This window comes from Anguilla anguilla, chromosome 7 (assembly GCF_013347855.1).
Source record: "Anguilla anguilla isolate fAngAng1 chromosome 7, fAngAng1.pri, whole genome shotgun sequence".
Lineage (NCBI taxonomy): Eukaryota > Metazoa > Chordata > Actinopteri > Anguilliformes > Anguillidae > Anguilla > Anguilla anguilla.
The window spans coordinates 35,798,441-35,942,619 of NC_049207.1; the positions used below are offsets into that span (position 1 = coordinate 35,798,441).

Below are 144,179 nucleotides of genomic sequence, written 5' to 3' on the forward strand. Positions count from 1 at the left end.
AAAAAACAGATACTGAGGAGTATTGTTTCAGGTAGCATATACTTCCCCCCCAAATATATTCCAAGCCTCATTTTATTCTAAACTACTTTCTGAAGTATCACAATAGGAGGGTATTAATTGTGCACTTGACCCAAGTATCAAATCAATCAAATTTTATTTGTATAGTGTATTTTACAATACGCTTTACAGACAACCGTGGCTTAAACCCCCACAGGAGCAAGCCTAAGGCAACTGTGGCAAGGGGGAAAAACTTCCTGTGGCAGATGGGAAGAAACCTTGGAAGGAACCAGGCTCAAGGGGGAAACCCATCCTCCTCTGGTCTGCTCAGGGTGCCGACTGGTGACCAACATGTCAGTCAGGTTTATGGTGTGGCTCAGATGATGGGTGGGGCCGGGTGGCGGTGATGGGGAACAGCAGGTGGTGACAGATGTGGGCAGGGTGGAGGCAATGACAAAAGAGGGGCTGGACCGCAGAGGTGGGGGAGACCAGACGACTCTCGAAGCACTCTCGAGGATTGGGGCAAGAGCCCCGCCGGCAGCGTGGGGAAGAGGGTAGAAACGGCAATTAGGGCAATATAGCAGACAGTGAGTAAAGTGGCAGTATTATGTATTGGGGGGACCCCGCCAGGAGTAGTATATGGCTGCATAGCTACTAGGACAGGGATGGAGAGCCCATGCAGTCATGAGGGGTACACAAGTATTGACAATAATCCACCAAAATTAGCCCCAGCATTGAGAAACTCAGTTTACCAAAGAATTATGTAATGAGTTGAATCATTTGTGTGAAGAATTAATTCAGAGCAAGATTGTTTCACTATTGCTCTTACCAATCATGTTCAGGGATTGATCAATTTGACATCCAGGGTGATTATTCATAGGACCAAATCATGTCAAATTAACATGTGTAGTATATTTGATAGTTCTATTGTATCTATTGAGATTAAGCCACCTTAGAGACCCCTCTTTCCATTGATTTAAATTAAATTATTTAGCAGCTCTCTTTAAAGTATTGTGAAGACCAATGGAAATACTTTATCCTTATGATACTCTTAACCCATCTGTATTGTGGGATACTGCAAAGGCATATGAGGGGGGCTATATTGTCATACTTCAGCATGGAAAAATAAATTTTTAGTAATCCAGTTGTAGCTGGAATTAAAGATAAGAAATCTAGAGTGTCATATTAAGTGAGAAGTAACTATGTCTTTTACAACTTGATGCTGCTCGATCAGCACTGAATCAGCATTTAACAGAAATCAGAACATGAACTATTTGAATATGGTATTAAATCTGGCAGATTTCTAGCTCAGTTGAAGGGAGGAACCCCTTATTACAAACAGTAATGGCATTAAACAGTTTGTGACAAAAAAAAAAATCAGTTTAAGACAGTTTAAGTTTTATCAAAATCTTTATACATCGGATAGTTTGAGCACACCTGCTCACAGCAGCCTTTTCTTAATAGATATATACTCCCAACTTTATCAGACAAGCAATGTGATACTTTAAGACCACTAACAGAAGCAGAGGTCTTAGAAATGATTAACTCCCTTAAAAATGGGAAATCACCAGGTCCTGATGGTTTTGGCCCAGAATTCTTTAACCATCTTGGGAAATTAATTGTGGGCCTATTAACAATAATGTATGCATAAGGGTCTTCTCCCACCTACACTTGATCTGGCTAATGTTTATGCTTACACTAAAGAAAAACATACCTGATGATATATGTGGCTCCTATAGACATATAAGTCTTCTGAATATTCATTGTAAGATTTTATTTTAATTATTCCTGATCAAACTGGATTTATTAAGCATAGACAGTCACATTCCAATGTTTGTCATCAATTGAATATTATACAGTTTGCTAACCAGTCTAAGAGTAGGATTCTCGCCATCTCCTTAGATGCTGAAAAAGTGTTTGATAGAGTTGAGTGGGACTTGGCTTAGGACAGTATTTTAGTAAATGGATTAGAATCTTATATCATGCTCGAAAGGCTTCTGTTTTAGTCAATTGGTGCTTATTTTCTCCTTTCTCTCTCACTAGAGGAACATGACAGAGGGTATCCTCTGTCTCCACTCTTATTTGCCTTGGTGCTTGAGCCAATTGCTGAAGCCATCGGTAATAATTATATTATACAGGGAGTAAAAATGGGTGGATCAGAGCACAAAATTGCTCTATATGCTGACAATAATATTTTATTTTTTATAATCCAGATAGGACAGCAGGAATTGAGCTATCACTTATTAATGAGTTTGTTGTAGTATCTGGCTATGAAGTTAACTATGGTAAATCTCAGGCTCTCCCACTGGGTAACTTTGGAGAAATTTCTCACTTTACCAATTTTCCTTTTAAATGGTCAAATAATTTAATCTATCTTGGAATGAAGATTTTGTGTAATCTGAATGAATTCTATAAACTGAACTTTACTCCAGTAATAATAACTGTGAGAAATTATCTAGATAGATGGCTGGAACTTCCCCACTCTTTGATTGGGCATGTACATCTTATTAAAATGAATATTTTGCCACGGTTTCTATGCCTATTACAAATGCTCCCTCTTCATATTTATAAAAAAACTTTAGGTATCATCAAAATGGCCCTTTCAAAATGTATCTGGTGTGCTAAGCAACTTATACTGAGCATTAAAACACTCCAAATTCAAATGAATAAGGGTGGCCTGGCTTTGCCAAATCTTTTTTTAACTGGGCTTTTCATGCCTGTACAATTATAAGATGGCTAAGAGAACATTTAAAATCTGAAGCAGGCCTCGACTCTTGGTGTTCAGGGTTTTTTTAACAGCCTTCTTACTTCTGATTTGAAGCAAATCCCACTGGAAGTCAAAAGTAACCTTATAGTATTCAATGAAATTAGAATTTGGCATGACATTCGCTGGTTCCTTGGCAGCAGAGGATGCTTCTCTAAGCTTTTACCTTTGTTTAACAACCAGCCATTCACTCCTGGGGTCTCTGGGAATATTTTTGATGTCTGGGTTTCTAGAGGTATTATAATATAATTTTATAATTTATATTATTTGGGGGTGAAACTATTTATTTTCAGATAATTCATAGGAAATATGATTTACCACATACTCATTTATTTAGCCTTTTTACAAACTAGACATTTTATTCAGACTGAACCCTCTAAGACAGACCCTCAATAAACTCTGCTATTGATGATTTCTTTCTTAAACATAAACATTTTAAGAAAATTATGTCTTCTTTTCATTCAACACTGTACACAATCCGTTTAATATTAGTGAAATAATAGTAGCATTGGAGCGAGATCTTGGAACAGAATGTAGCGATGAAGTATGGAGTAGGGCACTATCTTCCATAAAAACATCTTTTCTTGTAATAGGCCACAGGAGAGACAATATAGCATCTTACACAGAGTACAAAGACTCTCAGCACTCTCCATTCTGTGGTAAATGTCAGGGAGATATTGGGAAATACTTCCATTGTTTCTGGGATTGTGTTGCAATACAGAATTTGTGGGGAAAAATAACTTCTGAACTTTTTACTCAGTATCCCACCCTCAGAGGTAACAATATCTTATTGTCACTTAACTCTTAATAAACTTTTGTTTCTGGAAACATTGCATTTTGCTTCTGTGAATTAAACCAACACTTCCAACAGTATCTCAGTGGTACCAGGAGATCTTTAAATTTGTTCTCATGTGCCTTAGGTCACAGTACTGAATATGTTTTTTTTTGGCAGCCAGTCTGAAATAACTTTCTATACAAATAAGTTTGTCTTTCCATTGGGGTTAATATATAAATATATATTGTAGTCATGCTTGGGTAGGGAACTGTTTGAGTGTACTTTATTATGTACATGCTTTGATATCTATGTTTGTATAAATGTATCTGTATATGTATATACTTTTTATGCTATTTTCTTTAATATGCTGTGGTTAATAGGGAGGTTTTTGTGTATAGAATATTGCATCAGGAAAATCATTTTTATTTTTTAAAATTAAATTTAGTCTGTAACCTTGTGTTCGATATTCGAGTGCTGGACGTCAAACGAGGGTATTAGCTGTTAAAACTGCTGGGTTCGGAAAATTAAACATATTTCAATGAATCCTCATCTTGCTGAGGGTATAAAGGCACAGACACACACACAGACACAATACAAAAATATTCAAGTTTTAAAAATACAAAAAATCAAGAACACCGTTACATTTTGCATTGTCTAGTCATGTTCATTGGGCTACACATGTTTCAAGCAGTAAAATTTATTGAAGGTTATGCAAAATTACAACAACTTGAAGGTTTTAAGTCACTGATAGCTGAATCTTTGTAAAGTATCACACTTGCTGCTTTTCCCAAACATAATTTGGCAGTGTAGTACAATGGGCAAGGAGCTGGTCTTGTAACCAACTTGTACACTTGAGGCCAAATGTTTACATACACCTTTACATACATTCAAACTCAATTTTTCACAACTCCACACATTTCATGTTACCATACATTTCCTTTGTTAAGTCAATTAGAGTATCTACTTTATTTCCATAAGAGGTAATTTCAAAATAATAGCTAAAAGCCTATTTTTGGTTTTATGTACTATATCAGATATTCAGTGGGTCAAAAGTTTACATGCACTTTGTTAGTATTTGGTGGCATTGCCTTTTAATTGCTGAACTTGAATCAGATGCTTGGGGTAGCCTTCCACAAGCTTCTCACAATACTTTGCCAGAATTTTTGCCCATTCCTCCTGACAGAACTGGTGTAACTCAGTCAGATTTGTGGGCCTCCTTGCTCGGACATTTGAATTTGAATTTATTGAAAGGATAGCCCCTTGAGATGTAGCATCTCATTTTCAAGGGGGTCCTATAGACACAAATACAAAATTATAAAACACATACAAACAAAAAAAGCATTACATAATAAACATACACTGCAAATACAGACAGCTCACTCACCCTCTCCCACCCACACCCCCAGCCCTCAGCTGTTGTACAAGAAGATTTGGCTACAATCACCCAGATAATAAATCAATTACATCAATTACATCAGCAAAAAGAGCAATTGAAGCAGTTTGTCTTCAGTTTATTTGTAACACAAATAAACTGAAGATTGTAAGTACGCACAAATTAAAAGCATAAACAGGTTATTTTAAGATGAGAAAATAAAGATGTCCTGAAGCAGCGGAAAGAGGTAATAGATCTCAGAAAAAGAGGAAGATTATTTCAGTCGGATGGAGCTTCGTATTGGAATGACCTGCGTCTGGGGACAAAAAAAAGGGGTATGAAGATCTACATGGAACCAAAAACTGTTCCAAATAGGAAGGACAATTAAAATAAACACATTTGAAGATGAACTGAGCCCAGTGAAATCGCCATCTAAATTTAGGCTGCAACAATTAAGCGATTCATACATGAAACAATGGTGAGTTCTATATGGACACCTCAAAACAAATCTACATAGAGAATTATATACAACATTAAGGGGCCTAAGATAAGTGTCAGAGGTGTTCTGATAGACAATGTCAGCATAATCAATAATAGGAAGTATCAACTGAGAAATTATTATTTTTCTGACTTGAAATGTAAAACAATTAATTGAGCGATAAAGTGAACTCAGACAACCATATGTTCTTTTTATAATAAAATCAATGTGGGGCTTAAAGGAGAGTTCAGGGTCAATCCAAAGTCCAAAATATTTGAACAAATCAACTTTCTCAAGCAGTGACCCATCATCAAATATAATCAAAGGGATATGAACGACTGTGTCGCGTACCAAACACCATGCCGCAGGCCTGCAGAACCTCCAAAAATCAAAATACTACGGTCAACTCCTTGACCTGCAAAGGCAGGGTGTTGAAGGAGTGAGATACCTGTGCCATGGAAGGACTCCTTTGAGGTAGTGTTATGGTCAATATCATCAACCGCAGCAGTTGTGAAGACGTCACCACGCATCTTAGGAGGGCAGACCACCTGTTCCTTGTGGAACTGCTGGCTGACAGTTTCTCCTAGCTGGGCTGACAGACGAAGCACACGGTCATATGAGATACTGACACCCACATGTGAAAGCCGGTCCACAAGTTCTCTCTTCCTGGTTTGGGCATGGACCATCAGACCTATATACATCGGTACAGGTGTTTCCTGAGCAGTGTTGTGTGTGACGTTGGCAGATGTTGTGGGGGCCACCTGTGCTTGACACTGTTAAACTTTAGCAGTTGTGCGATGGTTAGGGCTGCTGATGTCACTGGATATTCACTCTGGTCTCTGATGCTTGGACCTTCAAGGACCATGTTTACCAGTGCCAGCAGTAGGTTCGGCACAGAGTCTCTTTGGCAGCCTTCTGGGAACCCAGTGAAGGGTTTCTGCTCATCAAACATGTGGCGACGCACAATTTGCGCAGCATGGCCTAGGTGCACAGCATCACTGTCACTGTCCCATTCACATGCCTTGGTCAGGGCTGCACCAATGTCATCAGAGAATGCGAGAAGGACATCCCGCCCCTGGGTCTGAGCTTGCAGGTCTGGGATCTGAGCCAAGAGTCTTTCCTTTAATCTTGTAGTGTTCACTCTAGCATCGAGCTTAATGCCAAGTTGCTCTACCTATCATCTACCTGTACAGATCAGCCAGATCAGCCAGCTTGAAGACTGGTGCAGTGCTGTCATCAAAGCGTGCTTCCTCAATGTACATGACAACTTCAGCAAAAGCAACCCGTATTTCTTGAGTTTTGTGTTTTCTGGCACGGTTGTAGAGGCCCATCAAGCATTTATTGTGATATTTGGATTCAAGTGCAACCATATCTCCTGCACTAAGTCGAGCCAGCAGTTCTGTGTCCTCTAAGAGCCCTGCACATGTCCAAACTCGGTTGTCTAGCTGAAATGTTGCTGCCTCATGTAAACCATCAGTGCCAGCTGGCTTGCAACAGAAAAAACAGAGTGCCTCCTGTGCTGGTTTCTCAGTACTAGAAGTACGTCCCCTGGTATGTTTACCTGGGCTTGCAATGGTGTCATTGTTGCCTGTACTGCTAGATTTCTTCAGAGCTCTCTTCTCGGCCTGCTGAACCTTTGTCTTGTTGAATGCCAGCCTGCACGATTGATGCCACTGAGCTTTGTTGACAACCATAGCAGCATAATGAAATGAACAATAACTTTGTAAAAGTCCATAGAATTGTGAGTGAGTATTTTATTTGGTTCTCAGGGTTACCAGGGTCTAGATTATGTCCGTTATTCCATGTGGGTCCAATGGGATAGGAAAGTTTGACCAACCGCTGGTGGCCATTTTTAAAAATGGCTGCCACGGCCACCAGGGTGCGAGTTTGTGATGGCCCAATATCCAGTTTTGTTCCCAATATATCTATCAACACATCTGCCAAATTTTGTGCTTTTATCACAAAATGAACAATTGTTATGATATTTTGATCTATGCCGCCCCACTACCATTAGAAGTAGTCAAGTTTGAGGAACCAGCTGTACCATAAGAATTAAAGTGTTGGGAACTACAGATAGAAGAGAAATGCTGATTAAAAGCATGGGAAATAAACAAAGGATCAGAAATAATTTTATTATTAATTTGCATCTGGTTTATGAAGCTTTTATTAGTTTTATTGAGAATACAGTTCAATTGATTCCAAAACTGTCTAGGGTTATGAAAATCCTGAGAAAAGCTATCTTTATAGTAATTGGATTTTGCATTCCTTGTTTTGGTCTTACATAAATTCCTCAAGTATCTGTACATTTCCCAATCAGCAGAATCTTTGGACAAGCGATATTTGGCCCAAGCTTTATCCCTTTGTTTGAAAAGGCTGATAAGATGTGAGCTGATCCAGAGTAAATATCTACCTTTAACTCTAATTGTTTTCACGAGAGCATGTTTATCAATTATGTTAGTAACTTCAGAATAAGAGAAGTTACATGCATCATCAACAAAAGGAATTAACTTAAATCTATCCCAGTTAATAGCAATTAGGTCTTGAATAAAACAATCTACATTAATATTTTTGCATTGTCTCAGTCCAATATATTTAGGAGGAGAACTTTGAATTTTAATTTTCCAGACACAAAATATAACAGAGTGATCACTCAAACAATCTGACATAACACCAGATTTAATTATCCTTTCAGGATTAGTGTATCCAGTCCAACAAAAATGAAGTCCAATAATCCACTCTAGTAGATTCATTAATTAACTGAGTGAGGTTTATACTACCAAATAAATTTCTATCATTGGAGGAGGAACGATCAAGCCAGTTACTATTGAAGTCATCCAAGATAATCATTTCATTATGCCTCTCAAGAGAATTAATAGTTGACAAAATACACTTTGTAGAGTCAGTCGAAGCAGAGGGAGGCCTATAAATGTTGCCAATAGTTAAATGTTTGTTATCATGAACAACGTTAATGAAAAGACATCCAAAATTAACTGGGGTCATTCTCACGAAACCTTGCCCAGAAATGAATTTCTTTAGAAAATTTCAAAAGACAGTGTCCATTTTCTGTTGGGAACATTTAGAGCAGGGTCTTACTTTGTTTGTAATGATAATTTGGTTTTTTGTAATATTAATTTATTTTGTATTTTTAAGCATTTTACATGGCAACTGCAAAAAAATCTCATTACCGTAACACCAGTAAGTAGTTCATAAAAATGAACAATTATACATTTTTCATAATATTTTAGAACTGGTTTACTTATTAAAGAGTCCAAAGATAAACATGGTACCAAAAATATGCTATTTTATTGTTTTAAAAATATATTAATTAAACAAATTTTCTCATTACCGTAACATGAGTCATTTTTTGAGTAGTTAATTTTGAGGTGATAATTTGTACACTTATTTATCATTTTAAATATTTACATGTATACTTATATAATTTGTCATATTTTCACTTGAGCTTACTTATTCACAGTGTATAATATTCATAAAAAGAATACGTACAAAATAATGGTGCATTACGGTAATGATAAGGTCGTTACGGAAAATGAGAGAGCCTATTACGGTAATGAGAACCAATTAATTTTACACTGTGATCAAACAATGACAATGTAATTTAAAGCCATAAAATGTGTGTTTACATTTGTCTTGTTTGTAAACAAGAAAATCATGCTTGTGTTTTGATTTACGGTGGAGTGAGACCAATTAAAAGAGCACATTGATAACATTCTGAGATGTGGACACTTTCATAGTACAGTTATTCCATTAATCTGAGACAAACTGCTTAGTTAGTTTTGTTATGCAAATCACAATTAACATGAGACAATTTAATGATTAATTAAAATAGAACATTTTATTGTGACACTTTCAGCAAACATGGAAATGGCCAGGAACTAGTTTGCCGGCCACATATAAAAACATTTCCCATCACTATTTAGAATGTTTTGCCCAGATTTCTGGCAAAATGCAGAAATGCCTTCTGGACGATGTCACTGGAAGTGGCTCTGGGATGACCTCTTTAATGTCTCCTGGTAAATACCAGATTTTGTCCCCAGGGTATTTCACTGCAGGATTGAAAAATCTGTTCTCCCCTACCCGAATCATTGTGTCTACCTCGTACTGTTCGCCAACAATCTAGAAGGAAAGAAAAAAACAAAAACAAAACACCTTAATCCACCTGGTAATGAACCATGTACCTTTACAATTTTTTGTCAGTTTTTCTGCATTGGTGGTGGTAATTCATGTATGTATGTATATACCTGCGTTATTGTACCAGGGTAGAGATCTGTGTCGTACTCTACGAGTACCCACATTCCAACGTCCAGCCTCTTCTCATCGGTCTTCTCATTGTCCTCTCCAAAGTTGTGGACTTTTGGAGAAAAGCAGTCACACCCTTCTCTGCAAAAGCAAGTGACTTCCCGGGTCCAAATTTGACCAGGTTTTGTGGATGAAAGCTTTGGAAATGAACAACAAATTAGTATAAAAAGTATAAAAACTTCCAATGTCAGAAAACTAGTATAAGCAATTCTACACAGTAGAAAAATTGAATGGCATGTGTAGCTAAAATGGTCTGGGACTAGTAGCTTTGCAAAAAAAATTGGCGGTTTTTGATAATAAATGTCTATGGGAAAAATTACATATATGAACAACTATTTTAAACAGCACAAGGCAAGCCTAATTGAAGCCGGACCCAGTGGTGCATTACCGTCCCCTATTGTGCAATACGCCACATTGCACATATTTCAAAAGTGGGGATTCAGCGACACAGCGACCCAGCCAGTCAGCCAGTCAGGGTCTGGCAAAAATGTTATTAACAAATTCCAATATTAGCCATTTAATTTCAGCAATCCAACACTATTTAAAATTTGAATAACATGTGTAGCTTAAATGGCCTAAGAGTAGAGTATATCCAAAATTGGTGGAAAACAAGAAAAAGATGCAAGATTACAGAAGTTTGATGGCTGAAACATCACACTAATAATTTCTCAGAATGTATAGAACTTTGACCAGAATGACAAAACAATATACAGTATATACCATACATTTTGGGTAGATGTTTCCTTTAACAAGCAAACCTGATGTACTTTCATCGTTCCTGGCACGGCCTTCAGAGATGGAGGGACCCTTTCTCCTGAGATTGCAATGTCTTCCTCCTTCACTTCAAAGTGCCTCACAGAGGACTGTTTTATTAGCTGGTCCAACAGAACACTCGCATTTGGAATATCTGAATATAAGCGACAATGCGATCAGCCAGGTTCTTCAGAGCTCCTCCAACACCATCAGGAGCCCCCTTCCCATGGGACGTCTCTGTGAAGTTCCAAGTTACATACCAGAAACCCTTCATAAATGGTACAATGGAAATCAAGTAAAACACTGTCCTGTTACGGTATTGGGAGGTCGGCCCGTCAGACAGAATATGGAGGTGGACAGCATTGGGGTGACTGTTTCGGATGTGGTCCAGTACTGGGCCTAATGGGGCCCATGTTGCAACCGCATCGTGCCAGAGGCACTCAGACACTGACGTGAAGGACTCCACTTGCCCGCCACTCAAATAAATCACTCCAGTGTGTAGACTGACTTGTTGGTGAGATCCTCCAAAGTGGGTGTCTTTCACTTCCCGGTGCATTTTACAGGTATAGTTTTCACTATAGTCCACAGGCACAATCACATCTTCTTCACATAGGCTTTCTTTCAGTTTTTGTATTTGTTCAAATTGGTGCCGTATGTTGAAAATGTGGGTGGCAAATCCAGGGAGATGGCCTTGGGTTATGTCCAAGAGTTTCTCAATGGTGCCAAACTTATTTTCCAGGCTTGTGGATTTCACCTCAAATTATGTCACCGTACCATCTCTATTCTTCTTGGTGAGGGGATTGGTCCTGCTTACCCACTCCTTCCAGGACACTACATTTCCCTTTGTATTAGGATCCATGTTTGCTGGAAATTTTTTTCCTCTGCAATCTTCGCATCTGCAGTACATGCACGCCATTTTGTTGCTGTCACAGACGACTGTAGTCACAAGATCTAATGGTGAAGATGTGTCTATTACACTAATTTGATTCAACTTCTTGACCTTGCTGCTGATGTTTTCATGGATTTTGCATTCGCATGTCTCTCTATCTGTAATCTTTGGTGGTACAATCCAGAATGGTTGGTGCCTGCAGAACTGTGCTCTGGAGAGTTTCAGTCCTGGGTTCTTGGACATAAATAGTTTGTGCAGGTTTGTATCGTATTGTATCGGTTAAAAACCTCTTTCTGTATATCTGTCCCTGTTTCTTCACTTCCCCTGATTTGCCATTTATCAAAGTGGAAACATCATCCTGGTGTAAGAAATTCTTCACCCTATTTCCCATACATTTCCTCAGGTTAGTTGTTGCACAGGAAACTCTCTGAATTCTCTGAGTTCTGATAGAATTTCTTTTTGTTGCCATCCTTTCCAGTTTTCTTTTCAGGTTCACCATTTCTTTGTTTTGCCTTTTCAGCTTCTCCTTAGAGCTCTTCAGTTTTGCTCTTAATGTTGAGATGGTCTTCTTTCGTTTGGAGGGTTTGGGGGTGGAAGTTGGTTCCGGAGATACCATGCTGGAGGATGGACTGGGAAGCTCAATATGGTGAGGTAATGGATCCATTACTTCAGGGACAATGATGTTAGCGTCCCTGTTCTCTGAAGATTCAACAAGGGAAGGTGGAGTGAGGTTTAGGACATCATTCAACGCTTTTGTCTTCTTATAGTATCTGAGTGTAGCACAGTGGGTAAGGAGCTGGACTTGTAACCGAAAGGTCGCAGGTTCGATTCCCGGGTAAGGACACTGCCGTTGTACCCTTGAGCAAGGTACTTAACCTGCATTGCTTCAGTATATATCCAGCTGTATAAATGGATACAATGTAAAATGCTATGTAAAAAGTTGTGTAAGTCACTCTGGATAAGAGCGTCTGCTAAATGCCTGTAATGTAATGTTTGAATTTTCTCTCCATTTTTGTTTCTGTTTTTCATGCTTTCTGTGTGGCATGAGAGAAACAGGCTGTAGTAGACAATTTTTCTTTCTTTTTTGGTACCTGTGGAAATACAGTTGAAACCGAGCAGTTAAGCATGGGCTGCTTCTTATACTTTTATAATACAGTGAGTGACTGAGAAAATAAGTGTGTGTGCATGCGCGCGCTGCGTACACAGAGCATAGAGCATATAAGCCTAACTCAATAGGTTCTAATATATCAGTCAATATGTCATATTTTGAGCCCAGCTGGTCCAACATTCTAAATTGAACATGCACTCTCTTAAGTTCAATTTAAATAGTCCAATTTAAAAACTACATTGGATAACACTTTACATTACACTGTGTTAATTACAATTACATATGTAATTACACTGTAATTGCATTGCAACTAACAATGTAACTAAATATGCATAGTGACGCATAGAAACCATGTAATTTTAACTTGTAACAGCTGAAACTTCTGTTTCCAGCTGTTACAAGTTGTAATTACATGGATAGTATGCACTATTATGCATTGTTACATTTAGATACATTATTAGTTACAATGTTACAGTGTAACAACAAGGAAAACCTTTATTTTATTTAAATTATTTAAATAACTTAGTTTTTTAATAGGATGGCTTCTATTAGAGAATGCATGTACAATTTTTAAGGATTTGTGCTTAGTCAATAAGATAATGCTACTGGGAAGTCAAGTGTTGGGCAAAATCTACTTCCTGTAGAAGCCCTATCAGCTCTATACAGAACAAAATTATCCATTTTAATTTCATCTTCAGAGATTTTACAATGTAGCCATGTTTCAGAAATAGTTATAAGATTGGGTTTGTTTAAAGTAACCCAGGCTCTGAGGAGACTGATTTTTGAAACAAGGCTCCTAATATTAAGATGGATAACCTTTAAACCTTTAGCTGATTCAATTGTACCTATAGAAAAAATGAAAACAACAGGTCAGAAAACTGAGTTGGGAGAGAGAAGGTGATGGGGTGGGGAGCGAGAGCAACAAGCAAGACAGACAGACAGACAGACAAACACCACACATATACACACACACACGCGCGTGTACACACACATACACACACATACAAAATGAAAACATAAAAAGAAGTGAGTGGCCGGTTAGCTAAAATAGAGCTAATAGCCACAGGCTCAGACTGCTACATAGCCTACATATGGGCACAAAGGGAGGGCCATACTTATTCAGAGTCAAATAAAATAGATGATCCAAAAATCATGTAGATTATATTCAGATGAACATAAAAATATACACATATACTCAGATATTCACAATGAAAAAAATGTAAATAATAAAAGAAAGAGGGCCATTTCATTACATCAAGAGGCAGAAGTTAGCAAACGTTCAGTATACCATGGTTTTACAACAACGGTTAGCCTACGACATTGCGTCCTTACGACAGTCTTGACCAGAACTGACGCCATCGGCGTCACAGTTTACGGCAAACATTGACTCACACACCATGGCAGCCGCAGTTTCACATAGTAGGCTAACCAAAATAAAGTTTGCAATAAAGTTATTGTTTGCAAATAACAGAACAGAGAGAAGTAAACTGAAGTTACTGAAATAATATAGTCAATGTCCCCGTTATGCGACGTGATTCAGGAGAAAAGAACTAAATAACATCAGACAAGCAAACAAAATTAGTAGGATGGCAACTTGTAGGGTGATCTACTCATAATACTGTCATGGGGAGGAGAAGAAGAGGTCTCAGAGAAAGGTCTCAGCTTCCTCGGGACAGTGGAACAGTTTTTGCTTACCCTACACCATCACTCGCAGAATATAAGGATACCGCAGAGAGTATTTGATATCAGCGGCACAGAGTTTCTTTTTGACAGCATAAAACTGCCGACGTTTCTTGATCAAGCCAGCACTGAAGTTTGGATAAGTATGGACTCGAGCACCCATATAGGTGAGCTCCCTTCTCTCCCTGGCCAGACCTAAAATCCTCACTTTGTCCTGGAAATGTAAGAACTTGACCAGGATGGGTCTAGGAGCAGATCTAGTGCTGGAGCTGAAGGTGGGAGAGCGGTGAGCCCTTTCGATGACCGGCACAGTGTGAAAGTTCTCCTTGCCAAGAAGTAGTGGGATCAGCTGCTTCAAGAAGGCGATCGTGTCTCTCTCCTTCGCTTTGTTCAGGAACATTAATAAAGCCGACTTCTGTTCTCAGCATCATCAACTTTATCCTTCAGGTAGGCATTTTCCTTTTCGAGTGTTTGCACACGTTTTGTCAGGTCATCAATGTTATCTTCATTAGAGCTCACCTGTGTTCGAGCTCTGAGACTTGCTCACCCAGTGAAGATAAAGATCCCTGAATGTTGTTAAGACCTGTTTGGATGGTTTCGATTTTTGAGCAAAATGAGCCATCATTTCAACTTTGATCCCCTGAATGCCATCCCAGATTGTTTGTAGGGGAACCTCGGCTTGATCCATAGCGAAGAGCAAACAGTTATTTTCTACACAGGGAAAAATACTCGACAGAAAAGATCAAGCAGCAGGAGAAAAAACAAACTCTTCAAAATACTTCAAAGTAGCTGTAGATCAGTCGATGAAAGCAGTTATAACAGGCCCAAATTAGGGAAGCAGACTGAGACCTGCCGCAGACGCTCAAGCTATTGCGGCCATTTACCTGCAGTTTATTTAAAGCTTATGCTGGACATGTTTTTTCAGTTCAGTCCACAAATTTTCCATCAGATTCAGGTCAGGGCTTTGTAATGGCCACTCCAATACTTTTGCTTTGTTGTATTTAAGCCATTTTGTTACAACTTTGGAGGTATGCTTAGGACCATTGTCCTGCTGGAAGTTGTGATCAAGTTTCTAGCTGATGTTTTGAGGTGTTGCTTCAGTATTTCTAGATAATCCTCCTTCCTCATGATGCCATATATTTTCTAAGTGCACCAGTCCCTTTTCCAGCAAAAGACCCCCACAACATGATGCTGCCACCCCCATGCCTCAGTTAGGAAGGTGTTCTTCAGATTAAAAGCCTCACCCTTTTTTCTCCACACATAGCGCTGATCATTATGGCGAATCAATTCAATTTTTGTTTCATCTGACTAGAGAACACTCCTCCAAAAGGCTAGGTCTTCATCCTGGTGATCACCTGCAAACTTCTTTCTGGCTTTTTTATGCCGGTCTTAGAGTAGGGGCTTCTTCCTTGCGCGACAACCTTTCAGGCTATGGCGATGTATGATTCTCTTAATGGTGGATGTAGATACTTTGGTACCTGATACCTCCAACTCCTTCACCAGTTCCTTTGTTGTCTTGGGGTTCAGTTGAACCTTTCAGACCAAAGTTCGTTCAGCCTTAGGAGTTAATTTGTGCCTCCTTCCTGAACGATGCAGTATCTGAGTGGTCCCAAGATTTTTATATTTGCATACAATTGTTTGTGTTATGCCCTCGTGTTTCGATTGTCATTTGTATTTCCTCGTGTTCCCGTTATTTATGTTCCTTGTGCTTTTGTGTTCCTCACCATATCTTTGCTTTTCCCCACAGGGTGGGCGTGACCTTATCCCCTATTCACTCCCTAATTACTTCCAACCTTCAGCCATTTTCTCACTCCGTTCAGGTCGCATTCCTCACACCCCCCTTATTAGTTCTAATTAGTCCCAGAGTATAAAGTCATGCTTTTCATTTCTCCCCTTGCCAGATCGTTGATTTGTTGCCTAGTCTTGAACCTCGCACTCCCTGTCTAAACCAAGCCTAGCTGCTATTCCCCGTACCCCGATTCTCAGTACCTTCCTTGTTTTCTTTAGATAGCACCATTCTCCTAGTCACTTTTAGTTTTTGTTTCATGCCCTTTGTTTCAGTGTTCCCCTGTCTGCCGAGTCTACGTGTTTGTCCTCGTCGCGTCTCGTTTTGTGTTCTCTCTTTCTCCCCAGTTTACCTCCCCAGCTCCACCCTCCCGGTCCAGCCCGTCCTTCGCCGGCCTCCCAGTCTCCAGTCCAGCTCCGCCACCGAAGCCAGAGGAATCCCTTCCAGCGCCATGCCAAGCCGGATCCCGGACCACCTCCTCACCAACCCTCACGGTCCCTGTTTCAAGCCTGCCCTGGTTCCTACCGCCCCCTGCTGTTTAATCAATAAACTTCTCTTTCTGAAATCCATAGCGCTGATATCTCTGAGTCCTGCATTTTGGGTCCTGCCAAGCATGGAACAAAACAGAACTATCTGGCCAGAGATGGATCCAGCAGACCCAGAGCAGCTGAGAGCCGCCCTCTCCAGGCAAGGTGCTCTCGTGGGACAACACGACCAGTCCCTCCGGGATCTCTCGGAACAGCTACAGCTCCTGATTCACAGCGTGAGTACTATGGGAGATCAGCTATCACAGTTAACTGCTCGCTTCACTCCTCCGGCCCCTCCAACTCCACCAGTTCCTGAACCCCCTGCCGCGCCCCCTGTCTTCCATGTGAGGGAACCTCACCTACCTGCCCCAGAGCGCTATGCGGGAGCCTTGGGAAAATGTAAGGCTTTCCTGATGCAATGCGACCAGGTTTTTTCTTTACAGCCCCTGACCTACCAAGATGATCGGGCCAAGATCGCATATGTCAGGAGCCTGCTCACTGGATCTGCTCTGGCCTGGGCATCAGCCCTCTGGGGAAGGCCCTCGCCCGCTAACGTTGACTTTTATATTTTCATCTCAGAGTTCAGGAAGGTGTTCGACCACCCGGTGTGCGGCAGGGAGGCTCAACAGCGCCTCCTATCCCTGTAGCAAGGATTCCGTAGAATGGCAGAGTTTTCGGTGGAGTTCCGAACCCTGGCGGCAGAAACAGATCATAATGACTCCGCCCTCCAGTCAATCTTCTATAGCGGCCTCAACGAGAACATCAAGGATGAACTAGCAGTCCGGGACGATACCACCACCCTTGACGCCCTGGTATCCCTAGCCATCTGGCTGGACAACCGCATACATGAGCGCCGCAGAGAGAGGGCTCATTATTCCACACCAGGCCAACCATTCCTGGGGCCTAGTCAGCGTCCAGCCTCCAGGCCCAGTGGACCCCCTAGATCTCCAAGCCCAAGCCCAGACTTCGAAGAACCCATGGAATTGGGGAGAGCCCGTATTACGCCTGGAGAACGCTCCCGGAGGGAGAAGGAGGGTCTCTGTTTCTACTGCGGTCAGTCTGGTCACCCTCCGGGCTTCCTGTCCCCTTCGGCCAAAATATCAGGCTCGCCAGTAAGGGTGGGGGTCCTGACGAGCCGTATCACCTCCTCACATTCCACCTCCTCCTGCCTTCAGCTCGATGCCACTCTGCAGAAGGGTCAGGATGCTCACCCACTCAGGGCTTTAGTGGACTCAGGCGCAGGTGCTAACTTTCTAGACGCCGCCCTGATATTCCGACTGGGGATTTCTACCCGTCCACTCGAGGTCCCCTTGAACACCCGTGCCCTGGATGGAAGTTCCCTCAGTAAGGTAACTCTCGTCACCGAACCCCTCAACCTCATCATATCAGGCAACCACCACGAAACCATCGAATTTCACGTCATGCCATCCCCCAATAACCCGATAGTCCTCGGTCTACCCTGGCTAAAGTTCCATAACCCACACATAGACTGGACCAATAGCAAGCTTCTAAGTTGGAGCACTGGTTGCCACTCATCATGTCATGTCTCAAGTCTGCTCTTGCACCTTCAGAGGTCGCTGTTCCTCTACCTGTTCCAGAGCCTCCTGACCTGACTTCAGTCCCCTCCGTCTACCACGACCTGGGGGAAGTGTTCAGTAAACACTGTGCTCTATCACTGCCCCCCCACTGTCCCTACAATTGCGCCATCAACCTGCTTCCTGGAGCTCCCCTGCCTTCCAGCCGTCTGTTTAATTTGTCACGCCCCGAGAGAAAAGCCATGGAAACCTACATCCACGATTCACTAGCCGCCGGGATAATAAGACCCTCCTCCTCTCCTATGGGTGCGGGATTCTTCTTTGTGTCCAAGAAAGATCATTCTCTGCGTCCCTGCATCGACTATCGAGCCTCGAATGACATCACGGTAAAAAACAAATACCCATTGCCTCTAATTAATTCCATTTTTGAACCCCTTCAGAAAGCCTCCATATTCTCTAAGCTGGATCTGCGAAACGCCTACCACCTGATTCGGATCCGGGAGGGCGATGAGTGGAAGACGGCATTCAACACGCCCCTGGGACACTTCGAGTACAAGGTAACGCCCTTCGGACTCATGAACGCACCTGCCGTCTTTCAGGCCCTGGTCAGCGACGTTCTCCGCGATCTACTCAACCGATCTGTCGTCGTCTACCTGATCTTCTCCCGGAACCCTCAGGAACACGTGATTCACGTAAGACAAGTTCTCCAGCGGCTGTTGGAGAACAAGCTCTTCGTAAAAATGGAAAAGTGTGAATTTCATGTGTCCTCGGTAAAATTCTAAGGGTTCATCCTTGAAGAGGGGCAAGTGAGAATGGACCCAGAGAAAGTTAAGGCGGTAATAGAGTGGCCCACACCAGCCACTCTTAAGCAACTCCAGCGATTTCTGGGTTTTTCCTACTTTTATAGGTGATTCATACGGGACTACAGCCGTGTGGTCGCTCCCCTCACCCACCTTACCTCGTCCTCCATTGCCTTCGCCTGGACCCCTGAAGCTGACGCCGCCTTCACAGACCTCAAGAGGCGCTTTTCGTCAGCCCCCATCTTAATCCACCCAGATCCTGCCCGCCAGTTCGTAGTAGAAGTGGACGCTTCTGAAACTGGTGCGGGGGCCGTCCTCTCCCAAAGGTCAGTGTCTGATGGTAAACTGTGCCTTCTTTTCTAAGAAATTTTTGCCCGCAGAATGTAACTACGATGTCGGGAACCGGGAGCTGTTGGCGATCAAGATAGCACTCGAGGAGTGGCGGCACTGGCTCGAGGGAGCAGAACAACCCTTCCTTGTCTGGACCGACCATAAGAGCCTGGCTTACCTCCAGTCGGCCAAAAGGTTAAACTTCTGCCAAGCTCATTGGGCACTTTTCTTTGGGCGTTTCACCATCTCTTATCGTCCCGGATCTAAGAACACCAAGCCAGACGCCCTATCCCGCCAGTTCTCCTAGGAAGAACGTCCTGCTGAACCCGAACCCATCCTGCCCTCAGCGTGTGTGGTCGCAGTGGTCACATGGGAGATCGAGGAGGCCATTAAGAGGGCTCAGCAGGACCAGCCCGACCCACGTCCTAATCCTAACAGCTGTATATTTGTGCCTGAGTCTGTTCGCTCCCAGGTCTTGCAGTGGGCCCATTCCTCACGCCTCGCCTGTCATCCGGGCATCCGACGCACCCTATCCCTCCTAAAGCGGAGCTTCTGGTGGGAATCCATGGAGGCGGATACCCGGGCCTTCGTCCTCACTTGCACCGACTGCGCCTGCAGCACATCTTCCCACCAAGCTCCTGCCGGCCTTCTCCGTCCCCTGCCCGTCCCGGGTCGACCATGGAGCCACATTGGGATGGTTTGCACAGATGCTTGTGGTACCTTCTGTTGTTTGGGAAATGCTCCTGAGGAGGAACTGGACTTGTTAGTCCAATTTCTTCTGAGGTCTTGGCTGAGTTGCTTAAATTTTCCCATGGTATCAAGGGCAGTGGCTCTAAAAGGTAAGCCCTTAATTACAGCCACAGGTGCTAATTAACTCCTAATTGTGACAATTTGCTAATCAGAAGCTTCAAAAAAAGTCATTACCTCAATTTATGGAATATTCCAGACTTAAAAGAGACAGTCAACTTGGTGTATGTAAACTTTTGAACCACAGGAATTCTGATTGTGAATTAAAGCTGAAATATCTGCCTCTAATCACTTGTTTTAAAAGTACCTCTGACGTGAACAAAGTAGATGTCCTAATTTAATTGCCACATTTCATGTTGCCATTTCTTTTTGGCAAGTTGTGAAATTGAGTTTGAATATCTTTAGCCTAGGTGTATGTAAACTTTTGGCCTCAACGGTAAAGGTCACAGGTTCAATTCCCCTGTAGGACACTGCCATTGTACCCTTGATCAAAGCATTTAACCTGCATTGCTTCAGCATATATCCAGCTGGAAAATTGGATCCAATGTAAATGCGACACAAGTTGTGCAAGTCACTGTAGATGAGTCTAAAGCCTGACACCCACCGCACGCGTAGCAGCCGCGAGCGCACGACGCGCGTAAGTGAAGCGTAGTTGAAGTACTGTTATTACAACGGCAGCAGGTGACGTCCTCTCCACCAGCTGCGAATGCAGCGCGAACCGGGTGCGAGACTTGCGCGACACAAGCGAACTGAAGCATAGTTTTTCGCTTCTGTTCTATTTTTCTGCTTGTCGCGCGTCATGATGACCTGTTCATACACAGAAATATGCTCTAAAATGCTAGGTATACATGCTCTGATTTATATTTCATCCTTATATTAGGCTACTGGGGGTGTGTCCCTAGTTCCCTCCCAGATATTTTATAAGCAGCTAAAACAAAATACAAGCCTTTTCGTTTTTGTATTGTCCTTGCAGAAAAAAAACCCCAAAAAAACTGGAACCTGGGGAAAAGGCAAACTTAGTTTCGCTATCTTATTTTGTGGAGGGGGTGGGGTAAATTTGAAAATACACCACAGAAAGACGTAGCCTATTGAATGATGTAGAAGTGAATGCACCGAGCAGCGGTTTGTTAGCTCGAGTGGAAGGTAGTTTTTAACCAACCATTGCTCAGCTTATTTGACTTCTCCGATGTCTTCGTTTGCCGTGCTTTCAAAAAGGGCTTGTTAATAAAAATCAGATAATCCACAGAGCTTTAAAAAATCAGATTATTTAGTGGTCTTGCCGATGAAAATGCACCTATTTTATAAATGAAGTTGTAAGCAAGCCTTTATTGCACTTGTACTTCAAAGCTTCCGGTGTTCATGGCGTTGTGGTGTTCATATCCCTTCAAGATTAAACTGTTACGCTTTTTGATGATTAGCTGATTTGACTAAATCTGATACTATAAATGTTTTGACGTGAATGACAAGACGACACGGGAATTCCCAATGGATTATTTATTATTATGATCATTACATATTCTTCATAAAATTGGCACGCTTGTTAACCAAGCAAATAAATTAATACAGTTTGAGATTGATTATTATGCAGGCTACGTTGCGATTTAAGCTTATGGTAATTCTTGAAAGCGTTTACTTTCTCACGCATTTACATGAGTTTACGAAATATTACCAAATTAACAAACTGAAAAAGGTCTCTCACCAAGTATTCACTTAACCCATAATCAACAGTCGTGAACAAACGTGAAATACACAATGTAATCCCACTGCAGACTGCGAGAGCTACTAGGAATATAGAGCTTTAAGCAAGCCTTTGCGCGACACAAACGGAACCTGTGTAGACACGCTATGCGCCGCGCCATGCTGCTTCGCCGTGCTGCTTATGCGCCGCTTACGCTACGCGTGCGTTGGGTGCCCGGCGTAAATGCCTGTAATGCACTTCCATTGTGATGTAACCAAGCTGACCGCACAATGGGGCTTCTGATGTACAGAAGATTCAGAAATAAACAAACAGCTGAAAAAGCAGAAATAGGCATGCATTGCCTTCCATAGAAAGTGGAACGAGTGAATTCCAAAAACATGCACCCTCTACGCCATTTCCTGAAATTGCAGTGGTACTAAGGGGAACAATTCAAAGGGGCAAAAGAACCAAAGCCAAATAAACCCAGACATCCAGTTTTGAAAAACCAGAAACATTAGTGATCTCCACACGGCAGCCAGGACCAGGACAGAGACAAGCACAACCGAGGCAGCCATTTCCAGCAGGCCCTAGCTAAGTGACTGGGGCACTGGAAACAAAAACCAACAGCCACATTAGTTATTCATTACAAAGACACAGTACAGATGAATCTACTATAGAGGTGCCACTCGCCTTCATTGTCAGAGTAGGTGTCAGATACTGGGGGCTCCAAGTCCAGCAAGATCACTTTCTGACTAGAAACCACTATAGTTTCCCCAATGGAAACTTTTCCTTTAGTAGCAATAGTCCTCCCTGAAAAGCCACAGTAGGAGTTAGTGCCCACGTCACACTGCCTTAGAAGCTGAAGCACAGGGCACCAGCATCTTCCATTAATCACTCACTCTGCCTGCTGCATCTCTGTTCACAGCGATCAGCAGCAGAAGGGTGGCACAGTGCTGTACTACAATGGATGAACACCTGTGAGGAAGTAGTCAAGGATTAAAATCCTGTTGCATGAAGCAGGAACAGTAAAGTAGCAGTCAGACAGTACTGTTTCCTTCAGCAAGGAGGTAGCATCCACAAAAGTAAACATCTGGACAATGAACCGCTTGTAATGAGTTGGGTATTGGAGCCCAGAGGAGCCATCCACAGGAACCAAGGTAGTCAGGTACTGGTCACTTTTCCTCTTCCACCCTCCACCCCCCAACTAAATGCTCACTCTGGATCTTTCTGCAGGTGTCCCTACCATGATGACTGGTACCTGACCACCTTGGTTTCTGTGGATGCTCCTCTGTGCTCCAATACCCTACCCAATACAAGTAGTTCATTGTCCAAAATGTTTTTGTGGATGCTACCTCCTTGGTTCCACTGAAGGAAACAATATTGCTACTTGGCTGTTCCTGCTTCATGCAACAGGCTTTTCATCCTTGACTTTTCCTTCACAGGTGTTCATCCACTGTAGTACAGCAGTGTGCCACCCTTCTGCTTGTGTGTGATGGCTGGGAGATGCTGGTGCCCTGTGCTTCAGCTTCTAAGCTGGTGTGGTGTGGGCACTAACTCCTCTACTTTGCCTTTTCAGGGAGAGCTATTGTTCCAGAAGGAAAGAAATCAGTTGGGGAAACCACAGTCAGAAGATGATCTTGCTGGAGCCACCAGTATCTGAGACCTACTTTGACAGTGAAGGTGAGTGACGCCTCTTTAGTAGATTAATCTGTCCTGCGTCTTTGGAATGAATAACCAGTGTGGCTGTTGATCCTTGTTTCCAGTGCCCCAGTTACTCTGGTACGGCCTGCCTGGAATGGCTGCCTCCATTATGGTTGTCTCTGTCCTGGTGTTGTCTGTTGTGTGGAGATCACATTCTCAGGAGGAGATTACAAACCTGTGGGCATTTTATAAATAAAAGCAGTTGTACAACTGTTTTGTCTGTTTTCTTTGAAAACTGGGGTTGATGGTGGAGCTTGTTACTATCCTATGGATGCAAGCAGGATGTGAAGACCCTGTGCCAGTTGCCTACCATGGTTTTTGTTATTTGGCTAGCTACATGGTAACTTCCTTGATTAAGCTGAGCTGAGTTTTGGTACAAAATATTTGTCAGGTCTAGTTATCATTTGACATCAAGATGACTGAGCTACACTCACTGGAGGTTGTTCATACTTACCCCTTTTCAGTAAATGCTCTCAACCACTTTTTTGAGCTGAGTCCTGGGCAAGAAGCAAAATGGGGGCAGGGGAGTCACAACATGCAGGATTAATGCTCTTTTGAAAATTACACTGGCCTAGTGTATGCTTTTAAATCTGTTCATACAGTTGAGCACTTAATGTTTAGCTGTACACAAAATAAACAATGTGATAATGGAAAATGCCAAATGAATATACCAAAATTGCTAAGAGAACTCATTAGTACAGAGGGTTTTCAACCCTTTCTTTTACAGGACCCCCCACCCAAAGTCAGAGGCAACCAAAGGGATGTTAGTCATTAGTTCTATCTAAAAAATGTTTGATTTTGAACAAAATCCTTGCATATCAAGTCTGGGCAGGGACCCTTGATGGTATCTTCAAGGACCCTCCCACCCCCAAGGAGTCCTGGGTACTAGTGTAGTAGTTTTACTGATTCCACAACAGGGAGAAGCTTCTTGCCTCAGCTTCCTTAATTTAGAGATCACTTAATATGCTTGAGTGTAGTAATCTATAGACTCTTGAAACAGTGAAATTGCCACTACATTGACACCGCCTGATAAAAGTGACCCAATTCAGATTTTTTGCTCACATATGGCACAGATTGGATATGTACTATGAACATGTAAACAGGATAAAGCACATTGAATCGGATAGTTTCAGATCTGTTTTGGGCCACATTCATATGTGGAAATAAATTTGATAGGAATTTGATATCTGCCAATATGGCTGTCATCTAAATTCACAGATTGGAATTCCCCGGATCATTCAGATTCGCATGTCATTCAAAATGCAATATTCTCACCCTTTTTTCACATTTTAATGGCGCATAATGTCCATCACACACACAACCACTCAACGCTGGTAACGGTAATGTTAAAAAAGTTAAATGGAGGACGATGGTTATGTCCTAATGTATGTGGGGCAAAGAGTCAGTATAGGCCAAAAACATGCGGGGATGTTTGTTGCGGACCTAAAATGCTTTGAAAAGCAATAGCTTTATGTAGATACACAGCCATAGATATGACTGTGGCGGCGTGGTTGTTCACTTTCGTGTTCGCTTTTGTGTGCATGTGTGTTGTTTCAAGCGTAAACCATGTGAGCACAGGTATCGAATATGGGTCACTTTAAAAAGTGTAAACAAGTGGCCAAAACACAAAATGGAAATGGAAATAGAATGGAAAGTAGTTAAAGAAACTGCAATATTTTTTTTAAGTAATTTCTTTGGTCATAACAAATTAAGCACATCTCTCCCTCCCTTCTCCTTGGAGTGCACTTTTACATAGCGCACCATCGCAGACGACGCGCAGCTGTGGTGGTTTGCTGGGACCGCAGCCACACATCAGTTATGCAGTTGTCATTCAGTTTATTCAAAGTCTCAGTTTTAGAGAAAACCTGAAAATATGTCGGTGGCGTTATCTCTGCGGAGATCTAAGGCTATCATTTCCATCACTACAGCGCCCACCCTAAGACAATTGCAGTGGATGAATTTTGTGTGATTACATGTGCGAGGTAAGTTTCCATAGCATTTGATTGGGAAACTCGTATCAAAGCACTTGTTATGCAGTTGCTGAACAGCTTGCTGAGTATACAGTACAGCGACAAATTCGCACCTGGGTTAAACCACCGGTTGTTTATAGTCAGCGGGTTGTGAAGAAAATGGCATGAACTGCCTGTATTTCTTGAGTCCATTTTTATTTATTTTAAAAACCCAGTTAGTTTAAGCCCAAATATTTAGGAAAGTCAAGAAAGGAGGAGGATATAGCTTTTACAGCGTTGAATTAAAAAAAAAAAAAAAAAAAAATTAAAAAAAGCCCCCAAAGCGCGAGGGCGTCACTCTGGCCTATCTAGTGTTAAGGGAAACTCTCACTTGCTGTCTCACTGGAGTTGGGCGTGTATCCAATTGAGAAACTTGGTGCTAACTTCTAAGTGAATCGCATCAAAGAGATAGGATAGATCCAAATCTGAATAATATTGGGCAAATTCAAGAGGAGAAAACATTTGGCGAGAACGCATTAATTGAGTCTTGCCGAATATGGTATTTGTATTCGGCACCATCCCTAGCTCATTGAACACTGCCAGTCTTGACAGTAGCCAGCCCTGTTGAACCTAAACCTCACTCATATTGAACCTTACCATCAGAGTGAAGTAGTCACCACAAAGCTTCCACAAGCACACAATGCCACGATCAAAGGAAAAAAAAGATGTTGAAATATGAAAGTCTGGAAAGGGTTACAAAGCCATTTATAAGACTCTGAGACTCCACCCACTCAGTAAGAGTGATTATCTCCAAATGAAGAATACTTGGTACAGTGGTTGTGAATCTTTTTGGCCAGCCTGCCAAAATTTATTCAAGGGCTCAGTGACAACTCATCCAGGAAGTCACAAAGGATCCCAAAAAAGGATCCAAAGAACTGCAGGCCTCTCTAGGCTCAGCTAAGATCAATGTCCATGGCTTCACAATAAGAAAGAGACAGGGCAAAAGTGGGATTCATGGGACAGTATCAAGGTGGAAAACACTGCTAACCAAGAAAAACATCAATGCTCATCTCACATTTGCAAAAAGCACCAAGATGAACCCCAAGTCTTCTGGGATACTGTTCTATAGACAAATGAGTTAAAAGAAAGATGAGTTAACATTTTGGACAGCATGCATTCCATTACCATATGTCAGACGCAAAGCAAATACCACATTTCTCAACAAGAACATCATACCAACAGTCAGGTGGTGGTAGTGTCATAGATGCTTTGCTCCCTTGAACATCTTGCCATTATTGAAGCAATCATGAATGTTGCTCTGTACCAGAAAATGCTTTTGGAGAATGTCCAGTCACCTGTCCATGAGCTGAAGCGTGATTGGGTTATGCAGCAAGACAATGATCCAAAACACAAAACCAGATCCACGCCTGATATGACTGTACTCATACTGTACCTGTATTATCTATTATTGGATTTTGTCCGTTCATGTTGTTTAACTGTATATGCTTTTTATCACAATGTAGTATGTTTTTAACTATTGTACATATTGTATTTTTTTTTTGTATTCTAGGATGCCAAACAACATCAGGCAAAGGGACTGCCGATGAAAACTAGCCTTTTGGCTAACTCGGGTACATTTACATTTGTTTAAATGTTGATTAATGTACACTGTCCCTTTTCAAATAAAGAAATAAATAAATAAAGAATAGATTGGCAGAAAATAAAACAAAATGAAAGTTTTGGAGTGGCATACTCAAAGTCCTGACTTGAACTCAAGTCAACAAGCAGTTCATGTTCAAAAACCTATCAATTTGTCTGAATGTTCTACAGTCTACAGTTCTACAAAGAGTGGGCCAAAATTCCTCCACAGTTATGACAGACTGATATCAAATTATAGGAAACATTTGGTTGCAATTACATTACATTACATTTATTTAGCAGACGCTTTTATTCAAAGCGACGTACAAAAGTGCATATCATGCTCACTAGACAACTACAAAACACACAAGGTACAATATTCATTTCGTACAGCTATTTCTAACCAAGAACACAGTTCAGTTCACACAGTGAACACTATTCTGATCTAACTTATGTCAAACCAAACTAGGGAGGAGAACAAGCTACAATATTAGGACAAATACAAATTACAAAAAGTGCTGGAATGGGGGTACATGTAATGTGTGTCATGAAAGGGGGAATTTAAAGTGAAATGGTGGCAGTTAGTCTAGGTATAGTCTGAAGAGATGCGTCTTCAGACCACGGTGGAAGATGCGTAGTGAGGGAGAGGTTCGAAAACGGACAGGGAGTTTGTTCCACCGCTGGGGAGCTAGGGTGGAGAAGCTCTGTGATCCTTTTACTTGGGTGTGAGGGAGTGCAAGGCGCCCTGCTGCTGCAGAGCGGAGTGGTCGAGCGGGAATATAGAATCAAATCATGTCCTGCAAGTAGATAGGGGCGGTCTTGTTGACTGCAGTGTAGGTGACGGTCAGGACTTTGAACCTGATCCTGGCAGTGACAGATAGCCAGTGGAGTGACTGCAGCAGAGGAGTGACGTGGGAGAATTTGGAAAGGTTGAAGAAGAGTTGGGCAGCGGCAGTTAGTGCTGCTAAACGTAGTGCAACCGGTTTAAGGTTCAGGGGGCAATTACTTTCACATGGGTGGTTAACTTTTTCATTAAATAAGTACCATACTCATTTTAAAAATGTGTTTTGAGTTTACTCAGGTTCCCTTTGTCCAATAATACATTTTACGTAAAGATCTGAAACCATTTAATGTGACAAATATGCAATAATTACGAAATCAGGCAGGGGCCAAATATATACAGTGCCTTCAGAATGTATTCAGACCCCTTCACTTTTTCCATTTTGTTACGTTACAGCCTTATTGTAAAATGGATTAAATTCATTTTTATTCTCTCATCAATTTAGACATTACCCCATAATGACAAAGCGAAAACAGGTTTTGAAATTTTTGCAAATTTATTAAAAATTAAAAAAAACATAAATTACATTTACGTAAGTATTCAGATCTTTTACTCAGTACCTTGTTGAGGCACCTTGACGCTACAAGCTTGGCACATCTGTATTTCTCCCATTCTTCTCTACAGATCCTCTCAAGCTCTGTCAGGTTTGATGGGGAGCATTGCTGCAACTATTTTCAGGTCTTTTCAGAGATGTTTGATCGGGTTCAAGTCCAGGCTCTGGCTGGGCCACTCAAGGACATTCACAGACTTGTCCCGAAGCCACTCCTACATTGTCTTGGCTGTGTGCTTAGGGTCATTGTCCTGTTGGAAGGTGAACCTTCACCCCAGTCTGAGGTCCTGAGCGCTCTGTTGCAGGTTTTCATCAAGGATCTCCACAGAGGAACTCTGGAACTCTGTCAGAGTGGCCATCGGGTTCTTGGTCACCTCTCTGACTAAGGCCTTGCTCCCCCGATTGTTCAGTTTGGCCGGGCGGCCAGCTGTAGGAAGAGTCGTGGTCGTTTCAAACTTCTTCCATTTAAGAATGATGGAGGGCACTGTGTCCTCTGAGACCTTCAATGCTGCTGAAATTTTTTTGTACCCTTCCCCAGATCTATACCCCAACTCAACCCTGTCTCTGTGGTCTACAGACAATTCCTTCAACTTCACGGCTTGGCTTTTTGCTCTGACATGCACTGTCAACTGTGGAACCTTATATAGACAGGTGTGCCTTTCCAAATCATGTCCAATCAATTGAACTTACCACAGGTGGGCTCCAATGAAGTTGTACAAACATCTCAAGTATGATCAATGGAAACAGGATGCACCTGAGCTCAATTTTGAGTGTCATAGCAAAGGGTCTGAATACAAATGAATTTAATCCATTTTATAATAAGGCTGTAACGTAACAACATGTGGAAAAAGTGAAGGGGTCTGAATACTTTCTGAAGGCACTGTATACAGCAATATATATATATATATGTATATATGTATATATATATATATATACACACACACAAACAGTATACACTCACTGGCCACTTCATTAGGTACACCTGTTCAACTGCAAACTGCACCCGTTAACGCAAATATCTAATTAACCAAACACGTGGCAGCAACTCAATGCATTTAGGCATGTAGAAGTTCAAACCAAGCATCAAAATGGGGGAAGAAAGGTGATTTAAGTGACTTTGAATGTGGCATGGTTGTTGGTGCCAGACGGGCTTGTTTGAGTATTTATTTTGAGCGACAGTTCTCTGGGCGAAAATGCCTTGTTGATGGCAGAGGTCAGAGGAGAATGGCCGGACTGGTTTGAGCTGATAGAAAGGCAACAGTAACTGAAATAACCACTCGTTACAACCAAGGTATGCAGAAGAGCATCTCTGAACGCACACCACGTCAAACCTTGAAGCGGATGGGCTACAGCAGCAGAAAACCACACCGGGTGCCACTCCTGTCACCTAATGAAGTGGCCGGTGAGTGTATATACTGCAATGATAAGACACCCTGAAGATACAGTATTTTCACTCAAATTAACTTTGTAGGAAGAAAATGGAAACCTCAGCATGTGGATTTACCTACATAAAAGTTAAAATAGTGTAACATTGTATGTATGTATGTATGTATGTATGTACCACTTATTGTAAAGCGTCTTTGAGTTCATGAAAAGCGCTATATAATAATAATAATAATAATAATAATAAATTTATTATTATTAATTATAAAAATGATGGCTACTACTGCAATAGAAGCATTTGTAAGCAAATGAACTATATGGTGTTTTGGTGTCTGGCCATGCTTAATATCATGCTGCATCCCCATTTGCATACAGGTCTGTCATTAACAAAACCGCTTGTCGAAGTAGCCTAAATGAAACCATCTATAAAATTGCACAATCAATGAAATAAAAATGCAAATCCTAGTGTCTTTAAGCCATGGTAGATTTTATTAAATCAAATTAAACCAATCAGACAAAAATGAACTCATTAATTATTAGATTACTTGGATTATAGCCAGAAATTCTGAAGTAACAACAGTCTATTGTCCCAAAGTTTGTCCAAAAAAAAATGTTGTCTGGTTGGGGTATGGAGTTTTAATAGGGGTGTGGTTGGTTCGGCTATTGGGTGCTACCAGGGGGCTGCACAGTGCCCCCCCATTAACTACTTTACTGCAATGAATTACTCCTCAGTTGCAGATGGCATCCAAATGCTTGGATTTAGATGTTCATTTTTAAAATGAGTCTGACAATGAGAGTTCAGTTAAAGCATACAAAGACATCATTAAAAGCTTTCTTTTTGCCAAATTCAATGCATTTAATTTGCAATGCCGATATTGTGGCAATTGCAAATATTATTTGGGAAAGTAATTTCCCTGCAGTTGACAAATTTGTGCCTTTTAAAATTTTTCAACAATATCTGCTACATGGAGCATATCTGAAGCATGATTAGAGAGAATTTCCCTCCGAAGTCCTACCACATTCTGGTTGCTATTTCTTATCTTATGCTAGTGCTCCTGACGACCTTATCCTTACCAGCAGTGACTGAGGTTGTCTGACAAGGTGAAATGCGAAATCGGTTACCTAGAAACTTCAATAAAAGCCCTTGAGGATTCAATTAATCACGGCTGGGGTCGATTCCAGACAAACTAAATTCCCAGACGCGAGAATTGGCTCTTTTTTGGCAGCAAATCATTCTACCAGTTAGCGACGCTCTTCTGACTTTAGCAAACTTCGTAGCATTCTGCCTACAGCGAATCTGAGCTGCCTGACACCCAGGCGCAAGATCCCACCCACTAGTGGAAACTTCCGCTGTTTCTCCGTTTCCTATTGGTTCACGTGGTTCACGGGTTATGTAGAGGAAGTTGTAATTACTGAAAACATGCTGAGGAACAAGAAAAAAAACAACCAGCTAGCTCCCATGTTCCCGTAAACAACTGCGAAGACAACGTTAATTGGTTATGAACTGTAATATATTTCGCACTGTACAGCTGGTTAATGATTTTTCTTTAAGCACTGCCGCGTAGCTATAGCAGATCTAGTTTTATATCACGTCTTTGGTGACGACAAATACAGACGGGTCATCAGTCCGGTACGAAAACAAAAACATTCGTCCTGTGCTTAAAGTTGTTGACCAGCAAGCTAGCTAGCTGTCGTAACAGCGTAGTGAGTCAGCTAGTTACCCATTATTGTTTAAATTAAAATGTAATTGCTTTATTTATTTTTAATGTTGTATTCGTAGTGTCTGAGCCCAATGGATCAGTGTGTGAACGTAGAACGGGAGTTGGAGAAAGTGCTCCAGAAATTTTCGAGCTATGGGCAACACTGCGATAGGACACTAGAGGAACTAGTGGATTACACCAGTGGACTCAAACAGGAAATTTTACAGACAAGCGGTGAGTTAATATGTCACGCTACTTGTAATGATAATTTCTAATCTTTGTGATCACGGTCCTGGCATTTGCCAGAAGGTGGAAAAACAAGGGATTAGTACTTGGCTAGCTGCTAGCTTGCTGCTAATTTAAATTTGGAGCATGTAACTTCGCTAGCAAGCAAAGGCCCGGAGTTGACAAGAGCAGCCCATATTCATGCAAAATTAAGTGAAATTTACCATCATGTACGGCATACTGTATGCGCAGCGTGTGGTACCTGTTAATGCTGTGTTCTTATGGACACTGAAGAGTTGATGACGTTGGCACGTTATGGTCATTACGACTAGTAGTTCTGGCAGATTCTCCAAAGGAACTCAAGCAAGGCGGCCTCTCAAGTGTCAGCAGTACACATTGTAAACATTGGTGGTCCTATGTTCAAAATTAATACACTTTCTTTAAAATCCACATTTGTAGACGTTTTCAGTTACCTTTGTCAACTGCTCCGAACGTTGTACAACGCCGAAATAGGCCTCCCAGACGTATACTCTCGTCAGACATATTTAAAATAAATATGCCCCCTCCCTAATCGTGGTTTTGTGCAACTAGTTTGGTTTTTTAAAGAGTGGGTCTTTGGATTGGAATTGTGATAACTCTTTTTTATTAAAAAGAGAGAGAGAGAGAGAGAGAGAGAGAAAAAAGTAAACATTTTATGTGACATTTTAGCATCTCCTCATACACGTTCCCATGTACCGATCTTTACTGAGTAAGCATAGGAGAACTACCCCGTGGTACATAGCCGAGAAAGACACTGACAAATTCTTCCAGCTGTCCCCAGTAAAATATGAAAACCGAATTTTCTATTTTTAGGCACAAAACCGGCTATGTGCGGTTTGTTAGACGGCAGGGCTTGCAACCCAAGGAGTGTATTCAGCCGCGTAACCGTTGCATAAACTCTTCTAGAGTTTTCCTATTTCCTAGTTTTCCTGTTTCCCTATAATATTTGATGCAATTAAGGTTCCCATTTTGGTGCATATGTTACCGTATAGATGTCTGTAATTGTTCAACTATGCATTTTACCAACAACCTAATATTACTCGAAATGTGTTGTAGTTAAAAGGTATCAGATCCTGTTCTATGCTTTTACAATACAGATTATAGAACAGCATCAAATGTTTTGAAAAATAAAACCTAGTACTTTTGAAATATTAGGCATTTTCAAAACAAATTACTGTCCAAAAATAACTGATCAAATCATTATTGCCCTAATTTTAGTACTTCCCATAAGGATTATAACAATACCAAGATGTTGTTGGTACCATGCACTGTTCAGAACTACGGGGTCAAAAACCCTGAAAAATAAATGTTTAATTAAAAGTTTCTTAACAATAATGTGTGACCCAAATGTAATGGTAAATGGACTGCAAATGTCTAATACTTGTAAAATATTCTTGTTGCATAGAAAGTTTCTTTTTGGAAAATTTTAGTAAGATTCAAATTCAGAATATTCCCAGAATATAGGCCTACCTTATAGCATGACCATGGGTCTTAATGTTGAAGTGGATGAACTGGTTGCAGTCTTCCAAGTCCAGTGTTTAGGAGGTAACAAATTTTGACATAGAATTCCCCTGCTGGGCCATAAGACGTAGATTTAGTGATTTTTTTTTTTTTTTTTTTTTTGGTGGGGGGGAGGGGGTGGGGCGGCATTTCAGAATCTCACTTCAGGGATCCTTTTTCCACCCATTTCCTTTTTTTAAAAAAAGAATTTTTATGTATTTCAGGAACAGAGCTAAGTCCGCCTCTGGTTGTGTTTCCATCTTTTTTTTTTTTTTTTTAGGTGAAGAGCAGGAGCTCCCGGGCACATTGTCACTGGTGCTATCCCAGTGCTGTAAGAGGGTAAAGGATACTGTTCAGAAACTGGCCTCCCACCATAAGGACATCCACAGTAGTGTGTCCCGTGTGGGGAAGGCCATTGACAAGGTGCGCCCGACGTTTCCCATATACTTGTGCTGTACTGCAGTGTTAGAACTATTGTAAAATAAAACAGTTGATATATAAATCTTTAAAGTTTTGGGACTGTGCTACTAGTAATTCAAGTGTAGGAAAAAAACCTGTTGATTTGAACAAATTCAGATTGTAAGTGACCATTCTAGGACTGGACTGTACTAGGAGTACAGTTACAACAATAACTCCTATCTGTAGAATAAGACTGCTTCTGTTTTGATCTCAGAGTTGTAATATTTGTCTGAGTATATTGTCAGTGTCCTACAAAACCTTGTATCTTCCTAAAATGAATTCACATGAACCACAAAGATTTACATTTTTTTCCATTTTTCAGCACATTATGATTTGGTTACATGGTGTGTACTACGAAGAGAGATTACCAGCTTTAACCCTAGGTTTTCTGTATCACAAAGCTGACTCACTTTTAATCTGGATATATTGACATGGTAATTTATGCTGCATGGCTAACCTAGTCTGGGGCAGGCTATTTTAAGACTAATGGATTGAAACATATGAAAGCATTGCCCTTTGACCAATTAACTCCTTGGAAGAAGGCATGTCTATTCCTGGACGATCCCATAGAGCAGGGATCGTCAACTCTGGCCCTCGAATCCAAATCCAGCCCTGGTTTTATTTTCTTCTGGGTAATTAGTGCTACTGATTGGCCAGACTGTCTTCACACCTGACTCCCAGCCAAGGGAGGGTGGAAAACCAGCAGTTCTCTGCCCTTGAGGACCGTGAGTTGCTGATCCCTGCCATAGAGCTTTCCTTGTCTTACGTCCCAAATGTTGTATTCATAACTTCAAGATTTGAGTCCTAAGTCAGTAACTCATGTAAATTTTGTAACTGCCAAAATTATTTGCCTTTATGTTGGCATTAGAATAACATATGAGACTGATAATTAGATAATTATCAAAAGACACCACATTAGTTGCTATAGTTAATGCTAGTTACTTTTGATATAATTATTTGATTATCAGTATGCATGAGGAACCCAGTTTACCTGCCGCTTTGACCCAACTCACATATTGCAATGATGACAAGCTGAATATAAAATTGATTTGCAATCTGAAATGTGCTTGTCATTGTTTGTTGATGAACAGAGTAATGAATAAAAGCTGTTGAGCATTGGTAAATTGAATTATCAGTAATTTCATCAGTCTGTTAAATTACAATGTTGTCCTTAAAAAGTGATATGAATACATTTTGAGGCCAGTGTAACACAAATGCATGTAATGCTCAGCCAGTTGTTTAAATTAATAATGAGGTGAAATTAAAATTAAGTATTTATTTTTGAGCATCAAGTAGCATAGTTTTTATATAGGCCTACCAGTTTATTGGAAGAACACTTCTGAATTTAATCAACGACAGCTGTTTTGGAGACAGACTAACACCATATACAGAATCTTTTTTTTATTTGTTTGTGCAACAAAGTTTATTTTTAATTGAATACTTCCTGTAAAATGAAGCATATAGCCAATTGCAGATGCATGGTTAAAAACGTAGATGAAGTAGGCTACAAAGAGTTGTGAGCAGCAATTATTTTTCTGTATGAATAACCCCTAGTCTCTTGTAAAACCTGGTTTTGTATCTTCAAGAAGCAAGTGTTGTTAGCATGGAGCAGTACTAATGAATTTGAGAACATGCTGCAATTGGGACTAAGGCAATTTAGTCTTGATCTTGATCTAGGCTGCATCTGGGAAATACGGAAAGTCTTGAGAAAATTCTGTGCTAGTCTCCAAATGGAAGGCACAATGCAATTGACCCTTAAGGTTTGAAACAGCTTGAGACGTCAGTAATGTGAGACATTAAGGCTACATTTACATCACCACTCTTGCTGTGACCTGATTGCGAGTTCTTCCACACATCTGACACAGATTGGATTTAATTGTTCCAGAAAAACACATGCTTTCTGATTTTTTTGAGATTGGATGCCGGCCTTCTTCATATGTGGTATTCAGTTCGGATACAGTTCTGATCGCTAACATCCAACCTGAATTTAAACACTAAAAACGGATTTTTTCCCATAGTGACATGTTAACGTCATTTTAGTGTGTTGTGCAACATATTAAATGCAAATGTGTTGGTAATGCAAATACATTTGTGCCATTTTGCAGTTTTATTTGTTTGCATTGGGTATAATATTAAGAACACATATTGTATCCTGCGTTTGATTATGATTTACCGATGGTACTCTGTGCATGTGCGTCACACAAGCTACATGGGCACATACAGGTATTTGCATACATTGCTACAAAACATCTGACTTGGGCATCAAGACCTACAGTGAAAATGTAACCTTAGAATAGAGGAAGATTTAAACTTTAAAAATTTTTGGAAAAAAATTACAGACAAGGTTTTGAATGACACTGATTATTCGCTCTGCTGTGGTTCTGTTGATCATGTTTGTTGAGCACTGACGATTCTTTGAGGCAGAACTTGGACTCAGATCTGGGCAGTGTCGGGATGGAGGCGTGTTGGCAAACAGAGAGCCAGAGGGTGCTCAGTGAAGTCATGGTGGAGCACTTTTTTCGTCAGGGAGTCCTGGATGTAGCTGAGGAGCTGTGCCAGGTAAGTGCCCTCGCCTGGCCACACACAGCACCCACAAGCGTGGACCACACACAGCTATAATAGACTGGCTGTGGTTAAACTCAGGATTTGGTTACCATTTAAAATTTTTTAAAGGGATCAATAAATTAGAATATAGAGGTTCTTTTTGGGTTGTTAAGTCAGCAGAACAAGCAGGTGTAGGTAGAAAATAGTTTCACACTGACATTAAGAAGTGTTTTTTTACTGTAATTTGTGCACAGAATAGAAGGAGAGACCCTTTGTATGTCCAGATGAAGCTTGATACAGTGCTGGCCACTTTATAGCCTAACAGTTGCTGGGCTGGAGTTAGCCATTGTATCACATGATGAACAGACAATGAACACAAACTGAGGCAGGGGAAAACCCAGGCACCAACACACAACAGTCATCAGCAAAAGGTCCTCTTTTAGGCCATGCAGTAAGGCCTTTTATAAGGCTCTTCCTGGTAGCACACAGTATGATAAGTTTAATTTTCATTCTGAAACTTGCATGTTTTCTGAAGATTTTACACAAGAAGAATGATGTAAAATACTGCCTTGGTGTTCAAAATGAAGATAGCAAACCACTCAGGTAGCTTAAGATTGACAGAAGCCTCTTTCACCATGTGTTAAATGTGTGTTTGATACTTGGCTTGTTAGATGAGATTTTAGTCCATTATTGTGCTATCTAGTCAGTTTTATGTCACTTTTATTGTGAAAAGTGAAATTAATAGGGTTTTGTTTGCTTCTCTCTGTTTTCAGGAAGCTGGACTTTGCATTGATCCAAGTCAGAAGGAGCCTTTTGTGGAACTGAACAGAATACTAGAAGCTCTTAAATTGAGAGATCTGAGACCTGCATTAGAGTGAGTGTTCTTACATTTAGTTTTATTTGCTCAAAATTGTGGACATTCTGGTTTTGCACAATGTATGTACAGACTGGCAGGTTTGGGCTCAATCATGAAAATCCTTGAATGTCATTTAATTGTGCCAATTGATTGCATCAAACTCCCCACAGTGCATCACACTACATGAGGATTTCTACACAAGGGAATTAAAATAGTCATGTTTTTATTTATAACTGTCAACATGTTCAATTTCTGTTCACATGGCATTTAATGCACTGTTCTTGTGGTAGTTCACCTCAAAGGGTCTTTGTAGTATTCAGGCATTCACGCTTCACCATACATATTTAGCCCTATGTAAACTAGACTTGAGGCCCATGCCTCAGACAATAGTTCTGAATTGTACCACCCACTTCAAAAATGTTCAAATATAGTTAAAACTACTGAAATATGTTTGGGTGAATGTTGCTCACTAAATTAATGTTTTACTTTTTGCTGTAGCATTCTACCTGCTGTGATTTGTATTTATATCAGGTGTTTGCAAATGTTGCATGACTAACCATATGCATGAATGTCAGCGTTTCACGCTAGTGCGAAAGACCACATGGAAGCTGGATATGGCATTGTTAGCTCTCACACATACCATATGAATGACTTCATTTTCAAAAAAAAGAGTGTCAAAAAGAGTTGTCTAGATTTTGTAGTTTATAGAAAACTGTCTAGTCAACTCAGGTCAACATAATTGAAATGGAAATATGGTTAATTGGCCTTGAGGTTGGTAGGAACTGCCTAAAACAAGATGTATCTCTTCTGGCCCTGGAAAATTACTGTGTGTTGGCTGTGGTTATGTATTCATTGTTTTTGACTGAGGTTATGATTGAAGTAATTATATTGACAGATATGTATTCTATTTTGGTGTACAAGTCCTTAAAATATGTAGAGGAGTGCACCTTCTTTACAAAAAATGAAGTAACATAGCACACCCTCCTGGTAATTGGCTGTTGTTGGAGTTGGAGTTGGTTCCACAAGTATATCTGTGCGCTGAGTATTTTGTCATGTGACTCCCCCACCCCATGGCTTCCCTGATTTTTTTGGCTCTCAGGTGGGCGGTGGAGAACAAGGAGATGCTCATGGCCCAGAACAGCTCCCTGGAGTTCAAGCTGCACAGGCTGAATTTCATTAGACTGCTGATGGGAGGAACGGCCAATCAGAGAGAGGCACTTCAGTATGCTAAAAACTTTCAGCCTTTTGCTCTCAACCACCAAAAAGGTACTTCTATTTTTCATTTATTTAGTGAACTTATTATGTTATTAATTGAACCCACTGATAATATATTTCATGCATAGTCCATAACTACTTGAAATTTTGGACTTTATAGTCACCATTGCAATTTCACTAAAATGCACTAAAAAGACCATTCAAGAGTTATACAGTTGAGGCAAAAAGTTTACATAAACCTAGGCTAAAGATATTCAAACTCAATTTTCTCACAACTCCGCACATTTCATGTTACAGTACATTTCTTTTGGCAAGTCAATTAGGACATCTACATTGTTCACATCAGAGGTCATTTTAAAACAATCGATTAGAGACAGATTTATTTCAGCTTTAATTCACTATATCAGAATTCCAGTGGGTCAAAAATTTACATACACCAAGCTGACTGTCTCTTTAAACAGTCAGGAATATTCCAGAACTTTTTGTAATGACTTTTTAGAAACTTCTGATTGGTCAGTTGTCATAATTAGGAGTTAATTGGCACCTGTGGCTGTATTTAAGGGCCTACCTTTAGAGCCACTGCCTTTTTTCTCTTGATACCATGGGAAAATCTAAGCAACTCAGCCAAGACCTCAGGAAAAAAATTGTGGACCTGCACAATTCCTCCTTAGGAGCAATTTCCAAACAACTGAAGGTACCACAAGCATCTGTGCAAGCAATTGTATGCAAATATAAAAATCTTGGGACCACACAGACACTGCATCAGAAAGGAGGCACAAATTAACTCCCAGGGCTGAACGAATGTTGGTCTGAAACGTTCAACTGAACCCCAAGACTACAACAAAAGAACTGGTGAAGGAGTTGGAGGTATCAGGTACCAAAGTATCTACATCCACCATTAAGAGAATCGTACATCGCCATGGCCTGAAAGGTTGTTGCGCAAGGAAGAAGCCCCTACTCTACGACCGGCATAAAAAAGCCAGAATGAATTTTGCAGGTGATCACCAGGACAAAGATCTAGGCTGCGTTTCCCAGAGTCTCCTTAGCGCTACGTGCGTCGTAAGGTATCCCTTAAGCTCTTCCTTTAGCTCTCGAGCTGTTTCCCAGCGTCTCCTTAGCTAAGGTATACCTTAATTAAGGTATACCTTTAAAAGGGTGGTCTGAGGCACTCGTAAGCTGTCCCTTAGCGATGCGCTCCGCGGTTTCAGCCTTATGCCAACATTTTGCTTTTCAAATCGACAGTTGTACTACAGTGCGCATCTAGTAGCACATCGGCATGCGAAAATGAGTTTAATATTTACTTTACGAAGAGTAATTATCCAATCAACGTGTCTGTGCATAGCACGTCGTGAGAATGTTGTCGTTTTACCTGTCTATCCCCATCATAATGGTAATTAAGTATAGGGCCTATCCATGATAATAATCCAATTTGTGAAAAGAAAAAAAAAAAGTTTTTTAAAAATTTATACGTAGTGGCGCTAACTTAGGATATGGCTTTTCTGACTGCATACCCTGTAGAAATTAGTTCGTTTGTGTGTGAGTCAATGATCACACTGACTTGGAACAAACCGCCGGTTTATTAAGAATATAAAACCTGTGTGTGCAAAAACAACGTTGAGTGAGTCTACTTGCATGACCGAACTAGAGCACGTTGATTGGCCTAGCCATAAACACACATACAGGTACAGTGGCTCATAATGGACAAACATAGCCAAATGATCTACATCCCCTTCCTTTAGCTCACACCTCCTATATAAAACAAAATAGCACTGGGTAAATATCAACATTACCGAACATTTTTCTTACCATGTTGTTTTACGATTTTCGGTAAACAACCCAATAATGATATTCTTGGTTAAACTTAAGATTATCCAACAGCAAATTAAGGTGGATGAACAAATCACTTTAACAGGTAGACCTATTCATAAGGCACCCGGTATAGAATTCATCATGATCAATTTCCACAGACGCGCTTTTGCCTTTCATCTACGATCATTTTTGCATTGCAGAGAAAAGTTCGCGGGAATCAGTGCAGTGCAGTGATATGCTGCTACAGTTGCCTATATATTGTGTGACAAAAACAAATTAACATTAGACCTTTGTTTCAATAAGAACAAAATAATTCACCCATATGTAGCCTATATCCTTTTCGCTGGGCTTCCACGAAGTCCCAGACTATGGTTTATATGTCCCGATTGATGCTTTTTATTTTATCCATTGTAGCCTATATGTACGTATTGAAACTATCACAAGGTCTCGTCTTAACGGACTCTTAAAGAAATTAGCAGATAATCTCTAGTAGGCATAGCTTCCTCTTCTGCAATATTAGATTGATGTAAAATGATTATGACAACACGTGTAATATTAAAACGTCATTCACAAGCCTTTACAAGTGAGACAATCGATTCGCTTGGCATCGATTGATAAACTTTTCAGCACCACAGTGAAGGCCAGCTCCAACTTACGATGTACCTTTAAGTTGTCCCTTAACAGTTGCCTTAAGGTATAGTCTGGGAAACAATCGTAAAAAAACGGTTTCCCTTAAGAAGGTATACCTTAAAAACCTTCGTAAAACGTTAAGGTACATCGAAACTCGGAAACGCAGCCCTAGCCTTTTGGAGGACTGTTTTCTGGTCAGATGAAACAAACATTTGGCCATAATGATCAGCGCTATGTATGGAGGAAATAGGGTGAAGCTTTTAATCTGAAGAACACCATCCCAACTGTGCATGGGGGTGACAGCATCATGTTGTGGGGGTGTTTTGCTGGAAAAGGGACTGATGCACTTCAGAAAATAGATGGCATCATGAGGAAGGAGGATTATCTCGAAATAAGCAACACCTCAAGATATCAGCTAAAAAGTTAAAACTTGGTCGTAACCTGGTCTTCCAGACAACAAAGTACAAGTATTGGAGTGGCCATTACAAAGCCCTGACCTGAATCCCACAGAAAATTTGACTGAATCAGTTGACTGAAATGAAAAAGTGTGTCCGAGCAAGGAGGTTCACAAATCTGACTGAGTTATACCAGTTCTGTCTGGAGGAATAAGCAAAGATTCTGGCAAAATATTGTGAGAAGCTTGTGGAAGGCTACCCCAAGCATCTGATTCAAGTTAAGCAATTAAAAGGCAATGCCACCAAATACTAACAAAGTGTATATACATTTTTGACCCACTGAAAACCTGATAGGCAGATTTATTTCAGGTTTTATGTACGATTAGCTATTATTTTGAAATGACCTCTTGTGGAAAAAAGTGGATACCCTAATTGACTTAACACAGGAAATGTATGGTAACATGAAATGTGTCGTGTTGTGAAAAATTGAGTTTGTCTTTATCCTAGGTGTATGTAAACGTTTGGCCTCAACTATTCAGGTCTGTTCTCTTTTTATCAGTAGATCATACAGTTTATTGTAGTTATCATTTGATGTTTCATTTGGGTATTGAAATTAATTTGCCTTTTTTTTGGAAAAGTTCTGAAAGCAACAAAGTGATGTACTTATTTGGACACCCAGTCAGTGGCTCTCACAGGACTGCTTTGTTTGGCCAACCAGTGTCTTCTCTGGATTTGAAATTTAATTGAAGCATGTTTACTTAACAATGACATAATGAAAAATGGGCTAATAATAATAAGAAGACAAAGAAGAAGAATTGTAACATTGACTAGAACTCTATAGAAAAGGCGATTATAGCATGATTATTGTATATGCATAACACCTAACACTGCAGTGGATTATCAGGTTGCTACTCCGATAGGAAGCATGGCGATCTGACCCTCTTCCCCACAGACATCCAGGTGTTGATGGGGAGCTTGGTTTACCTGCGGCAGGGGATAGAGAACTCGCCCTATGTCCACCTGCTGGATTCCAACCAGTGGTCAGACATCTGTGACATCTTCACCCGAGATGCCTGCTCACTGCTGGGCCTCTCAGTGGACTCCCCCCTCAGTGTCAGGTGAGGGCCTTTCGAGACTTTTCAGAAGACCTTGAACGTGCAACAAGTGTAATGATTAAATGGCAGGCTGGTTGTGCAAATGGTAAGGCCGTTTGCTTTGCTGGTGGTGAAACGTACAGTGGAAATGCTCAGAATTCTGGTGTGTCAGAGTGATAGGTGCAATAATGTTGGCCCGATATGTTCACTTCCTTGTCATTACAGTTTTTCAGCAGGCTGTGTTGCCCTGCCTGCCCTGATCAACATTAAAGCAGTCATTGAGCAGCGACAGTGCATAGGCGTGTGGAACCAGAAAGATGAATTGCCTGTGAGTACCAGCCTGCTTATGACACCTTGCAAAGCCACAAGGAGACCTACCTTCATTGCATGTGTACCATTAATTTGGTTTTGTTTTGAGTTATATTAATGGCCATCTGTGTGTTTTGGGGAGGGGGAGATGAAAAACGTGTACTCATTTTCACAAGCTTTCAGATTTGCTTTTGCTTTGTGAGTTTTTGACTGGACTGCAACAGCGGGGCCAGCCCTACAAACGGGAATGTCTGCGACTGAGTGACTGAGTGAAGTTACACCATTGGTCGACCGAGTTATGAAGTTACACATTACATTGGTTGGCCGGATCACGTGTGTTAGGTCCAGTCATATACTAGGTTTTAACCTGGTCTTGTTTTTTTTTTTACATGGACATGAGCTTCTGGTACTGTACCATTTTTTGCTAAATGTATGTGCACGTGTAGATAGAGGTGGACCTGGGGAAGAGGTGCTGGTACCACTCGGTGTTTGCCTGCCCCATCTTGAGACAGCAGACCACAGACAGCAACCCACCCATGAAGCTGGTGTGTGGACACATAATCTCCAAGGATGCCCTCAACAAAATGATCAATGGAAGCAAGTACGTAAATGGCTGCTTCATTATACAAATCATTTTCTCAGCTGGAATTCGTTCTAATTATTTATTTACTTATTTCCTTTTTTGCAAATTATACATTACAGACTTGTGCCAAATGTACTATGGGGTCAATGAGGTCATTTGTTAACAGAAAATTTCATCTTAAGCTGTAATTTATCACAAACAAATCAAATATTTTCAGAGAAGTTATAACTTGATGCGTATTTTCTTGTGGTTGGATGAACACAAGAAACCTAAGTTAGATGTTAGGGTTAATTTGTTAATTTGTCCTTTTTTCACTTTATGCAACAAATAATATCTCTGCAGCAAATTCCAAATTCTGGAATGGTTCATTTGTGCTTAGACTCAACCGCAATACAACATAAAACTCTTTTTGCAATGGTCATGTCTTCGAAGCAACATCACCATTTTTTAACCCAGCCCATGCAACAATGTGTTATCATGTGGTCTACAGGTAATGAGGTCTCCCTATATTACCATAAGATATGTACTATGGCCCTCTGACCTCAAATAGACACCCTGCATTGTACTTATTGGCATTGCAATATTAATTTCTCATTGAATTCAAAGCATGTTTGTTTCCCATTTTAAGGTTGAAGTGCCCATACTGTCCAATGGAACAGGTACCAGCAGACGCAAAGCAAATCTACTTCTGAAGGACGGTCAGGAATTTGGCAGTCCTCTGAAGTGTTTGCGTGTGTGTGTGTGTGTGTGAATGTGTGTTGTACTGCAGGGTGTTCATTTTGGAAAATGTGCCAATATGTAGAAACACTGACACGCTGCAGATTTGGAGAGAGACATAGTGACTGTATTATGCTTCTTTTATACAATTATCTGAAGAGGCCACACCAGCGCTCAATGTCTTTGGCCGGTTTATTTAGTGAAAGATATGTATTATTTTCAATTATTTTTTCTCTTCTTGAAATATCAGTGTATCATCATATTGATATGTTTGTATGTCAACTGTTGGGAAATTTGCTGTGGAATGTGTTTCTTTTTTCTTCTAAAAATGTATATAAATTTGCCTAAATGGATATGTAGCTACTACTACTACTGGTTTGCATTTCTATTTTTAATTGAAAACAAGTTGTGTAATGTACAGAGACAAGTGGAAATGGCCATCTCTGGGCCTGAGCTATTTAAAACGCATTGCTAATTTATATTGTTTAATTGTGGAGGTGTGGCAAGAATTGTTTCTTTGCTTTAATGATTATTGTTTTGTGTAATGCAATATTTAGTAAATACAGACAGGGACAATATTTTCTCCTAGTTTCTGTTGGTTTTGGAAATAAAGCAATGAAACAAAGCTTTAGTTTCAGAATGAATTCTCGGTACTCCTGTATGCGCAAAGTGCTTTTCCATAACTTCAAATGTATATTTGAATTCTGCACAAACGTGCAGTTAACATGTTTGTAATGCAAATGGCTAAAAGTTAATATTAAGCTGGTATATAATATTTTGTGTTTACCCATAATATCCACCCTTAGGGTTAGTAAGGTTAGGAATGGAGAACAATAAGTTTTGGCTCTCTGTAGAAAAAGGTGTGGTACATTTGGCTAGAAGAAAAAGTCAAAATGGTTTTTAATCAATGCCTTAAGATAAAACATGATCCACGGTCAAACATATTCAAGCTTCAACGTATTACATAAAAACTAGAGTTTAGAAAGAACTCTGAGCATCCTCCTCAACCCTGTTTACCCCATCACTGATAACAGGATTGACTGTACAAGGTAATGGCTGCCATTACTAGCCATGTGGGGTAGTTAGCAGTACCAAATAATGTGAAAAGCAAGAGGACTTTAATACTATTTATATTAATGATTTGTAATCAGTTTACAAAAAAAAAAAAAACATCCAAATAAAAATGATACACCAAAGTGTTTTGATATACTTTTGTAGATTAAGATTTCTTTTTTTACTTTTGAGGGGACGCAAATTGGCAGTCTTTTGTATACTCACCCATATAACTTAGTATTTGTGCTGGTATAGATAATGGATGGATCTCATACAATACAAGTTAACGACTTCATTCGATTCAAGGTTATGCCAATCCACTAGACTGAATACTTCTTTGTGGTGATGATGGAACATTGTGAACTCACAGGCTATTGTTAAGGTGGCAACTTGTAAGTTAGACTACTGTAAGCCTACGAGTTCCTCACAAAATTGTTTTATTTGTTCCACTCTTGAGCTACTGTTTTACATTTTCCTAATCAGCTAAAATTAGCAGCAATACACAAATCCCTGTGTTTTGAGGAGAGTAGCGGTGTAGTTATATAATGTTATTAAACTAATATCTGAACTTGGTAATTGACAGCACACTAGTCTTACCAGCTAGCTAGCTAGTCTAGCTATTTGTATCTGAGATGATTGCTTTGCTACCAGATTTTTTGGAAACAAATCAAATAGATAACATCTAACGCATTTAACTGCCTATTAAGCTACTTAACGGAATGTCAGAAACGTGTGTAGTTGTCCTGTCATTCCAGAGGGTTCATATCAGGGATTCCTCTTCCAGTTGAACTGGTAATGTTAAGTATGTATTTCTGGTCTGTGGCTGCGTTAATCAGCACTGACTAGTGCTAGCTCCATACAGATCTGTTATCCATACCCAGTTCAGTAATCATGGAAGTTCAAACTACTTTGCGGTCATGTTCCTTGTAAGCTATTCATCAGTTATAGGCGTTCCACTACTCCGAGTCATATGTTGAGTCATATGTTGACCAATCAAAGTCTAGTGCTGGACGAATAAAACAACTTGCCTATAACTTCATTACTGAATCATGTCAAGTAAAATCACACATTGATTCTTATTCTTATGTGTTTCAGGTATAACTGGGTTGAAAATATGACTGTAAAGCCCTCAGTTTGATTGAAAAAGGCAGGAGTTTTTCCATTATAGCCAATGGGGAAATCGAGAGTTTGAGTGCACTGGACACCATATTGGTTTCTGCTACTTCTGACTCCTCCTGCCCCTCCAGTTCTTGTGTACTATTGTGCTATTTGGGCAATACGCCAGGCTTAGCATTGCTGCCAAGTCAGCATCAATGCTCTCTCTATAGAATATAATGGTTTCACTCCATGTCGAGCATTTTGATGCTGATCATTTGAACGCAACTAAAGAGTTCTCCCCACTACTTAGTTATAGTTGGTCTCAGCAGCTTTGTGAATAGGTTTTAAGAGGAAACCCTTAGCTGGGAATTTTTTTGGGCCACTTAGAAGTCCTAAGGTAAGATAAAATGTTTTGTGAATAAGGTTCCTCCGGTTTAAATTCCAGCTAAGCATGCTGCAGTTGACCCACGGTGGCTTTCAGAGATTTTTAGGCAATTGCAAGGCAGAGCACCTCTTTAAAAACCACTTCATTTGTAACGGTCTTTTTGTTCACTTGTTCGTAGCTTAGTTTAGCCATGTACTGTATAATGAAAACAGAAAAGTCTCTGTGCCAAGTTCACAAGTTGCTAGCATCATGACTGCAAACGTCGTAGGCCTACTCAGTAGGTATTTGTTTTAAATTATGTAAATTACATTATCAGAAACAATGGCCATAAGCTATGTAGCCTACCTGCATATACAGAAAGTTGAACCTGTGAACAATAATAATCCAGAAAAAAAAACAGCCAAACAATTCTGACAGAACAGCAAGCCATTTAGGTGGTGACCGTTGTCAACATTCCAGTGTCAGTTGTTATCCCAACACAGAGAACACATCAGGCACACAATATAGATACCGGAGGTGGGCAATGAGGGCCGTCTTCGTTTCTGGCTTTTATGCCAACTTCCGGCCTTAATTACTCAATTAGCCCTTAATTTTTACATCATCTGACAGTCTTGATAAGTGCATGAACGACAGATGAAGACTGTTTTCGTGTCCCTGAATGAAATGTGTTACTATGATCTAATCTACGAGTGCACCAGTGTTGTTGTATACAGCCAATTGGCTCATTTATGCAGGGTAATTGGTGGAAACAAAAACATGCATACACACCGGCCCTCCAGGAACGGAATTGCCCACCCTTGGTCTATACAATGAAACCTCAACTCATGTAAACTTAGCATCAGTACCCTAACTTTGAATTGAAGGCAGTGTTTTTCATCTGAATGAAATCAATACATTTTTGTGTTTTTCCCCCTCAATATTTAAAAATTATTTAAATATTCAATAATTAGACAACAGCACAGAACTTAAACTTAAATCCCAAAGGCAATCTCAAAAGTGCAAGAAACCATTAAGGTAAACCGGAGGAAATGCATCAAACATACGCATCACCATTCAGTACAAAACATGAAGTCCAACAACATAAAACTCAAATCCAACTACAGTATTTGTATACAGTATGTTGCTGTATATGTAAATAAACTACAAGCAAAGAAGACAATATTTACAAGCATGGGAAAATGCACAACAATGGTTGAGTTCTCTGGGGTCACTTAATTCTTAATACCAATCTTTCAGTTCCAAATTTAATTTGGCGTTTTATGTTGGCTATCTTGTTGCTCCAGAATTCTGTGGAGTATATTGCTTTGCAAATATCTAAGGAATGTATATATATATATATATATTTTTTTTTAATTATTTTTTTTTATTTTTATTTTTTTCATTTCAGTTTGGTTTGTAAGAGGGAAAAAGTGAACAGCTGACACCTTTGTCCTTAATTTGGTATTGGGATAATTGGGATAATTAGGAATTGTACAGCCAGCTGAAGACATACACTAGCCTATATGGCCAAAAGTATTCGGACACCTGACATCTAACATATCATCAAAATTATGGGCATTAACATGGAGTTCGTCCACCCTGTGCTGCTATAACAACAGGGTTTCTCCTGCATAGAGAATTACGAGGCGGCCGCCTCCGTCAAATTTCGTGCCGTCTCCAGCTCTCGACAAAACTCTGACGGGTGTCTTCATGAAAAAGACATTTATTCTATGAAAACGATTCCATCGAGAAAACTGGTTACTTCTCATTTTATACAATTGGCATCAATTTTGGTCATTACATTATTTAAGAAAACTGAATGAAACCATAACTCTATCAAATAATCTCCCTAGCTCTGTCTTGCTTTTTAAAATGTTGCGGTCTCGCAGTGTAGACATAGCGTTTCTCTAAGACCCTCTGAAACCGGGTTTGAATGCCAGCTAGCTTTATAATAAGTTCCCCGTCGCTTGTCACCTAGCCAATATTAAAATTAAAATGGTTTCACGGCATGCTTGCTATCCAGGCTAGCTAGCTACTTAGCTAACTAACTATTGAATTGTATACAAAACAGCAGTTACTACAAACGCAATCGTTTACAAAGATACGCATGAAAATGCGTCCCGTAGCCATGACTTAAATATGGAACGCCTATTCTACTGTCAAAATAAGGGACGATTCTGTATTTTGCTGGATGGTTGGCATTCCTAAATTAACCCAGTAACTAGAACCGCGATTCAACGTTGAAATCAATTGTGAAATTGGACACTGAAAAGTGGAGGGGACGTAACAACAATTCAAAATCGAAAGATAATGTTGCCGTTTTAACTGCTGAATGCTGCATTTTGTAGCGCATTGATTTTAGAACTGTTAAAAGGCCTGGAGGTGTCCCTTTACTGAGAAATAATGCCCACCCCTTGGACCAATCAGAATTGAGTATTCTGCCAAGCCGTTGTATAAAAAGTAATAATTCATGTTACTGACGAGATGCGGTAAATTCGTCTGGTTTGAAATTAGTGCACAACCACAAGAAGGCCCCTGTGAACTGTAAATGAAAACAAAACAATAGCTTGTTATATTTGATTTGATTCTAAACAACTTTGTTGTTTGTTAACTGTGTAAATTAACACATTAGCTTTTATGTTGTATTTAATGTTGAACAGGGCACCTTTATTTATTTTAATAAAATATGCTTTAACGTGATAATTGTCATTTTCTTCAATCATAATTATTAGAACTCCTACAATATGTTGCTTGTAAAAAGTGTTTGCTTGAGCCAGTTGAAGGCATGGTACACATGCACGTGTGCACGCATAGGCGTAGATTCTGGGGAGATGCAGGGGATGCGTCCCCCGCAATATTTAGAACATAAAATGAATCTCCTTATTTTGTGTATTCCTTTACATAAAGACATTTCCACCATAAATTGATGCAGAAAAGGCACAGATTGGTGCATAAAAATTCACCAGAATGCAGGAAATTAAGTGTTTGATGCTCAAAATTTCCTGGATGAGGACCCTCACACCCCCCACATAATGTGCCCCTACACCACCTCCGCCTCATTTTGAGCCAGGAAAAACCCTGAACAACACTCTTCTGGGAAGTCTTTATGCTAAATGTTGATGCATTGCTGCAGGGATTTACTTCCATTCAGCCCGAACAGCGTTAGTGAGGTCAGGCACTGATAGGACAATTAGGCCTGCCTTGCAGTTGGCTTCCCAATTGATCCCAAAGGTGTTGGATGGGGTTGAGGTCAGGGCTCTGTGCAGGCCAGTCAACTTCCACACCGTTCTTGACAAAACCAATTCTACATGGTCCTCGCTGTATGCCCAGGGGCATTGTCATGCTGAAACAGGAAAGGGCCTTCCCCAAACAGTTGGGGAAGCACAGAATCATCTGATTGTATGCTGTAGCATTAAGATTTGCCTTCACTGGAACTAAGGGGCCTAGCCCAAACCATGAAAAACAGCCCCAAAGGTGTCCAGATACTTTTGGTCATATAGTGTACCTACATTCTTCTCTTGAAGTCAAGGAAATAATTACATAATGCAGTCCACTTAATTGTTACAATATACTTCTTTTAATGTACTTACCATACATTTTTGAATTATTCTCCTGCTGAAGTGAATGTGAATTCAGAAGGTACACATCTTAAGAAAGTTTTAGAGCTGCTTTAATGGATTCAGTTGGATTTTCTCTGTTCAAAACTGTGGCTATTTGGCCTGCCAGTAGGCAAAATCCGAGTGGTACATATTTTAGACACAGACACTGAAACAACCTGCTGGGAGGACACAATATAGGAGGAAATAACAGAATGTGATGAATTATCATTTAATTAAATGTTCATTTTTGGTAATCAATTCTGGAAAAATATTTTACGGTTAGCTTGATAAGATATAGTATCCTATCGGTTTAAAAAAACAAAAACAAAACAATCTTTGCAGATTGAGTTGAAATAATATTGAATGGAAATTGATGGATTATAATGTTATATATAGCCAGCATATTTAACTGAACTACTATAAATAATAATGTATTTATCAGTAATCTTGTTCATAACATTCATGGTCATCAGAGGTCCCAGTCTGGTTGTATCTATCTATCTTGGGCATAAGAGGAAACAAGCATTTTGCAACAATCCCAGAAGATTATTGTGAAATATGAAGTTAAACATGAGAGGTTAATCAGGACATCAAATTTAAATTTCAAACTTTTCTGTTGATTTCGTATTCATGAAACCTGCTGCATTACCGCATCCCTATTGGTTCTTCCACATTCCAAGTTTCTGTGAAGTTCTTGCCACAGAGAAAATACTGATAATTCTACTGAAAACGTATGATACTTATAACCATTTTGGGCATCATGTCTGTCTCATAATTTAGACAGTAACATGTTTTCTACTTATCTGGCAGTCTGCAATAAGCATGTAGATTCTAATGCTGGAAAGTGACTATGGTGTATATTCTGACTAGGGATACTAATTTATTTATGGCATGTGGCCAAAAACTGCTTCAATTTGCATTACATTTGCATTTAAAGCAGTTAGTTGATGTAATGCAGCAGGTGAAGGAAGCTATTTGACATGGAGAAAATGTCTAACACAAAGATATTGGAGTGAGCGGATGCAATAGTATACTACACTGCACACCGATGAAGCAATTTATTTGCAGGTTGGAATGAATCAAAAAACCAACAATAAACCAGCATTAACAGACAAAAAAATAAATAAAAATCAGTCACAGTCTGAAATAATCGCTAAGAGGCAATCTTAGCAAAATCAAACAAAAAAAAAACAGAATTGAGACAGGTGCATTTTTGAGCGCAATAATTCCATTTGAAAAAAATGACAAATTCAAAGTTATGTGCAATTTTATATATGCATGTAAGAAACAGCAGAGCTGGTCAAGTCAGCTGACAGAATGTCCTTGATCACAGATGAATGAACAGATGGCACAAACAACTAGGTCATGACAAATTGCAGAAGTAACACAAGTTAAACATAACTAGCAGAAAGCTAATGTTAGCCAACTTGAACTTGATGCAGCTTTATTAATATGAGGAACCAAAAGTTTGGAATCAGTATCAACAAGTCAGCAAGCCACACAGTCTAGTACAGGAAAGGTTGTGGCAATCTGGTAGAATTTTCAATATGGTTTCTTTAGACTGTCTTCTTCCAGTCGACCAACGAGCATCAACTTGAAACTACACAATACAATATGCAATATTTGTTTAAACATACACTCAAAAATGTGTTAATTTACAGTTAAAAATACCATTTTAAATTACAAAGCATTAGCTGCATTTTTCCATTTTCCCACACATCTGAGCAATCAAAAAGCTACCCATATGCAATACCATAGTTTGAAAAGCACACACTCGGGCTGCATAGCCACAAGGAAGTTTGCACACACACTGGAGTTTGCACATGCACAAGAACATATTCATGTCAATTTCAAGTTTTATAAATCTCAATTTTGTTGTTCGATTTCCACATAAGATCAAATCTACTGAATTTAGGATCAAATGTGTGCGTTTAAATTAGGGATGCTATGGTACAGTGGGCCCACGGTTCGGTACGCATCACGGTTTTTGGGCCACGGTTACGATACGGTTTCGGTATTTTTATATTTAAGGAAAAAATAAAAACACAACACCCTTTAAACAATGAACTCTTTATTTTGCCTATACACAAATAAAACGTTCTATTCAGAAAAACGGCAGCATGACTGACTAGGCATGGTGTCTGTATGAAATCAAGGGGAGAAAAACATTAAAATGAAAAGTGCTTCTTAGCTTTGACAACCTGTAGGTGCTTTGCCTTCTCTATTTTAAATAAACAGGGTACTAGATAGGGTGTCTGTGTCAATTTGTTTTCAATTTCTCTCCGTGATGTTTCATAGAGTTCGGGAATTACTTTGCTGCTGAAATGTGTGCGGGAAGGGACTTTGTAATGCGGTTCAGTTTTTTTCATCAGGTGATGAAATCCTGAGTCAGTAACCACCGAATAGGGCTGCGAATCTTTGGCTATGAATGCTCCCACTGCTTTCGTTATTTCTTTGTTTTTCTGAATCTGCCGCAAATTGTTGTTAGAAGGCAGCAGCGAGAGATTGTTGTGTTTTCGCTAACGAGTGGACTCTCCTTGCCCCAGCTCCACCTGCATGGGATACGGCCAGGTGATGGTGACATAAATGAGACATCATATTAGAAGTGTTTCCACTCGAGTAGCCGACAGTGGAAAAGCAAAGCTTGCAGACTGTACTTTGTTTGTTTACGGTCTTCTTACCCTCGTCATCGTATTGAATGCTGAATCCAAAATGTTTCCACACAGCGGATTTGAAAGACGGCGGTGCTGCTTCAAATTTGCTTCTCTCTGTCTCACTAGCACTCGCCATTGTCACGTTGGAGCTGAGAGAATTGTGTTTTTAGTTTCCCCTCTCTTCTCCAGCTTGTATTTGCATACAGAGCGCTGATAGGCCCCAGGGAAATTATGATAGGCTCCAGAGATGTTCTGTGGATCTGAATGTACAACGTGCGTGTAGTCTGCAGCGCAATAAGCAAGTTTTGAAAATTATAGGAAAATGACAGGCATATCGTAATACCACGGTTCACGTGTGCGTATTGAACCGTAGGGGGCGTACCGAACGGTTTGACAACATACCATGTACCGTTGTATCCCTAGTATAAATGTTTTATAAAAGATGCCCCAGGAGTATGCATTTGTACACCTTTACAGCTTCCTTGGAATGTTTTCACCCCCCATTCATTTTTTCTTGTTTAGTTGTGTTAAATTCATTATAAGTAAAAAGTTCAGCATTGTAAGTGAAAACCTGGACCTGAAAGGTGAGGGTTTGATCCCTGCCATGACACCCTCTGTATATTTCATTACAGGTATGATACATTCCTGCTTTACATTTTTCCAGTAAAGCAATTTGTGGTAATTATAATCTGAACGGTGCCATTTTCTCATTTACAAAACCGACCTCCCCAAATTTCCCCCAAAGTTTAATTTTATTTAAAAAAAGGTACAGGAATATTTCAAAGGAAAATATGACTACATATATCCAGTTTATGAAGGCTATTTATTAAATTAAAGTTAAAAAACTAATTTTGAGAAATATTTTACCTTTGACAAATCCTTTACAGAACAACTGCCGGTACAATATGTAAAATGTACCCGGCCCCCCACAGCTCTTTACCAGTCTAGGCACTGCATTTGTCCAGGTACTCAACATTTTTCTTATCACATTCTCACAATGGTATTACGTCTTTATGACAGGTTTAGCTCCAGTTTAGCTGTCCAACCATAACAGCAGGTCAGAGGTCTATGCTGAAAAAGGTACTACCAATATAGTCATGCTGACTCCATAATCTAGAGCAGGGGTGTCCAATGTTATCAGGAAAGGGCCAGTGTGGGTACAGGTTTTTGTTTTAGCCCAACACTAAAACACCTGATTGTGCCCTTTCTAGGTTTTGATTGAAAATTAGGATTTGTTATTTAGTGGAATCAAGGGTGTGCTGGGCTAAAACAAAAACCTGCGCCCACACTGGGCCTTCTTGGATAAGACTGGATACCCCTAGTCTAGAGAATATTAATCAATGCTGTAATCTGAGTAAGTAAAATTGTAAATTGTAAATACTGTTTGGAAATACTTTTAACACATTGTTTGAAATGCCCCTTTGTTTTAAGAGTTCTTCACATTATCAGATGCTAAAAACAGGAATATACAAAATTTAAAGAATAATATCTGTTTCTAGAAGCTACAACAGTATAGATATCACCCTCTTCAATCCTGCCCTTTGGTAGACCTCCATGCATACAGGACAGTATGGCATTCAGACAGTGCATGGAATTTTAGTGCTTCTTCAGCATAACAGACACATCTTAGTCACTTAACAAAGGAAGGGTGCAGAAGGGGCCTATAAAGCTCAGCTCTAAAGATTCCCCAGGGCTAGTCACTCTGGCTGCCCAACCTGGCAAATGGAGTCATGCACAGATATGTAGACGAGTCAGTGAGAACAAGGTTTGTGTTTAGGGTTTCCGTTGGGTCCTGAAAAGGAGAACCAATGGTTCTCAACTCAAGAGTCAGAAAAGATCAGTATCAATCAATCCAGTTGCCATACCATGAAAGTTTCGTCATGACTATTGCCCAATGTTTTGCAACCACAGTTGCCTACAGGCATGCACATGGCCAGGTCTATGTTCCTGAGTAGGGTGTGGGAGGAGTCTCAGTGTCTGAATGGGGATATTCCTGTATGTGGCCATGGCGCACTGAGAAGGCGATGAGACGGTGGTATGTAGCAGACAAGAGAATGATGGCTGCCAGGACCACACTGCAAATTAAGCTGAAAGCCCAGCGTGGGCCTAAAAGGGTGTATACCTGAGAGACAAAGACAGGGCCCAGGGTCCTCGCCCCGCTACCTGACGCTGTCAGCCAGCCCATGTACACGCCCTGCAGGACCAGAGAGAACAGACACACCCGAGGGAGAACACTCAATACGTACACAAACGCATATGCCAACATACACAAATACCAATTCAAATATCACGTACACCAGCGTTTCCCAACCGGTGTGCTGCGGCACTCTGGTGTGCCGTCAGGCGAGGTCAGGTGTGCCGTGTGAAAAATCCTTTAAAAACATTTTCATGTTCAAATGAATTCACAAAAGACAAAATAAATGTCATTAAAATGCATAGCGCTTAATTAAAACCCCAAAAGAACATTTAGACCTACTCTTGGCACGTCACATCAATGTCAGTACGTCGCTCGCGGTGTGCCATGAGATTCTGTAAATTTGGAAAGTGTGCCGCGGAACGAAAAAGGTTTGGAAACGCTGACATACACATTCATAGACAAAGAGAAAATATGAGAGAGAGAGAGAGAATTGCAAAGTGACATACACAAATAGGGGGAAACAGATGGACTGTAATATATAAACATATTATACCTGAGGTTTGGGTCCCAGGATTTTAGAGTACAGAGTGTAAGACATGACGTTGCAGGCTGGATATCCCACCCCTATCAGTACATCAGCAGTGATGTACTGAGCCAGCTGGATGGCAGGGGTGAACTGGCACCATGTCTGCTCAGCAGGGCAGCCCGTGGGCTCCTGGGTAGAGTTGGCAGATGAGGTGAGACTCTGCAGCCCATGGGTGGAGCTGTTATGGAGGTCTGCAGTCAATGAAGGTGGAGACAGAAAAATAAAACAAACACACAAGGACATGTTATGGGATGAATCTGGTGAACACAGGTGGGCCCAAGCAATACACATCGGAGCTAATGTTAAAACTAGTCTTGTGTTGCCTGCAGCCGCATATAGTTACAAGAGGTCACTTACGTAAATTTTAACTGGAAAGAAACATGATAATTAAATATGTACACTTTTAAAAGCCTTCATAAAACTGGGGTAATATCTTATAATACAAAATCCACCAATCAGGAATAACAGGAAGGTGCAGTCATTCGCTTTTGCTTTGAAAATTGTTTCTGGTTGTGGTTTTCTCCAGTAATTACAGATTTCAGAAAAAAACAATTAGATCCAAAGCAAGAACTATACTTCTACCTCTAAACAGTTTACCAATCACCACTGGTAATCGAAAGCAATGGAGTTCTAGAACAGTGACTTAAAAATGAGGAAAAAACAAAACCATACTCTTCAAAGGGTTTTAAAAAGCCATGATATGGGGGGGGGGGGGGGGGGGGAGTAACAGAGGCATAAAGCCTTCAAAAATGACAACAGCAGCTAGTATCGCCTTCAAGTACTCAACCAGTCATTATTCAAGTAAACAATATTGTGCTTGCATTCAGTAATACACTATATGGCCAAAAGAATACCCCTTCTAATGTTTGGCTACTTCAGCCACACTTATTGCTAACTGGTTCATAAAAGCAAGCATACAGACATGCAATCTCCATAGACAAACATTGGTGGTAGAATGAGTCATACTGAACAGCTCAGTGACTTTCAACGTGACACTTTCATAGCATGCCACCCTTCCAACAAGTCAGTTCATCACATTTCTGCCCTGCTAGAGCATCTCTGGTCAACTGTAAGTGCTGTTATTGTGAAGAGGAAACATCTAGGAGCAGTTTAGCCGTGAAGTGGTAGACCACACAAGCTCACAGAACGGGATCGCAGAGTGCTGAAGCGCATAATGTGTAAAAATATGTCTGTCCTTGGTTGCAACACTCACTACCGAGTTCCAGACTGCCCCTGGAAGCAACGTCAGCACAAGGACTGTTTGTCGGGAGCTTCATGAAATAGGTTTCCATGGCCAAGCAGCAAGTAGACAAGCCTAAGGTCACCATGCACAATGCCAAGCATCAGCTGTAGAGGTGTAAAGCACACCGGACTCTGGAGCAGTGGAAACACGTTCTCTGGAGTGATAGATCATGCTTTACTATCTGACAGTCTGATGAATGAATCTGGGTTTGGTGGAATGCATAGTGCCAACTGTAGTGGCCCGAACAGTGCCAACTCTAAAGTTTGGTGCAGGAGGAATAATGATCTGGAGCTGTTTTTCATGGTTCGGTCTAGGCCCCTTAGTTCCAGTGAAAGGGGCGACACAGCTCAGGAGGTAAGAGCGGTTATCTGGCAGTCGCAGGGTTGCCGGTTTGATCCCCTGCCCTGGGCGTGTCGAAGTGTCCCTGAGCAAGACACCTAACCCCTTTTTCCCCCCCAGGAGCTGACTGGTACCTTGCATGGCAGCCTTTCATCACTGGTGTGTGCAAGTGTGTGTGTGAATGGGTGAATGAGGCATCAATTGTAAAGCGCTCTGGATAAAAGCGCTATATAAATACAGTCCATTTACCAAGGGAAATCTTAATGCTACAGCATACAATGATATTCTAGAAAATTGTGTGCTTCCAACTTTGTGGCAACAGTTTGAGGAAGGCCCTTTCCTGTTTCAGCATGACAGTGCCCCAGTGCACAAAGCGAGGTTCATAAAGAAATGGTTTGCCAAGTCTGGTGTGGAAGAACTTGACTGGCTTCCACCGAGCCCTGACCTCAATCCCATTGAACACCTTCAGGATGAAGTGGAATACCAACTGTGAACCAGGCCTCATCACCCAGCATCAGTGCATGACCTCACTAATGCTCTTGTGGCTGAATGGTAGCGAATCCTCACAGCAATATTCCAAAATCTAGTGGAAAGCTTTCCCGGAAGAGTGGAGGCTGTTATAGCAGCAAAGGGGGGACCAACTCCATATTAATGCCCATGGTTTTGGAATGAGATGTTCAAAAAGCATAAATGTGGGTGAGGTTCAGGTGTCCATATACTTTTGGCCATGCAGTGTATACGTAGACATTAGTATGTGCTCGACAATACATTTCTTACAGAAGATGTCAACTTTTTCCTTCACTGCAGTGGTGACAAAACTTAAAAGAAGTAGGCCCAAGTGCTTGTGTGTTGTCAGCATTTATTGATCATTGTATAAGGCTAGTATGGTGTAGCCATCACAAGCCAATAGCCCTAATCTGTTGGTTTTTATAACTTCGGAGTCCTAGTCTTATAATTGTTTATGGAATGTTGGGAACAATGTGAGTTGAAAAGTCACTAAAAGTCAGTAGGCCATGTCACATTAAGATGTCTGTCCACAATACATTAATTTAGGGTTAAACTGATATTTTAATCACAATATTTATTTTGATTTCTGGTTGTGCAGCCTACCTAGGCGGAGCAACTGCAGCAGGAGCACTCGGCTACTATTCGCCATTTCACTTATTGTTATTCACTCATGTTGGTAGAGGTTCCTAAGTTTTCCAGCTTTCCTAGACGTCTTCCTCTGCTTGTTGTCAGTCAAATATAAGTGTGCGGTGCAAATTTTGACACTGTAACACTGATACTGTAAAACAAAGTACCACATTGTTTTCTGAATTTTGGCATCAGCATGGTACTAATGTATCAGTTCTTCTGACATCCCTGGTTTGAACTGAAAATAAAATTAAACACAATTTTTGATGAATAATTAGGTAATATACACAAATAAAACTTGAAGTGTACTTTGTTGCTTTAGAAAACACCCTTGAATTCCACAATACCCGCCATTGTAAAGCTGGCACTTCATCATAAATGTCTGTAAATATTTAAAATATCACTCATCACACCAAAACTATCTTGGCAAATCAAAAACACACACTAAACACTGAAATAATATTTTTTAAAATTGAGGAGACCTTTATGTGGAATTAGACTTTATTGGAACAAACTACTGTACTTCAGTAGTGAAGTAAATTCATGTCAGTTTCATCCTCAAAAAGGATCTTCCAGTTTTGGGCTGTTTCAGGCTGGTTTACCAATAAAACCAATATTACCATTGGTAACCAGGTTGACCACATACTTGATGGATAAATGGATGTAGCAGAAACATACCTGACCACTGGATGTTGGGGTACTGGTTTCCCCAGGGCAAGAGGATAAAGAACCCACAGAAGATGATGGCTAAACCCCCCAGCAGGACTGGGCGATCCCCCACCCTGAGAAAACAATATGAACAGTCTCCTCACTGTGGTCATGAATATAAGTAATACCTGAGAGCTTAAGGACGTTTTCACACCTATAGTTTGTTTGCTCTGTTCTGAATCAGTTGATGAGTTTGTAAACTTGGAGCGTTTTCCGCTTGGTTCGGTTTCTTTTCACACACAGAAAAATCCAAGCGAACCAAAATGCATCACTACCACGTGAGAACGTTCACTCTGCTTATTGGTCAGATGTGTCTGGGGCCGGAGCAAGAAAGTTAATACAGGAAGATGGTCCTGTGTTCTGGACTAGTGCTATGCAATTTAACATGGAGCAACGGCAGAGCTGCCATTTGCTCATAACCGTGGTAATTATCTGGGCAATATACCAGGCAAAACTATATCAGCAGAATGCCGAATGCACTTGAAAATACTATACTCCTTCACACTTTGCTTCAGACGACTGAGCAGAACAAGGGAGCTAATGTAATAAAATATAATGAAGTGGCTACAGGAGCCGTTTAGCTCAAACTTGCGGGGTACACCTGGTAGTTGGGTTGGATCGCTGTCAGATCACGTTCCCACCACAAACAAACCACTCCAGAGTTAGTTTGGGACCGGACCGAGACCACCTCCTCTCAAGGGTCTTGGTGCGGTTGTTTTGGTCCGCACCCGAGTGTGATTACTGTGTTCACACCTACTCAAACGAATCTCACCAAATGAACCAGAGTCCGATTTAACCGGACTAAAAAGCGCAGGTGTGAAAACACCCTCAGATATTTAGGAAAATAACTTCCATGGAATCTTGATTTGAAAAAAAAGGAGATTATCCTATGAAAATATGGTGTGCAAAGAGATTGGTTACATTTGGAGGTATCATATTAGAGATATGGTCTCAAACTCAAAATTCAGCGAGTGGTCTCCGTTCACGATGTAAAGAGGAACTGGTCTTAGAATATGACTTCCACTCATAAATTGTTAAGCCAAGGGCCATAAAGCGGGAGGCCTCCCGGGTGCAATTCTGACAACAGATTGATATTTATGTCTAAAATAGTCAATTATGGCTGACTGAGATATCGTTTTTTTTAATTTACCAAATTATGCAGCCTTTTCATAATTTCTTAATCTGAATGTATCTGCAGGCTACTCTTCATTCTCTTTACCTAAATCCATGAGCAGTATATTTACATCATAAAGACCACTTCTCTTTTCTGTGTTTCATGAGAATGTACTGAAGTTCCTTTTTTCTGGCTTTGAGCAGAACATGATATGCAGAAATTAGAGATATTTTCTAATAAGTGAAGCCTATACTTTGAAATAAGTAAATTGAATTTACTGAATTGAACTCCATTTTGTTTTTGGCAGACTATATCCTCCAATTTGACAAGAAAGTAGTGCTATGGCATTAAAATTAAAATGACAAAATGCATTATTCAAATAAATAGCATGCTTGTCATTCAGGTAAAATACATTTTCACTGGATAACTTGTTACACACCCTACATAGATCAAAAACTTGTCCACATGTATAGCAGAACTGGCATGGAATGTGTCTGGAAATATCGCCATGTTATGTTTGTAGCATTGGAAGGTGCCTTTTGCATATTCTAGATCTGGCAGAAGGCAGATCCAAAGACATTAGTGTAAAATGGCCTCAGTTTTCCTACTGGAGTCATCAAAGATTAGAACACTTCAGTCTTGCCGCTGATGTCTTCAGATCCCAATGTTTTGACTGTATCGAAGGAAAAGCCTTCCCAATGTCGTTCAAATGGACCCACTGATGCTGAAGTGGCTGAGACGTGGTCAGGACTTACATCTGCGATATGACCTTCACCACTAGGAACACCAGGATGGACTCAAACCCGATGCAGGCCAGTATGATGCCATTGTAAAGAACTGCCTGCTTGCGGGTCCAGGCGAACATGTCCATAGAAAGGGGTGTGGATATCCTGGAAAAATGATACAGAAATAGGTGCAGCAACTGATTAACTATTCAATTGAAGTATGCCAGACAAGCTCCCTGCATGTGTACTGCAGAATTATATACGTACAATCTTACTCATCGGCCACAGGTCAGGCCTGCACAGTGCATGGTCACAAACATGACCCTGGCTGAAATATGCATCCCCAGACTGCTTGGTCAAGTGCTGATAGTTATTTCTTTCTTAGAACAAGTATTACCTCATATTACCTATTCCTTAGGCTACACAATCAGTACTGAGAAAATACAAACAATATTTTCTGAGAAGAATAAAAGTGACTTACGTCTCAAAGACAGCAAAAATGAAAAGGATAATAAAAAAAAGAATGTTGGACATGATCACAGCAACTTGGTCGACGTTGCCCTCCATGCTTGGTGCCACTCGTTCTAAATGACAGGAAAAGCTACAGTTCAGCTAGAAACTGGATGGAAAGAAGTTACCAAGCCAACCGCATCCATTTTCAAAATGCGTGAACATAGACACAAACATACAAGTCTGTCAATATAACCCACCGCAATGAACAATACATTAAATTCTCTTTTTTTAACTAAAAATGTTTTTAAAAAATAGATGCTTTATGCATATTTGCTACTTTATCAGTTTACCTATTTTTTAAAATAACTTGTTATTCAAATTATCCCTCATGGTTACCTTCTGAGATGCAATTGATTGCGTTCATGTGTCTGCCATGGTCGTCCACACAGTGCTCCCTGGGAAATTAATTTTGACTTATAAAATCAATAAAAGGTTCTAATTGAAGCAATACGCTGCATTTAAACTAATGCAGAAATGAACACGTATAATTTATCATATTTTCATGGCAAAATTACAGAATTAAAAGTGCTTACATGTATAAAAGTAATACGAAAATGAGAAATTACACTATTTGCTTTATTGCACCATGAATCAAGACGATATAAAAAGCTCACATTGTACCAGTTACCTGGCATAAGTACCTTATTCAGCCTTTCAACACATGAGAAACAAGTCTGTAACTTTCTGGTTACTGGCCCTGTTTCTTGCTGCACAAGGCGATGCAGGCTGGCAATGCCTCACCTCAACACTATGAGAACCAAGAGGACGTTAATGACCCCGAAGCAGGCCGCCAGCAATGCAGGGGCCGTGTACATGTTCAGCTTCAGGTCCAACAGCTTAAGCCACACACCAGTCTCGCCGATGAAGGACAAACCAGCCTGCAGGGCTGAGGTAGACAAACACAGACTGGTAGTTTACATGCTTATAGTAAGTGCTTACTGTGCCTGCTTTTCACTGTTCACTCCCTTAACCCTGCTTACTATTACTCTCCTCCAGGCATATTCGATATAAATATCAATACTACTGCACAGGCAAAAAAATATGTATGTGAAAAAAGGAAATAAATTTATGTATATAAATTAGGGTGTTTGGTGGTTTGTAGTTTTAAAAAAATAGACTTTCATTTCCTAAAATTAGTTGTCACGGAGACCCTTGATTTCTACTGAGAATAAACATATGGTATAGGCATTTTAGGTCAATCACAATATATAAATACAGTGTGTGCACAATTTTCATTTTGAGAGGAACATTAGGCGTTTCCATGAGGGGGAAACAGGAGAATGCATTTTGTGAAGCTGCATTGTTTAACTAAGCATCTCAAGTTAGAGGCCATACAGGTATCAATCACATAAAGACTCAACTGAAATGCATAATTTCAAAACCATATTCCATTTCCAAAGAACCTGTTCCACCTGTGAGCATCATAATGTGAAACAGCATGAGCTAGCTGGACGAGTAAAGCCACAGTCACATGACTAAATCACCTGGCTTAACTGAATGAACTGGAATGAATGAGAGGATCTCATTCACACACTCAATTGAGTTTTCTCCAGCATGCCACACATGTCTACTCATTGTCTGTACACATTCATTTGCAAAATGAACCATTGACAATGGCTCAAATTCAGGGAACCAGGCATTTGAATCTAGTGCTGGCAGGCTTGGGTAAATGAAGCAACCCAGCAATGCCTATGCATTGTGAGACCGAAATTTGTTAACTGAGGGAGTGAGAGCCAATCCAGACCCAGTTTAAATACAATTTGAAACAAAACATTAGTGCAACATCATGGGAATGCCATTTGATAGCTGGGAGAGTGAGAGTCTACCTGGACCAAGTATGAAGCCCAGGGCCTGACAGGCACTCATGTTGGCCATTGCTCCGGTCCTCTCACTTAGCGATGTTGCACCAGCAACATAGGATCTGACAACAGCCACATTGCCTGAAAACACAAACACACACATATGCACGCACACTCACAGATGTAAGCACAAAAGTCCAAGAATCAATCAGAAGCAACAACTAAGCCCACAGGGGTAAGCTGGGCATCTTTCTATCAATTAGGTCCAATAATGATGGTACTGTAGTACAAGGTTTTTGAAAAGTTTACATTGAGCTATCTTTAGTTAATGATTCGCCTCCGTGAAAGGTGGACCACAAGAAGGCAATACCTTTTCAGAAGTTTAAACTACTACATAAAATTATATTAATTACATAAGCATTACATGCTAACCACTATACCATATTCTTCATATTGATGTTTATGTTATGTCACAATCACCATGAGATTTTTGACACTAAATTTGCTATATTGCCAACAATAGGGGTATATGGACATTTTTAACAGCCAGTGTAACCATTTAGAGGACTGCCAATCAGAACGGAACTTGAAAATAATATCCAAGCAGAATGGACATATCATACCTTTAACAATCCCATTAAAAAATGAAACTTCATCAAAAGGAAATTTTATTATTTTCCTATTGGTACACTAATGGTTGACAACTGGTTAATATTTACTATGAAAAACCTGATCCTGACATGCCAACAGATTGGTAAATGTTTGGGCATATAATTAAAATGGGTAGAAAATATGGGAAGAAAATAAGTCACAAACATCTATTAAAAGTTATCCAAAAAGGCTGCATCAGGTACCTGCTCCAAATCCAACGAACATTCGAGCCATTAGCATGTAGTACTTGTTGTGTGCTGGTGGCAGGGAGGCATAGGCGTACAGGATGTTTGCTGCCACATTGATCAGGATGGAGCACACCAGTGGCTCTCTTTGAGGCCTGTGATTCGACCACAGACCGAAGAGTGGAGATGCCACCATCTGCCCTAGGCTGTAGGCTGCAACCACCCAACCCAGAAAGCTGGCACTGGCACTTTTGTCTACCTGGACAATCAACAGATTCAGGCATCAAAGGAGATGTAGGCCATCAGAATAGCGCTCCTGTCCTTGAAAATATATTGCAGTTTCTATCTGTTCATGCGGCATTAAGCTGGAAATTCAGAAGCAGAAAATCAGAAAAACTGTTCAGCTGTGCATGCAGAGACGCACAGAGATAGAGATGCATGCCAGATTGCTCTTACAAAGAGGACTGTGTTCCACAAAAGAGGGAAACAAATGATAATTGTTCGCCTCATTACAAACACAGAACTGTTAGATTTCATTTACAAACAAGGTTTTCCCTTCAATATTAAGTGCAGAGAATTCACACTGAGGGAGAGGATCATACGTAGTGAGAGGGGACAGGAATGGATGGCAGAACACTGGGCTTACCTTTTGCAGAAAGGGCCATATTGATGTGATCACAATGGTGAAACCTGAGGGCAAAACGGCAATGCCTCAGAACAGTAGTAGCACAGTGCAGAAGTAGCGAGACATTAATGTGAACTAATCCATCGAAGTTCACACACAGCATTACACTTATGCATCATTGTAGACAAAACCTTCAATGATAGGATGTCAAACATATTTTTTAGACCAGTTTTTTGATACGGAATCACACAGTTGAACTGTAGAAATATACATGGCAAACAGACAGATCCAGAGCTGGGAGACCCAAGGTACAATATGGATAGTAGGGTAGTTAAGCTGTAAGCTGATCAGCTTGCAAAGTATTTTAAGGAGGTAGGTAGCCAACTCCCACAAGTATTGAATGAAACAGGTGACAAAATCATGAACAGCCTGACACCAAGCATCCAACGTTCATATGATCGGGAGTGCTTATTTTTTGTGCATGTTCACAATCAAAAGTATATAATGTGTAGCTTGAAATGAACATTTCAACCTGTTGTTATTGTGGTAGGCCATAGGTACCATATTTTGTATATGATTTGTATATAAGATACGTTAACACATGCCACGTCAATCAGTTTCCCAGTCATAAACTCAGAATGACAGCTTTTGTGAATCAATGAACACGTCAACTTGAAATTGAATTCAAATATTTCATAAATTTTACACTTTTTTCTGCATGAAAAAAAAAAGAATATTGTGTTAATGTGACCACTGATGCCTACACATACTGCACACCCTTTCACACATATCGCATGCGGACGGCTTGATTACAGAGACATTAAAAATTGGAAAATCAATGACATTTTAAGGCAACAATAATCCTTAGACACAATGAACTTTGACTTAACACTTCCTGAGAGCGATCATGCCTCTCCTCAAAAACTGTACTGACAGGACAGCTCATTACTTCAGCTATGCACACACATACGGTGCCGTGAGAAAGTATTAGTCCCCCTGATTTCCTCTATTATGGCATATTTGTCACACTGAATAGTTTCATCTTTAGACCAGGGTTTCCCCCAGAAAGGTTGTTAGGCCCGGTGGCAAGTATCTTTTGACGGCGGCGGCCAAGTGTCTTTTTTGATGGGGGCCTGGCGCGGGCCAGTGACAGACTGATGGCAGCATTAAGGTAGGGCCCTATAGTTTCTAACAGAATCACGGACGTAATCGCAGAATTGAGAATTTAAAAAAAGCTATAACACAGATTCCATAGGGCCCTACATTAAGTCAGTGCTAAAAGCTGACTGGAGATTTGAAAATATGACTACATAAAGTGAATGTTGTTAAACTGTAGTTTAAAAAACATCTTAAAAATACATTAACAAAAAAAAAAAAAAAATCCCCGATGCTTAGGGCCAGCGGGGGGTCAATTCAGGTTAAAGCACATTTGGTACAATTTTTTGTACCAGGAAATTAATGATATACATTATTATAAAATGTATATACATACTAAAAGGACAGGGTTGTATTCAAAGTTGCTGACCAAGCAAATTAGATTAATATTTCTCCGCCACAATGTAATATGGTTTGTTCACTTTAGTAATGACAGTTGCACATTAAATACCATTTAGAACACTTTAGAACACTTACCCACACTGCTGAGGAACATGGTGAAGTACATGACTCGAATGGACCTCCATCGGCTCCTACACTGGAGTGCTGTCTCAGGAGCTCCATCACTAAAGACAATACAGACTGGAGTTGTACAGGTGTGCATTTATAAATACGTCTCATGACAAAGCTAAATTCTCCATGCTACGGGAGCTACAGTACCATATCCTGTGCTTCAACACCACTTGCTCCTAAAGGATCAGCTTTCAAACTGTTCTGAGGAGCCACTTTGTATTTTGTTTTTTGTGCCAGCAATACATTTGAACATCAAATTTGTGAAAGAGCCATTCATTATTCTTATTTGTATATATTTAACATGCTACTGTATACAGTACCAGTCAAAAGTGTGGACACACGTTAGCTTGGTGACATTGATGTGCACGACAACGCGGTCATTTAGCTAACTTAGCTAGCTAGCCAAACAGTCAGTAACACAGATACATATATATTTTGTTGTTGTTGAAATGTGCCCAGCATTCCATTGTTGTAAGACTTAGTAGCCAATAAGTAGGCAGTACTGTGCATATCCCGCTCTTACAGCTCGTTTCCAGCACAAACCACTACAAAGAGAGCAATTTTTTTTTTTTGTCAGTGACATTTCTTTCTGACATCTACGACGGCAATCGCAAACACTACATTTATTTTGCCTTTTTGTATAACTATTTCCATGGATAAAATCGCATTTATTATTATTATTTATTGGTAAAAACATTTACTTCGTATCCAGGGAGATAGCCAACTAGGCTACTTGCACGTTACATGACATGTGTAGCCATTTCGTAATACGATCGCATTTCAGGCTAGAAAATAACCCGTTAATCCAGAGAAATTGCTGAGTCGTTTTAGAATCTTTATCGCAACAGAATGTATCAGGCTGGCAGCCCAGATCAAATTTGTTGTGACAGCTGCCGTCCAATACAAACACCTGAGAGAGGCCGCCTGCGTGCGTGCCTCCCCCAAAGCGTTACGTCATTGTTTTGCAATGCGCCGCTGTCGTAAAAACGGGCTGCCGGCCCCCGTCAAAAGATACTTGCCCCCGGGGCTAACAACTTTTCTGGAGGAAACCCTGAATGTCTTTACAAAACTAAAATTTTAATTTAAAAAATGTTTTTTTTAAATGCACCCCCAACAAGCAGTTTTCATTTAGAAAATGGAGATGGAGAATGTCGAAGCACAATAATGAAATCATCATTTTAAAGGCACACATAGTAAATGTGTACCTTTAAAAGTGAATTTGTGGAATATCTTCTCATTAATGCCTCATGCCTCCCAGTTGTGTTATGACAAGGTAGGGTGGGTCTTAAATAGCCCTATGTGGTAGAAGGCCATCATTTCTGGTTGTAGTAGTCCATAATATGGCAAAAAAAAAAAACAGCTCAACTTAGCAAAGAGAAACGACAGTCTGTCATTACTTTAATAAGAAATGAAGGTCAGTCAATTCAGAAAATTTGAGGCAATTCAGGCAATTATCCCTGCTCATGGATAATTTCATGTCAATGTAGAATTCTGTGTGAATATCTGTACAATAATTCACAACTTTAAAAAAATAAATTAATTAATTTCTGCAGTATACCAAACCAGGTGGTAACAAAATTAAACACATACAAAAATACCAGATGAAAATAAATACACAAAATAAATAAAATAAAATTCAATTTTAGTCCTTCTAGCCTTCTCCTCAGTGCAAGATTCAATATCTTATATGTACTGCACAAATTATTAGAGGGAGGAGAAAATTGTTTTTGTCAGAAAAATGACTTATGGATATGGCATTTAGCTAAAATAATTACTAAATTGATGCTTGTTTCTCAATGTTTCTAACATGATTCAAGAGTATAAATTTATAAAATTCTGAATCAATAAAATCACATCTGATATGTTTGCTGTCAACTGACACAGAACGTCACTCGATTTTCCTCGCATTCTGCAAGATTTTGTTGGTTTAGATAAGATAAGATATACTTTCATTGAACCCCGTGGGGGTAATCTGTCCTCTGCATTTGACCCATCCTAGTTATTTAGGAGCAGTGGGCAGCCACAGTGCAGTGCCCGGGGACCAGTTCTGAGGCCAGTGCAGGGCAACTGCAGGAGCGCACCTAACATGTATGTCTTTGAGTCTTTGAGTTTAACTTCCTCCTCAAGTTGTGTGTGTAAACGGTGCAGTTTTTCCAAGTACAGCAGGGCACCCACTGGTCTAGTATCAAACATCGGTAGAAACAAATTCAAATCAGCTAGCCAATTAGCTAATGTCATGTAATATTACAGAAGACGACATTATTTGTAAATAAAGAAGCAAGAATGCTACTTCAGCCTTGAGTAAGTAGCGATTTTAAATTTTAAGAAGTTCACATGCAATTTAACTGAAAATGTGGAGGAATAGAAAAACATTTGTTGTGTTTACTGAGGGAGCTGCAGATGTGCAACAGCAATTGCAGTCGCAGGGTCTAAATAGGCATTAGCATTGTGAACATTTCTGGAACCTCTGAAAACAAAGCCCAGTGTCACGCCACTTCTGTGTTGCTTTCAAATTTTCAGCGTTTTCATCTTTCATCTGAACTGAAAATCCCTCTAAGAAGTAGGGTTAGAAAAAAAAAAACATCCCGGCGACTAGCTAGGCTACTCTGTCGTGTTTAGCAAATAAGAAAATACATTAAAACTAAATTAATCAAATTTTGAAACTCTCGGTTTATTCGCAGACACCGCGAGGCGACATTTGTTTACAAGGCGATAGCGAGCCAAATTAAGCGTTGCTAAAAGAGTTACATATCTTTGTTCATAAATTATGCCTAAGCGGGTATCAGCTAAGTAATGTTTCAGCAGCTAACATCATTGGCAGTAAGCAAGTTAACCTACCCATTGGCATTATGAGAGGTCAGTAACCGCCAACATATTATCTGGCCAAGTTAGCCATCCATTAAACAAATTCAACCTATCATGTGGAGATCTTTTTTTCAAAAAAGACATTCACTTGTTACACCCACCTGCCAAGATCGCCTTTCAACAAAGGGGTGCTTTCCTCTGAGTCCAGCAGTTGCGACATTGCTATCTAACCAATGCTAAGTTACAATGCTAACTATTTTCGGATTTTAATTAATGGTTCTTCTTTGCAATCAGGGCAAACTCGCTTGTTGACATGCCACAAACGTCAAGATTTCAGCTGAAAAGACATGTTTCAACATATAGCTGACGCTATCAAGCTATCTGACTATAGTTAATTGGTTCCTGCGAACGAGGAAACACTAAAATGGATGATGGTCCCATCTATGCCAGTTCCGAAATCTGACAATTTCTTCCTCATTTAATGTTTTATGTTCAAAGTCTAAATCCCATACTAGAAACAACAGTACACACAATCGAGAGAATCAACGCTCGCTGAAGTTTCTATTCGTGTACATTGACACCTGAGACTTGTGACACACTGGCTTTTTATTGGCTCATGTGACGCATTTAGACAAATCATAAAAGTGCGGTTTGTCAGCGAAAAGGAAATACACTCAACGCAAATAAAACCAACTAGCTCGTGACGTACGATCTTGAACTATGGCCCCGTCGACAATTGGCCCGTTGTTTTATTCAACCGGGGTCAAACTGGCTAGGATGAATAACATGATAGTAGCTTTCGTTTTCCACCGAGGGTGTAGCGAATAGTGTAGGGTGTAACGCCGTTGTCAAAATTAAGCATTCAGATGGCAAGTTAACTGTGAAGTACGGGAATTTAAACAAATGTATGCAAATAACTGTCGAATGCGGAGCCTAGCAACCTTGCTGCCCTAAGTAAGTGTCTAGCTACTGGTAGCTACCTTGCTAGTTTAGCGACATGTCATTGATTGACTTTCCGTTAAATTGTGCACGTATCTCTTCTCTTTATAACGGGATTTAGTTTCGTTGAAGATGTGGTTCTCTGTTGTTTGATATCACCACTTCATCTGGGTTTTTCATTTAAGAAAACATCAAAAACGTAAGTTAGCAAAATGACAGTAAGTTAACTGACTCCTGAGCTGATGATTGTAGTAAAGTATAACGTTCGTGGATAATGGCGACGGTATATCACGTGATATTACGGGAACGCGGTATCAAAAAGTTGTCGCTTTTTAGGACGTTTCACCTACACACGCGTAATGGCATTGAGTGATTTTTTGAACAAACTTCCACAACCTTAGACCTGACAAAACTCCTATGAAGACCATACGACTATTGACCTCTATGGATTGGGTTGAATTGGGTGTAAGCCTATTTTGCGGCAATGTGAATTTAGTAATGGGTTGTCAAGAGGGAGTAGGCCTGCAGTATATGCAAGCTCCTTGAACGCAACGGTACATATTTACTTCCCTTAATTATGTGACAGTGGCTTCAGTCCCATAATTCTGGAGTTTATGAATACATTTGGTGTGATTCCTTTAGGCTTACTTTAAATATCATGTATCAAGTGTAATGTTTAGGAGATCTAGAATGAGAAGTCTCATTTTAAATAAACTGTAGGGCAATTAAGAGTTTCGATTTATTCATTATTAGTTGCGGCAAGGTAAATTGTGTATATTAACTAGCAATTTTTCTCATTTATCAATTGTTTGCCCCGGGGCTTTGTTCGTGGCAACGCTGTTATTTTTTGGCATTTATCATAGTTTTATGGTCCTCGTATCCGTCCGGCATGTCAACAAGCGATTTGTAGTTTTTCGTTATTTTGCATTTAGAATTTATACAGACAGGTTGTGCAACTGATCCAGAGTGGGACTCAAGATATCTCTTGGTAAGATAAACTTGAGTTTAATCAAACTATCAAACTCTCATTAAACAGGAAAACCTAAAATATCATAAATCATAAAAAGGTTGTATTTCGTGAGACCTGGTCATGGAAGTGTGGAAGTGTGCTTGCCCAGACATCACAACACCCTTTTATACAGTAAACAACTTGGTCATATCACATAGATAAAGAGGGAGGGCAGAGATGGCTCAGGGTCACAGACTATGGAGACAATTCTGAAACTTCTTAATCCAATCCAATCACCGGCCTACTATAGTAAGTCTATAATATATATATCTATACCTAAACTGTATAACGTATCTCAGCGCAATCAAAGCTTAATCATTAAACAGCTAACCACTTATTTGTCTAATAATTATATTTAGTGAATGGTTAACTACTCAATTGACAGTATTTCTGATTAGTTCTATAATTTTCTGTTTCACCAGCCCCCCCTTTGTACCTTCTAAGGCACACCCATGTGTAGTTTACAGTTTTGGGGCAATCGTGCATCAATGTGATAATGAATCTTTGCACACACATACACAGATCTGCAAAAATATCACTCAATAACAGCTTTATGCCAGGGGACAAATCAGCCTTCTTGAGAACCACATCAGTGTTCCTTAAAATGCCTCAATGCACTCTGCATCAAAAACTGTTATTGTGGTTATACTGCGTTCCAAACAAAATTGAATATGGGAAGTTCCGACCTGATTTTTCTGACCGCAAAGAGTTCCAGTGACCGGAGCTCGGAAAGCTGCCATTTAAGCAATAAAATGTCTGAACCGGAGAAGCTGATGCTTGTTAGTGATGAATCGTGTGGTTACACCTGTTTCTGTGAGCAAAGCATGTTTTATTATCATGCCATGTAGGACACTTTTCTCAAGGGTGTACTTTAATCTTTTCCAGTTGTCTTAAGATGATTGTTTACCATTCATGATGTAGGTTGACATGCATGCCGTCATGTTTGCGTGATGTCATATGACACTCTCGCTGAAGGCATGGTTGTTGAATTACACCTGAGTTTGCTATTTGGGACTCGGACATCAAGTGGCGTTCCATTGCACTTTTCCTTGTTTGAGGTTGGATATTCCAGCTTTCTGAGTTGTCTGGAGTGCAGCTGGCGGCATGCATGGCAAACTACAGAACCTCAGAAATTGAAAATCCCTATGGGGAAAAAAGCATTGGAAATCTGCAGATGGAACCCATGGCTCAAAAATGTTAACTTAACACTCTTATTCTTGTTTCTTGGTTGTAAACTGTTGGGGTCAGATTCTTGTGCAATTTGTTAACTATTTGTATAGCGTCCCGCCTAGCACAAAGTTCAGCCACCCGCACAGACCCACCTTCCATGAACTCTTTGTTCATCATTGTGAATCCATCTTTCTTCTCCATCACTTATGACTGTCCATACAGTCTTAGGGCAGTCATTCTCATTGCTGCTTCCGTTGATGAACAGTGTCACAGCGCCATCCAGTGGTTCTGCTGACAGTGTCCTTTCTACAGTATGATGCTTTCATAGAAGTCATGGCATATTACCTTGATCCACCAGTCCTGTGGCGGGGTTCACTAGGTTATCAGATGTCGCAATGGTATTTCATCAAACAATTTGACTTCATGTTTTCTGGCATCAATGAAGAATAGTATCCCACTATTCTCATCTGGCCATCAGTTTGTGCTAGTGCCAGCACAGCATTGTATGTGTTTGTACCCACTTGAGTCCAAAGATGGAAATGACTGGTTGAGTCGGAGTGTTTCAGAGCTGTGGAGAAAGCCAGGGCAGTTTTCACTGCTGCAATGAATTATTAATTCATTTCCAGTGTCCACGTCAGTGTGCCTGCAGTAGGTTGCTTCACTGAAAAGCTAGGCCAAATCAGAATAATCTGAAATGTACACTCAATTAATGAACAGTCCCATAACAGATCAAATTCAGTGACAGTCCCTGGGTTTAACAGCTTTAAAATAACTTCCACTTGTGCAGTAGAGCACAGCTATGGATTCATTTTCTTTTTCCTAAGAATACTACTTCCAATATCATTATCTAGGCTTAACAGGAAATCTGCAGCTTGAAGCTTCCACCTATAATGCTATAATGTATAATGCTAAACCCACCAACAACCCATTGCATGCACAACATAGCATCATACTTTCATTTTCTCTTGATCATTTGTTTCTTCATTCATCCATTTACATTGTCATGTCACACCCCACATCAGCTCAAACCCCATCCTTTAGCATTTGCTTTTCAATTTTTCTCTCTTTAGCCTCAAGCAGCAATCTCGTAACACTAGTGCTACAAAATTTCCTTTTGTTCTCCAAACAACTCATTGTGTTGGTAGCAAGAAAGGCAAGTGGTTCAGAAATGCAACCAATATGAATTGAATTTTAAATTCACTCTATAACTTAAACTTGAAAATTACAACATCAATTCAAATTAAGAGATGTTTATTTGTTTTAAAAGCTAACCAGACAAATACGCTGATTTGCCAGCAATAAATATTGCATTTCCCTTATGCAAATGTTCTATTCAAGTGCCCACTCAGGAAGACCACTTGAGTTTTATATTTATAGAATCAAATCAAAATGATTCTGCAGACCACAGAGAGCCAACGCCAAGCCCTCTATAAAACAGCAGACCACCAAGATCTCTGAAAACAATAGATCACCAAGCCCTCTAATAGAGCCCAGCGCGCTAACGCAGAGCTCTCTCTGTAAACCTTGGTTACAGTTTAAAACAAATAATTTGGACAAAAAAGCCTTATCTCAAGTCTCCTCTCACTCATCCTTATCTGTTTAAATATCTTGGTGGAACCTCCCATTTCTGGTGCGTACTGATACAGAGTGAGACTCGGAGACCTCAGGTAAGATATAATTGAGTTTAATCAAACTCTCATCATTTTGTGATTGTTCCTTATAAAGGAGCCCCTGGTTTATTCCTTAACTGTAGCTATGACCTTGGGTGTAAAGTGCATATATGTGCCTGCTGGGGCGAGGGTCGCGCAGGCCTGACATTTAGGTGAAAGGTGCTAAGCTGTTCTGTTGAGCTGATTGTTTATCTCTGCAGGTGGAGTGCTCTCTGATGGGTGTGAGTCGGCTGGATGTTTTCTACAGACGGCTTCTCCTCACCAAACTCTTCATCCAGGGATGGGGAAAGCCGGAAGACCTCAAACGGTACAAGCAATCTGGGACAGAGCAGTCATGCCCCAAAGATATGCTATTGCACTAGTTGGAATGGTATATTCATGTAAATGTCAAGGGAGGATTATTTTATTGTGTGTGCACATGGCTTCAAAAATTAATGTGGTAAAAGATAGATCATTAATATGGTTTGTTGAGCTGATGCCCATGCTCTATCACTAGAAATGCTTTCACACAGTGCAATCCATACATATTTGGACAGTGACACGATTTTGATTGTTTTGACTTTGTATTGCAGCATATTGGATTTGAAATAAAACAATGAATATGATGTTAAAGGGAAGAATATCAGCTTTAATTTGAGGGTATCTATGTCAAGTGAGCCTTGTTGAAATGACAGTTCCCTCATTTGAGGAGAACCAAAATAGTCAGGGGAATTAAGCTCCAAAAATGGCCAACTTGTTACACAGCGGATAGAAGCATGAAATTTGGTACATATGTCCCTTGGGTGATCATAAGACATCCTAGAAGGGGTGCCCAAACAAATCTTAAACAGGAAGTGAGTTATTGAAGAAATTCAGAATTTCCGCCTGAACAGTTGGCAGTTGCCTCAAAAGACACCTAAAGAACCTCATAAAAGCATGAAATTTGGCACACATGTCCCTTGGGTGACCCCAAGACATCCTAGAAAGGGTTCCTAGAAAGGGTTCCCAAAAATATCTTAAACAGGAAGTGAATTATTGAAGAAATTCAAAATGGCCACCTAAACAGTTGGCAGGAAGGGAGTTATTGAAGAAAATCAAAATGGTCACCTATATAGTTGGCAGCTGACTCAAAAGGTACCTAAAGGACCTCATGAAAGCATAAAATTTGGCACACACGTTTCTTGGGCGACCCCAAGACATCCTAGAAGGGGTGCCCAAAAAAAATGTTCAAAGCTATTGAAGAAGTTCAAAATGGTCGCCTAAACAGTTAGCAATTGACATGAGGCACAGAAAGGACCTCATAAAAGCATATAATTTGGTACGTACATTGAGTGATCCGAATATATCCTAAAAGGGGTGTCCCCAAAAACTCTTAGAAAAGTGAGCTAAAATGAGCCAAAGTGGACTCATTTCAATCTCAAGGTTGCTAACATTTGTCGTCAGGTAATAACAAATAAAAAGCTTCTAACATGCAGTATAAGATCTCATTTGAGGGACATAATCTAGTAGTGACTCACATGTGTGCCAATTCACATATTCCAGCATATTGGCATAATGCTGTGCAAGATAACCCAGCATCACGGCATCAACACTTTCGCGAACAGAGGGGCTCAGTTTTGCAGCCACACTTTAGGAGTTCTCTACAAACTTTGGCAGCCTCTGGCAAGAGTGTCCATAAAGGTGTCCACGAATGTACTGAAATCTTATCTGCTCATATCCAACCGAATGCCTTAAAACTAATTGGACAGCGCTTTGTCTTGCAGGAAGAAAATGGGCCCAAGCAATCAAGGAGTTTTTCAGGACGATTAAATTTGAAATGTTCTTGAATGGCTAAATCAGTCACCGGCTTAAGTCCAATTGAACACGTATTTCACCTGCTGAAGACTGAAGGCAGTAAGCCCCAAAATAAACAGGAACTGAAGATGGCTGCAGTACAGGCTTGGTAGAGCATCACCAGGGATGTCTATGGGTCGCAGTTTTCAGGCAGTCATCAAATGCAAACAATTTGCAACCAAGTACTAAATATGGCAACTTTAAGATTATGTTAATTTGTTCTATTACTTTTGGTCCCCTAGTGGGGGACCTATGTATAAAAAATGCAATTTCTACACGAGTCACCTAATATGAATGAGAATGTCAGCTTTAATTTGAAGGTAGTCTGCACTTTAACCTGATTTTCATTGTTTCATTTCAAATCCACTGTACTGGAGTACAGAGTCAAAATGACAAAAATTGTGCCATTGTCCAAATACTTGTGGACTGCATTGCATTTCTGTTAGTCTGGTAGAGGGCATTATGGTTGTCCCAATCTTTCAGGAATGGCTGTTTCAGGTTTATCAGCCATTGCACAGCTGATGGTTGTGAGTTTTTTCTTGATGTTCTTGGAAATTGGTCGTCTCCTGTATTACTTCAAAATGTATGAGCTGAGGTGCTGGAGCCATTTCATTATTCAGTAGGGCTGCTTTCCAACTTTGCTTAACATCCATTTTATCCACCTAACCTCTGATGTAAGTGGCTGCTAAAATATTCTGGCATGCTTTAGCTGAGCGAGCAAAAGCATGTTGTGCTGTCTGTGTAAATTACTGATGATGTCACGTTTGTGTATTGGTAATCTCTCATTGCTTTTAATTTTGTCAACTCAGAATATTTGAGTTCCGGAAGATTATTGGGAACAGAGAGAAGTGTAAGGACTTGGTTCCCCGGGACTATCCAGTTTTCATAGAAAAGGTACAATATTCTATCTCACAACCTGTGATTGAAATGTTTTGCACATGTTCTCCCCTTAGTCTTCCTAGAATTTTTACTCTGCTTTGTAGATTTGATGATGTCATTTAGGAGCCTACTGTTTGTCCTGATGATGCATGTCTTGTGTTACTTGTGCAGAAAAGTTATAACATGAAGACCTATGATCCAGGCTTGTGTCTACCCCAGTCAAGTCGATTTTTGTTTTTGCCCAGCACTTAGACACCTGATTGTACTTATCAAGGTCTTACTTGAAGGCTATGATTAGTTCATTAGTTCAATCATCAAAAACCTGCCCCTATATCTGGTCTTTTTTGATAAGATTGGACACCACTGATCTAAAATGTAGCCATGATGGACACAGATCTTACATATTAGGTTTCCTTCTATCTTTTTGAATCCTGTATACTTGTAAGATGTTCTGATATAGAAAGATGAATTTAAAATAGACCGGTCACTACGTAAGATACTCATCTGTCCACAGTGTAATGTGTGGATACTGTGGAGGGAGAAGTTTGAAAAGTTGCCTGTTCTATTAATGTATTTTATTTCCTTGATAGGTAGAGGAGCAAACCGACTGTAAAATCCTAAATGGCCATTTTATCTCACCCCTGGAACATATTGTTCCTGGCATCTTGCCTTCAGAGTCAGTGAAAGCAAGGTAAGGAACAGCTTTTTTTGCATGGAACGTGCTGAGCCTGGCTCAGCTGACATTTGCCTTCAAGGCCCAGTCAACTGATTGGTTCCTTTAAGTGTCCTCTGAATTAGCTGGCTCATTAGCCAAGCTCATATTTGAGGTTTTGGATCATTCGGAAATGGATTAGAGCCTGGAATTACATTTTGCCTTTTATTTTAGGGGAAAGAAACAAAGAAACTGCCACCATAATTGTTTGAAACAACCACAAAACAGATGAGCCTGAATATTTGATGCTGAATTTTGAATGCTGAATATTCTGTTATCAAAAGAATAGGTAATATTCCTGTCACTACTGCAGAGGCCACATGAATCAATTTTCCTTATTAGTTTGCAAATCTGTGTCAGATTTATCAAGCTTTTGTCTTCTGTCTTGTTTTCTGTCTTTTGTTCAATTAGCAGTGGATTGTATAAATGTTATAGCAGTTGCTAATACAAATTTTCTTTTCTTTGTGTTTGGCATCAAGGTTCCAGTTTTTAGTGCCTAAGAGATGGAAGAAGTACAAGCCAGTGTGCATTCATCTAGCTGGCACTGGGGATCATGTGAGTTCTTAAAACGCTGACATCAAGCACCTCCCCACCCCATAACCTGCAGAGTCCTCTGTCTAACAACAACTCTCTCACTAGAACATCTCTGTCTCTGTTTCTGTCTTTCCCTCTCTCACGCATACAAGCACGCACCTCTCTTACCTGTCCTTCTCTCTCTGTCCCTCCTTGCTGTGTGGCTTTCTGTGCTTCATCTTGACACTTGCAGCCTCTTTCCCTTTCAGCCTTGAAGAGAAACTTTCTTCCTGTGACTCTTGGCAGCAAGACTTTTTCCACTCTGTCTGTTTAGTGCGCTGGTGCCATTGGGCCTCCAGCATACAAATGGTGGCGTTCTCTAGTTGGACAAAGCATGAATGAAATACCTCTGCCCAGTGACATCTCTTTCAAATGAGGTGCAGAGCTCATTCAACGCTAATTTGAGTGCGTCCATGAATTCTGAGTTGTCAATGGATTAAATTGATGGCATGAACAAGGCTGCTAGGTGACTTGTCCTCTTGTAACAGTGTGTTGTGTTCTACAGTCTAAAATCAAATCCTGGCAGTTATAGTGCTCCACTGGGTGATCCAGCTCATTTAATCAGGCAGTTGCAATGCAATGACTCTGCTGCTTAGCTGGTGGATAGCTGAATGAAAAGAACTGTTAGCTGTTAGCCGATCACATTTTGATGGAAAGTTTGCACTTGTTGATACCTTTCTGTATTGGACATTGCAGCAGTTGGATTGTCCTAAGAATACGTTTGACCAAGGCTAAGAATTTGACTGGACAATCTTGGGAGAAAAGATAATATAACACGTTTGGTAAAAACATTTTTAAATGATGACAATAATTCAGAATCTGTTTATTTCATTACAAACATTTACGGTGCTGAGTATATTGTAATGTGATGAAAAACACGTTTTCAGCATACAAAAATACCCTTAGTTTGGGGCTTTATTGTGTGGATGTGTGAAGTTGCTTGTGAATTCTATCTGCTGAAATTGGGTCAGAAGGTACAGAAATTAATGTTTAAGTGATGAGAGTGTGTGGTCATTACAGTTATTTCTGTAGGGAACCCTGAAAAGTGCCAAACTCTCGGTGCTGTATAGGTATGGGGCATGCCACCTCACCAAGGTATAACTTGGCTGGATGGCATACCTGCCATCCCAATTTCAGTGACATTTCAGCTGTTACTAGAATGTGATTAGTCAGTAGTTCTAATTTGATGTTGTATGTGTGAGTTGTTTGTATTGCGCTTTCTGTTTCTGCTGTAGGTGTTGTGGGTGAGCAGTATTGTGCTGTCTATTTGTTCTGGTGAGCAGTTTTGTTGTTTCCAATATAGTTTTTCTGGAGGAGGCGGACGCTTATGGCTCGACCAATGATAAAGGAGACAGGGATGGCCTCCCTGTTGCTGGAAAATCCTTACTATATCCTTTGAGAATACTTCATCTAAAGAATATGCACGGAGTCTCAGTCATGCTATATTATTCAGTGTGTCAACATCACACATAGAGAATATGCATGTATTCACATTCCCGTTCACACCCTGTGTCCTTCACAGTGAAAACGCTCATCTTAATTTCATCTTTGTCACTTCATTTTGTTTCCCAAATAGGACAGAATTTTGTCAACACTCATGGGCCCACCCCAAAATCCCATGAGTGACTGCATGCAAACATGTGTTTGCGAGTCCTGTGTGGTAACCCACAAATAAATACAGTAACAGGAAGCAACAATACAGTGCAAGGCCTGTTTACTTTCATTTTCACAACTGAGCTTTTGCGTAGACCCCATCTATAGATATCAATAAAGGCATACAACCTACTTGAGATGCAATTGAGCACAAACAATTGTGTCTGTATATGAAATGGACTTTATTAAATGAAAGCTGTCCCTGTTGTTTTATTTGTGTTTTTTTTTTAACTTGCATATACTGAAAGGGGCTGGTTATTTACTTAATTCTGCAGATTGGTAACATGGTAACTGTTTGAACATTTACTACTAAGACCTACACTCCTTAACGTTCAATTGTACATGGATACAGAAAACCTAAAGACCAAAAGTAAGTGCTATTTAACTTTGTACTGTCATGTCTTCTTCAGATAACCTCTTTGGGCTTCATGAAAATATTATCAATTTTATGTTCATTTAAAGTGCCAATCTCCCATTTTTTCATGTTTGATACCTTTTCACTGTGGCATTTTTGTAGCAATATCGATTCAATGTGCATTCTGTAACTGCATCCTCTATATGCTATTTTCCACTGGTGGTGTCGCAACAATTCCACAGTATTGCAGTATTATGCACAAATGTGAAAGAGCAAGTGCCTAAAAACCAAAAAGCATCTTTAAAATTAGGTTTGATTTGTTGCTCAATAGGGCGGCACGGTGGTGCAGTGGGTAGCACTGTCACCTCACAGCAAGAAGGTCGTGGTCGTGGGGTCGAATCTCGGCTTGGGGCCTTTCTGTGTGGAGTTTGCATGTTCCCCCCATGTTTGTGTGGGTTTCCTCCGGGTACTCTGGTTTCCTCCCACAGTCCAAAGATATACAAGTAGGCTAATTGGAGACTCTAAATTGCCCATAGGTATGAGTGTATGAGTGAATGGTGAGAGTGCCCTGCGATAGATTGGCGGCCTGTCCAGGGTGCATTCCTGCCTCTCGCCCAATGCACACTGGGATAGGCTCCTGCACCCCCCGTGACCCTGCCCAGGAAAAGCGGATATAGATAATTGATGGATCGATGGATGTTGCTCAATATTACTATGTCAGATGACATTGTTGGTTGTCTCAAGGCAGTCTCCTTTCTCCAATATATGCTACCGCTGGATTATCTTTAAGAAATATAAGCACTCAATGTGCTCAAAGTTGGCCGAATAGCTTTGTTTCAAATGGAACTCTGGTATTTAGAGTATGCAAACTGGTCTCCACAGGTATTGCGAAATCCACCAAAACTGGAAAAATTAAGGATAGCCGCCTTAATTTAAATTGCATTTTTATTTTCTGTTTCTGTTATTTTTGATATGGGGTTATACATGGGTGTGGCTGTGGTATGATGAATTTGTTGTTGTGTTTGAAGGCGCTCGTGTCTGAAAAACGTGTCGGACCTGTTTGTGATGGGCGGGGCTCTGATCCTGGAGTCAGCTGTCCTACTGCACTGGCTGGAGAGGGAGGGCTACTGGCCCCTCGGCATGACTGGCATCTCAATGGGAGGGCATGTGAGTCATTGCAGCCTCCTTCAGTGTCAAGCGCCTTGGTACAGACTGCTTGAATTTTTTTTCTGTGCAGAGGCAATATAGGTTTGATGATCTTCAAGGTATTTGAACTGATTGATACATTTGGCTCAATGGGCATGATGAGCCATCAAGGAGACATCAATCAACATTAGTCAAACTGCATATGATGCATATGAAACAGTTATTGACTGTTTGAGTGGTTGATTGGATGATTGAGAGTTTGTTTGATTGGTGGTTTAGTTAGTGGATGAAATAGCCAGTTAGTGGATGAAATAGCCTAGTTGACTGAATGAAGTTACTGTATTGACTGAATGATTGTGATTGGCTCATTGATTGAGTGTTGTTGTTATTTTGGAGCTTGAGAAGACAGTGTTTTGTATCATCTGTTCAGATGGCATCTTTAGCAGTCACAAACTGGCCTAAGCCAATCCCACTGGTGCCCTGCCTCTCCTGGTCCACAGCATCCAGCGTGTTTACCACCGTAAGATTTTACTTGTCTGTCTCTGAATTTGTCTTGTCACATCTTTGCTTTTGTGAGCATGTCAAAAATTAAGTTCTGATTAATTTCCTTTATTAGCCTATCTGTAAATTGAGGCTCTGGTTAGTAGTTCCTCTATTAATCTAATCCTCTGTTTAGTTGGTTATGCAAGAGTACCATCAGCACATCATTTCCCCGATTAAAGCAATATGCCATGCATTTGAATATTTTGGACACATCTTAACTAAAAGTGCGGAGTGTTCAATATTATGAAAGTGTTCATTGCAGCATGACTGGAAATGGGGGAAGAAAATTGAGGCTACTGGATTTTAACTCCTAATAATGATGTGAAGGATTGATGGGTTGGTTTCAGGGAGTGTTAAGCAAAGCTGTGAACTGGAGGGAACTGGAGAAGCAGTACGCCACATACTCTGTTTATGAAGAGGAAATTACCAGGATGCTGGAGTACTGTGGGGTAAGTCTTCAAACAGTCAGGAAGTTGCAATTATGGTTATCCATTTTCTGTGAGAATCACAGGCTATTTAAAGTGGCAATCCTTCATTTTTTCATATTAAAAAATGCATTATGTGATACATTTACACGCTGGCATATTTGTAGCAATGTCGATTCCATGTGTTTGCATTCTGAAATTGTTTCTCTCTGTGCTATTTTCCATTGGTGGTGTTCGGTGGGGTAATTCTGCCAAGTATTCAGATATGACAACACGCACAGGGACTTGAATGCCGAATGTGAAAGAGCAAGCATCTAAAATCCAAAAAGCATCTTTAAAATCTGGTTTGATATGTTGCTGAGTATTTCCATGTCAGTCGGAATTGTTGATTGTCTCAAGGCAGTCTTCTTCCTCCAAAATACGCTACTGCTGGATTATCTTGAAAGAAATATAAGAACTCTATGTGCTCCTATAGCTTCGTTTCGAATGGAAATGGTATTTGGAATGTGAAAATGAACTTTTGTGACCACCAGTCACCACAGATGTCGCCAGATCCACTTGCAGGTGTCTTACCTGTGCTGTCTGGCTGCTAGAGAAATATCACCTCTGAACACCCACATACTGTATGGAGAAGGAATTTCCTGATGTAAGAAATAGCTGACAGTTAGATTAAGGAATCGCAAGGTTACCTTACCTTTCAAAAAACTGAATATAAGTCTACCTTACCTTTTATTGTGTCTGACTAGTTTTTGTGGTGAAACTGTCATTAACTGGCAAATTACGAACCAATGAAATTGGCGTGGGTTTTCACAAAAATACTAATAATTCCAAAACAGTTGGACGCAAAGTTAAGCCGGACACCCACCGCATGCGTAGCGGCCGCGAGCGCACGACGCGCGTAAGTGAAGCCTAGTTGAAGTACTGTTATTACAACGGCAGCGGGCGACGTCCTCTGCACCAGCCGCAAACGCGGCGTGAACCGGCTGCGAAACTTGTGCGACACAAGCGAACTGAAGCGTAGTTTTTCGCTTCTGTTCTATTTTTCGGCTTGCCGCGCGTCATGATAACCTGTTTATACACAGAAATATGCTCTAAAATGCTAGGTATACATGCTCTGATTTATATTTCATCCTTATATTACCTAGTTCCCTCTTGCAGTAGTGGAGAACAAGATAAAACCAGATATTTTATAAGCAGATAAAAAATACAAGCCTTTTCCTTTTTGTATTGTCCTTGCAGAAAAAAAAAATTAAAACTGGAACCTGGGAAAAAGGCAAAATAAATTTGAAAATACACCACGGAAAGACGTAGCCTATTGAATGATGTAGAAGTGAATGCACTGAGCAGCGGTTTGTTAGCTCGAAGTGTTGGAAGGTAGTTTTTAACCAAACATTGCTCAGCCTATTTGACTTCTCCGATATCTTCGTTCGCCGTGCTTTCAAAAAGGGCTTGTTAATAAAAATAAGATAAGTTTGAGATTCATTATTATGTAGGCTGCGTTGCGATTTAAGCTTATGGTAATTCTTTAAAGCGTTTACTTTCTCACGTATTTACATAAGTTAACAAAATATTAACAAACTGAAAAAGGTCTCTCCCCAAGTATTCACTTACCCATAATCAACGGTCGTGAACAAACGTGAAATACACAATGTAATCCCACTGCAGACTGTGAGAGCTACTAGGAATATAGAGCTTTAACCAAGCCTTTGCGCGACACAAACTGAACCCGTGTAGACACAGGACGCGCCGCGCCGTGCTGCTTACATGCCGCTTACGCCACGCGTGCGGTGGGTGCCCGGCTTTATGAAACTTTGTATGTACACTGTCAGTTACATCAAGGCTTCTATGATTTACTTATTCTGAAGGAATTGGCTAGAGTAGATCGATTAGTACTTTCATTTTTTTCAGACCGATTCATTCAGGATGGGCCAGGATTTTGTGAAGAACTCACCCAGAAGCTTTGACTCCCTCTCGGATCTGGATTTCACCTCTGACCTCTTGACGCTGAACCATTCAGAACAGGAGAAACTGAGCATGGGTGCATCAGTCATGAGCTCTCAGGTGGGCCGAACATCCAATGGCCGCAAGCTGCTAATTGGTGGAAACCATAATGGGCTAGACCGGATTCTTTCGGCGGTGAGCAGCAGTGCCCCCCATATGGAAATGCTGAATGCCAAGAACATCACCCAGGAGGACGGGAGCCGGAGAACCCTGCAGCGCGAGTCGTTGGGCTTCATGAAGGGTGTTATGGATGAGTGCACACACATCGCCAACTTTTCAGGTAGCTACCATAAAACCCACTTGTAAGTATATTGGATGTAGGAATAACCAGGATGAAGTAATAAAAATTTTTTTTTTTTTTTTTAAACTGTATGCATGCAACAATGAAACACTGTATCAAAGAAGGATTTTGACTCAGTCAAAACATTTATTAAATATTCAAAAAATGCAAACTGTTAATAGCAAAAATAATTAGTTTTGTTGAAAGCTGAATTAATCACTGAATAAGCGCTAATGCTAGTAAAGCTGTTAAGCATTTGTAAACTACTTTCACGAGAGGATTTTGAAAACGTAGCTTACCTAAAAGATTTATGTCATGCATGCGCTGTCCTGTTGGGTTCATGCAGCATCAGGTATATGGTTGATGCTAATGTTTGTGAGTAAAGTTGAGATGATGCCATGCTGTGTTTGTTTATTGATTGGACATACAGCATGTTAGTAATGATTTTCATGTGTGAGAATCAGAAAAGTTGGCTGTCAGGCTAGTTAACTAGCATTATAAGTGAACTACCATAAGGCAGGAAGCTGTTTTGCCTGATTTTATAATGATTGCTATTTACCATGGTAGCTTTTCAGTTTGGAGGACATAGGTAATTTTCCGAATGGCAAACCGGTATCATTTCAGTTCAAAAGTATGAATTGGCCACAGAACAAAATGAGGCAGAGTTTACATGCTAAATTGTAAAAAAATAAAAATGCTGATCTCTGTATAAGCTCCAGCATTCTTCTTTCAGCTTCCAGTAGCCCTAGCAAGTGAGCAGTACGACCAGCAGCAGAAAAAAGAGGAAAAAGTGTCATTGATAGTTTTTACTTATTCATATTTTTGTGCTTTAGACTAGTTTAGTAATATTGGCTATGTACTGTAACTTATATCTCATAAAAAAACACGTTTTCAACATACAAAAATGTCAAGTTACTCACACATACAAGACATACACTGTCTATAACTCATTCATTCAGACTGCCAAAATCCAGGCCTGCCATTAAAAGTATTGATATCAAAATGACGCCAAGTTACGGTACTACAAACAATATAGGCTATCTTGCCTCACCGAAATTAAATAAGATGTATTCCAAAGCAATGCTACCCAATATTTCCTCAATTCTTTCAAGTCACTTGGCCCTGTGTTTTCTAACCTTACCATTTTACAATGTCATGCAAACTTTGTGTCAGATCAAAGTGTCAAATATTTCGAATTGCCTCATGGAACACATTGAAATTCATGTAGAAAACTGCTGGTGAGTAACTACAGGAAGCATATTTCTCCAGAAAACATGTTTATACTTGCTTCTGAACTGAATTTGAGTAAATGTACAAGTGATTGTATATTTGCTACATGCAATAAATACTGCATGTAAAATACATACATACATAGAGAACTTCTTTATCCCCATGGGGACATTTCCCTCGCAGCATGTTACATTCACATTTACGAACAGACATTTATACCAAGAAACATACAATCATTCACGCAACAGAAAGGCTGGGCAGGGAAATACATAGGCTACATACCAATACAGATTGGACATATAGACGCCTATTCAATCAATCTTGACTGTGAGAAAGCCATCCACACATATGTTTGGCCTGTCCATGTACTGCATGCTTATACACACAGGGCCAAGTGACTTGAAAGAATTGAGGAAATATTGGGTAACATTGCTTTGGAATACATCTTATTTAATTTCGGTGAGGCAAGATAGCCTATATTGTTTGTAGTACCGTAACTTGGCGTCAGTTTAATATCAATACTTTTAATGGCAGGCCTGGATTTTGGCAGTCTGAATGAATGAGTTATAGACGGTGTATGTCTTGTATGTGTGAGTAACTTGGCATTTTTGTACGTTGGAAACGTGTTTTTTTTTATGAGATATCATTTCTTTTTGCAAAGCGTTTTATTATGAGAGTGAGAAATGCGAAGTGACACTGTAAGAAACGGTTGTGGATTATGGCTATCCTTGTGTGAATTTGTACAGTCTGATGAGAGTGTACCGTTTAGGAGTTTCGGTTTGCTATATATGTAAAACCGTGGCTGTGACAAAGGGGGCGGTGGCGTAAGCGTAAACGCATGAGAAACGCAGGTGAAATATGGCCAGTGTATGTACTCACGGATTTGACGGCCATCCAACGAGCCTTGATTGACAAAAGAATCAGCAAGGCTGTAGAATTAGAGCTCCCTAGGTCGCAACTTGTGTACCCTTCTGTCCTGCTCTGTTGTCTGTTATTTCGTGGAGATGCACTTTTAGTGTTTGTAAGGTTTATAAGGCATTTTGATAGGCTTATCTGCAGGTAGGAATCCTCTTCGCTGTTTTGCTAAGCTAGAACCGGAAAACTTGATAGTGGAGAATAGGAGCAGACGCATATGTCCCAGCAGGCTTTGCATATGAGAAAATAACAACAGTGTGAGAGAAATTAGGATTAGGAGAAATGATGAAATTGTGTAGTTGAAACAATATGTTTTTAGCAGAATGGGCATGTAGGTGAAGGTTGACATGATCACAGACTATAGAGCGAAGTAAATGAAGTGACCATGAGCGAGCTTAGTTTCCTTACCGAACGGTATATATAACAGTCTGTATAAAGCATTAGTCGTTAAAGTGGAGGGTTAAGTAACATGTGAAATCTATTGCACTGATGTGCTTTTCTCATGTTCAGTAGTAGTAGTTATAATTATGAGTGAGTCATGATTTTAAATGTAATGTTTTAATGGGGAGTTGCAGAAAGTACATGCGTAGTAATTGTTTGTATGTGGCTAGATAGAGAACAGGGCGAGGTAACATGAATGTAGAAACGTGGCGTTTGCTGATAAGAAGGTTTTGTACGGTAGCCAAGTGAAGAAATATAGTTAGTAGAAATGGCACAGTGGTGAACTGGTGTAACTTTTTAATAAAAGGAATACATTTGCCGTCATGAAATGCATATGGTTAGGCCATGAGTGAGTTTTGGTAAAGCAAATATAAGCGTAAGAAAACGTTAGTGTAAAAGAGGAAATGATCTGCCTGAGGGCGAGGCGGGATTCAGTCCTTCAACCGGAGGTTTACCTGTCTGTGACTTTGTTAGTGCAGCACCATGACATAGCTATGCAATGCGTGAAATATCATTAGCAAACCTGTCCATGGTTTTAAAGAAGAACACAGGCCAGTAAGCACAGAAGAGCTCCCGTTGAATCCATATGGCTTTGCAGCCGGTTAATAACTGAACGTGCAGATGGTATGTCATAACTGTATACGTTCGGTGAACGGCGGGTAGATATGGTGCAAAAGCAATAATTTAGAAGTAGTAGACAATTATTAGTGAGGGTAAAAGCAGGTTAAAGAAACATGTTCCTAGCTGGGCTTGAACCTACGACCCCATGTTCCCAAGACTGTAACCTTGCCCACTAGGCCACAGGCAGACCAGCGGTTTAAATTGGAAATGTTTCAGAGTAAAAAGGTATGGGTATTTTGCGTGTGTATGCGAGTTTTTGATTGGGTCGTGTAGGTGAAGATTTGGCTGCTGTCGGTAAAATGTCCAATGGGGAGACATGTTGTTAATGGGATAGGCGGCAAGAAAAATAAGAATGAGAAGGAGAAAACGCAAAATCCCCTTAGTTTGGGGCTTTATTGTGAGGACATGTGAAGGTGTTTATGAAATGAGTGTCTGTTGAAATGGGGTGAGAATGTACAGAATTTCATGTTTTTAGGGCTGAGTGTCTGTGGCTGTTGTGGTTATTTCTGTGGGGAACCCTGAAAAGTGCCAAACTCTCGGTGCGTAACTTGGCGGGATGGCATACCTGCCATCCCAATGTTTTCTATTTGGCTACTCTGAAAAATGAACAGTTGTCATTGGTTGAAGTGTGTGGCTTTAGGTTGAAGTAGATATTGTCCAATGAGGAGAATTAATTATTGTGGATGGGAGGCAAATTCAGAAGGACAAGAAAATAAGCAGCATAAAATAACTTAAGTTTCTGGTATTCCCATGTGTCTTTATGACTTGTTGCTGAAATCATATTGTTGTTATTTTGTGGGAAACCTTTAAAAGTGCCTAAATTCAGAGGTATATGTATTGTTGGTATGCCATCCACCAAGGCATAACTTGGTGGATCGGATATGATACCTGTCATCCAAATTAGACCACCAGATTTTAATTTAATTGTGAGTTATGTATTTTGAATAAAGTTGCATCACATTGCTTTGCTTTTCAGTTCATTTGTTTTATTTTATTGGATTTTGGTATGTTTGATAATAAGTAACAATTTAAGCCAAATAAAATATATTTTACATGTTGGATAAGTTAGTTGAGTTACACTTAAAGTTACTTGTATTCTGCTTTCAGGGTACCAACATTAAGGGAGGGCAAATACTGTTTAAAAAAAGAAGAATTCCAAAAGTAATTTTTACCTAATTCTTACTTGCCCAACAGGCAAGACTGGAAAGCCTGCTGTTATTCTGTATAAACATTTTCTTTAGGAAATGTTTTCATTGTTGTGTTTATAATCTACTAACAGGATAACCAAATACTTTATACTTTCAGAATATATCAGTCAGTTATTGGCTATAAATAAGGTGAGCTTGCCGGGCATGTGACTTTCTAGTATTTTTTTATTTAGACGTAAAAAAAAATAAGAATTTAAATTATTTAAAAGCTCATTCTATAGACAACAGTCTAACAGGGCCAAGGGAACACATTTAAGCAAGGAAACGGATGCGGTTATCACAAGTTAGCTTTTTGTGGGAGCAATCTATAACGCGGTTGTACCTTCCGATTACATCATGTGCAACTAACGTTGTCAGAAATTTATGTAATGAGATTGTATGTGTCATAACGTTTTGGTGCAATAGTCCACCAGAGGTATTAGAATTTCATGTAACTAGTCTAAAGGACTACACTCTTCATTGCCATAAACTGCAGTAGATTGAATTCTTGATTTATTGGCATGACATATTCAAGTCTATTATCAATTTACAGAAACAAACATCAAAAACAAAATGGTGTGTTTTGAAGTGAATGCAACAAATCCATACTCAATATCAAATATCTTTCATTTTAATGTTTTCAAAACTAAAATGCAACAAGAATTGGTAAGTGAAATGAATTCTCCCTTCCTCTGTGTGGCAGTGCCTGTGGACCCCAGTCTGATAATTGTGGTACAGGCAAAGGAAGATGCCTATATTCCTCGTACTGGGGTGCGTAGCCTGCAGGAGATTTGGCCAGGCTGTGAGGTCCGCTTCCTGAACGGGGGTCACATCAGCGCCTATCTCTTCAAACAGGGCCTGTTCAGGTGAGCATTCTCTGGAGAAAGAAACAGGGCTTCAGCTAATCTGTCACAGCAGCCTCAGCAAATAATTGCCTTGCCTTGAAGTAGCATGGAGTACTGGTAATGGAAAGTCATTTTGTATGAAATAGAATCAACATTGGTGTGACCCTCAGATTTATTGAATGTTGAGAATGTAAGGTGAAGGACAGGCATGCAGCTGGATTCTGGACCAGTCAGAGTGGTCTGCATGGGCTGATGAAGTAGTTCCAGCTGATTGACATGAAATTACCAGGGCATGGATCAGTAGCTGATTGGCCTCCTGCATGTGGTAGAATCTGCAGGTCTTTCACACCAAGGTTCTTGGCAGACCGACATGGAAACATGACAGAGCCATTAATTGTGATTGGAGTATTCATCCTCATGGACTTTGCCAGGAGAAAGAAGTGTTCCCTCTTATCCAGTCTGAGCTTCAGATGTTGGGTGAACATCCAGGCTGAACAAGGGGGAGGACTTTGGATCTTGGGAAGTTCTTTTAAGCCTCCACACTTTGCTCTTGCCATCACTCTGCAGGCTCTCTTAGGTCCTTCTTAGCTGACTGTGACCTGGCCATCCTGTTTCAGTTGAGGGGTCAGTCATTGATACCAACATTTCTTTCTTGCAAACAGTCCTTCTCTTCGAAAAACCCCTCATGCCCCCCCCCCTGTTTTTTGTTTAATTTACCTATAATCTCATATGTGTGTTGCAGGCAGGCCATTTACGACGCCTTTGACCAGTTTATTCAAAAATACAAAATCCCCAGCTGAATAACTGGAAAAAACCGCAGCATTTAAAGCAGCAGATGCAGTCATTCTCTGGTCGGCAGTGCACTGGAAATGGGAGGGATCAGACTTCAATCACACCAAGCTGGCAACCAGCTGTATGACAGCCTAAATGTATGATTGCTCCTGCCCTCAAATAAGAATATGGTGCTATTTGAATCAGAGTACTGGTGTTTTGGGAAAAAATGACAATATGAAATGTATTTGAATCAAATATGTTTCAGTTTGAAAGTAATTTAGTGCTTATTCACTTGGCTCATTGCCTAGTCTACAATCCAGCTTCCTTACCTTCATTCGTGTTGCCTTTCATTTGATGTACCTGACAGCAGGTATTTCCTAAGCTGGGGGGTGGTATTATTCTGCTGTTCCCGGTGGTCAAACCCATATGCAAATACTTTTTCATAATCAATAAGTTGCTGAAGTTATTTCGTTCATTGTTTTACCTGGCTTTGTGCATTTTTTTACAATGTTATGTACTCCCTCCCTTCCTTCCCAACTGAAGTTAGGGTACTGAATTAAACTTGCACATACTACATCAAACTGGGCTGCAGAAACTCAATGAAGCAAATCTGACAACAATTTTGAATTTGGGATGTCCATTTGGAATCCATGTCCGGTTATATTATTAAACCGAGGTGTATCTGAAATCTGTCAGTCTTTATGTAGTGCATGTATTCCTGTTGCTCTGCTGGGATGTTGTGATTGAGGGACCTACCAATGTGTGCCAATGTTATTATTAAGAACTTCTGTATATTTCTGTGTACTTGTATAAAAGGGGATAAAGACAAATTGGCAGACTGAGGGTCCATGAATGGCATGGATTTAATTGGATTTAATCTAGTCTGAGTGTTTCTCAGGGCATGATTGATTTACACTTGTCAATGATTGAAAGCACACGGACTTACTGTAAGTTTCTCAGTCTGTACAGCAGCTTGCTACAAGCACATGTATGTTGAAGATCTAGCCTTTGCTATGTCATCAGCAGACTATGGCTGAGTGTCTGTTGTGCACTGAAATGGCTGGGTCTGCCCACGGGCAGGCTGGGCTAAGTCAGCCTGCCTTGCTTTGTTTACCACGGTTATGCTAACATGAATAGCAAGTTGTTATTCTGATATTTCTTGACCCAATCACCTCACTGATTTTTTTAAACTTAATTTCAGACAGCCTTTGCACTCACACAGTGGGATCAGCGCAGCACTCTGAATACAAAATGTACCTGTTTCTGAAAACTATGCAAACAGGCAAATTTTACAGTGCTGCTAGGAATTATGGGATATGTTTTGCAAGATGCTTGTAAAGATCATCAAGTATCATGCTTGGTAGAAAGGTTACTGACCCCCACCACCACAAATGAAATGTTAATTTAACTTTGAAAATACAGAACTGAAATAATGGTACTAGTACATAGTGTAACTCATTTAAGTTCTTCCAAAAGTGAACTGGCACTATTTATCTTTGTGAGGTAATATTTTATGTCAAGTAATTTGCACTTTTTATTGTTAATGAAAATGAGAACAACCTATGTGAATTAAGATCACATGATCACCATTGATTGCTATTGTAATCCTCAGGCCATCTAAAGTTTTTCCTCAAATGTCCACAGAATTATTCTTTTTTGGATTGAACGTAGCAGACACACTTTGTTCAGTAATGTGTGCAACTATTTAAAAACCTTTTTCATAAGAGATGGTATTTTGTCAGTAGAAACGGCTACAAGAGTAGAACATAATCACCCTTTTGTTTGAGATGTACACTAATTGTTTTGGCTTTGAAAGATGCAACTGAAGTGTTCTTTTTTTTTTCTTCATTCTTTAAAAATTGGTTTTGGAATCATGTCAAGCAGTATTTGAATTTCTAATTATTCATAAAGCTGTGTTTAAGCAGTTCCATGAATTTGGTCAGTTTGGGTTTAAGTTGGAAGGAATGATATTGTAAGATATAAAGAACGGTCTCCAGTGAGACACCTGAAGAGAGTCGCTCTTCATGAAAAACACTAGCACTGATTGTACATCAGTTGGTAAACGGCAAAGTGTATCTCCCCGTCTTTAAAAGGCTGAAAAGCATGAATGCCTTTTAGGAGCCAGTTTTCTTGTATTAAAAAAAAATGTTTTTTTTTTTGTTTTTTTTTGATGACTTGTGAATAATTTGGCTAAGTGAAATGAAAACAAGTGATATGCTGTGGAAGTGTCATCTATTTTATGTAGTACAAAAATTAAGAATTTAATGTGTCCATCTTAATATTTTTTCAATTAAAAGTATAGTCCACTGACTGTGTACTCACTTTTGTGTAAATTACTTTTATTTTGACAATATTGTTAAACAAAAGGTTGCTTATTTAATTGGTGATTCTAAAATTGCAGTGAGAAATTTACCTTTGAATGTCATTATTACTTCTGAAACTACATAGCATTCCACTTGCATAACATGTTAATAAAGCACACAAAACATCGAAGAAGAAAAAAACTGTATTTATGTAATTATCATTTCATTTGTAATTCAGGAAATTCCATAACAGATTGCATCATACAGACCAGGAGCCATAATGCATCTTGGGCTGTGCCCTTTTCTCTACTTTTTCACTCTGCTGTCTGTTGGTTGTCCATCAGACATCTCTGTAGCCTGTATTACTTGTACAACTGGAGGACTTGTAATGATCTTAATAACACTCTGACCTTAAGAAAATAATTATAACTCTATGAGTTAATAATAATTAACTCTATGAGTCAGCACACCTTATAGGCATCTAGTGACATTAACTATGTGAAATGGTTCCTGAAAAATATACTTAATTACAATGAAAATGTATTTTTGCTGAACTTGCAATTTAACCAGGTGATTAATGAGATTTTTAAAAAAGATAAGTGATCTGTGTGATCATCATATACTGAACCCACTGGATTGCTGTCAGTCCACATACCAGAAATAAAGATTACAGAATTTGTTGCATCTGATCAAATGGAAGCCCCCCCCCCCCCCCGCCCAGTCTTTCAAAGATCACCCCATTCTAATCGTGCAGTAGGTACCGACTAACCAGTGAGCTCAGTTGATTGCAATCACACGATTGAATAGGTACAGTATCAGTACCATTCCAATCCCTGGCAGCGGTACTTCCGGCTTGGTCAGACGTTCTTACGAACACAATTGGCAATGTTCGTGGGTGGGAAGCCGGTGAGGGTATGAGTCCTGATCGTTGCATTAGCGACTCCTACTGGTTGTTCAGCGGGGAGGGGATCTGGGGGAGATAGCGTTGTGAAACTCTTCGCTGTCAGGTGAAAAGAAGCATCTGGCAACTCCACATGTATCGGAGGAGGCATGTGGTAGTCTACACCCTCCCCAGACCGACAGAGGGTAGCGCATCGACCAGGACTGTGATACACACGGGGAATTGGTATAACGACTAAATTGGGGAGAAAAATGCACCCCATTCAAATCGTGCACTGCAAGATTTTGCGAGCAAGTTTGCAGTTGTGTGGGAAGCAGGTAACGTGTTTACTGTTAGCCTTTTACTGACTAGGAGATATCTCACTTACATACAGAAAAATAAAGGAACCTCTTGCAGGTAAGAGTGGATGAGGCTAGCATGTGTCTGCATCGTTAATACCCTTAGCTGTCTATGGGGGAACCAATTAACTTTTCTACTACCTAATGATTATTGTGGGGGCGAGCAAGGGTAGGGGCTGGGGAACAAATGTGCTCCCCCCCCCCAATGTCAAACTCACTCCTACGCCCCTGTCCCCAGCTCACTAGCTCCCCATCACCTGCCTTCATGCAGTTAGTGACTGAAAACACAAAAAATAATTTGTTCACATAGATGTTTTGTGGCAACTGCACCTTGTTCTCAAGTAAATGGTAGGCCCACCTAACTTGGAAGTTTCCTAACACATTTTGTTGAGAACCACTTTCAAAGTACTTGTTCTGGCACAGCTTTTCATATCATGGCATAGCAACCTACAAACCAACATTAATTAACATTTTAATTAACATTATATGTACAGTATTTTAGCAATCAGTAATTTTATTTCATATTCTTAAGGAGAATCACATCTCAATTGTAAAAAAAAAAAAACATGCTTCATTTAACATAGTGTGCATTTGATTTTTGTTACATTTTGTTTGATGAAGAGCCATGTATAGACTAGTTGTTGGGCAGAGGCTCGAAGTGCATCCCTGTTTCATGCTATATAAATGCTTCAAATGTATTTATGTAGCAGGAAAACTAATTTTCATATTCCTCATCAATCCCTAAACATGATGGAATGTTAATAGCTTAATTATTTCAGGAACAGACCTGTGTGGAAGCACCTGCTTTCAGTATACTTTGTATCTCATTTACTAAAATGTTTCATTTATTTTTGCTGTTACCTGTATATTTGTATGTGTGTGTGTGTGTGTGTGTGTGCACGTGCGTATGTGTCTGTTTGTGTGTGTATGAATACAATAGGTATTGTATCAGAAACTTTTAAGTCAAAACATCACCACCCTCACCAGCAAACATTTGCTTTACACCTTATTAATTAGTGGGTTTACATTTGATGGCAACAATCTTCCCCTTTGAAAAGCAGCCCCATAGCATAATGCTACACCACTGTGCATGATGGTAGGCATGGTGTTTGTGAGATTGCTTTGATTTTGAGTCAATGAGCTCAACTTTAGTCTCATCAAATCACAAATACACTACATACACAAGTATGAGGACACCTGAACATCAAACCCATATGTACTTGTTGAATATTTCATTCCAAAACATTGGGCATTAATATGGAGTTGGACTCCCCTTTGCTGCTGTAGATTGGGGAACATGGCTGCAGGGATTCATTTCCATTCAGCCACAAGAGCATTAGTGAGGCTGGGCAATGATGTTGGGCATAAGGCCTGGCTCACAGTCGGCATTCCAATTCATCCCAAGGGTGTTTGATGGGGTAGAGGATTTGTGCACCCTGTCAAGTTCTTCCCCACCAAAATCAGTAAACAATTTCTTTATGGACCTCGCTTTGTGCACTGGGGCATTGTCATGCTGAAACAGGAAAGGACCTTCCTCAAACTGCTGCCACAAAGTTGGAAGCACACACTTCTCTAGAATGTCATTGTATGCTGTAGCATTAAGATTTCCCTTCACTGGAATTAAGGGGCCTAGCCCAAACTGTGAAAAACCCCCAGACCATTATTCCTCCTCTACCAAACTTTACAGTTGGCACTATTCGGGTCAGTGCAATTGGCACTATGCATTCTGCCAAACCCAGATTCATCCGTCAGACTGCCAGATAGTGAAGCATGAGTCATCACTCCAGAGAACACTGTTTCCACTGCCCTGGAGTCCAATGGCAGTGTGTTTTACACCACTGCAGCCAACGCTTGGAATTGCACAACTGAACTTAGGCTTGTGTGCGACTGCTCAGTCATGAAGCTCTTGACGAACAGTTCTTGTGCTGACATTGTTTCCAGAGGTAATTTGGAACTCTGTAGTGAGTATTGCAACTGAGGACATGATTTTTACATGCTGCACGCTTCAGAACTCGGCAATCCTGTTCTGTGAGCTTTTGTGGCCTACCACTTTGCGGCTGAGCTGTTGTTGCTCCTATACATTTCCGCTTCACAATAACAGCACTTATTAGTCTGGTTGCCCAGTTGGTAGGGTTGCCTGATCATGGTAATGTTTGCGTTGTACATTTTCATCAGAGAACACGTTTCCACATTACACTTTTCAAACCTTTCATTGTAAGCCAACAGATGCGATGTGGTTTTTAGGCAGGCAGGGCGCAGTGGTTGCTAGCAAGATGCAGTTGTTTACATGTGTAGGAAAGGCCACGATAGGTCCAAGAGGCTGTCAATAAGTCCAGCCCTGTAGAATTTATGCTGCAAAGAATGTAGACCTTCAGCAAATTAATGATTAACACTGCAGTCCACAATCCCTGCTTGGGAAAGTTGTTATATACTACTTCCTCTGACATCTAGCTCTGACATTGTCTGCAACAGTATAGCTGATAGCGGAAAACAACTTTAGTTAGCTATCTGGCTACAAGTTACAGTGCTTCTGTGGGTGGGTAAAAGCTGCTGTTAGGGAACTTGCAAATTTTGACATGCGTTATCCTGAAAGTTTGGAGGGAAGGGGATTATTTTTATTCCATTCCCCAAGCCGAAGAGAAACTTAGAAAAGTGTCTGTTGTGGATAAAACTTGGACACATCCAGTCAGACAAATACAGCTAGCTACATTTGCACTAATGTAAGCAATATTCTGCCTTAATAACATCATATAACATGTCTAGTCTATAAACTGGAGTTAGCCGAGTGATTAAATAAAATCAATGATTGTGCCACTTTCCTACAATTTACTGGTGAACCTCATATTATGTTACATTTATTTGGCAGATGCTTTTATCCAAAGTGACGTACAGTAAGTACATATTGAAGGTCATTGGAACAACTGCAAAACACAGGTCCGTTAAGGTATAATGTAACAGTTATTCATAGCTATGAGCACATTAAATGCAGTTCACACAGTAAGCATAGGTTAGGTCAGAAAGTTATGGTAAGTTAAACTAGGAGGGATGACGAGCTACAACATCAAGATAATGATACAAGTGAAATATAAGTGCTGGATGGAGATACAAGTGTAACATGAAAGTGCTACAAGAACAAATTAGGACACAAGTGATAAGGGCAATTCTAGATTTGGAGCAGCCTGCAGAGTAGTGATAATTCGTCCAGGTACAGTCTGAAGAGATGCATCGTCAGACCACGGCGGATGGGCAATGAATAAGTGGTTCATGGAGAAAAAGGAGTTATTCCACCACTGGGGAGCTAGGGTGGAGAAGCTCCATGGTAGGGACGAGCGAGAATCATTCACTTGGATGGCAGAGAGTGCAATTCGCCCTGCTGCAGCAGAGCAGAGTGGTCGAGCAGGCGTGTAGGGTCAGGACTTTGAACCTGATCCTTACGGTGACCAGTAGCCAGTGGAGTCACCTCAGCAGGGGAAAGACATGTGAGAACTTAGGAAGGTTGAAGACCTTTGGGAAGCAGCATTTTAAAACATCTGTATGGCACAGGCTGGCAAGCCTGCAAGGAGGGAGATGCAGTAATCAAGATGGGAGATCACCATAGCCTGGACAAGTAGCTGGGTGGAGTACGTGGTCAAGTATGGTCAAATCTTCCTGATGTTGTACAGGAGGAATCTCCAGGACTGTGGTATGGCCTTGATGTGCTCCTTGAGGTCCAGCTGGTCATCCAGGACCACCCCCAGGCTTTATGTAGAGTCAAAGGAAGTCACTGTGGTGCCATCGACAGTGATTAAGAGCTCCCGTATTAAGGAAACCTTGTATGGGATGATCAGCAGCTCGGTCTTATTGAGGTTGAGTTTCAGGTGATGCCTGGCCATCCATGTTGAGATGTCAACCAGACAGACAGAAATTCTCTCATTGATCTGTATGGCAGAGGGAGAGAAAGAGAAGAAGAGCTATGTACTATCAGCATAGCAGTGATAAGAAAAGCCGTGTGAATTAATGACTGTCCCAAAAGATTTGGTGTTAATGGAAAACAGCAGAGGCCTCAGTGCATATCCCTGTGGGTCTCCTGTAACAAAGGGATGAGGTGCAGAGACAGACCCCATCCAGGTGACCTGGTGGGACCTATCTGCAAGATAGGAAACAAACCAAGAGAGGGCAGTCACAGAAATGCCCATCTAAGCCAAAGTGGAAATTAATAGTTTGTGGCTGACCTTGTCGAATGCTGCAGACAGACCTAGAAGGATCAGGACAGAGGAGAGGGATGAGGCTCTCTCAGCCAGGAGGGCAGACTCTGAACTATATCAATTCCTGATAATAATACAGATACAGCTATGCTCTTTTTCACTAGCAGGTGTCCTATGGAATAGCACTCTGGTCAAGAAAATATGTATTTGAGGTTTTATCATAAACATTTTTCCATTAATTAGAAGTTTACATGGGAAATGTTACTTTCTTACAACCACAGTAATTAGTATATTCTGTTTTCAAAAGTCATCAGAAATAAACATTGAAGTGCTTTATTTCAAAAACATTCCCAGAGGAGCATGACCCGGGACCCCCCTAGTATTTAGGTGACCCCCCCCCCCCCCCTTCCAGGTTCAAAATCACTCCTAGACCACCAGGCAGTATTAGACAAGCTATTTCTGACTGGTTCCAGTGATATACTGTTTAATTAATAATGCTTTGTATAGATACATTTTTCTTTTTACTGCAGTGACTCAATTCTGGTCCTGTAGAGCAACTCAGTCTGCTGGTTTTTGTTTTTTCCTTAAAGTCAGCAGCCAATTCAGACCCAAGAAACCAGTCTGGGGACCCCTGGAGGATAACCATTGAAATACATGTTTAATATCTGCAGGTCAAATGGTGGATACAAACCGGTGGCCCTCATGCTTTTATTTGATGTGTGCATTTAATTATATTATTTTTGATGTATTGTTTTTGTCATAGCATTTGTCTTTGTTGATGTACTGCTCAGTTTCGTACTGCAGTAATAAAACAAATACATTAATATTATAAAAGTATTTTTATAAAGTATAGCCGTAAAAGCTGTCTTCAGTACGCGGTAACCTGGTCGTCTGAATCTGTCTGCATTGCAGGCGAAGCACAGGTAACGCGACCACACAGCTGATACTGAATTGCACCCACTTCGCATACGTGAACTCAACGAACGCTGCTTAAACTAGGCCTACCGGCTGTATTTTTGGGTTACATCAATGGTGTCATCTTACGATTTTTATCTTACAGTGACCTGATTGTCTTTAGTCCGCCAACAGTACAAATCTGCGCAGAATGTTGTCCAGTATGATGTCATAAAAACGCTATTTTGTCAGAGGTGAAAGGGCACAGATAATTTCAAGATGGCTGCTCCCATAGATGACATGTTTTCCCTGTGTGCAGACTCGAGCAAAGTTTGGAGTTATGTGGAGGTTCGAACAATCGACAAGGTTAAGGTGAGCAGCACTGAATAACGAGAAAGTCTCCCTTTGTATTTCAAATAACAGTCTATTAATATCTAATTGGGCATAGCAGTCAACTGTCATTGCGAGGCACTGCGGCTTGGTCTAGCTACAGCGAACGTTGCGTGGATACCCTTCATGTTCTAGCAAACTGGAATGTAGCGGGTTTGCTAGTTTGGTTACAGCTAGACATACTTGCTGTTCAACATGTTTGCTAACTGAACGATTGCATTTTATTGCCCAAGGCTAAAACGAGCCGATTGTGTAGAACTGCATCGGTTGGCTTTACCGGATTTGTTAGCCATTGTCGTGGTGAGTTTTTAGGTAAATGGATAACATGTTGTACGAGCGAAACTACCATATAGCGAACAGTTACAGTGTAACAGATGCTGATATTGAATGTCTCAGTTGGCGTGTCATACATTTAATCAGCCCAGTAGATGTCAATCAGTCGCTTGATTTTGTATAATGCAGTTACATTGCTCTGAAAGGTACCCTTGTTGTGATTTTTTTCTAGGCTATTCCGCCCGTTCGATGTACGTGTAGTGGATGTATTCAGTAACATGTTTATGTACAAACTTTATAAAAACCTTATAAAAATGTCTTTTTGTTTCAAAGATGTATGTTTATTTTGCTGTATTTTTATTTGGTTTATTATTTTACTTTATTACTCATTCTATCTTGAGTTTCATCAAGAATTGTTAAGGAAAGAAAGGGTTCAAAACATTCCGCGGATGCTGATATAGTAAACTGGTTATTTAATTGTGACGTCCCCCCCTCCCCCCCCAATCGTCAAGCATATACATTAGCCATGGAATAAATGACCTGGATTATCTACATAAACCCTGGAATAAAAGGAAAAGGTGACCTATATGATCTAAGGAGGCAATTAGTACATTGAGTGGAAATCCTGTTTGCTTGTTTGTTTCAATGTCAGTTTGTTTTTGCATGCTTCTTTTATGTTTTATGCCCAATAATGTGTCCAAATTATTTCTTGTGGGATGGAACACAGATATTCATTCATCCATCCATCCATCTATCCTTCCATCCATCCATCCATCCATCCATCAGGATGGGTGTGCGGCTGTTAACTTTATTAGCTATCAACTTAGTAAGTAATGCTTCAGCTGTTTCATTGCAGCAATGCATTTACTAGGTGCAGTTAGCAAGCTGGCTATCTACTGCCAGCTACATCCTCTCCACATTTACCGCAATTAGCTAGCTAGTGATATTGCTGTATGTAGCTAGTGGACTCTTGAGTGTCCTTGCTGTAAAACAGGTATTGCTTGTAGTCATGCTAATGTTCAAGTTCAAAAGAACAACTGCAATACAATGTAAGGGTATCTACAATTCATATCCAGTGATTCCTGTATGAATTATAGCCCTTTTTCTACATACACCCCCCCCCCCCCCATTTTAGGGGACCAAAAGACATTGGACAAATTCATGTTATCTGAACAAATTAATGATGTTCTTCCAGGCCTGTACTGCAGCCATGTTCAGGTCATGTTTGTTTTGGGGGATTTTTGCCTTCAGTGTTGTCTTCTGCAAGGGAAACGCATGTTCAGTCGGATTCTGTCAGAAGATTGACTTGGCCAGTCAAAAACATTCCACTTTCTGGCCCTGAAAAACTCCTTGGTTGCTTTAGCAGTGTGTTTGGGGTCACTGTCCTGCTGCAAGGTGAAGTGTTGTCCAATGAGTTTTGAGTCATTAGTTTGGGTCTGAGCAGATAAGATTTTGCTGTACACTTCAGAATTGATCCTGCTGCTCCTGTCAACAGTTCTGTCATCAATGAAGATAAGCGAGCCAGGTCCAGTGGCAGCCATACATTCCCAAGCTTTAGCATTACCTCCGCCATGTTTCCCAGATGAGGTGGTATGCTTTGGATCATGAGCAGCGCCTTTCTTTGTCCACATTGTCTTCTTTCTGTCTATTTGGTACAGGTGAAAACTAATCTCATCTGGCTTATGACTTTGTTCAAAATCTACTTTGCTTAAAAAAAGAAGTGTATAAAAGTCTAACCTGGCCACTCTGTTCTTGAGGCTTACCAGTGGTTTGCATTTTTCAGTGAACCCTTCTGAGATTATGCAGACAGTCTTATCTTTCTGATAGTCTTTGAAATATCTATGCTTGTAACCATGGATTGTGTTTTTCATCTATTTGATGGTTGAAAAGGGGTTTTTCTTCACAATTGAGTGTATTGTTCAGTCATCCGCTATAGTGGTCTTCTGTGGGCTACCAGGTCATTTGTTGTTGCTCAGCTCACCAATATGCTTATCATTTAATCATTCAATACAGTCACATTTATAGGATCGTTAAACTTTTTAAAATTTATTTAAAAAATGTATTTATCAGGGGAAAGGATTGTTTGCCAAAAAAGCCATCCGGAAAGGGGAGACTGTATTCATGGAACGCCCCCTGGTGTGTGCCCAGTTCTTGTGGAATGCATTGTACAAGTACCGAGGTAAGCCCCAGGCCTTAAAGGGGTAGTTTACTTTCTGGGTTTAAAAAAAAATAAAAATAAAAAAACTATGAAATTACACTGTAAAAATGATCTGTTCATTTGTACAGCCTATGGAAACATAACTTCACAAACTGCTTTGGAGTTACTTGAATTATTATTATTTTTTACTTTAGACTAGAAACTCCAAATGCCCCTATTCCAGCCATTGTTAAGCCAGCTGTTCATCATTATGCTTATGCCACCATCTTATGCAATATCCTATCAAATACATTCTCTGAAACTCAAATAATTAAAAACAAAAAGCAAAAAAAAAAAAAAAAAAAAAATGTCTTTTCAAATTACATATTGTTAATTACATACATACATTTTCATTGTTCTTCTAATTCAGGTTTGTAATGGAATGATCAATATCCTCTGGCTGTCAAGTTATAATAAGGGGCATGAGGTTTTCCTGACTTTTTGTTTGTTTTACATGTATTTCCATCCTCCAAGAAGTCAATGCAGAACTTTATGAAGCCACTTGTTAAATGATTAACACATTTTAGTATCTTGATTTATCTTGAATCAATCAATTAGCTTACCACAGATGATGATGATGATGACTCTAAAGTGAGCATTAATGCCATTTTCTCGTGCTGGACTCCATGCTGATTTCAAATCTCTTGTCATTAGAGTTTATTTTATGAGCTTTTGCTTGTGGGCCAGCACAGTATTTGTGCTGATTGAGCCTTGTGAATAATCTGACCTCACTCTCTTCCCTGTTCCTTTTGCTCCTGTATAAGCATGTGATTACTGCCTGCGGTCCCTGGAGGCGGCTGAGGAGAATGCCCGACGACTTAGTGGAAACCCCAGTCTTATCCTTCCCTACCCTGAGCAATGCAGAGTGCGCCCGGAGCTGCACCAGGCATGCCCGCAGTGCCAGGTACAACCAGAGTGCACTGGGAGCTGCATTTGGTCTTCTGACTTCCCCAGTCTGTCTAAACGGTTTGTGTTGTAGATCTTGGCTCTGACTGCCTTCTGTGGTAGTATTCGTGGTGCTGAAAAGATTTAATGTGACATTTTTAATGCTAGGGCCCACATTTCTTGAACTTTGTTTTTTGGAGTAGAGCAAGGATTCAACTTTTTCAGTTACTGAGCATAGCATTTTCACTCTTCAAATCATCAAAAAATTACATGTGAAATACACTACATGACCAAATGTATCTGGACACCCCTTGGTCTGGGCTGTTTTTCATAGTTTTGGCTAGGCCCCTTAGTTCCAGTCAAAGCATCTTGCTATAGCTACAGCATGGATCACATTCAATACGATTATGTGCTTCCCCAACAGTTTGGGAGACGGGCCTTTCCTGTTTCAGCATGACAGTGCCCCTGGGCACACAGCGAGGTCCATATAGAAATGGTTTTGTCAAGAACAGTGTGGAAGAACTTGACTGGCCTACACAGAGCCCTGACCTCAACCCCATCCAACACCTTTGGGATCTGTTGGAAAGCCAGCTGTGAGCCAGGCCTAATTGCCCAATCAGGGCCGTCACTAATGCTCTTCTGACTGAATGGAAGCTAATCCCTGCAGAAATGCTCCAACATCTAGTTTAAAACCTTCCAAGAAGAGTGGAGGTTGTTATAGCAGCAAAGGGTGGACCAACTCCATATTAATGCCCATAATTCTGGATGAGGTGTTGGATGTCAGATGTCCAAATATTTTTGGCCATATAGTGTATGTGATATAATTTTGATGATATGTATTTAATTGAAGGGGTAGCCTCCCACACCACAAAATGGATAAAAGGACGAACTCCTCGGGAAGGGGCTGCAGAAATATGTGCATTTTCTTTATTTGACTGTGCAAGAAAGTACAGACAAACGCTTTGATCACAAAATCATCACCAGTGCTATGCAGTGCAGTGACACCATGAAAGTAGTGTGTACCTCTTATTTATTTGGGTACTCAATCATTGCTGCAACATGGCAAACCTGGAAGGCAAGCAAGTGTAAATCAGTTGATTAGATGGTAATGTAACTCTGTCTCCTTCTGCAGGTGATGTACTGTAGTAGTGAGTGTCGACAGGCTGCATTGGACCAGTACCACCGCGCCCTCTGTCTAGGTCTGTCTCAGGAAGACCCGGAACACCCAATCAACAAACTCCAGGATGCTTGGAGGTGTGGTCGCCAGGCTGGGGACAGGGCTTGTGTGTGTGCATGTGTGTGTGTGTGTAGCAGAGTTGAATGCAATTTTATATATGTTTGTTCCTGGCTATTAAATTAAACCTGCTCTTTTCAAATATCTGCATCTAATCAAAGTTTGACAGCTTGCAAATTGAAATATATTGTTACAGTTTCCCTTCATTAGTTCATCTGTGCTCATCTACTTCCATAAATGTTGGAAACTGGATACAGTTTAGTGTTTAGAAGGGAATTACTGGCATCAGCATTTAGCATCAACATGGGCTAATTTGGCCAGACAGATGTTGACAATTGATATCGGCCCCAGAATTTCTCACAGTATGCACTGTGCCTGTAAAATTCAGATGAACAAAACTGCCTTTTGACTTTTTAAAAGAATTTCAACTAGTTGCTTCCAAAGTTCGGTCAATTGGGAAAAATGAGTGCTGGAGTGTATAGCTCAAAACAGGCTGGTCCCTTTACCATGTGACATTAGTGAATCTCGAACGTGCACCTTCTCCTCAGAACAGTGTGCTGTCATGGAAGAAGCATATTTGATCAGGGGCGCGGGACGACGTTCTAAGTAAGGGGTGCTGCCAACCGAATGTGTGAAAGTGTGACGTCATTATCATTAAAAAAAAAAAAATCAGTTTACCATATTTTACAGAAAGATGCTTAAAGATGACAGGCAATGAATGGTATTCAAAATTATGAAAGCGCGTGTTTATTACCAAAACAGAAAGTGATGTACAGTCTTATTTTTGTTAAACTGACTCATGAGTCTTTTAAATAGCCTACAAGATCAAAAATGCAAAACACGGTCTAGATGCTCCAGAATTCTGAGGTTTGAAATAATTCTAACCCAAATCATTAATTGGAATCCATTGTTGGAAATAGTAGCGCCGGCAAAATCATCCCACAATTGCATATCTGAATGAAAGAAGGAAAGAAAGAAAGAAAAACAATTGATTATGTTTCCTGTAGCTAATGAAGGAAGACAAAAGTAACAGTAGCCATCAGAGCTCGACCAAAGCAACGATTGTGTTTTTATTTTGAAAGTGCGTATATCAGCATCATTCCGCATCAAATTTAGCTGGCATCAAGTTGCCTAGCGACGGTAAACAATTGACGTATTATTTCCTGTTAGTGAATGGCTCAATGCAACGCAATCTAGCTAAGTTAAACACTTACACCACCAGTTTTTCACTTGATTTTTATTATGATGTAGTTCTGTTGTATAACGGTAACAACTTCGTCGTGAAGCCCGTAGCAAGATCGCCATGCATGTGATCACTAAAAACTAACAAACACATTTTTTTCAACATCTATTTTCTTCCCCAAAGCAAAATTATTTATTATATCATTTTAATACATATATATTTATATATATACTTAAAAAAATGACTAACACTTTTTTTTTTTTTTTGTACCTCCTGCCTGCAGCTAGGGGGTGCTGCAGCGCCCTCAGCACCCCCCTTCCCACGCCCCTGCATTTGATCTGTTCTATCAAAGCATTTTCTGTCTCTATTGAGGAGATCATAGATTCTATGCACTCTGCCTTGGTCCCTAACACTCTTTCTCACCTACTTTTTTTGTTTCTTCATCTTTCTTTCTTTCTTTCTTTCTTTCAGGAACATGCACTTCCCCCCAGAGACGTCCAGTATAATGCTGATGTCCAGAATGGTTTCCACTGTAAAGCAGGTATGCTCCATTCCACAGGCAGTAGTGTGGATGGCATGTGGTTGGCAGTTAGATCAGTGGGCCTGAGCGTCCTGCCAACGGAGGCTTTATATTTAGTAATATATAGTCAAAAATGGGTTTGAATGCGTCGGGTGTAAAATTTTGAAGCTTTGCATGCACTCTGCACATTAGACCCCGCTAAACAAATGAGGAAGGTTACACAATGGTAATCGCATAACCCCATGATGTAATGCGTGTGTGCCAAATAAATTTTCATCTTCCTTCAATGGCTCACATTAAATTCAAAACTTTTGTGGTTGCTCAGTGGGCAGCTAAAGGGACAGCTCCATTATAAAGATCATCAGACTCTAAACAGTTTCCAGGCTGTTCTGCCACCCCGATGGTGGAATGCATTTCCCTGTGCAGTCAGCACAACAGAAATTCTGCCCATCTTTCAAAACGGACTGAAAATTCACCTCCTCAGATTACACCACGGCTCCCTTGACCCTCTTTAAATATCCTTTTTTTTTCTCTTTCTTTCCATGGATTCTCTTTTGGATTTTGTTTGAGGTATAACACTGTAAGATTATGTGTCTAGTCATACCTTCTTTTGTTGCAATACAGATAGCTGTTTTTTAGGTTAATATTCCACTTAGTCGTTATATTGTACATGGGCCTTTGTGGCTTCTTGCTGATACCACATTTTTGTTCTCCACTCATCCGCATTGATGATATCCGCTACAGTTAATCACTGGATAAGAATATCTTCCAAATGATTGTAATGTAATGAGCATTGTGGTGATGCAGCAAGATAACGTTGGCTGGGAGTGGTGAAGTGTTCAAAGACAGTGTTAATGGAAGTACTCCCTCAAAACCCAGAGGGAACGTTAGCTGGGACAAGAGATGTTAAGCTGACAGTGCGGAAGCTGACTGCACATTTAGTGGTTCAGGACTCACCAGACTTGTTTTCAAGAGATGCAGTTTGGCTTCTACTTAATGTCATAGTACAACTGTTCCCAGAAAACCTGACTGCATTTTTAACAATGGAATGAGCTCCATCACCAGCAAAAACAGAATATTCACTTGTCTCCTGCCGTTGTAGGATTATAAGCACTCCGCTTTTAATAGTTCTGTGTGTTCACAATGTTTCAGGTGGTCATAATTGTTTCTTATAATGTCCTGAGTTTGATTTGTTTGGTTTGTAGGCTAAAGACAAAGGTCATTGGCTAAAGCTGTTCTCCCAGTTCTGTAGCCGGACGGCCAATGAAGAGGAGGAGATTGCACACAAGCTGCTGGGAGAGAAGTTCCAGGTGAGTCCAGGAAGTTCCTGTAGAAATGTGATGCATTTGTGTGCGTGCCTTGCTTGTTTTTATCCAGACAGTTGCACCCCATGCCAACATGCCCCATTGTTTCACCAATGTGGTGGTTAATAGACATTTGGTTTAATTATAGGTTGTCCTGTAGTCACGGCATCGCCCCTGTAATTAAAACTTGTATCAAACGGTTATCCTCCAGCTCCTTCCTATTTGGTTACAACGAGTTCCTGTGAGGAGATGCTTCATGAATATTCATGAGCTGGCAGGCTGTATCGAGGTCATCTTAAAGACTTCCTCCTTGTGCCTCTGCTTGGCAGTCAGGGTGATAAGATGGTAAAAAGACGGATTGTTGGTAATACCTTTGCAAAACACCCATCCACCCTCATGCACTGCTTCTATATGGTTTGCAGAAAAAGGTTTTTTCTCTTTGCTTGCCAATTTGGAATTCCCTGTCACAGTTGAAAGCCTGTCCCATTACTGCAACATACTCCATCATGGGTGGACACAGATAAGCATATGCATCCTCTGAAACACATGTAACCAGCTCAAAGTCGACATTGAGGATTTTGGGAGGGTCTCTCTCAGTGGTCTTGTGACCGTATGTGTATCGCCCTGAAGCCCTCCCACATGGGTCACAGGCAGGATTAGGATTTGACTCCAGACCATAGTGCATATTGTGCACCAAGAACCAGTTCTTTAGCTGCGTACGCCACCCAGGAGCCTAAGCAGAAGTAGGGTGTGTTCATATTTACCCTTAACCAGTGCAGCCCAGCTGCTGAACACACACTTGTTGCATGACTACACTCGGGGCCACCTACAGCCATTTCGGTGAATGTTAACAAGTCTGCTGTGGGCATGATGTGTGGGAGTACTCTTCACATTTGCAGGGTTTCATAGCCAAGGACAGAAATGGTCTTGCGTGTCATTGAGGACACAAGATTTATTATAAAACACTGGAGTTATGGAATGCCCTCATTGTACTGTATAAGGCCCCATTAACCGTTGTGTTTGTGCCGCTTTGTTTTAATAGGCTGTTTGCCTACCTCTCAGGGGCAAGTGTAAAAATAGTGCAGTTAATGTTGCTTATTGTGCATCAGCTGCAAATGCTGTCACCATATTAAAGGGGCTGTGAAGCACTTGGTAAAACGACTGGTCTGCAGTGACCACTTTATTATTAAATCAGATTGGAGGAGGGGGTCTTTGATGAACACGGACAATTTGTTCTTCGGACCACTTATGTTACTCCCATTTTCCTAGGTAGACTGTAGACACAAAGTAGAAAAATGAAACCATGTAGGCACCTCAATAAAACTTCTTTCTGCCCCACTTCTCTTAACTGACTGCTTGTGTTGCCTACAGAAGTGGCAGAGTGCCCTGACAACAGTGGTCAGAATTGTATTATGTGAATTGTAAATGGTATTTTAAATGCCATTTGACTTCATCAAAACAAGTGCTTCGAAATGTCTGACATCTAAGAAAATAAGAGACCGGAAAATAATGAAAAGAATGCCTCCTAATGTATTAAGGCTGTGTTTACACATTGCATGGATTTTAAATGGACTGTGCCTAATTCCTGTTGGGATTCTGGGCATCTTCCCCAACTCCTGTTAATGGCCAGCTTTGATTCCCCAGGGGCAGTTGGCTTTGCTGCGGAACCTGTTTACAACAGCACTTTATGACGAGCATCTCAATCGTGTGAGTGTATCTCCACCCACAAACACACACATCCTGATTCTAACATAAGGCCAGTAAGATGCCCGCTGAAATTACATGTTTTCGACAAAGCAATTGCAAGAACAGGAACTGACAGACACCATCACCCTGTCAGCCTAGCATCTGTATCTGAATATTTTCTTGTATTTCTTTGTTCCATTTTATGTGTCATACTGTATTTTGTAATTCGCAGTCTGCCCAATTAAAGAGGGGTCTAATTACTCTAATTCATCAATATTCTAAATGTTTTACAATTCATATGACGTCATTGATAGAAAAGACACTACCTTGTGTTTCAGTGGTTCACTCCGGAGGGTTTCCTTTCCCTCTTTTCCCTTGTGGGCACCAACGGCCAAGGCATAGGCACGAGGTAGGACCTTGTGATCACATCTGTCCACCTGTGATCTCATGCAATGTCTCCTGTATCTCCCAGGGGTCCGATAGAATACACTGTAGCACAAGAGTAGGATGACTTTTTACCAGAAGGCTGCAGAGTTGGATCCCCTAGCAATTATTTAGATACATATCCAGTATGTGTAAGCAAGCTATCAATTTGATTTGATAGTAAATAACATAGTAGTGTTATATAATGCAGGGCTCAGTAGCGTTCTGTTGGTGAATTTGGTGAGATGTGTGATGATGCTCTATGTGTGATACGAGTGTGTGCAAGGATCTGTAACCGATGTCTTTCTGCATGCTGTCCTGCTGCTTCAGCTCCCTCAGTCAGTGGGTCCATGGGTGTGATGCACTGGAGCTGCCTCGCCAGCAGAGGGAGCAGCTGGATGCATTTATAGACCAGCTTTATAAGGACATAGAGAGAGGTGAGTGACACCCAAACAAGTGTACAAGAACATTGGGAGAGGTTGAGTACAGTAGAGGCCAAAAGTTTACATACACCTAGGCTAAAGGTATTCAAACTCAGTTTTTCACAACTCTTAAATACAGCCCTTAAATACAGCCACAGGTGCCAATTAACTCCCAATTCATTCCTAATTATGACAATTGGCCAATCAGAAGCTTCTAAAAAGTCATTACATCAATTTCTGGAATCTTCCAGACTGTTTAAAGAGACAGTCAACTTGGTGTATGTAAACTTTTGACCCACTGGAATTCTGATAGTGAATTAAAGCTGAACTAAATCTGTCTCTGATCGATTGTTTTAAAATTACCTGTGATGTGAACAAAGTAAATGCCCTAATTGACTTTCCAAAAGAAATGTATGGTAACATGAAATGTGTGGAGTTGTGAAAAATTCAGTTTGAATTTCTTTAGCCTAGGTGTATGTAAACCTTTGGCCTCAAATGTATTCCCAAAGACACATGCATATGTCATGGGGTAGATCTGCCTTGGGATTTAAACCGCTGCCCTCAAACTGACTACTCTGCACAGTAGAAGTTCATTTAGCTTACTGAGCCAAAGACCAAATGGCCCAGCCTAAGAGAGCTAACACCGTCATTCAATCTCTGGGGGATGACATCACCTTCTTCAGCCTCTAGTGGATATTCATGTGCTCACTGATGTCGCTCAAGACATACAAACATTCATTACGCGTAGTCTTAACCATGGGCATTTTCTCATACAGTACATTTACACAGAAAGATGGTTTGTTTGCTCCAAGATAAATTGTCACACAAACACAGTTGTGTAGACCAGGTTTTTTTTTTAGCCTTTTCTGATCCAGGGACCCCCTCCTAGGTTCAAAGTCATCCCAGGAACCCCCTATCATAAGTTAAAAAGAGCAATATTAAATATATATATATATGTTTTTAAAAAATCTGTATATAGTCATTGCATATCAAGGCTGGCCAGGGACCTCCTACATTACCATTAAAGACTCCACAGACCCCCCTGTTGAAAACCCAGGGTGTAGGATTTTCATTAACTTTTTACATTAACTGTAGAGCTGGAGAACATACTGTCAACCATTTACACACAATTTGACTGACTTGTGCACTCACTGCAGCACTCAAGAGCACATGTCCACTCTGCTTCACGACCTTTCAATAATTAAAAAGCCAATTCCATTTCCAGCTGACTTTAAGGCTGACTTTTGATTTAGGCTACCATTCCATGAGCTTGTCTGTGCAGAGTACTCAGTAACCAGCATTAGGCTACCTAGGGCAATGGGCAAAACCATCCCATTATAGGCCAGGCACATCGTACATTGAAAATTCATATTTGCTGCCGATAATGTGAGCACTCTCCCTGAAATGTTCGTTTGCCAGGACTATGTGTGGAGCAATTGACAGTTGTCTGGGAAGGTAGCCATTGATTTGTGTGTTCACTCATAATTGTCAGCTAGTGGTGACCTATTGGTCATATTTGGTGCCTATTTAGGGAAAGTTGCTTTCAAATTTTATTTTAGAATATTAATTTTATTCTATAATTTCTTAATCTGTTGTAAATTTCATTATTATTATTTTTGTTTGTTTGTTTGTTTGCATCTCTAATGGAATGTCCAATGCTCAAACTATGTACAAGCATACTCGCATATGCCCCCTGCTGCCGGCTCAAGAGAGTGCAGACAATTGTGGTTCTCCTCCGAAACTTGCGGTGCGAGGCAGCTGCTTCTTTTCAGCTGCTACAAGCTGTGCACACACAGGCGGAGGTGACCCAATCATAGGCGTGCATAGGGTGCAAGCCACGGGCGCCCCGGACATCCGATGGATCTCCAGTGCAATGAGCACTGCTATTCCTGCTTAGTGAATCTCTCCCATATATCCCTTGGGCGACGCAAAGCCAATTGTGTGCTGCCGCTGCAAGGCTGCCAGGCAGAGTGAGCACTGGCATGGTCCGGATTCGATCCGAGACCGTGGTGCTCACTCATGCGTCACAAGCAGTGTTTTTACCCAGCAGTCTGTAAGTTTTATTGCCTCAACATTTTACAAATTTCATTAGCGTATTTTCAGCGAACTCCCACAGCTGCTCTGTGGTGCTGTGCCTTGACTATTGCCCTCCTGATTTTCTTTTTTACCTGACAGTTCATTGAACAATTATTCACGCTGCTGATTGGCCAGAGATTTACCTTGCCTGGTATCCCTGGTTTAAATAATTCTTGATTAGAGGAGAAGAATGAAAACCAGCAGTACTACTGGCCTTTAGTGCCAGATTTGAGTATCCCTAGTTTAGCACCTCGACTACCAGCTTTCTTGCAGGAAGCACTGTTCAGATTTTGTGTGTATTCTACTCCTGTTTCATCCGCATGTTTAGGCCCTATTGCAAAATGGAGCAACTCTTAAAGAACCCCACTTAGTATGTCTTGTTCTGTTTGCTGGTTGATTCATTTGTTCATATGCTGGTGTTAGCTTGGTATTGAGTTAGCTGATAGTGAAGTACTAGGGTATAACCATACAGTGGTCTATAAGCAATACAGTATAAAATAAAGCGAAGCATAAGAAAATAACATCATAAAAACCGATTAAAAAGAGATTGCCTTGCCCTCATTTGACCTAGTTTACACAGTAATGTATAATTCACACATTTATCTTGCCTATGTTTTTATTAGTTTGTTTAATTTTTTTTTCCGGTGTTTCTGTCTAGCTCTGGCCGCAGCTGCTCTCTTTGACATTATGTATTTAAACTCCTCATAGTATTCCATAAGGAATAGCAAGGTTTTCTGTCTCAGACTTTTTTTTTCTGCAGCTGAAGGAACTTACTTGCTGTTCTCTTGCCTTTTGTATTGAAGCCTGTATGCGCAGATGTCTTCATCATTCAAGCCAGAATTGTGTTGAGTCAGAATTTTCCTTCAGCATGTTTTGACCACTGCCATATTCACCACCACTATAAGTCCCAACTAACTGAAAAAGTATGTCTCAACAAAATCAGTGTTCAGATGTAAATTGTATGCAGTTTTATGTTTTCTTGCATACTGTGCATTTCCAGACATTGTTATGAAAATTTTTATTTCCCTGTCCCTTTTTCCCTCCCTCCCTGCAGAGACAGGGGACTTTCTTAACTGTGAAGGCTCCGGCCTCTTCCTACTCCAAAGCTCCTGTAAGTGCTTCTAGTGGAAGAGACAATCCAAAATAGTCTGTGCTTCATGGGTTCAATATCTGCAGTAGTCTTTGTGTGGTTGATTGTACTGGTTCAGAGTGGCCCCGCATCGGTTAGAGGTTTCTCAAAATATGGCTATCGTGGACTGGACCTCAAGAACTATTGCTCTTCCAAAGAAAGAACAATTATCTGTGGTGACGCTTTCAGTTTCCAGTGGATGAATCTAAAGGCTGAATTTATTGCTAAATGTGGCAATCTGTGCAGCATTAATAATCAATCCATATGTCTTCTTACCCTTCACAATCTCAGATGTAATTCCAGCATGTCAAACAAGCCTGAAAACTCCCACAAGTACATCATAAACATGCAAAACCAGCATTTGAGCATCCACAAATCATGAACCTTACTATATGACTGATCAGTTCTATGAGGGTGGTTTGTCTGATACCTGTCCCAAATACATTTTCTAGTTTAGTAGAACCACTTGAACATTTTGTTTGTGACAAATGCATAATTTGTTGTAACTTTCTGTTTGTATAGTTGTTTGCCTGGCATCCATTCCGACAGGCTTTTGTGCTTCTTACCATCTAGGCAATCACAGCTGCATCCCCAATGCTGAGGCTTCCTTCCCTGACAACAACTTTCTGCTTCACCTCACTGCACTCTGTGACATCGGGCCTGGAGAGGTAAGGACCGGAGCTGGTAATGGGGGTTGGATTGGGGGTCTGAAGGAATTGCATGTCAAATTGTCAAGTTAGGTGTAATTCAAACAGATGCATATTTTGTGTAATTTCTTGAAAGTCCTCATGTGTTTATTGTTACATATGAATGTGTTTTTGGAACAGATGAAATATGTTAACTTTTCACTATTTTTTATTGATAGTTTAGGCCATACACTTTCCACACAGGCAGGTTTTTGTTGTTATTGTCTTATTTCTCTGTCCAATGAGTTGCTAGGTGAATGAATAGCAAGAGAGAAGCAACCCGTAACTAGGTTATTTCTGTTCGCAAAGTGCATGGTAAAGATGTGAGCTGCTACGAAGCACTTCCCACGTTGGCATGCTGTGCTCTGTGTGGAGTTGTTTTGCATGCATCACCTGTGGGTTCACCTCTTCAGGAAATCTGTATCAGTTACTTGGACTGCTGCCAGAGGGAGAGGAGCCGCCACAGCCGCCACAAGATCCTGAGGTATGGAAATGATCTCTCAGGATGATATGCCAAAAGTACTGACCTTTTTGTTAGTGCAATCCTCAGGACCCTTTTAGTTGAGGCTTGGAAGTGTGTGTTGGCAGTGGAAGAGAAACGGTAACACTCAGCATGTACATGTAGTGTTAATGAATGTGATCTATATTCATATTAGTAGCATGAACAAGAAGCTTGAATTTAGAATTCAGCCAGCCTTGAATTTATATTTTTGAATTTTTAGGCAACTTTGGCCTTGGTAAAGTCAAATTGGCATAAAGCTCAAAGCTATTCAGAAGGTAGTAGTGCCAAGATTACATTTTGATACAAGGGAATCATGGCCAAAAAGCACATTGTACAAGAACTTTGTACATCACAGGAACACACAGCTGTAAAACCCTTTATATAAACTGTACCATCAAATAGAAATAAGGTAGGTATTGGATGACTGTAAACTATATTTATAAACTTGTTTATCCTGATATTGAAATTCCATATATATTTCTTTATACTGTACAATACAATTTATAGTCATAGTCATATTCAGAATTATTGATGTCCCAGATGAAAATGAGAAAGAAAGGTATTTAAAATAAACGAACTGCTGTATTTGATGCTCAAACATAGGAAAATTATACTTTTATTCTAAGCCAATTATTCTTAAAAAAAAAAAAAAAAAAAAAAACTTTTAAACCTTTAAATATATGATTCAATTAAATCAAAGTTTAATTTTAAATTCAATTTTACCTTAGGTTAATCTCTGTCTTAAAGAAGGTGGTTTTTATCACTTTCCGTTGTACTAAGGCATACAAATGGGGTAATATGCATGTAAAATCCCTTTGCAATCCATCACCATGGAGAAAGCCAAAGAACTGTCAATACCAGTTAATGAAATACATAATGGCCAGTGGCCATACCAGTATGTATTTTTAAAGGGAATCTCAACATGACTGTATAGCTACCGTGTCGAGTCCTGTTATAGCCATATTCAGTCCTGCGTATGCTGTGTATGCTGGTTTTTCCAGCCAATCTCTTGCTCTTTGCTCTTGCTTAAGGTTGCTGAACACGTTTTTAAGTTCTTTCATTGTTTTTTCGGAAACTTAACACAATGCAACTTTATTATTATTCTTTATTATTCATTATTATTTTGTCTTTGAATTCTGCATTATCTACCAAATGGTTAGTTTTAGTGGCCATGTGTCCACACTTCTCTCTCGTTAGGACCTGATTGATACACCTCAGTCTTGAATTTGAGCAGTTACATTTTTTTTAAACTGTCTTTATGTATTCTTTTGCAATATAGCACAATGTGAGTATGGGACTTTTATTTTTCATGGCATGCATAGCTCTTTCTGACATTGTGGCTTAAGAGCGGAAATAATCCCTCAAGACATGAAAAGTGTAATTAAGAAAGATTAACAGCTCGTTAAAATTCTGGGTTTGCAATTGTGGCTGGAATGATAGCCAGCATATACGGAGAGACTGAACTTGAGAATCTCTGCTTTAATGTAAATAGCAGTTTCATACTAGTAGCAATGTCTAGTATCTGAGCTGAATAATTGGCAGGCAGATCACAAAGAAAGCCCTCCATGCATCAGTAGAGCTGGTGTTTTTTCAATACTTTCCAAAGTTTGCTTTGTTTTTTAGGTAATATAATTTTAAAGAAATCTAACCTCTTTCACACAGCAGATTGGCTGTGCCAGATAGCATGAGGAGGCGCTGCAGAAATGAAATGTAAACTTCTGTGCCTTCATGCTCCTCTGCTAGGCAGGGCAAAGTACATTAAGTGCATTCTAAAGGTTGTTCGACTACAAAACCCAGGTTAGCAATTCTCATAAAGTAGCAGCTATCTATAGCCATGAACATAAAGTCTAGTTCACACAATTGGCTAAGTCAGTAAAGTTATGGCTTTAGCTAGAAATGAGCAATGATTACAAGAAATGTGATCAAGAACTACAACATCAAGATGAAGATACAAGTGCAACACGAAAGTGCTAAATAAAGATACAAGTGCAAAATGAAAGTGCTAGAAGATCAATATTCAAGATACAAGTGTTACATGAAAGTGATACTTGATTGTTTGTAGCCCTGCAGAGGAGTTTAGTGTTAAAGTTAGTCAAGTTAGAGTCAAAAGAGATCTGTCTTCCTACCATGGTGGAAAATGGGCCGCGACTGAGTGGTTCATAGAGGAATAGGGAGTTTGTTCCACCACTAGGAAGCTAGGGTGGAGAACGTTTGCTGTCGAGATGCACAAAACCACTTACACAGATGGAAGGAAGTGCAAGTCCGGTTGCAGCAGAGCGGGTCCTGTTGGCTGCAGTGTAGGCCAGAGTCAGGACTTCGAACCTGACCCTGGCGGTGACTGGCAGCCAGTGGAGTGACCTCAGCAGAGGAGTGAAATGCAAGAACTTTGGGAGGTTGAAAAGAAGTCTGGCAGCCACGTTCCGGATGAGTTGGAATGACCTCATCACACACTTGTATGGTTGAGACCAAACCAGACTAGGTTTCTGATCTTTATATAAGGCAGGGCCCCTGAAATTATTTTCTAACCCCCGCCAAGGCATAACTTGGTGGGATGGCAGGTATGCCAAAGCAATAATTTGCACCTATTTTAGAATTTTAGCCATTTGATGTGATGGGAAAAAGTAGGGATGTACTAACTTTTTTCATTCAAGTTAATTTCATTTCTGTTCATTTAATTTGTACAAATGGTTACAAAGTATGATTTTTCAGTATCATTTGGTAAGATTGTTTACCTTTATCAGTGTTGTTGAAAAGAAGATCAAATATCCATTTATCCAAATATGTCCAGAAAGGCTAAACTTTTCAGAGTGTGTTACTTTTCCACGGCACTGTACGGTTGAGTGTCTTTTGGTTAAAGTAATGATTGTGTTGCAGAGTTAAGGCGAAAGGGAAATGTAAGCCTTTTATGTTGTAACACTCTTAATGCTGTCCCATTCCCCTCTCCACAGGGAGAACTACCTGTTCCTTTGCACCTGCCCTCGGTGCATCTCTCAAGCGGATGAGCCGGACGTGACCTCTGAAGAGGAGGAGGACGACGGGGAAGGAGAGGGGGAGACAGAAGGGGACGAGGCAGAGGATGAGATGACTGATGTTTGACATGAACTTCATGGCCAACCTTGCTCTTTCTGCTCACCCGACCACCACCACATCCCATTCCTCTGCCTCCCAACACATCAGGCATGCCCCACTGCCACCTTCCACCCGCACAGCACCAGCCCCACTTCCAAATCACCAGCATCCATGAGCTGTCCGCAGGCAAACATTGCTGAAATGTTCCCATACCTTAAGACTTTTTTTGCTTATTGCTTTGTGCTGTTACAGAAGTGCTGTGACTTCAAGCGTCAACCAGACGATCCTCCCCGGGTCTTCCAACCAATGGCAACAGTGTAGATTTCTGTCCTGTTGCCCCTTTCCCTGTGGTACTCCTATAGATGGTGGCCGAGACTGCACCCCTACTGTACAGCTGCTGTCCTGTTCCTGGACCGCATATCTGTGTCCATTTCTTTATGGCACACTGCACCGTCTCTTAAACTGTTACCTTAGTTTTGCAGACCCAGCTGCCTCACTCACTGATTCATGGTTATTTCAACAGCACCTATTACATAGAACTTTTCCTGAGATAATCTTTTAGTCCTGTAGTCAAACATTTGATGTCACAGCTTTGGAAAACTGGAGAGGAAATAAGTGGAAATCTTTGTCGCCTAAGGATGCACTTACGTATAGCCATTTGGAGTTCTAAAAAGAACACATGTTAGTCTGCTAAGGTGCTGATCTACATATAAAAGCAGTTTGATGCATTAAGGTAAAGTAATCCTCTGAACTTGCAGTTTCGTTAAATGATAATGTATTTGATATACTGATTAAATTGTCCTGACGATGAGTCCTGCTATTTGCATTTTCTTTATTTTCTGGTTTATGCCTATTCAGTTTTCTTTGTACGGATGAGATCAGTTGATACTGTGGTCTGTTTGACCGGTCTGATGAGAGACCTGTATGAGAGATTTTTTTATTATTATATTATGTTAACCCAGCTCTGTGGAGAATGTAGTTACTTTGGACAAGTTCAAAACCTACATATCTTGTGTGATATGGATTACCTTATGACTTGAATACACAAAAACTGGACACCTCAAACAGAAGTGACATTGCCACAAGCAATCATTTGGAGTGATTGCCTGGACTCTCGACCACGAGGTGGCACTGTTTCAGAGGAAGGACAAAATGTAGATCTGCCAGAAAGTTTTTGGAAACATGAGTGTTGATGGAAATCATGGGTGGGCAAGGATTATTGAGATTCAGTGGGAGCAATCCATTCTTTGCAGAATATACATGGTTGAACTTTATCATTCTTTACAACTGATGAGCTGCAGGCCATATAAAAATTCCCGCAGTCTGTTCAAGTCCCCCTTGTCATAAACCCTTTTGCTCAAACAACAATGAATACTGTATTTCACAGCAAGGCAAACATTCTTAGCAAAGGAATGCAGACAGCAATTGATTTTTTCCTAGTTTAAAGGAACAAATGAATTGTAATGTGGCCACCTTAAAAAAGTGGGTGATATCTTCATTATGGAAGGTGCACAATTACTGGTAGTATGTCACTTGTAACTTGTCTATAGTGCCTAGTGGGACTTCAGGCCTTACTACCAAGGCAGTCATGCCCCCCCCCCCCTTTTCAAGGTGGAAAATGATTTTGAGGTCCTTGAGCTGGTGAGATGTCCACTTTTCGTTTATAAAGCTGCATAATTACTGAATAATATTGGGCTATATACTTTGCTGACGGTTACAATGACAGCACCCCACATGAGAAGTGGGTACCTGAGGTTTGTAAATCCAGTACTTAAACCATGCACACCAAAATTCCTATGCCATTTTTAGCCTAAAGCCAAGTTCTCTTGTCTCCCTGTCTGACCCTAGTAGAAATGTCCTGTTCTGAAATGGCATTTTGGCCATACTGATATTTTGGACAGAAACTCAGGAAGGTACAGTGTTGCATGAAAGGACATGGCTGTTTTGCCTGCTGTGGCAGCTCTGTTTGCCACATTTTGTGGTGTGCTGTAACATTGAGGGTGTCCCACACACCACTTGCTCCACTGCAGCTGGTAGGGTAATGGCTTCTTTTGAGCTGGGAGAATTTACACTGTAGCCTCAATTCAGGGCTATTTAAAAAGAAAACAAGAAGTACACAGCTGGTGGAGATGTTCTTGAATTCACCAGTCGTGATACAACCCAAGTCAACCCATAGCTTGTTTTTGACTTGTTTTAAATCAGAACTCACTTCAAGCTGTGATTAAGGGACAGATAAGAGGATTGACTTGATTACATTTTATGGGCGTGCCTCTGGTTTTATGTTGGTTGTATGCTGTGTACCCCCCTGTCCTATATGGCTTGGCTCAAATAGATGTGTTCCATTTCTGTTGCAAAAGGCCATCTTTTTTAGGACCATCCTATGCAAGGTCTGTTGATAAAGATTGTATTTCTGTGCACAACTGTTGGTTAAAATTAAGTCTGTGATGCATATTGAAGAAATCATATGTCACATTTTAAATTCAGAATAGAGTTTTGGTGGCTTGCTTAGCTTTCCAATGCAGCAGGGCTGGAAATGCAGTAAGAAGCCTCGAGCTGATTGGTTCATCACCAGTCGATTACAAAAGTGAAGATGAAACATGGACTGTCCATGGTTTGGGAGGCGTATAACATATTTCAGAGACTCATTAATTTTGACTTGTGACTTCATCACATTTAGTGTAACAAACATGTCTGGTGAATCACCTTATTCTAACATTTGAGCTTGACCACAACTATAACTAACTGTTATTCAAATTGTTCTAATGTTTGTAACACATTTTTCCAAAAATAAATTTAATCCACGATTTTTCCTTCAGCTGTCCAGTTGTATTTGTTAGCCTTATTGGTACAAATGTCATTTTCTGCGAGTGGCAGTAAATACAAGCTTTCTTATGAAGCACATTGCTGACCTCTACCTAATTCCAGCTGAGCTGCAGCCATTGGGTTGGAGAAATATGTCTCATGCACAGCGGGCGCAGATTAGAGTGAGTGCACCTGTATTTGAAGATTTGAATATCAGTGTATCTGCACAACATTGATTCACCAAAGCAAGTTAATAAGATTAAAATGGCTGCTCTTTAAACCATAATAATAATAATAACAATAATAATAATTATTATTATTATTACAATAAATAATAATACATTTCATTTGTGAAGTGCTTTGCAGGGTACTCAATGCTTTACATAGCATAAAAAGGCACAAGATAAAGAAAAGCAAATTAAAAACAAGACGGGGGAAATGCATACAAATCAGACAAAAGCCGTTTAAAGCAGGTGTGTTTTGAGGGCAGTTTTGAACATGGGGAGTGAAGTAGAGTATCTGATGAGAGTTCCAGAGGGAGCGGGTAGTGAAGGAGAAGGCCCTGTCGCCCCTGTCACCCCAAGTCCAATGCTTGGTCCGAATGTTTGGGATGAAGAGGTTGGTGTGAGTAGATCTGTGGCTGCAGGAGGGGGTTGTATCAAAGACAAAAGTCAGTGATATAGGAGGGACAGGTTGTCGGGAGATTTGTAGATGAGTAACAGCTTGAATTAGATTCTTTGGTGAACTGGGAGCCAGTGGAGATCTTGAAGGACAGGGCTGATGGGTTATCTGATGCGAGAATGGGTTTGCATACAAGCAGTTGAGTTTTGCATATATTGAAGTTCAAGGATTTTTGGTGGACGTGCTGAAAATAATATGAATGTTGAAGTGATAATGGTATGAATGCAGTGTTCGAATTACAGGCAGAATTGGGGGGGTCTGACCCCCCTAATTAAGACTTGGACTTGGACCCCCCCAAAAGAGGTAAAACAACAGGTCGGGGGTGTCGAAACATTTATATATCCTTCTTACCTGTAATCGTAAATATTACAATCTCATAAAAAACACGTTTTCAACGTACAAAAATGCCGAGTTACTCACACATACAAGACATACACCGCCTATAACTCATTCATTCAGACTGCCAAAATCCAGGCCTGCCATTAAAAGTATTGATATCAAAATGACGCCAGGTTACGGTACTACAAACAATATAGGCTATCTTGCCACACCGAAATTAAATAAGATGTATTCCAAAGCAGTGCTACCCAATATTTCCTCAATTCTTTCAAGTCACTTGGCCCTATAATTATGAGTGAGTCATGAGTTTAAATGTAATGTTTTAATGGGGAGTTGCAGAATGTACATGCGTAGTAATTGTTTGTATGTGGCTAGATAGAGAACAGGGCGAGGTAACATGAATGCAGAAACGTGGCGTTTGCTGATAAGAAGGTTTTGTACGGTAGTCAAGTGAAGAAATATAGTTAGTAGAAATGGCATAGTGCTGAACTGGTGTAACTTTTTAATAAATGGAATACATTTGCCGTCATGAAATGCATATGGGTGGCCGTGAGTGAGTTTTGGTAAAGCAAATATAAGCATAAGAAAACGTTAGTGTAAAAGAAGAAATCATCTGCCTGAGGGCGAGGCGGGATTCAACCCTTCAACCGGAGGTTTACCAGTCTGTGACTTTGTTAGTGCAGCACCATGACATAGCTATGCAATGCGTGAAATATCATTAGCAAACCTGTCCGTGGTTTTAAATAAAAGAAGAACACAGGCCAGTAAGCACAGAAGAGCTCCATTGAATCCATATGGCTTTGCAATATTGTAGCCGGTTAATAACTGAACGTGCAGACGGTACGTCATAATGCAGTGTATACGTTCGGTGAACGGCGGGTAGATATGGTGCAAAAGCAATAATTGAGAAGTAGTAGACAATTATTAGTGAGGGTGAAAGCAGATTGAAGAAACGTGTTCGTAGCTGGGCTTGAACCTAGGACCCCATGTTCCCAAGATTGTAACCTTGCCCACTAGACCACAGGCAAACTAGCTGTTTAAACTGGAAATGTTTCAGAGTAAAAAGGTATGGGTATTTTGCGTGTGTATGCAAGTTTTTGATTGGGTCGTGGAGGTGAAGATTTGGCTGGTGTCTGTAAAATGTCCAATGGGGAGACATGTTGTTAGTGGGATAGGCGGCAGGAAAAATAAGAATGAGAAGAAGGAGAAAACGCAAAATCCCCTTAGTTTGGGGCTTTATTGTGTGGACATGTGAAGTTGTTTATAAATTCTGTCTGTTGAAATGGGGTGAGAATGTACAGAATTTAATGTTTTTAAGAGCTGAGTGTCTGTGGCTGTTGTGGTTATTTCTGTGGGGAACCCTGAAAAGTGCCAAACTCTCGGTGCTGTATAGGTGTGGGGCATGCCCCTGCCAAGGCGTAACTTGGCGGGATGGCATACCTGCCATCCCAATATATTTCCCATCAGTGGCATCACTAGGTTGCACATTACTATCGCGAACAGGGGATTCCCCTACCCATTACGGGTTGTCAGTTTGCAACAAATAAGGGACCAATCAGGATCATGCTTGAAACAAATTTAAGAATTTGAGGAGAAAGCAAGAGGGGGTAAATACTTCAAACTGCCGTGGAGATTGAAGATTTGTGCTAGGGTGAGTGATAGGCTACTGTATCATTCATATCATTTTCAAAGGCAACTGCTTTTGACATATCGTGATACCTATAGGTGTACATATACATATAAGGCAGCACGGTGGTGCAGTGGGTAGCACTGCTGCCTCAGCAAGAAGATCATGTGTTCGAATCTGGCCTGGGCCTTTCTGTGTGGAGTTTGCATGTTCTCCCCGTGTCTGTTTCCTCCGGGTACTCTGGTTTCCTCCCACAGTCCCACAATTGGAGACTCTAAATTGCCCATTGGTATGAGTGTGTGAGTGAATGGTGCGTGTGCTCTGCAATAGATTGCTGGTCTGTCCAGGGGGTATTCCTGCCTCTCGCCCAATGCCTGCTGGGATAGGCTCCAGCACCCCCGCAACCCTGCTCAGGATACGCGGGTATAGATAATGGATGGATGGATGGATGGATATATACATATATACTGTCAGACATGTAATTAACTATTTGGCCAATCTCAGCCAGAAGAAGCTTCAAAGTCCTCGGCCAGTGTAGCTTTCTGAATGGCCGCATTCACTCACCATCAGCACAAGGTTCATGACGCAGAGCCCTCTTGGCAGTACGCAGTTGGATTACTAGGAAATGGTTGGACCCATTGACACCAATGAGAGCTCATTTGAAAGGTTATAATCTTGTTTAATTCATTCTGTAACTTAATTGACTTAAAAGTAAACCTATCACTGTTCAGATGAGCAAACTTTCTATACAAAATACTTCTGTACTAAAGAGAGGATGGAGTGGTCAGATAAACCAACCATGTTCTAAATGGATTCTTGTTGGATTGAGTTGAGAATTGATCTAGCTAACAGCGTTTGGATTACAGACTCATGTACATAGACAAAGGAGCCAATATTGTATGTATCGAAAATGAATGCTATGTAAGTACATTACATATGGATATTTAAAACTTTTTCTGAAAGCTGAGTGTATACAATTGTTTCATGCAAAAATAAATGAGGCCGGATAAGCATAAAAAGTACAAAAAAAGGTTTTATGATGTGGGTTACAGTGTAATAAGTGATTGGGGGTTGGGGAGGCTCCTTTTATTGTGCCCAGAATGGCAATAAATGGCAGTAAGATGAAAATACAGGGCCAAATTACTTAAAATAATTTAGGAAACATTGGGTAGCAGCATGGGCGGCATGGTGGTGCAGTGGGTAGCACTGTCGCCTCACAGCAAGAAGGTCAAATCTCGGCTCACCGCTCAATTTGACTGCCAAAACTAGCAAACACTTGTGACAAATAGACATTTGACATTACGATAGCACACACAGACATATTTCCATCAATCTTTGCATAACAGAAAATAAAAGTAGTACCAAAGAAATGACCACAAATCATTTAATTAAACAGTTTAAACAATGTTTTCTGTAGAATGGGCATATACTGTAGGACAAGTTTTACATAATCAGAGACATATTGTACAAAGAAAGCGTATGACCTAGATGAGTTCGCTTATTGAACGATAAATAAAACAGCACTGTTAAAAGTCATATTATGTGTAATGAGTGTGTCAAACACAAAGGCCCATGTGTAAGCGTACTTTTAAGGGGGTGGTGTAAACATGACAGACCTACTCATTGTTTGTATGTCAGATATGGCTAGATTGGGCTAGCTAACATTAATTTATAACTGCGGTGTTAGAAGTAGAAAACATTGCAGCGGTCAGCCATCGTCACTTTTTAAGAAAATCATGGATCCCCGATTGTGAAAGCATACGCATTGAAAATTCTTATATAATTTGAATGTCAATATTTCATAAGGGAATGAAGTTATACCTACACCTACATAGTTAAATGACCACGGACGGCTTTGAAATAAAAAGACGTTTTTTAATGCTGTCATTTTCTCATGTTTTTAAAGAAGGTTGCCCAGTCAGAATATAGATTGAATCTAAACGTCTAAAGGGGTGCAAATCTAGGTTGACAGATGATTTGACATAAACGGACAAGTTTAGCCCAACTGAACCCAAATTCAGCTGAGGCTTTACTACCATATAGCCTGGCTATATCCTAGCCGGCAAAAAACTTTCACATTTCAGTCAAATCTAGCTGGCTTCTCTCAGAACGTGTAGATGGTAGGCTAAATATACTATTTAAATGTTTGGTGAAAGACCAGCTAGATTTGGTTGAAATGTGATAGTTTTATAGCTGGCTAGGACATAGCCAGACTATATCACGGTAAAACATGAGTAAAATTAGTGGTAAATACAACTAACCAGTCAGTTTATGTGAAAACATCTGTCCACCTAGATTTCCATTCCTTTAGACGTTTAGATACTGCCTGTATTTGGTTTTGTGCTCCCTGGGAGATGAACGATACTCATGTGTAGTTTGCATATGAAATGTTTGGGAATGGATTTCAATAATATGAGTTCCCACAAAGACAGACACTCAGTTCTTCAGAACATTAACCTCTGTACCTTCTGACGTTACATAAACGGACAGAATTTACAAACAACTTCACAGATCCACACAAAAAAGCCCTCACATTTATGGCATTGTGAACTTTTTCCTTCTTCTTCTTCCTGCCAATTACATCATCACAAATGCTCTAGTACCACAATCAATAATTCTCCCAGTTGGCCATTTAGCTTCATCTACCAATTGCAAAATCTGATCAAAGTAGCCAATTACAGAACACTAATGCTTCATGTGCAGTCGGAAATATCGTGTGCACATGAACGACCCAACACAGTTGTAATTGCCATTGGGAAACTTGGATTTTTCTATGAAACCTGAATTGCTGAGTTGTGAAATTTTAAGTGGTGTGTTGTCAGAGAAAAACGGTGCAAAGTAGTTAAGCTGTGTCAAGTAAAGAGTAAGAATCATATATATTGTTATATATATGATTTATGCTAGTATTTTGTATTCTTTGTTAGTATTTAGTATATTAGTATTTTAGTGTGTTAGTATTTTAAGCATATATACACCTGTTAGCTCTTGAAAACTAAGTTTTACTATGAAACCAGTGGCTATAGCCTGCTACTAACCAGCCAACTCATGTCAACAAAGCAGTGTATATGTGAGAAAACTTTATATGCAGTTCTCACATTTCAGCAAGCCCAAATGCATGAGATGTTGATAGAAAAAAATGTGTGCTGTGCTACTGTGTTCCTTTGGAAACATAGGGGGAACGGAATGGTGAAATATTGTGAATTACCTTACTAAGACTCATAACAAAGTTACAACACTTGCTGCTTTTCTGAATGTGTTTCCATTTTACCACACATAATTAAGTTGACCTTCACAAATGGTAAATGGACTGCATTTACCCAAAGGGCTTTAAAATTGTTGCCTCTCATTCACCCATTCACACACACGGTGAAAGGCTGCCATGCAAGGTACCAATCAGTTCGTTGAGAGCAATTAGGGGTTAGGTGTCTTGCTCAGGGACACTTCTACATGCCCAGGGCGGGGGATCGAACTGGCAACCCGCCGACTGCCAGACAACCACTCTTACCTCCTGAGCTATGTCACCCGCAACAAAGCAGCTCCTGATGTGCGAACGATTTCTGTCCTGGAAATACAGCAATTGCTGGAAATGTAGAAATATTAGTTTTCATTGCTTTCCATAGAAACACCAGTGACGTGAACGTCTCTGCTTTCGGACATCACAATCGTCCAGGCATCCAACCAAGCAATTGTATGCCAAGCTACCAAACAATTCAGTGCGATGGCATCTGGAGAGAGGGGTGTTCTGGTTTGAGTTGCAAGTGCTAAGAATGCACTGGGAAATGTCTTATCTCCGATTCCCCAGCCTCCGTCTGTCCACACAATAAATATCAGGATCGTTTTGTGCACGATGGACCACCAGGTTGTCTTAGGAGTGGTAATGCCTCTGGGAGGATGCAGGAGTAAGATTTAATCATCTTCCTTAAACATTTTGTCAAGCACACAAAGGTCACTACTGAGAGGAAGGTGTTCATTCCTGCTGGATAACCACAGTTCCCATCTTTCAGTGAAGGCAATGGAATACTGGAGGGAAAATTGGATGGTGCTCCTGTCTTTTCCACCCCACTGTTCTCATAAATTACAACCTCTCTATCACAGTGTCATGTATGAACATGTACTCTTTCGGTATATGGTGTCATATTCAAAGGTACACTGAAATTAGCTAGACCTAGCTAACCTCAGTAGCTTTTTATTCATGTCATTCTCCTGATTTCCAAGCCAGGTTTAGCAGCACATGCTGAAAGCTGATTCATAATTTCACTCCAATGCTTTTGTTCCCTGCTCCATATGTGCTGGTGAACACACACATGACTAGACACACACACTAAACAGTCTAGTCCCCTTTTATTTCTTTTTCTATTTAGCTTTTATTTTTTTAGTTAGATTTTAGTTGAGATGTTTGTTGTTTGTTTAATAAATTCTATTTTATTAAACCATCGGTCTGATTATTATTCGGACAAATGTTTGAGCCTACCACCTCAAAGAACTTATGCTTGTTGTTACAACATTGGTTATTATTTTAATATTTAGTATGAAAATTCATAATCATTATCTAATTATTAATTTTATGAGACTGATTAATTATAAGACTGATTATACCATTTGATCGCTGCATAATATACTTATATCTACTGTATGCCTTGGTGCCTACTTGTGAGGATTATTAAAATTGACAATTATTGCATTGTTTATTTATCCTTACTATTCCACAATTCATGGAGGTGTTTTTCCCTGCACCATACACACACTATACACATCGTATGCACACACTCAGACATCACACCCATGTCCAATTGGGTTGTAAAGAGATATTAAGTTTAGATTCAAGTTCAGTGTGACAGAAAAGCAATGTGTATGGCACAGATTTTTAAGATCTGAATTTTAAAGACTGTTTTAAGCATAGAGATTAAACAATAATTAAAAGAATACGTATATTTGATGTTATTTGAAAAATAGAATGATTAAAAATGTGTGACATTACAAAAAAGACTAAAATTAATTTAAAAAATTAATTTTGTTCTCATGTGTTAAAGATGTTGGAAATATTACTTTTTTGTTTCATTTTTAAGAAAACAATGCTTTATTGTTCATTTGTTTTATTGTCACAAATGTATTTTTGGCCTATTCAGCCATTTTTCATTGAAGTTCTTATGTGTATTTCACTGTGTGGACCGGATTTAAGCCAGTTTTCTGTTCCTGCTACATCCATCCCTAACTAGTGTTACAACTCACCCCAATCGTGGGGTAGGTTGTAACAGTGGTACTCTCTGTAATTGACATTAACTCACACATTCAGTGATATAGTAGTAGATGCATAAACACTCATTGAGTTATACATGCTGGAACAAAATGTCCTGGTCTCCCCTACTAACCGTCTCGTTTTCTGTTTAGATGGCATTCTGTAAACGTATAACAGCAAAAAAAAAGCATGTTGTTTGTTATAAAAATTGAGAGGAGGCATAACTGCAACAGCTGTTACATTGATACAGACGGGGACATCATGTTTTTTTCGGTCATCCATATATCCCATTAGAATACACTCTAAAGACCAAAAACTTTTCAAGGACAGATAACTTATCTGTCATAAATTATGTATGATTTGATTTATTGTGAATACTTTGTAAAAATACCAGAACAGATTTTTACTTAGCTCACTCAAAAACTTGTGGAAATATTTTCCCCAGTTTATCAAATTGGTCCATTCCTTTCAGAAGTGGTAGAGGACTGAGATACACAGGTACAAGCCTGAAATAGCTATGTTAGCTGCATTATGAAATTGACTATGTTAGATTTATGAAGCGTTACATTTATGGCAACTCTCCCCTAGGCCTAATCTATCAGGGAACCATATTTTTGTTTTACAAGCAAATATCCAGTTACTATTAAATTCACTCTTACATCAATGGAACGTGTTTATAGATGTAAATTGAACCAACACACCAAGGCAAAAGGTGATAGCTACTACCATATTTTGTGTGAGTCCAGTCATACCTTTGTGATTTACAAATATTATTAGGGCGTTTTCATATTATGTACGATTGCTTCGTACCATGCCTGAGTCCAATTGCCCCCCCACTCCCCCGCCGCTCAGCTTTCACATTAGTAATGATTAGTACACTTGAACCGTACTCGAGACCACCTTTTCAAATGGACCCAGACACGGTTTGTTGATACGTGCCCAGGTATGGTACACAGTGTTCACACTAATCAAATGAACGGGACTTTGAAAGCCTCCTTAGGCTCCATTTGTGATTAACTTACTGAAAATTAAATTACGTATACCTGCCTACCGAGACTCACAAGCTAATGTTCAATTATGTGTTGACACAAATGTTCACAAACTGATGGCCATCTTCTATGTTTCGCAATCTAACTCTCGTGGAAAAAAGCACAGCATTTCAGGACCGTTTTACAGTCTAGGAAATCAGTTATGGTCAGACTAGAAAGTAAAGTATGTTGTGATGAAGTACAATCCAAAGCCATAAAGCATATCCCAAACTGTGGAAAATACCATCTATCTGAGTGCATCCAAAACATCCTAGTGTATTGTATTACCACCCTGACCTGTTTGGCCCTAATAAAATAGAATAAATTCCACAACTGGAATGTGCCTGTTTCTAAATGACCATGGTACCAGTTTTGGGGAATTTTATATTTTTTTCTTTCTTTAAATCATCATAACAAAACTGCAAATTGAGATTTGTCTTTAAACCCAAAGTAAAACAGTAAGATTTTACTGGTATCTGTTCTATAAAGTGTTCAATACTGACCTTTTACTGCCACAACTGAATGTCCCATGGGCCTGTTGGTAAGGCACTAAAAGTGGTGATATAAATTTGACAGTGAGGCATGGTCAGCTTTTTTTTAAAGACGCCGGATATTAACTGAGGAATTTCAGGTGAAGCTTCTTTATTTAAGGGTAGGGCTACAGAGCCACTGTATGATAACATGCAACATGCTGGTGCTGCCCCCTGCAGGTAAACTGTGGTAGATGCATGTGTTTGTTAGACAGTCTACTCCTTGTACTCAGGGTACATCTTCATGCTTAATGGCAAGATAGGACACCTATTTGTTTGGAGCACAAGAGAGCAGCTGTTCCTTCCATGTAAAGCACTGCATTCTGTGATCCTGATTGGCAGAGGTAACTCGCAAGGAACTTGTTCCAAGGCACTACCATTGCAATATAAGTTGATTGCATGCCTGAGCAATTGATAGTCTTTTCACACACTACTATATCTGGGCCTTAGAAAGCATGTCCTACAATACCAAGCTGAAAAACCACACAAAAATGCCCTAAAAACATGAATTATATGTAAATCTTATTAAATATGTTACCTACTTTTGATTTGGTGAACATAACTATTATGGTCAGTTAGGCAACAAAAATAGTTATGTAGTAGATTTATTAAGATATTCGTCATTTGAATAGTTTATTAAATTATGGATGCTAGCTGTGAATATTTTTTATTCACCAAATCAGAAATGTGATTTTCGTATCTCATCTCTCTCATCTCTGCCTATCTATGGTACATGCTTAAAGTTTGGTGGCACGGTTGCTGAGCTTTTGTGAACTTTTAATGTTTTTTCCCCATTTCCCTTCTGCTAATATTGCATTGTTTAGTTTACCTATTTATGTTTGTTTTCTGTTTAGTGGTGTAGTTTGTGGTTTTTTTGTTGTCTGGCTGTTTGAGCCAGTTATCTGGTGAAGACGGTGTCCAGAGCGACACCATCCTTATCTCTCCAGCATGGAATGAGGGTTGCGCCTGAGCCGAGTGTCATGGTAGAAGAGGTGTTGCTCCCCACTGGCCAACAAGTTGGCCATGAAATATAATTTTTTTAATATGTTCCTTAGGAATAAAGCAGTGCATGTATTTCTGAAAGAAGAGTGCTTTGTCAGTCATCTGACTGAGAATAGAGTTTTTCTTCATGATGTTTATGCACAAGCTTTACTGTTGGCTACACTGTAAAAACAAACAAACATTAAATTAACAGTCAAAAGTCTGGCAGCACAGGTTGTCAAACATTAACCTTAAATTTGAAAGAATGTTAAAGACCATAATCAGAAATACGATAAAAAGTCAGGCAGCCAAGGTGCCAAACATCATCCGTAATTTGAAAATACATCATTTGATTGTAAAATGACAAAAAATTAATTCAAACTTATAGTAGCACAAGATGACAATCATTTACATAGTTGTAAAAATATGCCCATTGACTGTAAAATTACTAACAAAATGTTTCTAATTAAGACAATAAAAACCTTTAAATATATTGATAACCTTATTGAAACCATGAATTTCCACACAAACTCATCATCAGTATCATCAGTGTTAAGAACCTTTAAATTGTAACAGGTAATTGTAAAATTATATATAAAAGCAATATCATAAAAGGATCATTATATATAAAAGCAATATCATAAAAGGATCACTATATCAAGTTTAACCTACTGACAAACAAGGCTTGCGCCAGTGCTTCAGGAAGTTTGTGTGCACAATCAAAACTCAACTCATGTGAACCTCATACAATCCCTGAGAAAAGACTCCCCCATTTATGGCGCTTCTCCATTGACCAGCACGGCACGGTACAGGATGGCAAGGTAGTGGAAAAGTGCCGTTAGACTCCGGAGGTTACTTTTTTGGTAACACATGAAGAAATGTTTAATATGGTTTACATGAAGTTAGCTTTCCAGTTCATTTCAAAGGTGTTTGATGGGGTTTAGGACCGGACTCTGTGCAGACCAGTCAAGTTCTTCCACACCAATCTCGACAAAACCATTTCTATATGGCTGTGTGCCCGGGAGCATTGTCATGCTGAAACAGGAAAGGGCCTTCCCCAAACCGTGGCCACAAAGTTGGAAGCAAAGAATCATCTAGAATGTCATTGCATTCATTGTCTTCACTGGAGCTAAAGGAACTAGCCCAAACCATGAAAAACAGCCCCAGATCAAGGAGTGTCTGCATACTTTTGATCATATTGTGTACTTCGAATGCGGGACTGACGAACAAACTAGAACTATGGCTTGCAGTCAAATTACTGCTGCTCTTATTGTAACAGGAAAGGAGAGCAAAATACATTTCAGTGACAAGCTGTAAATAGGGACAGGGTGTTCTTGTTACCCATAGCATTTTTGTGGGCATTTGAATAAAATCCACATTTATTCATAGAACGTCATGGCCATAATAAACTTGGTTTATTTTGAAATAATTTTATAATTCACACCTCATGGCTGTTCTTTTTACAAGAATATTATCATATTTTATTTCATAATAACACGTATTTTCGAATGGTAATTTTGCAATCGAATACTTGTTCATGGCAGCACCTGGTGGATGCTGGGCTGATGTATGCCAACTCTGCTAGTTAGTTTCCTACCTAGGCTCCTGTAATATTATAATGCTCGCATGTACATGAACGCAAATGACAACGGCGGAAAGACGCACCGCAAGTGCACGTCCTGGTTGTGCATGCTCAACATGCCTTCTTATGTCCCTGCGGAAATAATAAACCCGACACCTCAAGGGGGCGATCCAGGACAGTTGTGAAAGACTGAGCATAAGAAAGCACAAATCGAACAAGACTGCTTCATCCTGTTATTGCCTTCTATAGTGCCCCTCCCTGTGACGCTTGACACTGCAATTAATGCTTGCATGGCACTTATTTATTATTATCCTCCAAATGATTCATGGAAAAGAAACAGCCACGTGATCACATGCATTAATAATAATCGCACACCCGATCGATCTGTATATAGGATATTTGCTTCTGCTATTTGGTTTTGTGTTTGTTTTCATGCATACATAGGCTATGGCCAAATTAATTTAACTTTTCATTTATTTCATGTAAAATAGTCTGATCTTGTTCAAAATTATATTGTCCGTTGTCAATTAGATAAATGTCTCATTTTGCAATGCTGTAGAAGGCTGCTGTGCAGGTTAGTGGAGGAGCTATCTGTGAGTCCCTGTCTGGGGCCCTCGGAGTGTTCGCTAAAAACTATACTGTAGCTGACCAAAACGATGATGTACAGTTTCCCCTCTTTGATTGTCACTCCTGCTTCTGGGGATTGGCAGGATGGAGGGGCTTTTATTCTCCTTTGGAAACCCAGAGCTAAGCCAGTTGAGCTCAGTGGGAAAGATGGAACTGTACTATACTTGTATGAAGGTGTCAGTCTTACACTGATGTCCAGTGGAGGATTGTACATTCAGCTATAGTTACAAACAGACATCTGCACACCTGGATTTAAGAACTGGAGAGAGCGGTGGGGGTATGTGGAGGGGTGGTGTGGTTAGGGCGCCATCTGGGGGCGGAGAGGGAGTGGTTTTGCTGGCGTTGGGTGATGACAATTAATTGCTAATTGTTTATATGCCTTCTGTTTAGAGTCTGAGTCCCTGGCTCACTTACTTGTCCACTGACCCATGTTAGAATGGATGCTTATTTGCTAAAGCGGTAGGCTCAGAGTTGAGGTGAAGTTTAATTTGTTTTGCAGCCAGATTGGTTATTTGGCTGGCGTCTCTCAGTTTCTGAGTTATCTGGGTATGTGTGTGTGTGTTGTGATGCAGTACTAGGCATCACAACTGATCGTGTGGTGCACTAATAAAATCAAGTCAAAAGAGAGTTTTTGCACAACAAACAAAACCAGAACAAACACAAAATCAGCAACCATAAAGACCTCTGTTTGCCTGAAAGCAAGGTTCTTTTATAAGGCCCAATGATCAGGCAATATTTAATCTCCTTCCAAAGTACCAAGTAGTCTAACATTCGGATAGGTTTCACCCTAGCTCAGAGATGGGCAATGTGGGCTCTATCTGTTTTCATGCCAGCATCTGACCATAATTACTTAATTAGCCCTAACATTTACACAATCTGACATTTGAGCTGCATTTCTTGATAAGTGCATGACTAAGGACCGAAGACTTTTCTTGTGTCCCTATTTGAAAGGTTTTACTGTGAACTAATCTACAAGTGTATAAAGCCTGCTCTAGATTAATTCCACATTTGGAAGACAAATCTGAGCTTTATCAGTCATTTTTCAGGTCAGTGTTACACACAAATATTTTTTAGAGCCAGGAGTTTGTGGATATATCCCTGATAAAGAGCCAGGGGCAGTTCATCCCAAAACACAAATTGCTCATATGTTTTCATTAAAATGGTGCACTGACTATATATTCAAACCCTATAACTTTGGCACCACGAAAGGTGCTTCCAAGTAGATTTTGATGAAAAAAAAATGATTTGAAAAATCCCCACATGTTACATAAGGTGCACCTGAGAAGCATTTATAGTTTTAATTAAGCTAAAATTCTGGGTTTTTGTGCAAGGTTTGTGCCAACAGCAAGTACTACCATTGTCTTAATGCAATAATATCACATTCTGCTAAACTTTAGAAGAAGGAAAAACTCATGAAGTTCTAAAGATGAATAACTTACATTTTTTCTGCACTATGTTAGTGTGTATTAGGGTCAAATGGTCTTCATGAAGAAAGAGGTTATTAGAGCCACAGCCAAGCTCATTCTCTGGCTGGAGCCATTTTGGTCCCAGAAAATGGTTCCAAAGAATGCTGCAACTCTGCAATGCAAAATGTCAACATGTTTGCCTCTAAAAGTTGCTTCTTGTTGGTTACAATTGTCAAGGATATGAAAATAAGCTATCCCAAAGGAATTTAAAGCTTTTTTCTGTTTCCTAAATATTTTTATACATTCTGGTATGAAAACACAATTCAATTCAACAATTTGTGATGTGAGCGTAAAGTATAAATCTTTGAGTCTCTTAACTTTCTTCATAAAACTTCATGAAGCTTGCTGGAATACTGTAAAACGTTTTTGGGTATAGCCAAGGTTGTAACATGGTCGCTCAGATGGCTGCTAGGCTTGTAGAGATTGCAAAGAACTGGAATTCCAGCACTCACGTTGAGCTGCTCTTCTTAGTAAAGGCAGCCTGCCATTTGAAAATACAGTGGCCTTTCCTTTGCTGGGCAAAGAACACTGCAGAAATATGTTGTAGAATCTCTTAATCAGATCATTATGGTTTCACATCATATTTGTCAGTCCAGTAATAAATTGCAAAGCTACTACAATTGGTTTCAGGTTTGAACAGCTGAATTATTCCCAATTCTGTGTCTACATCCAGTGAAGGTACCTTAGAAGTAAAGGGCCTAATGAATCTCAGCTGCTAAGATGTCTCACCGTGAAATACATTAAATGTCAATTTCGCTTCGTTTTGATGCTTTGCGCTTGGGCTGCATTTCAAAGTGAGCCTAAGGGGAAAAGGAGACTAGAATTACACTTGATGATTGTGGGAAGATGTGAGTTCATCTACAAGGCCTAAGCACTGCAGATTCATTTCTCTGGGTTTGAATAGAATTTGTGTATTTCAGGAGGTGTATTTGAGGAATAGTAAAATAGTAAGTCCCAATATTACATGGAAGGTGTATCAAAAATATTTTCAAAATCAAAATGCCAAGTTGCTCACTGTCACACACCATGTGATACCAATGGGAGAAAGATGCGATTTGAGGGAGAGAGAGACAGGCAGACTTTTTAAACTTTGAAATCCCCATTTTATTCATCATCAGTTCAAAACAAAATTTCTATAGCTTACTTTTCCAGTCCCATTCAAAAACATGACCAAAATCTAAACAAAGAATAAACAGAAATCAAGCAAAAAATAAAAATGCTTGTGAAAAAAGAAAAACTTATCCAAGTAACCAAACTTTAATATTAAAAAACATTCAGACAAATTTGTACATTTGTAAAGTTTATCTTATCTTATTTATGAGATTTGTTCAAACTCAATTTAAAAAAAATGACAGCCCAACTCTTTACCACCCACAATAAAACATTGTAACAAGTATGCAGTCCTTCTCCCCACAAACCACCCAATTCTCCATTCTCAGACGCACACAGGTTTTATTGCACTTCCAACTACGCACATACACGAACCAAAAAAACCAAAACAAAACACACACAATAAGGAAGGGGAATTTGCAGATGCGTCACTGCAGGCAGAGCATATAAACAATTAGCAATTAATTGTCATCACCCAACACCAGCAAAACCACTCCCTCTCCGCCCCCAGATGGCGCCCTAACCACACCACCCCTCCACATACCCCCACCGCCACTGAAGGGGCATGTGGTCCGAACAGAGGATGAAAGGGCGTCCCAGGAGATAATAGCGGAAAGCGCCGACTGCCCACCTGATGGCCAGACACTCCTTCTCCACTGTGCTGTATTTGCCTCCCGCTGTGACAGCTTCTGGCTAATGTACAGCACCGGTCGGTTGACCCCCTCAACCTCCTGGGACAAAATGGCCTGCAGCCCGCTGTTCGATGCATCCGTCCTGCTCAACAACCTCCACTCTGAGTGCACTGCTGGCTGGAGCCACCGGTTAGTGACGTCTCGGAGCTGCTGAGCCAGAGCAAAGGGGCGGCCGGTGTCCTCGTATCTGAGAGCCCTGAAATAGCGACCGTGATCATCCTTTGTCGACCCCCTCTGTCTAAAATCGCTCACTTCAGGTCCTTGAAGTTGGCTCTCGAGAACGCCGGCAGGCTGTGCGCAGCTTGTTGAGCTTCCCCGGTGAGAAGGGGAAGCAAACGCACAGCCCACTCCTCTGTAGCCCACCCGCAGGCAGCCGCTGTAGCCGCGAACGTGGTCAGATATGCCTCTACGCCCTCTGCATCTGCCATTCGTAGCATTCGTAGCCCGGCGTACCTGCCAGTTGGGGTGGTCGGCAGTGACTGTCCTGCCGGGTTCTGCTGCAGCATGCTCCGCAGGAGAGCCCGATCCTCCGCCTGCCCCTGAGCCAGCTCAAAGAAGGCGGTGGTCCGTCTCTCCTGCAACGCTGCCAGATGGCTTAGGGCTTGCTCCAGCGGCAATTCCATCACCCTCGCTCCTTCCAGCTTGTTCTTGTCTCTTCTCTTCCCCCGTACGGGCCACCACTGTAACAAGTTTGCAGTCCTTTTTGCTGCCATTTTTAATTTGTTTAAATAATACCTCAAAGATTTGTTCGATGTGCACAAAGATCTTATTTCTCTCAAATTTTGCCCACAAATTTGTTTATATCACTTTTAGCTAGCATTTCTCCTTTGTCAAGATAATCCATCTCCTACACAGGTGTGGCATATCAAGATGCTGATTAAAAGCCATGATCACTACACAGGTGTTCCTTATGATGGGGTCAATAAAAGGCCACCCTAAAATGCCGAGTTTTTTGTTGTTCAACACCATGTCACAGATGCCTCAAGAGTTAAGAGATCATGCAATTGGCATGCTGGACTGCAGGCATTTCTCCACCATAAGCCTGTTGTTTCAGAGATTTTGGATGTTCGTCCAACAGGCCTCACAACCGCAGACCATGTGTAACCACGCCAGCCCAGTACCACCACATCCGACTTCTTCACCTGTGGGGTCGTCTGGGCCAGCCACAGGGACAGCTGATGAAACAGTTGATTTACACAACCGTAGAATTTCTGCACAAACGGTCAGAAATCGCCTCAGGGAAGCTCATCTGCATGCTCGACGTCCTCACCGGGGTCTTGATTTGTCTGCAGTTCGGCATCACAATCAACGTGACTGGGCAAGAGCTCACCTTCCATGGCCACTGGCATGCTGGAGAATGGTCCTCTTCACTGATGAATCACGATTTCAGCTGTACAGGCCAGATGGCAAGCAACGTGTTTGGCGTCAGGTGGCTGAGCGGTTTGCTGATGTCAACGTTGTGAACAGAGTGGCCCATGGAGGTGGTGGGGTGTTTGTATGGGCAGGCATATCCCATGGGCAAAGAACTCAAGTGCATTTTATCCATGGCAATTTGAATGCACAGAGATATTGTGATGAGATCCTGAGGTCCATTGCTGTGCCATTCATCCACCACCATCACCTCATGTTGCAGCATGACAATGCACAGCCCCATGTTGCAAGGATCTGTACACAATTCCTCGAAGCTGAAAATGTCCCAGTTCTTCCATGGCCTGCATACTCACCAGACAAGTCACCCATTGAGCATGTTTGGGATGCTCTGGACCGGCGCATACGACAGCGTGTTCCAGTTCCCACCAATATACAAAAAATTTGAACAGCTATGGAAGCGAAGTTGGACAATATTCCACAGGCTACAATCAACAATTTGATCAATTCAATGCGAAGGAGATATGTTGTGTTGCATGCGGCAAATAGTGGTCACACAAGATTCTGATCGGTATTCTGTTCATTTCATGGTATCTTTTTTTGGGAATCTGTGACTAACAAATGGATATCTGTATCCCCAATCACATGAAATCAATAGATAAAATACTTAAACATAAATGTCAACTGAAATAGATTCATTATTACCTTCGAACTCAATAAAATATTCGAAATTGATAAGTGTTGCATTTATATTTTTGTTCAATGTATATTCAGTATAATCCAGTCCACTATCCAAGTGTGCTGCTCGCTTTGATCTGTGCACTCCTTGCCTCTGGTTATGAATATATCAACATTCACTAGTGTTCCCACGTGCCACACCACTGACTCTGCCCATGTGCTGTGCGACATTCATTCTAGAAAATAAAGCCCAAAGTGTGTTTTCTGAAGAAGTGAGGAAACAGTAAATCATGCTTTAAAATTCAGACAGTCAGTGGCTTACGGACCTGTTTTATTTTTTGTCGATCACCCTTGAAAAATTCCATGTTTTTGATAAGTCCATGTTCATCCTGAAATATATACAAAGAGCATGCGCTATCGTTGAGCTGTTGAATTTTGTGGTTGGAGAAGCCAAAGTGGAAATTTTGAATGCAAGAAAACATTATATAGTAAACACCGACCCAACTGATGTCCTAAAGTGGTTGCGTTTCCTGAATAGCTCAAGGGTTAAACTGGAGTTTCCATATTATTAGTTAATTAATGGTGTTGAAGAATTTATAACTACATTGCCTAAATATGTATTATGGTCCAGTTATAAGTTCCCATTAAACCTGTAGTTAAATAGCTCAAATGTGCAATGCTAATAAATAAAGACACTCGTATCTTGAAGTTTTATTAAACAAAATAAAACCAGGGAAGATCATACCAATGCCAGTGAACCTGTTCACAACAGTAAAATGACTCAGCGTTGCTCAGACAAAAGAAAGATTATGATGCACAAGTCCATCCTTAATTCACAACAATGACATGGGGTGACATGGCATAACAATCCAATGGGATTGGCTGAGTTGTGTTTTAAACATACGTATTTTGATCATTTAGCTCCTGGTTCCGAATCAGCATAGGTTTGACTTGCTTACTCATAGACATTGCTAAGCAATGAAACAGCAAATCTATCGCTATATGGCATGGTTGTAACATCTATATATAGAATGTAAATGGAACATACATATAGAAGGGTAAAGAAGAGGTAAAAATCTGGTTTCCATCTAACACAAGGTTAATAATTGGCCAACAAATGCAATAAAGCCTTTCAGAAAATCAAGATTGGCTGAAAAAGGTTTTTTGTACTCTTCTCTAATGACATGACTACAGAGACAAAATAAGTGTATAAAAAATAAAAAAAAGACAATAAACCAAAAAAAAACATGAACTTCCTAATTGGTTGCTGACTCAAGCCTTCAGTCTCCTCTTCAGCATGTAAAATGCATGTTCAATTGGATTCAGATCCGGTGATTGGCTCGGCCAGTCAAGGATTTTCCACTTTTTGGCCATCAAAAACCCCTTCGTTGCTCTAGCAGTATGTTTTGGGTCATTGTCTTGATGATGAATGGTAAATGGTAAATGGACTGCATTTATATAGCGCTTTTATCCAAAGCGCTTTACAATTGATGCCTCTCATTCGCCAGAGCAGTTAGGGGTTAGGTGTCTTGCTCAAGGACACTTCGACATGCCCAGGGCGGGGTTTGAACCGGCAACCCTCCGACTGCCAGACAATCGGTCTTACCTCCTGAGCTATGTCGCCCCGATGAAGTGCCGTTGCATGATGAAGTGCCGTCCAATGAGTTTGGAAGTATTTGGTTTTATCTGAGCAGATAAAATATTTCTGTAGACTTGAGAATTCATTGTTCTACTTCTTTCTGTAGTCACATCATCGATGAAGACAAGTGAGCCCATTCCACTGGCAGCCATACAGGCCCAAGCCATAACACCCCCTCCACCATGTTTCACGGATGAGGTGGTATTACCTTTTTTCTCCACACATTCCTCTTTCCATCACTGTGGTACATGTTAATCTTTGTCTCATCTGTCCACAAGACTTTGTTCCAAAACTCTTGGGGCTCTTTTAGGTGCTTTTTAGCAAACTGTAATCTCGCCTTTCTGTTCTTCAGGCTTATCAGTGGTTTGCATCGAACCCATATACATCTTAGAACTGGTGCAATTGTGGAGAACCACAACATTCATGCCAAACAAAAGCTGTTTAGACATACAAACCTTCAGCCACAACTATCTTTAGTTCATTGTTAGTACTGCTTGAAGAGGGAAAAATTAATCCCGAAACTCATAGGAGTAAAATGTAGAAGTCCTGATAGTGTACTGGTCTGTTCTGGCCCACATCACTGCTTGGTAGATTAATACCTTGTGATGCAAGTGTTGTATGACACATTCTATTATAAAATGTGGTAATCTGGTAAATATATTTAGAGTCCTGGATTAGTATGATTGTTCTTTGAAAGCCAAGTGCTCCTCTCTGTCTCCAACTGGTCCCACCCCCATCTCCTCTTTGCTTCCAGTGCCCTGGGATTGTGCCACTGGCCCAGTTGATCTCCCCTCTCATTCCCAACGGAGTCACTTAGCTCCTGTACTACTTCAAGATAATTGTAGGGAATCACCTTTCACCCACTTGTCACACTCATTTTCAGCTGTGATTATCGTTGACTCTATAATCAGGGATATGAAAGCCAAGATGGTTAAAATGTACTCTCTACCGGGCGCCAAAGTTTTCAACATTGCTAAACAAGCCCTGGGAATTTTGAAAACCATGCAAGGTTTGACAGAGTTGACATCCATATAGGTAACAGCGACACTCCCTGCCAAGCATCTGAGTTGCTAAAATTGCAGTTTCTCAAACTTTTCAATGTCCTGAAAGAGTCCAGTGTAGGCTAAGTGTTTATTTCTGTTCCGATTCTCACATGGGATGGGATGTGGCCATGGGATGTGGCAATTTCAGAATGTTAGTGAGCCTAAAGCACTGGTTCTCCACTGCCTGTAACACTAACAATGTGATTTTTATTGATAATTTTATCCTTTACTGGGACTGCAGAGTCTTCACCCAAACCAACTTGGTGCGTAGATGCCTTTGGCAAATTTTCTGCACACCATTCGCTACTCACAAGTAGTCAAGCCCATTCAGCAAATGATGTCCCCAAGCCCTGCTGTAGCTGATTCCTGTCAAAATTATATTTAGTCTGTAGATGGGCTTATATATTTACCTTTCATAAGTGTGCTATACCTCCCTGCAGGCGTGCAGCATGCTATGCAAACGCTAGTTCTATTATTTTAGCTATTCCTGTTTTAGTTCACAGTAGCAGGCCAGGCAAAAGAAAAAGCTCTCCCTACACATAAAAAGTCTGAAAACCTAATAATTATCCATCCTCACCATTCTACTTCAGAAGAGCCGACTTCACCTCACCTCAATTGGTTTATTGCATCTAAATGTTTGAAGTATGCTTCAACATGAAAAATTAGATTATTTAATTACATTGGTTTCTCAGGCTGACCCTGATGTCCTTGTTCTAACTGAAACATAAAAAGGTGTGTGGTGCATGCTGAGATAGGCTCCACAAAGAATGTCAATTTAAATTATCCATCGTAATGTGTCTGTGTACTTCACATGAAAGCCAAAGCATCCAATATGTTTTTTATGGTACAATGTGATCCAGGAAAGCCAAATATTTTTGGTTGGTTTAAAAAAGGACAAGAACATTAATTCTGGAAATGTTCTGGCATTTTTCTGATGCAATGACACTGGAGTATAGTGCCAGCGTATCACATCGGACATACAGGAATGTTTAGTTTTCGTCATTCATTTATGCAACTGCTTCATGCAAATTTGTAATTATCAGTAATCTGTAACCAGACCTGAGGCCTAGCACTGTCTCTCTTAGGGATGGTCTCATAGGTGTCTCCTGACAGGTGTCTCCTGACAACTCTGAATTCAAGCCCAGAATGGGACCATGTTTAATTGTTTTGGCTAAGAAGAAGCAACATCTTGGAGGAAGTGCTCTTTATTTAGAGATTACCATGGGACTGTGGTCCCATGAGAAAAGTATAAGGTGACTGTTTCACACAAACACTATTTTCACAAGTGTGGGTGTGTGTGGGTGAGGAGACAGGTTTCAAAAGTGATGTTGATACTTGACCAATGAGTCGCAGCTGCAGCTGTGACAGGAGGTAAAAATGGCAGCAGCAGTGAGCAGTATCTATAAGCACAGGATGCAGTGCTTTGGCATTTCCAGAGCAGCACTGTAGAATTTCTGGACATTTTGAAGGCAACATTTTCTTTTTTAATTTTACTGGAAAGTGTAGCCTTTCATTTATAAATGTAAAAATTAGCCGTGAAAATATAAGGGAAATTATACTTGAAACTAAACCATAAGTGCATGCACACAAGCAATTAATTAGGTCTTTCTTGATTTGGGCAAAATTTCCAAGTCTTACTCCACTGACACATGTAAACTCTTGAGTTTGAGAAGCCCAGCTCAGATAACTAGGAAATTAACAAGGAGACACTGATGGTTCAGTTTGGCATCCTTTGGTATTTTGTTTCCCATAACCAGCCAGGCAGAATTACTGATTTGTCAATGGTATGAGGCATGTTGACTTTGGGTATTAGCATAGCTACTAAGTAGCTTTGAGTGCTTTGTCCAAAACTTCTGTATATTTTATCATACATTCATACTCCGTCAATCGCTTGAAATGGTTCGTGCTAGCAGTGAAGGGTGCTTTTTAAGTGCCTTTTGAGCTTACTGAGTGCCATAGCTTTTTCATACTTTTTTTCTCTCTCAGTGGATCAGGCATTCCGATAAGGATCACATTTCATCACCCCTTCACAAGAAGCTGCAGAATTTGAGCCAGAAATTGTGTTGCCATGTTCAGTTAGATTCAAATCAGGTGAGTGACTTAGCCTGGCAAGAATGTTTAATGTTTTTGGCTTTGAAAAACTGATTTGTTGCCTTTAGAAGGATGTTTGGGATCATCATTTTGCTGTAGAATTAAATATCATCCAATGAATTCATTCAATTCATAAGAGGTACGACTTTTATGTCCAGTTTTTTATAGTATTCATATTTCTCTGAATTTATACATGAAAACTTTAAGGAAACCACAAAATTTGAAGGATTATTGAAAAGCGTCACCACTTGCAAAAACATTTGTTTATATCCTTATCATTCTCTCAATTCCTCTGCAGCCCGATAAAATGGCTGAATGCTAATAGCCCAAACTATTGTTTACAACCTTCACCTCACGGAAGCTATGGAGCTCTATTATCTAGAGAATTTTTAATTTCATTTACATTATATTCATTTGGCAGACGCTTTTATCCAAAGCGACGTACAAAAGTGCATTTTCACGAACGTAGGATGATCAATGGATTGTCACAGAAGTTTGTAATTTAACAAGCAGGAGAAAGGAGCACCTGCCCTGCTACGTGGGTGAGGGGGGGTTTCTTTAGGAGGGAAAGAAATGCAGTAGAAACAGAAGTTCATCATTGATTGTAACAACAGTTTAATTACAACAGTGATCAGTTTTAGCGTGGTATGCACATGCACAGGTAATCAGTGTGTGAGTGGATACGACAGAGCTATGTTAAAATTCTTAATGATGTTTCCAAATTTCCTTATCTTGCTACCTTTTAGTGAACATGTCACAAGACATCCTTGTTCATGCCTGTTTCATTTTGTGTTCACATTCTTCAGGAGTTATGTTGAAACCTCCAAGCACACATGCTCTCTAATCCTGTAGAATTTTCCATCCATCCATTATCTATACCTGCATATCCCAAACAGGCTGCCAATCTATCAGAGGGCACACACACCATTCACTCACGCACTCATACCTATGGGCAATTTAGAGTCACCAATTAGCCTACCTGCATGTCTTTGGACTGTGGGAGGAAACCGGGGTACCTGGAGGAAACCCATATGGACACGCCACACAGAAAGGCCCCAAGCCGAGATTCGAACCCACAACCTTCTTGCTGTGAGGTGACAGTGCTACCCACTGCACCACCATCCCGCCCCCTGTAGAATTTTGACCTAAAAAAATCACAGAGTGCTTTGTAACAATTCAATTATTATAATGAAAGTAGTATTACAATTTTGTTTTGTTTGATGATTGATTTAATATAATTTGTATTTTTACATTTATTTGCTTATTTGCTTATTTTATTACATGCTTATTTGCTATTACCTTTCTATTAATGTAAGCTATTTGATCATGTATCACATATTTCTGTACAGAATGGCTCTTTGTGACCTGTCAGGGGGGGATTTAGGCTACACAGCTACATACAGTTTAAAAAAATGTATGCTTCTGTCACCCTCTCAATTACTTGTTAAAAGCAAAGCATAGTGGGACCTGCAGTCATGTGGCCCAAATTACTCCTGAAAAAGAATGCACTGTTATATTCTTCACCAAAGTTGAATGAGGACGAACCATATTTTTCTCCTTTGTGTATTAAACAATTGAAACATTCATTGTCATGGAAGCCAGTGTGCCCTTTCTTGGTCACAAGGTCTGCAATCCCAATAGCCTTTCCAAGAATCTTCATTTCCATGTTCATTAATAAGGAATCTCTGGACTCTACTTCTGCTATAGTCCACTGCACAAACTGTCAGAACTAGATGAGTGCAGCCAAGCAGCGCAGGACAGGGAAATGGGGAAAAATGATTTTGCGATAAAAGTGGGAGAATCTAGCATTCCTGTCAGACTTCAAAAACATTGTTGTGAGGTTTAATCAAATGTATTATAAAAAAAATAGAATCACCTAATTGTGATTCCAGACTTGCCCAACTTTCTGAAATAGCTTCACTGTAAACCTGAACAGTATGACTCACTCATAGGAATAGAGTTAATCATGATTAAACTCTGTAAATATTGTTAACCCTGCATGAAAACGCCTGTGGGGGCATTGCTCTTGTGGCTACTGGCAGCAGGTGTTGTGTCTGTTGGCTTGTTGTTTCTTACTCAATGTTTAGTTTTTCGCCAGCGTTTTAGCTTTTTAGTGTTTTTAGCTGGTTTTTACGAGTTTTTGATGTCTGTCCTGTTCCATGTGCATTTCTGACAAGTTGCCGTGATCAACCTGAGGATGGAGATAC

The 144,179-nt window shown here is 40.3% G+C and overlaps 4 protein-coding genes across 10 annotated transcripts; 3 read left to right on the forward strand and 1 right to left on the reverse strand.

The window, feature by feature from the left end:
* The first annotated feature begins 30,997 nt into the window (after positions 1–30,997).
* LOC118231925 (E3 ubiquitin-protein ligase RMND5A) lies at positions 30,998–44,326 on the forward strand. 2 transcript variants are annotated; one of them, XM_035426301.1, is made up of 10 exons: positions 30,998–31,228; positions 31,379–31,532; positions 33,343–33,485; positions 35,946–36,080; positions 36,839–36,939; positions 38,021–38,187; positions 41,923–42,088; positions 42,290–42,392; positions 42,820–42,974; positions 43,585–44,326. In XM_035426301.1, exons 2-10 carry the CDS (start codon positions 31,391–31,393, stop codon positions 43,646–43,648), a joined length of 1,176 nt encoding a protein of 391 aa, XP_035282192.1. In that variant the 5' UTR covers positions 30,998–31,228; positions 31,379–31,390; the 3' UTR covers positions 43,649–44,326. The 2 variants fall into 2 exon arrangements, with proteins under 2 accessions (XP_035282192.1, XP_035282193.1); XM_035426302.1 differs by having other exon boundaries at positions 30,998–31,532.
* Positions 44,327–50,813: 6,487 nt separating this feature from the next.
* mfsd8 (major facilitator superfamily domain containing 8) lies at positions 50,814–69,308 on the reverse strand. Its single transcript, XM_035427569.1, has 12 exons — positions 68,835–69,308; positions 65,833–65,921; positions 64,222–64,265; positions 63,594–63,834; positions 62,767–62,880; positions 61,682–61,826; positions 61,277–61,335; positions 60,909–61,011; positions 60,458–60,592; positions 58,559–58,662; positions 55,132–55,355; positions 50,814–54,635 (listed from the first exon to the last, which is right to left on the reverse strand). Exons 1-12 carry the CDS (start codon positions 68,891–68,893, stop codon positions 54,381–54,383), a joined length of 1,572 nt encoding a protein of 523 aa, XP_035283460.1. The 5' UTR covers positions 68,894–69,308; the 3' UTR covers positions 50,814–54,380.
* abhd18 (abhydrolase domain containing 18) lies at positions 68,151–92,175 on the forward strand. 6 transcript variants are annotated; one of them, XM_035427571.1, is made up of 14 exons: positions 69,429–69,627; positions 69,734–69,811; positions 73,662–73,768; positions 76,083–76,167; positions 76,743–76,843; positions 77,344–77,419; positions 78,741–78,825; positions 79,433–79,460; positions 80,474–80,612; positions 81,022–81,111; positions 81,482–81,583; positions 83,468–83,840; positions 88,938–89,100; positions 89,822–92,175. In XM_035427571.1, exons 3-14 carry the CDS (start codon positions 73,677–73,679, stop codon positions 89,877–89,879), a joined length of 1,392 nt encoding a protein of 463 aa, XP_035283462.1. In that variant the 5' UTR covers positions 69,429–69,627; positions 69,734–69,811; positions 73,662–73,676; the 3' UTR covers positions 89,880–92,175. The 6 variants fall into 6 exon arrangements, with proteins under 6 accessions (XP_035283466.1, XP_035283462.1, XP_035283461.1 ...); XM_035427575.1 differs by lacking the exons at positions 69,429–69,627; positions 69,734–69,811 and adding an exon at positions 68,151–68,169; XM_035427570.1 differs by lacking the exon at positions 69,734–69,811.
* A 6,540-nt stretch (positions 92,176–98,715) lies between these two features.
* smyd5 (SMYD family member 5) lies at positions 98,716–119,262 on the forward strand. The gene is made up of 13 exons (XM_035427254.1): positions 98,716–98,845; positions 101,207–101,315; positions 102,098–102,237; positions 103,351–103,472; positions 105,107–105,176; positions 106,361–106,465; positions 108,104–108,166; positions 108,484–108,554; positions 108,899–109,005; positions 112,121–112,177; positions 112,769–112,863; positions 113,295–113,365; positions 116,332–119,262. Exons 1-13 carry the CDS (start codon positions 98,753–98,755, stop codon positions 116,477–116,479), a joined length of 1,251 nt encoding a protein of 416 aa, XP_035283145.1. The 5' UTR covers positions 98,716–98,752; the 3' UTR covers positions 116,480–119,262.
* The last annotated feature ends 24,917 nt before the right edge of the window (positions 119,263–144,179 follow it).

Excerpts from the sequence above, each read along its gene's own strand:
- mfsd8 (XM_035427569.1), bottom strand. The coding sequence starts at position 68,893 with ATGTCGCAACTGCTGGACTCAGAGGAAAGCACCCCTTTGTTGAAAGGC. Across the intron at positions 65,922-68,834 it reads TTGAAAGGCGATCTTGGCAG|TGATGGAGCTCCTGAGACAG; the intron begins GTGGGTGTAACA and ends TATTGTCTTTAG. Across the intron at positions 54,636-55,131 it reads TCCTGGGACCCAAACCTCAG|GGCGTGTACATGGGCTGGCT; the intron begins GTATAATATGTT and ends CTGGTCCTGCAG.
- LOC118231925 (XM_035426302.1), top strand. The coding sequence starts at position 31,391 with ATGGATCAGTGTGTGAACGTAGAACGGGAGTTGGAGAAAGTGCTCCAG. Across the intron at positions 31,533-33,342 it reads GGAAATTTTACAGACAAGCG|GTGAAGAGCAGGAGCTCCCG; the intron begins GTGAGTTAATAT and ends TTTTTTTTTTAG. Across the intron at positions 42,393-42,819 it reads ACCAGAAAGATGAATTGCCT|ATAGAGGTGGACCTGGGGAA; the intron begins GTGAGTACCAGC and ends GTGCACGTGTAG.
- smyd5 (XM_035427254.1), top strand. The coding sequence starts at position 98,753 with ATGGCTGCTCCCATAGATGACATGTTTTCCCTGTGTGCAGACTCGAGC. Across the intron at positions 103,473-105,106 it reads AAACTCCAGGATGCTTGGAG|GAACATGCACTTCCCCCCAG; the intron begins GTGTGGTCGCCA and ends TCTTTCTTTCAG. Across the intron at positions 108,555-108,898 it reads GGCCAAGGCATAGGCACGAG|CTCCCTCAGTCAGTGGGTCC; the intron begins GTAGGACCTTGT and ends CTGCTGCTTCAG.
- abhd18 (XM_035427575.1), top strand. The coding sequence starts at position 73,677 with ATGGGTGTGAGTCGGCTGGATGTTTTCTACAGACGGCTTCTCCTCACC. Across the intron at positions 76,168-76,742 it reads ATCCAGTTTTCATAGAAAAG|GTAGAGGAGCAAACCGACTG; the intron begins GTACAATATTCT and ends TTTCCTTGATAG. Across the intron at positions 76,844-77,343 it reads TCAGAGTCAGTGAAAGCAAG|GTTCCAGTTTTTAGTGCCTA; the intron begins GTAAGGAACAGC and ends TTTGGCATCAAG.